Here is a 132,469-nt window from a genome sequence, read left to right on the forward strand (position 1 = left end):
TCTCAAGCAGAGTAGCATATTTCACATTTAGTATAGTCCCGTGTATTTAGCAAATCGTCGAAACGTGTCTTTTTGTCTTCTTCGGATTCGTAGGCGGCAATCTGGTTTTCTGACTTATTCAGTATATTCAGAAGACGTGTCATCTGAGCGGGTGTCTACGTCTCGTTGCCTTTAGCTTGGCAAGGTCTGCCATCCTGGTCTCGGCACCAAAAACAATGTGGGGAGTGTTCGGGCAGGTTCTTTGATAGCAGTCACGAATCTCGGACACCAGCAGTAGAAGTAAAGCATATAAAACCCTTGAGCTTTTACTGCGTAGAAAAACGACAAACAGAACATGGTATCCTGAAATCCCCCAGTTGAGACCGAATTCTCTGAAACTACAGTGCGCGTCGCGCGGGAAAATTGTAGCCAAAACAACATGAGAAAATTGCTACAAAGATTTGCTTTACTCTGATTGGTCCTAAAGTGATACGTGATGTAACCTGATTGGTCCATTTAACTCTACAGTGATTGGTCCGCTCCAGGATCCGCAGTTTGCATCAAGCTCGACACGTATTTCCAATCACGTTGTCGTTGTATAGAGAACATAAAGAGTCACTCGGTCACGATAGGTGTTTTCCCTTAATGACCGATTCTGAATTAATCATTCGCAACTTCAAACACCCAAGTAATAGGCTATCAGTCTGCACGATAACCCGGCGTTTGAGGTGTGGCCGGTACCAGCGATTTGATTGGGTATTGTAGGGTGATTGGCATGTAAGACATTATGTTAGAAACCATTTTCTTTAATGGGTGGGTTCAATCGCTAAGGTATAAATAACAATTAATATTTGTTATCATATGAAGATATTTTACAATAATTTGATATCGTTTGTAATTTATTCACTTAAAATAATTATTTTGTTGATGATTTGAAGACGTTGACAACCTCAGTATGCACGTGTTCTATGACAGTTCAATTGCCCACCCTCCGCATAAATGGTTGACACTTCGACGAGAGTTGACCGCTGTCGATGCTACAACATCAAAACATTAGAACAAGAAACTCACATGGTTCTTAAAGTTACGGATCAAATTTAAAGCTAATGATGTTTCTAGAGTAGAAATAAAGATAGGTACAAACCGTACAAAAATGGCTTTGTTGGAACGAACCTACATTGAAAGGTCTAATAAATGTAGCGATCACATGAACATCCCGACCGGTCCAACTACGCGTCGACTGCCGTCCTGACAAGATTCGATGTCTAAAACACCAAAGAGCTGCTGTTTAGCCCCTGCTGATGTGTACCAGCCCCCAAAGAGTAGTACCACATTTATAGAAAGCTACAAAATATGCGTCTGTTTTTACTCACAATTACTGAATCCTGTCTCAAAACTGTCATCCATATAATTTCCTGACGGGCAGTGTCACTGAGTGTGTGAATACCGGATACGATCATCGTTGCATGGACATACCACAGATGATCGTTGACACTCGCTGGGAAAACGACGGCTGGGACTATTATTTTGTTTGCTTTTACAGAGTGCAATGGGCTCAGGTACAGAGATATCGACTGATTACAGATATTGGAAGGTAAATTGCCTGTAGGGCAGTGACGGGCAGCAGTATGACCCTTTGATCGAACACTTGCAACACTGCCCGCGGATCGAAGACCAGTTGTGAGATCGACAGAAATTTTAGTTGTTGGGATTTTTTTCAACAAATACGGGCTACCACAAGTTTACCTCTGAATGCTGTTGTAATTATCAACCTCTACTACATTACATAGCCCTGCGTACGATGCTGTGTGTTCCGCTACAGCTAATAGCCCCGCTATTTAGCTGTAGCGGAACACACAGCATCGTACGCAGGGCTACTACATTACATTGATACAGAAAATGTGCTCATACGCCGACGAGTTATTCCGTATTGTGCAAGATTTGTGCATTTCGAGTGGCTCGCCGATGAAGCTATGAATGAGCACCCACGAGTGAGTGAGTAATATACGATAGCTCATTATGCATGACCTCATTATGTCTAGCCTCTAAACCAATAGGCGCAGCTTTGAGATGTCATGTGATACTATTCATGACATTTGTTTACAACATATGCGATTTTCCCGCCACGTCGTTAGCCTGCGTTTTCTTGATTATCTACGCCTATTTTACCTTATTAAGGCATAGCTGATGAGTCATACTTTGAGGGCAATAATAATCAGCTAAGCTGCATTCAAGAAAGTGGTAAGGGATTGGCTAGTACCGCGCTTTGCGCCCTTACGACTGGGATTTGACATGTGTCAATCAATGGTTTTCACTGCAAGTTACTCGAAATCGTGTCAATCAGAGCAATTACCGACGAGGGGGCAAGCCCCCGATGAGTAATATGAAGCTGTATGTTGCCAGGAGTAAACCATTGCCGATTGGAGAGGTTTGCATTAGCCTGATGGTACCTGAGGTGGAACATAATCGGCTTGAAAATTTTAGGGTTTTTCATTGTTTCGCTCAAAAGTTAACTGTGCTGAGAACACATTTTAATGAACCACAGAAACGATGAATCATTTTTAAACAATTAGTAATACCTAAAGGCCTTATTTTTCATACTAAATTGTCTACATGATTTTTAGACCAAAAATTACAAAGTTTCAAAGAGAGGTCCTGTCAACCCCATAGAAAATGTACCCTCCATTTGTTCGTGCAGTGAGGTCACCAGCCGAGCGGGCGGGACTTTAGCACCCGTTTACCGTATTGTGGAAGCTACGCCAAAAGTGACACTTGCAGCCTTTTTCAAGCAGCGTCGTGCTCAACGGCAGGATTATGCCACAAAATTGACAAAATTTTTATATTTTGCCCTATATTCACACACGTGAATTCGCTCCATTTCTGCCAACGATCGCGTGTCTAGTGACCCAGATGACTTTATTTTACGTTTACATTGACAATGGGGTACGTTTAATCGGCATAGTTTGGCGATTGTCTCTTTAGACCAAAAATTACAAGTTTTGAAAGTTGAGTTCGTTCAAAATCGAGTAATTTTAGCTACCCAATTGAAAATTGATAAAATTATATTTTAAAATATGTATATTGCCAAAACATTTGTCGACAATATTCTTCAGACCTATAGCCGACACTTACCATCTCAAAAACAGTGAAAATATACCTTAGTTTATGAGAAAACCGCGTCTTTATTTTGGCGATATTGCTTGCTTTTGTTTACTTTCAATGACGCCACTGAAAGACGCCATTCTTGCCTATATTACCCGTCATGCAATGGTACCGGAAAAGCCCGGTCATCGTGCAGACTGTATCGCGAGATCAAAGTGTAAATGACCATAAAATGTGAGATGTGAATAATCATCCATGAATCTCAAACGCAGGCCACTGATCCAAAAGTTCCCCATACAAAGACAATTTGCTACTCTTTCCGAATGGTGATAACTCAGCAATCACTAATAATCACTAATATCATCGTAGCAGAATTATGCGCCGTAAATACCTTGAGAAACACTAGTGACAAATCGATAGAACATCTAGCCAATTAGGGATGGACCATTAGACCTTGGGAGGGGGGTGGTCACAATGAAATTGTGAAATTTTTTTTGTGAAATTTCTAAATTTTTTTTTTTCCAATTGAGATTAGCTGTGCAAATTTTTTTTTTCAGAGTAAATTTTCAGATTTATAATTTTTTTTTAGTTCGTCGCTGTCTGAAGATAAAGAGGGCAAAGATGTGGTGCGAAGCACCACAAGCAGCCGCGCAAGTGGTTGGAGCTTTTGAAAAATAGAGATTAAAATGGAGTTATTTGGTGGCACTTGGGGAGTATTTTTGCTGGGGGAGGTCAGGAGGGGGTTTCCCCCCCTCCTGCCGTTGGAGCTTTTGAAAAACAGAGATTAAAATGGTGTTATTTGGTGGCACTTGGAGAGTATATTTGCGGGGGGAGGTCAGGAGGGGGGTATAGATGGCATTCTACGTAGTGTACTGTTGAATGTTAAAAAATGTGTTGCTGTTGTTTTTTGAGGCTGTTTTTTGATAAAAAAGAATTGAAAATGCCTTTTTAAAAGCAAAATAATACATAATGACTTGATATGTTGTTTTTATCATTATTGACGTGTTTCTACTTGTTCACCCATTCTTGCTTTACTTGATCTTAAAAGGCAAATACAACTTTCTGTCTTGACAACCATGCCATAGTTTCAATGTTTTACCTAGTGTACCTGCTTGGTTTGTACGCAGGAAACAGGTAGAAAACAGGCTCTATAATTTTATTTTTTTTCAAGTGAACAGAATACAAAAGTCCTGAAAAGATAAGACAATCACAACTTCCAGTATAAGGGATACAGTCACTCTAAATGTATAAATTAAAATTAAAAATGTGCCTTGAGGATGTACTAAAAATACAGAAAGTTGCTTCCTGTCGGTAAAATCTAAAAAACATTCAAGATTTTAAAGACTTTTGCAGATTTTTTTTTACGCATTTGTCTTCTTATTTATTTTTTTTTATTTTGCAAACTAGTTTGAAGATTTTTTTTTCCTAATTTTCTGCTCTGAAAATTTTTTTTTTTCTGTTTTTGACCACCCCCTCCCAAGATCTAATGGTCCGTCCCTTAGGCCTATAGCATCACTTAGAAGGTATTTCCTGTGGTGAGATGAAGGAGCTGCATAAATTTAAAATAGTCTTCAAAGGCTGGTAGCTGGAAGTTTAAATGATTTTCCCCCTGATTTGTTTCTATTCATGTCTACTACAGTTTCTGGTTCTATTCTCAAAGGCATGTTGACATAAAGTATTCAGGTGGCCAACCAAGTCAGCACATATGTAAACTACATCATTATTCTTGACAAGTGAATTCCGGTCCGGACAAGAATTCAAATGTAAACAATGACAGAGCAGTTTACATGTGTAGACTCTGTGTTGGCAAACTAAATAGTGGGTGATTCTCTTCGGAGCAGAACAAGAACTTATGATTAACATGCAAAACAAGAGTGGTTAAAAATCATTAAATTTTGCAGGTATTAGTAGGCGGCAACTTCGACAATACCATCCTGGGCAAGGCATTATATATCAATTTATGCGAACTATTCGTGCTCATGGAATAGGTTTGATCGGCTCAGTGACCAGTTAGCGTTGCAGTAAGTCGAATGAACATTATAACGACTGACACGAGAGGGCGACCTTTAAAAGCACATGGGCAGGCAGGCAGCCAGACTATTTCTAGAAATTGTGAGCAAATGCTTGCTCAGTGTGTCTATCTGTAGATATACCATTTGGAAGAATTTAATGCGAACTAAAAATTCTGGGGGAAAAGTTAAAGCTGTTCGAAACTGCCCTCCAACCACGAATTTTCTCCGCCCACCGATATAAAAGTGAAGCCCTCTGCTACGGCCACCGATGGAATAAAATAAAAGCACTTCCGCCACCGAACCAATCTGTGTCTTACCAACACCGTATTACACGAACAGCTTCATTGCCTGGCCCTAAAACTATAACCATCATATATCACATCGGATGATTTTTTCGAACATAAAAAGGGTGAAAAAGAAATTTATCGTTTATATTGTTTAAGCAATAAAGCACACCCAGCGACGGTATACCACGAGATTTTTTTTGACCAGTTCACGACATATATACACGAGCGATAGCGAGTGCATATATGAAGTGAAATGGTCAAAATCGAGTGGTATACCGTTGCTGGGTGTGATTTATTGCCATTATATCATAACAGTATATTGAAATTCTGGCGTTGAACGTCATATAAAAGGAATTTTTCTCAAGCTAAGAGCAAGCGCGCATGCCTGCCGTGGTATATCGCCAATATACCACGGTTCTTTTCGCGTCTCGACCAATCAAATCGCTGTATTTGCACCATCAATATACTGGTATGATATAATATTCCTTAAATTTGCTCATTATATTAATAATGCATTTATCATGTTACAAAGCCATCCCACACTGAAGCTAGAATTTTATTTGTGCCGATGAATGCGTTTCGTCCTTACCTGTGAACGCATTTGACGATGGTTTTGTATGTTACGGACATGCGGGAGTATTGAGGTCAAATGCTTGCTGAGATAAAGCGGTAAAGCTTTTGTAAAGTGTGATGATCATAGAAAACCCATTATTTATTATAGTTGCTGATGCGACATGGATAACCCGAATAACCTAAAGCAAAAGACGATACTCAAGAGGTAGGCACACACATATATAGGACGATAGCACGTGCAAACTAAAATATGCGATAAGCTTATATATCAAGAATTCGCACAACACTTCGTTAGTCACATAACTTTTGCTCCGAACCATCCAATACAGTATCATCATAGCCTAGCTGTGGCTAGTTAGGAGAGCCGTTTTTGTTTGGCTGAGCAATATTAATCTGAAAACTTCGCTCGACTGAACACATAGGGCATATAAGCAGCGATTCAGCCGAGACAAAGAGGGGCCATGAGGGAGTACAAAGTTAATATACATGTATGTGATAATTGAAAACATCTTATTGTAATCAAAATTATGATTAAGCATGCAATAAATCAATTCAAAATGATAGATGATGAAGGGACATTAAAAATTATTTAATATTATTTGAAATATGATGTCAAAGTAAATTTCTAGGATGCGTCATGAGTTCGATGGACTGTTTAGCCAGATTACAGATGAACCTGAAATGCATGACTAACTGATGTGGTATTTGTGGTAATGTCTGATTTACGCATGTTCCAATCACTCGTGACACACAGGTTCAACCTTTGACTGGAATACCGCTACAACAAAAAACATAAAATCCTGAACAAAAATAACATGAAGAAATAAGTATGTGTTAAGCGATACATGACGAGCATAATTTAAAACCAGTCGTGTCGGTATATGTATAGGCAATTTTCTTTCGAGGCGAAGGTTTAGGGACGCCGTCAAAAGATCGATGTTGAAAAAAAACTTAATTGCTTAAGTTTGGGGGTGGGGGGTTTTGACCAAATTAATTTCTGTGCCGTCAAAAACGATTTAACGTTTTTTGGCAAATTTTACGATTTCAAGGCTGCTTTCGATCCAGCCACCCGGTCGAAGTTCAGCATACGAGATTTGAGATGTGCGCTACAAAATGGGGGTCTTGGACGCGGTGGTTTGCGGTGTGTACGTGCACGTGCGCACACATTACTTAGCCTTGAGAAACGCCGAGCGGCTGCGCGTTTGGACAGTGAGGCACATTGGTGAGTTCGAATTTTCTCGTATATGTTCTCCTCACACAATGTATAAATGCCCTACGAACGATTTCAGAAACTAACGAACAAGATTTGGGAGTTAAATATCAAAAAACAACAGGGAAAATCCCGTGTTGATGTACAGGAGAGCGCAACGACATTGTGGCATGCCAAATTCAAAAATGACCGACGATCTTTGGTTGAGTTTTTGTCCCAGGAGGTCGAACCGAAACAGTCTACCGTATTTTGAAATATTTTTCGGTTAAGCAGAACTCACCCGATGAACGTGTTGCTGGTAATCGTGAGTCAGATGAGCGTAGTCAAGAAAGATCTCCCATTTCAAATGCGGACGGTACACCCCTAAAAGCCCCGAATACCAGTGGCGTTCGTTTTGATCAATCACGACAGGATGCATTTACTAGTGAGAGCCGACTGCGATTGATTCAAAGTTTCCTGTCAGATTTAGAACTCGGTCCATCGGAAATTTTAACCCCCGATGTTGTCGGTGCCCAATCGTTCATGTCCCCATTGTGGGACATAGCAGCGACGTATTTTCTATACGTGGAGACCACATGGCGGACTACATACAACTTTACCCTAAAAGACAGGGTTCAACAACAGTATCAACAAATGAAACCGCCATCTACACAGCAGTATCTGATCTAAAAACAATTTGCAAACGTTTCTAAGCTTAGTTTAAATACTATTTCTAAAGGTATGCTTCAGACAGCTGTAGAAAAGGCTGCACTTTTGAAACAGATGGTTTTGTGTTTCCAACAGTTGAGAACTGTCATAGACGACCAGTTATGCAGAATGGTCCCCTCTTTCTAAAATGTTGGTGTCTGTAACTCTCCCTAATACTTTACCTGGAGAAAGTAAACCTCCATGTCAGCAGAGTCATTTATCTGTGGCAGAAAAAACTGGAAAAAAATGCAGATGTGTTTGATAATGCCATTTCAATGTGAATAAGTTTTGGAGAAAAGATCACGATGGTTTTCCTATTATACCAGTTTCTGTGCCTTGAAGGAAAACAAACACACCATACAGTGATCATGAAAATTTGGAAAAGGTATTAAAAAAGGGAATCCGTGAAATCAGAGCAACACCAGCTCTGGAAAGGCTTTGAAAAGAGTATATATTTCTCCAAAGACATTGTGTGAGGAGAACATATATGTTGAATTCACCAAATGTACTTCTCCAATGTGCACTCACTGTTCAATAAACCCTATCAAGGCTACAACTCTAATGAGTTGCATTAAGAGTATGGGGAACAAGCTACCAACCCCAACTCTCAGTGCCGTCCATAGTGGTCACTACATGACATTTTTTGAAGTGACCAATCATATCAAGCACCTAAAACAGCAGGCACAAGGTAAGTTGTACTTTTTCAGTTGTATGGCGTAGTGTAGGTTTACATTTCAGATTTGAATTAATGTTCATTTGTGTGCTTGATTTCCCACGCTACTGAAATTTGTAACAAAAGTATATTATAAAATTGCCTGTAAAAGTAAGCAACACAAAAGGTTTCATGAAAGTTTAAATTAGCTTCAAGTTCATACTTGCTCTTGTTAAAAATTTTCTTGTTCATTGGTAAGGGAAAATGCATGTATTCTACATGTATTTACCATGGGATATACATTGTACATGTACCCTACTAATTTTCAAAATGTGCTGAAAAACACTAAACCTACTCAGATGTTATACCAGTGTCACAGTATATTTAATTTTGTTATGCAACCCTCAAAATTTTTGTACAGGTTTTAGAAATATGGTGCTTTATGAAATGCATGAATAGCCATGAAAATATGAATTGTATTTCTTAATAGTGCAATTAAAATTCATACAATTCATATTTCCATGGCTATTGATATATTTCAGGAAGCACCATATTTCTGAAACATTTAGTATATAATTGTTATTTGTTTGAATTGTGCAGGTCCTGATGTTGGTTGTCCATCTCTGTCTGAAGTGAAGCTGTGTCCACGGGGCTGTATGTATGTAATATCATCCAAAACTGATGGGGAAAGACATGAACTCCTGGTTCATTACAATGAGAGGCAGAATGAGCTTCAAACCAAGAGAAGAGAGAGAAAGAGAAATGCAAATGAAACCAGAAGTGATCATGACTGGGTGTGCAAATTTAGACTGGTGGATGGAGTGCAGTGTCAGTTCAGGTATGAAAAACTTGTCATCTTTGTTTTTTTAAAAAAGAACTGTTTATTGCAGATGTTTACATGATACTAATTCAAATATATATATTTTTTCTTTCAGCTGTCAAACCTACTATGGTTTAAGAAACCACAAACAGGAAACACAACACTTTGAGAGACAATCCACCTGCCACTCTAAATTATGAGCGAAGAAATACAAGAAAAGAAGTACTGTAATGATCCAGTGAAACCAGAAGTGAGAGAGAGCATGTTAAATTTCAAGCTTCTAGCAGGCACAAGGTAAGTTATACTTTGTCAGTTCTCTGGCATAGTATTACACGACATATTTGAATGTTAATCTGTGTTCTGGATTTCCTCAGGATTCTGAAATTTGTAACATAGGGTAGTACATTGTAGTATATTTTAAAATTGCCAGTAAAAGTAACTTGAATGAAAAGTTCCATGGAAATTTAGCTTCAACATAAATAGTAGTTTTAGATACTTGCTCAATGACTTTTAAAAAACTCACTTGTACATTGGTGAGGGAAATGCCTGTATTCTATTTCCCACATGTCCATGCGGGGACATACATTGTACCCTACAAGTATTCAAACTGTGCTGGCGAACACTAAACATACTTAATGATATATCAGTGTCATAGTATATCTAATTTTACTATGTAACCTTCAAAATTTTGATAAATGTCTGAGAAAAATATGAATTAATAGCTTTGAAATTGTGAATTGTATTTCTTACCAGTACGCTGTACTGTAAGTTAAGGATCATAATTCATATTTCCATGGCTGTTCATACATTTCAGAAAGCACCATATTTCTGAATATTTATTGTATAATATTAATTTGTTTGCATTGTGCAGGTGCTGATGTTGGTGGCTGATTCCGAAGTGAAGCTGTGTCCAAGCACTTCGTGACTTTATTAGTCTGGAAGAGACCCTGCCATTCAAGTCTGGAAGAGACCCTGCCATTCGGTTCTTCCCGTGTATCAGCTGGAACACGCAGAGACAGGAATCTCAGTGTCTTGACATTCTTGCAAGCGACCAGTGGAGATTTCTGCCTGATCCTTGAATCAAGGCACAGCGACTGTGGAGAGTCTATGACTTATGTGCAAATTTATTGTTGTTGTTGTTATTATTGTGTTCTGGGTTGCAATAAAAGTATTTAGTTACTTTATAATGGTTTTTCGATTTTATTTAATTCAATGGTACATTGGTATGTCGTTTGAAAGAAATAGTACAGAGTATTTTCAATTTTAGGTCAGTTAAGTTAGAAGGGGGGTGGGGGGGTCTGGGGCCAAACTTAAGCAATTAAGTTAGATTTATTATATTGAACTTTTGATGTTGTCCCTTACGAGGCAGTTATATTGATAAGGTAAGCAACGCCATTTAAACTTTTTATCAATGTAGGCCAAGTTACGCATATTATGAAAGTAAGCGACAGCACTATTATATTAGAACGTTAATATCAAACAGGAAAATAATTCCTTAACGAATCTTGCGTGAAATATTTCCACGTCACTCCTTCTTTCTCTTGACTTGACTTTGACTTATCCACTACAATTGAGTAGAATGTACATGAATTGAAATAAACATGTTTCTCAGTGGTATGTTCATATGGAAGACCTCAAAGTGGTCCCTGACTTCAAAGTGGTCCCCATCCTAAATGTCCGGTAAGATAGGGGGTTAAACTCAAGTCTGACGACACCTACCGCATAATGGACGCTTTTGTGGTCACACGGACGTTTCCGATGTAATATCGCTGCTATTTTAGTATTTAATACCTAGAGTTGGGAAAAATGTACAAAATAAGGGCTGAGCACAGAATTAACAATGGGGAGGGCTAGTGTCTATATCAATCATGACTTATCTATAAAATGACTCATTTGAAGTCATATCGCTATTTGGAAGTCATTCTAATCGCTGCTCGTAAATACATAAATGGATATGAAATACAATTTGCAGCATTGCTGTGACGTATCAATCGCACTTGCGGGTCAAAAATTCATCGCCACAAGCCAGCCCATAGACATTTTTGGTAGTGTACTTCGACCGGTACTATAACACTGGTCAGTTCACAACCCATTGTCTACTTCTGCTAGCTACCTCAATAATATAAATATGTATTTTCAACCGTTTTCCCGTGAGCCGACGTCCACGAATTCTGCAACGTTTGCCCTCTAGCGTAATTGAATACTTTGGGTCTGTCAAAAGTTCAGAACCGAGCAGAAACAGTCGACGGCTCTTAAAAAAAGCTGAAATTATAGATGTTGCCACATTCAACATAATTAACGGAAGTAGGAGATGAGTCATAGATAGTCAGAGATAAAGTAGGTACATGTTCATTTATTCAAAGACTAAGCTATTTCATTATTTTGCGAGGTAAATAAAAAAACCGATTGGTGTCGTAGTAAACTACAGAAAAGGTCTATGGACAGATTAACAGCGGTTCTGAGGCGATATCCCTTGACACGAATGCAATCTATAGGCCTCAGCATTATGCTACGAATGCACAGATGTAAAATACACCAGAATAGGGCTCGAGGCCAATATTTTAGGGGGACATTTTTCTTAATTTTTTTACAAAGATATCCAATACCTACCATAGAAAGTGACGCGATTGAAGTAATACATTACCTAAAAGAAGCTGAATACAGCAGCAGAGCGTAAAATTATCCGAATTTTCATGGGACACCTTTGAAGTCAAGAGGACGCTTTTGAAGTCAAACTGATTTCTTTATTCTTTACTAAAAGTTTGAAAAAAACAGGAAGTGTACTCTTGTCTTATTTATACCTGATACTTAACAGGTCGCATATTCAATTCTAAAATTAAAACATTCTTTCTTTTACATAAACGATTGAATACAGCACAGAGAGCGTAAAATCATCACAAGTCTTTGGGACCACCTTGAGGTCAAAAGGACACTTTTGGAGTCAAACTGATTTTCTTTAAGCAATACTAAAAGTTGACAAAAATCCAAGGAAGTGTACTATAGTCCTATTAATAACTGATACTTCATAGGTCGCATGTTCCATTTTTCAAGTTAGAACATTGCTTCAATTATGCAAAAGAAGTTGAATAAAGCAGACAGAGTGTACAATCATTCGATTTTCCCGGGGACCACTTTGAAGTCAAAAGGACACTTTTGGAGTCAAACTGATTTTCTTTATTCAATACCAAAAGTTGGACAAAATCAAAGAAGTGTACTATAGTTTTATTAATACCTGATACTTCACAGGTCGCATGTTACATTTTTCAAGTCAACACATTCTTTTTTAACATAAACGATGTTGAATACAGCAGAGAGACCGTAAAATCATCCCAAGTTTTCGGGGACCACTTTGAAGTCAAAAGGACACTTTTGGAGTCAAACTGATTTTCTTTAAGCAATACTAAAAGTTGACAAAAATCCAAGGAAGTGTACTATAGTCCTATTAATAACTGATACTTCATAGGTCACATGTTACAATTTTCAAGTTAAAACATTGCTTCAATTACGCAAAAGAAGTTGAATAAAGCAGACAGAGTGTACAATCATTCGATTTTCCGGGGACCACTTTGAAGTCAAAAGGACACTTTTGGAGTCAAACTGATTTTCTTTATTCAATACCAAAAGTTGGACAAAATCAAAGAAGTGTACTATAGTTTTATTAATACCTGATACTTCACAGGTCGCATGTTACATTTTTCAAGTCAACACATTCTTTTTTAACATAAACGATGTTGAATACAGCAGAGAGACCGTAAAATCATCCCAAGTTTTCGGGGACCACTTTGAAGTCAAAAGGACACTTTTGGAGTCAACTGATTTTCTTTAAGCAATACTAAAAGTTGACAAAAATCCAAGGAAGTGTACTATAGTTCTATTAATAACTGATACTTCATAGGTCACATGTTACAATTTTCAAGTTAGAACATTGCTTCAATTACGCAAAAGAAGTTAATTAAGCAGACAGAGTGTACAATCATTCGATTTTCCCGGGGACCACTTTGAAGTCAAAAGGACACTTTTGGAGTCAAACTGATTTTCTTTATTCAATACTAAAAGTTGACAAAAATCAAGGAAGTGTGCTATAGTCCTACTAATACCTGATACTTCATAGGTCGCATGTTCCATTTTTCAAGTTAGAACATTGCTTCAATTACGCAAAAGAAGTTGAATAAAGCAGACAGAGTGTACAATCATTCGATTTTCCCGGGACCACTTTGAAGTCAAAAGGACACTTTTGGAGTCAAACTGATTTTCCTTCTTCAATACTAAAAGTTGACAAATATCCAAGGAAGTGTGCTATAGTCCTATTAATACCTGATACCTCACAGGTCGCATGTTTCTATTTTTCAAGTTAGGACATTGCTTCAATTACGCAAAAGAAGTTGAATAAAGCAGACAGAGTGTACAATCATTCGATTTTCCCGGGGACCACTTTGAAGTCAAAAAGGACACTTTTGGAGTCAAATTGATTTTCTTTATTCAATACTAAAAGTTGACAAAAATCCAAGGAAGTGTACTATAGTCCTATTAATAACTGATACTTCACAGTTCGTATGTTCCATTTTCAAGTTAGAACATTGCTTCAATTACGCAAAAGAAGTTAATTAAGCAGACAGAGTGTACAATCATTCGATTTTCCCGGGGACCACTTTGAAGTCAAAAGGACACTTTTGGAGTCAAACTGATTTTCTTTATTCAATACTAAAAGTTGACAAAAATCCAAGGAAGTGTGCTATAGTCCTACTAATACCTGATACTTCACAGGTCGCATGTTCCATTTTTCAAGTTAGAACATTGCTTCAATTACGCAAAAGAAGTTGAATAAAGCAGACAGAGTGTACAATCATTCGAATTTCCCGGGGACCACTTTGAAGTCAAAAGGACACTTTTGGAGCCAAACTGATTTTCCTTATGCAATATTAAAAGTTGGACAAAAAAGGAAGTGTACTATAGTTTATTAATACCTGATATCTCACAGGTCGCATGTTACATTTTCCAAGTCAACACATTCTTTCTTTAACGTAGAGAGACAGTAAAATCATCATAAGTTTTCGGGGACCACTTTGAAGTCAAAAGGACACTTTTGGAGTCAAACTGATTTTCTTTATTCAATACTAAAAGTTGACAAAAATCCAAGGAAGTGTACTATAGGCCTATTATACCTGATACTCACAGCTGGCATGTTTCATTTTTCAAGTCAACAATTCTTTTTAATTTTCCTTAAAAGAAGCTGAACATAGCAGATGGAGCATGTAATCAAGTGGAATTTCCGTGGGCACCTTACGGACATTTTGGTGTCATATGTATTTTTTCAATACAATACCAAATGTGTGATAAATCAGTAGAAATGTAGAATAATCCTACAAGTAACTCTGTCTTATAAACTCAATCTCATACACACATACAAATGGACGTTGGGCATTATTTAGCCAAAAAAAATCTTTATTTAACTGTACATAAATTTGAACAGTAGAGTAAAGCACGAGAGCAGTTTTTCTCTATAAAGTAAAATAACTACTTTCAATAACCGGAAAAATGAGATAAAGGGCATCAATTTCACAAAAATAAAAGCACATAATACCTAAAGACCAATACAGTCATATTGTGCTATGTAGAGAATAGCTTTTTGTGACACATATGTTTATGAAGATAGATACCTTTGATAGCACATTTCAAAAAATGTCAAAAAGCTGCATTACCACTAATACAAAATTGAAAATATTATTATAATTGAACATCACAGTAAGATTATCCCTGAGAACAAATCAGCCAGTGGTATGAGATGAGTAGTGTTTAGAGAAAGAGATTTTTTGATCAATAATGGAAAACATAGCATCAATGACACTTGGCTCTCATTTGATTTGATGAGGCAGGCCACAGTGTGTATACTTAACTATGTTTACCCTTGCCAACATGCATACAAAGTTTCATAGCCATTGGAAGAGGGATTTCAGAGAAAATGATTTTTGACCAAATATGGGAAAAGTTGCGCAAAAAGCCTATATGAAAATATTCACAAAAAATTTGAAGACACTCAACCGAGGTTGCCTCTAGATACATTAAAAACAAATTTCAAACCAATCAAAACATTTACTTCAAAGAAAATTAGTTTTTGACCAAAATAATGCTCCAAAATGCAAAAAAAACAAAAACACAAAGATGAAAATTTCACCACAATTTAGAAATCATATAGAAAACAACTCTAGAGTATTAAGTTTCAAAGCAATCCAACAAGAAATTTGAGAGAAAAACATTTTTTGACCAAAAATTGGAAAAAATTGCCCCAAAAATACAAAATGCAGATTTCATCATATATTCAAGATATCATATTTAGTTCATCTGTAGGAACCTGTATACCAATACCAAATATCAAAGCTGTCAGATGGGCGGTTTTGATGAAATAAAGTTTTGACCAAAAATGACAAAAAAAATTCCTTAAAAGTACAGATTTGCATATTTCATTACAATTTGAACAAATCTAAGTTGGGTTATCCCAAGGGACCTATATACAAAATAACAAAGCTGTCTGACCAGCGATTATGAAGAAGATTTTTCACAAAAAAAACGCCTTTTTTGGCGCTAATTTGCATATTTTCAAAAATATCAAAAAATACCGTCAAGGACAGTGTGCTCACATTCGGTTTGAATTGGTAAATTCAAGAAATATTTAAACCAGAAAAACAAGAATGATAAAAGCAAATAAGGTCTGCAACTTAGGTACTGGAGGTCGTCTTTGGGAACATGCATATCATCTTCTATAGTCAACAAAAAAATTAGCCAGAGAAGCTTGACAAAAAGAAAAGGTGGGAGAGTGGGGAAAAAATAAAGAGTGGGAAAAATGTACAAGGGATCTGGTAAAAAGTAATGCTACCTCATCAATCTTCTAGCCCCTACCCCCTCCTGAATATCAAATGTTCCACCCCTTACATAAAACCAGCTGACAGGAAATGTATTTACAACCTTGGGGATGTTTTAATTAATGCTATGAGTGCTATCATTCAAATGTAAACAACACTTAAATCAGTTACAGATAGCGAAATGCCTTCCACTGTGGGGGGATTACATCTGGAATTATCCTGGATCCTAATTTCTCATCAGTTCTTATGTGTCTTAACATGCAAAAGTTGAAAAAAATTGGTTCGCAATGAAAATATTTACTTCAACTTTGTTTTCTGGATCAAATTTTACTACAAATTGATATTAAATATGACAAAATTATGTTCACAGCCTTCGAAACTCTCTCACAACATATCCTGGGTTGGTGTAGGTCATTTAAGGTCACAAACTGAGAAAATTACCTAAAATATAAAAATTTGGGGGTCTCCCAACACTTTGAGCAGAAAATTTATCAAATAACATCCCTCGGGACTTTTGTACCAAATTACAAAGCTATCAGACAAGTAATTTTGAGAACAAGTTGTCTGTCCAGGAGCTTTAAAAAGAAAATATTTTTTAAGAATTTTTGACCAAAAATGACAAAAATTGCCCCAAAACAGTAATATTTCCAATTTTGTCATAACTTCAACAATTAGAAGGGTAACACCCTTGTAAACATCCAATCCAAATTTGAGAGCAATTGGGCTAGCGGTTTCTGAAAAGAAGAAATTTTACTTAAAATGAGAAAAATAACCAAACAATTCAGCAAAAATACAAAATTCGAGATATCTTCACAATATCATAAAACTGATTTTCATCAACCTGAGGAACCTGTATACCAAATATCAAAGCAATCAGATTTGTTGTTTTTGAATAAAATATTTTTGACCAAAAATTCGGAAAATTTGCCCTAAAATTACAAATATAAAAATTTCAATTCAATTTGTATAAACTTGACTGAGGTCATCCTGAGGAACATGTATACAAACTTTCAAAATAATCAGATGAGTGGTTTCAGAAAAATACCGCAATTATACGGTGTCGCTCAAATTTGATCAGAATTGGTATATACCAGTATGGGTTACCAATGATCAACAATAAATGTTGTTCCTATCTGTTCAGTGGAGGAAAATTCTACGTTGGTGTTATGACAATGATTTCTGCACAGTACAACCAGAAAAACAACAAGAAATATTTTAACCAGAAAAACAAGAATGACAAAAGTAATTAAGGTCTAACTTTTGGTACTGGAGGTCAACTTTAGCAACATGCATAGCAGAAACAAGCCCCTCTTAGTTTAGTATAAACTGTCTTCCCCCATCTACTGTCTATGGTTGCAGCTGGTCTGTTAATATGTAACGGTTCATAAACAATGACAGAAATGAGTCAAGATCAGTGGAGTTTGCCTGTTTCTCACTGGCATGCCTCCTGCACATTTGCCTGCATTTCACTTTTTCTTACCTCATTTGCACATTTTTGACACTGATGTGTTCATTTGAGCAAATTCACATCTCAACCCCTGCATCTACCTGTACACCAAATACTGAGATGGTAGCTTTGGCGGTATGGGAGCCTTTGTGTGTGACGGACATACATCTGCACATACCCACAGACATACAGACATGCAAATCGGATGCAAATGAACTGATTCAGCTTATATGATAACCTCACATTGGTATACCAAATGTGAGCTAAAAATTAAAAAAAATAGTGGCAACATCACTGTTCGCTCCCATATAGTTATCAAAACAAGTCAACAATTGTATGAAACATGGACATACATATACAGACAGACTGACATACACAGACTGGCACAGAGTGATGAAATTGACCCCAAGTGTGACTTGGCCCATGGAGAGTGATAAAGATATAACAAACAGCTGAATGTAATGATAAAATAGTTAAGTATAGGCCTATACAGGCACTGAAGGTGAATATGTTACAGCAATTTGATTAGTTTCTTTTCCTTTTCTACTTCTGTGATAATATTTAAGACAATCAATCTGCAAGGCAGTTTATGTATTGACAACTATGTTATCTTTTACAAGCACACAGTAAACTGTTCTTGATTTTTCATTTACAATATTTGATATAGACTGAAATACATGACATGCAACCAATGTTTACACTTTGCCCATACACCAGATACATGGAGAAATTTCAACATACAATCATCAACTCAGAAACCCTACAGGAAAAAGTAAACATTGTTTTCTTCCAGAACAGCTGGTACATCCACATCTGGAACAACTTACCAACTAAACCAATTACACAAGGATGATGACACAAGAGATAAAGTTAAACTGTGGTGAACTTGACTATTCCTTTCAAATCCTTACCTAACTTGACATCTTAAACTAAAATACACTGCATGTTAATTGTGCACAAAAATACATCGGGGTGGACCATTTGATAAGGGATGGTGTCTGGAAGATCGATGAGACCTGTACATTATCTTTTTTATCCGATCCATTGTACATTCTTTTTTCCCCACTCTCTCACCTTTTCTTTTTGTCAAACCTTCTCTGGCTGAATTTTTTAATGGCATTTGTTAGGAATTTTTTCAAAATCTGCCAGGATTTTTTTGCCGCATTTCAACACCTAATACAGTTTACCATATCAAATGCCTACTAAATCACCACATTATACACTCTTAGTTCCAGTAGGTATAAAATTACCAAAAAAATCTTAAAAATACAAAATGAAAGATATCCCAGTAAAACTGAAAGTTTCGCAAAGTTGCCCCAAAATTCAAAATTCCGGATTTCAACTTCATTTCAATATATCTTATGATTAACAAAAACCCTAAGGACCGGTTTACTAAATATCAAAGCAATCAGACTGGTAAATTTTGAGAAACAAATTTTTTGACCAAAAATGAGAAAAATTGCCCCCAAAATACAAAATTGCAGATTTCATCCTAATTTTAAATATATCTAATCAACATAAACCCTAGGAACCTGTACACTAGATATCAAAGCTACCAGATCAGAAGTTTTTGGAGAAAAATTTTTTGACCAAAAAAGGCAAAAATTGCCCCAAAAATAAAAAAAAATGCCAGTTTCAACATACCTTCAATACATTATATTGAGATTAATCTTAGATACCTGTATACCAAATACATGTATCAAAGCTATCAAATCAGCAGTTTTTGGATTAAAAATTTTTTATCAAAAATTGGGAAAATTGCCCAAAACTACAAATATGACAATATCAATACAATTTGTACAAGCATGACTGAAGTCATTCTGAGGAACATGAATATTAAGTTTCATAGCATTCAGACGAGCGATTTCAGAAAACAAGATTTTTTGACTAAAAACGGAAAAAATACCCTAAAAATACAAACATGCAAATTTCATCCCAATTTTTGCACACATAATTTAGAATACCTAAAGAAATCTGCATACCAAGTTTCAACCAAATTTGACCAATGCTTACTGAGTTTTAACCATTTGTAGGATTTTTCCTTTTTTCCCTCTCATTTGCATATTTTTGGCACTGACATGTTCATTTGAACAAATTCACATCTCCACCCCTAGGTGCACCTGTACACCAAATACTAGGACAGTAGGTGCTACGGTTTAGGAGTTTTTGATTCGGACGGACTAACAGACATACATACATACTTACATACATACACACAGACGCCATTTTTCCACCTTATACGAATACCTCCCATTTGCATATATACATATGCATATATGGGAGCGTAAAAATATATCTCAAATCATATTTTTCATCTACGCAACAAATAGCAAATCAGTAAGTACTGCGGTTATCAAGATATTTGAGTGACTGGACGCCTCACAAACAGACATACATACATACTGACAATGGATGCCGGACAGATTATATATATACCCATCCCAATAGCTTCAAAAGACTATCGTATAGTAGCTAAAAATGAAAATTTCGCCACAATACTAACGAAAATCACCATAAACATCCCGCATACAGAGTTTCAACAAAATCTAGACTGCCGTTACAGAGTTTAAGCGTTTGCTGGATTTTCTCTGTTTTCTACCACATTTCTTTTTTTACCTCATCATCATATTTTGAAGACTGACACTTTCATTTGAACAAATTCACATCTCCACCCCAGGTGCACCAGTACACCAAATACTACAATGGTAGTGCTGCAGTTTTTGAGTTTTCGATGTGCACGAAGGTAGCATGCACACATACTAACATACATAAATGTAGACACCGCTGACCTACCATAAAAACTCTTTTTGGTATAATATACGTACATGTATACACCAAATGTGAGCTAAAAATTGTCCTGAAAATAGAAAATTGTGGATTTATCAAAATTTGAATATTTCATCCCTATGAATCTGTATAACAAATATCAGTGCTGTCAGACAAGGGGTTTTGGTGTAAAAAATTCTATTTTGTTTCAGCCAAACCTTAAAGCCCCATACAGCAGCAAATGTGTTGTAAACCAATCTCAAATTATCCTCAGTTTTCCAAGGGTTTTCTTCAAGTAAGACACATTAAAGACCAAAAAAGTGTACAACACTGTCGATAGCCTAAGAAGTAGCATTTAAATTCAAACTTTTAACATGATTTTAGATTTTCCGAGAATTTCAAAAAAACAAGTCATTGACAATGACGTAGTCCCCACTTGTAATAGGAGTATTAGTCTTGATGGGGCAGGGAAATGTGGTCATTAAGAAGTATCACTGGAGTGTATATGTTCAGATCTATGGGCACATAGGTCTATGTCATTGTTCCCAATTTGAAACAAGAGGCATGTCTAAGTTATGGTTCTAAATCGGGAAAAAAAGATCAGACCTCTAGCTGTATTGGCCAGCCAAGAAATACATATGCGCGTAATAAATGAGGTACAAGATGTGACATCTTAAGGTCTATTATCCTATCAAAATTGAAGCGTAAAGCACAGGGCCTCATAAGTGCCTATTAAAGTCAATATTACAGCGTTTTTCTTTCTTTTCAATGTTACAAATAAAGCTGAAGAGCACAACACTTGTGTAGCTGTCTTTTCTGTAGCGTGTATTGGCATGTATAGTGCGTCCTCGTAAATGTGACCTTTAGTTCCGTGACCTCTAGGCCCGGCTCTAGCCATGCCATGCCTACTTCCTGCCCTGCCCTCGGAATTACAGTACAGTAAACACAGCGACGTCTGTACACGTGGCCAGAAGGCATGGCCAGAGGAATTGGCTAGAGGTCACGGAACTAAAGGTCGTATTTACATATGATCACATTCCCCATTGAGGGCGCACTATACATGCCAATCAAGCTACACAAAAGACAGCTACACAAATGTTGTGCTCTTCAGCTTTATTTCTAACATTGAAAAAGAAAGAAAAACGCTGTAATATTGACTTAAATAGGCACTTATGAGCCCCTGTGCGTAAAGAACTTGTGGTTACTGAGTTGTGCATATATATGTATAATCAAGGTCAAAGGTCAACGAGGTCACGTGACATTTTGTCAAAAAAATTGTATTGCTAAGTTATCCCTATATACCAAAAATCAGACCTCTAGCTCTATTGGCTCGCTCAAAATTAGAAATGCACATCATTAATGAGGTACAATATGTGGCGTCATAAGGTGTCCTATCATACCATATATGAAAGGTTTAGCACTTGTGGTTACTGAGTTATGGACAAATATGTATATTTGACGTCAAAGGTCACCAAGGTCACGTGACATTTTGTCAAAGTGTCTAGATATCTGCGTGAACGGATGGGTGAACGGATGGGTGAACGGACGGATATGTCCCAATCTATAAGCCCCCTGGACTTTATCTGTGGGGACTAAAAACTGTGTCATTGCATCCTTTTTGCAATATGAATACGATGAGAAACTAAATTTTTATTTTTCTTGGCCTTATACATGGGAGTCTATGGAGAGCTGCCTTATACATGGGAGTCTATGGAGGTGTAAACTAAAAAGTCCTCTAACACGGCCAAATTTGATCACATTGTGAAACAAATTGACGTGCATCTGTATGAGGTAGGGTATTATCCTTGTATCAAGTTTGAACAAAATCGCTCCAGGCGTCTCTGAGATATCTGTGTGAATGGACGGACGGACACACGCACGGACGGACGCACGGACATGACCAAACCTATAAGTCCCCCAGGACGGTGTCCTTGGGGACTAATAATCATATGACAGGAAAATAAAGATTACAACAAATAGTTGGCATTCGTGTGTTGTGCATTAAGTAAATGGCATCATGCTTGTTTCTGGTATGATCATGGTGTGTATGTGTGGGGAAATACTGTTTTTTTTAATTTTCTGTTGGTCGCCAATTTTTGAGTACGTCACCAGTTTATTATTCAGCCTGTTAAAACGTGTAGGCATGGTCCAAATCAGCAAGCAGTGATAACTCTGATCTTTCCACATCATTTCCAAGAACTCTGTTATCTGGAGAGATTAAAATTGAAAAATTTATTACCAGTAAGCAAATCAATCCAGTCATCATTATCAGAAGATAAAATGTATGCAAATTAAGAAAGAAACACAAATATAATCTCTTTTTGGTTTTATATACACACCAAATATAAGCTAAAAACCGACTCAAAGCAGGTCTGTTCATTATAAGCACATATGTAAAATTATGACAACGGTAAGTATTGAAATGGAGACATAACAAAATACATAAATGAGTACACTATAGGTGTAACCGTAGACTCAAATTGTGTGCTGAACACACATGAGGCGGAGATTGGGGATTTGGCTCAGCGGTTTTATCTATGGCTTCTGCGCTAGGTGACTGGTGCTATACGTTGTGAGTTCAAATCCGACTGAAACCACAATATATTACAAAAGTGTATGGACACAAATTCCATGTCTTGTATTCAGTTTAGATTGTCAGCTTGAATTAACAGCTAGACATCAGTTAAGACTGATGACACAGTCCTTGACGTAAAAGAACTTTGTTATTCAAAGTCACTGAAATGTACGTTGTACCAATGATGTGAAATGACCTAAGTTACAATGAAAACAATGTCAAGGCATGTAGAGTACAAACTCAACACATGGAAACTAGACAATATGGCTGCCTCCAAGTGCTAAATTTGCTTTCCTGTGCGTGCATGATACAGCCTTGGGGCTAGTGGGCAGGGTCGGGTGTTGGAGTATATTTCTATTCTTTCAAGTATCATCATAAATTCCTGACAAACTGTGTTTAAAACCCTTTCCCCAAAATACCACGGACAGGTAAAAAAAATCTAAGTTGGCAAAGAGCAGTCAGGAGGGGGGTCACTTCTATTACTTGCCAATATGAACATGCGCCGCCCAATGGGGTGGGTATTTCAGCAACTTGGTCCAAAGTAGGGGGGAGGGGGGTCAATTCCACTGTAAACCATGGTCTAAAATGGGGTTGAAGTTTGAGTGCCACACAAGAACAAATTTCAACAGTCTGTTCCCATCTCGCTAGCAGGGTTCTGAGCTGCACTCAATAAGCATGGATATCTTTTCTGCGGCAGGGGAACCATTACAGAGAGCCCCTGGCTAAAAGTAAATATGGACTTTGTTTTAAAACATTGTCACTGATTTGTCAGAACTCTACATATGGCAGATTTTTGCCCAATAGAAAATACCCAAACAAAGTGGCTCTACTGCTCCTAGTATTATTCAGGTTGACCATGGCCATATGAAGTTAGTATTGCTTTACAGACAAACAGCGAGGTTTGTTGTGAATTGTAATTTTAAAAAAAACACCACTCAGACTACTGCAGATAACTGATAATTTGCAGAAGCTGGACCAAAATTTGGTGAGAGTGAAAGGCATTTTCTTTCACAAAATTTGTTGGTATTTCCTCATGATTTTTCGGAATCATGGCTTGGCCAGCAACAAAATAGCTCTAAACGCAGTATAAGCTTACAGTGGTAGGCTTTGACGCTATGACTGTTGACCTGGGTCAAAGGTCATAAAGGTCTAAAATGGGGTCCTAAAACAACGAGATTTTAGGTCTAAAATGGGCCCTGGGTTTTATACCTGCGGCCGCACACTTCTACCACTTCTCTGAACAAGTACTTGCCCCTCCCCCCGAGAGAGGTACAGCAGTTCTAGCTCTGCGTTATATAACGCCGGAAACACAGCATCGTACGCAGGGCCATCATTCATTGTGCGATGTTTCTGTGTAAGTTCACAGTGTAATTTGATTTTGGACGAAGACAATCAGCACTCGCACACAGGCGTTCTGTTTACTGGATAGTTTGTATAAGTGTAGTTTATGCTACGTTCCGATGTTCTGTTCCGTAAAAGTCTACGGAACAGAACGTCGGAACAATGGTCGGAACGTAGCTCTGCATGGCCATATGGCAGGGCTGTGTGTTCGTAGCGGCGCGGCGTTATACATGTACGACCTCCCAACACTGTGGTGGGAGGCCGTATAACGCCGGTAACACTCGGCCCTGCCATGCAGAGCTACCCAGTAAACAGAACGCCTGTATGCGTGTATGAAATATAACGTCGAGCAACAAGATTGAAATTAATGACTGTTTGACTCTACTCACTCAGTAAACTGCTAGGCCATATGGACATCGCATATCCGTACAGTGATCGGTGGGTCGCGGTCGCTGGTCTCGACCGTGCCATGTGGAGCGCAATCTCCCATGATGCTAATATGAGACACCCTAACCAGGTGAAAAAATTGGACGCGCAGTTTGGGCTGGTAAAATGCATCGGAATTTAGAAAAAGTAATAAAAGTGAGCGCATATATCAAAAAGGACCAAATAACAGATTAGTATTGGCAATGTTACAAAGTTTAACAACTTTATGCAATATAGGAATGGAAAAATCCCTGGACTGCGTAAAATTTCAGTTCAATTAACAACTACGGGGACCACTTTGAAGTCAGGGACCACTTAGAGGTCTTCACAGTGGTATGTTAATATCGATTTTGCATCTCAACCTGCCATGCATCTGCAAACATACTTTGAACAACTTCTGTTTACTCTAGTCATTCGTATCACCTTTTTATGACGGTCACATAAAGGGCCAACCAACTACTACAGCAAAAAACAGGATGGTTGAACAGTCTCATATACATTATGTTTACTTTTTTGTACGTGGCACACAAGTTTTGTAGATAACATTGTAGATAAAAAGAACAGAGTCATTTGAGTGTCTGGATAGAACACACAAGGGAATTGCTAAATTAGTTATCGTGTTGATAGTAGAGACCGAAGTTAATTAGGACAGCACTCTGGCTAAACAAACCATAATACAATGTATAGGTACTGGTGCCAATCTGTCTAGACACACAAAGATAAACAGTGGAGTGGAGAGTTACATGATTAGTATTTCACTCAAATGAGTCGGTTCCTTTTATCTACAATGTATCTACAAACTTGTGTGAGACGTACAAAAAAGTAAACGTAATGTATATGAGACTGTCCAACCATCCTGTTTTTTGCTGTAATTGACCAGAAGGAAGGTCTGTTCTGGTCGCCTGTTGGTTGTAAATTTACTACTCACGGCGCTTAGAGTTTAGCCTCCATTGTTTTGTTGAAATGTCTTATGCTGAAAAGCGGGTTACCTGATCTCTTCCGAAGTAATGAATGATTGAGAATGAATACAACAATGGAAATCGAAGAAACCAAATCAAGGGATATCTCCAAAAGGTTTGTAAATTGTCCGCTTTATCTAATGTCAAAATCTTGCAATGCACAAAACACTCCCTCCAGGGCCGCCGAGACGACAGACATGCATTGTATCACAGACAGCAGGAGCACTTCTTCTACAAATTAGAATATTCATCGCAGTTGAGATCGAAATGATTAAAACTGTTTGCGTTTATCGAAAAGTTGATAAATCCAAGTGAAGTTTCGTTGTTTACCTTATTGGCAGCGTTTGCTCGGTGCATCACAGAAGCGGATGATGGCAGTCGAAATCACGCAATGGTACATTTTTCACTCAAACGCCCTTTTTTACCGAGACGTTCACGAAGAAGATAAAATTTGTGTACTGTTCTTCAACCCTTGAAAATATACATAAAATCTTTCAAATGTTCGTTTACAGAGCAACGTGAAAGGATTTTACAGTTGAGTTGTATGTTTTTAGGTCATAACCTCAACGGCCCAAAGGTGCTAAATATATGACTAAAGAGACGTGTGCAAACATAGAAGGTGTCATTAACGGACATGTAAACATTAGACGAATTAAGATAAAATAATACAAAGAACACAGTGTTGTTATTGCTCGTTCTGTCTATCGTTTAAAGCCGCTATGAAATACTATATGTTTTCTCCTTGAATTGCAATTGCTCTTAAAGGGCCTGTAGCCGTGACTTTTTACCGGATTTTTATTCAACATTTGGTTTAGTAATTTATTATATATACTACAGCTTCTTGTTCTACTCCCCAAAGGTTATTAAGGTATACAGTATTCTATTTGTCAATCCAGCCTGTACATGTGTAAACTGCAATATTAATGTTCACAAGTGAATTCCGGTCCGGACTACAGTGCAAATGTAAATAATAGTGCATGTTTCACATGTAGACGCTGCGTTGATAAAACAACTACCTGATGCTTCCACATGCTTTTAGGTGTAGGACAAGAAACGTTAGTTGACATACAGTACAAAGTAGGGCAAAATCATCAAAAGATTGACCCTTAATAATACCCATTTCCTTTTTCCAATTGTTTACATACAAATATATTTAGAAATTTGTTGCACTTGTGATATCGAATGTGATGTTATCGTGCCAAACATTGCGTTTTTCGAAATCTTATAGTTGTAATAAGTTTTTGGTCGCCATTATTTGTTTAAGGGGTAAGTTCTGAAAATCCGCTTTCCTCCAAGCAGTATATAGACACTCACGTACGTTATGACAAGTTATGAATTTGCTTATTTAAGGTAATAAAAAGTAAAAGTAATATTTAAACTTTGACCTAAACTTTCCTCGATGAAACTTTCAACCATTCTCTTGCTAGATCAAAATGAAAAATCAGGGGTCACCGTGCAAAGTTTGGTACTAGAGAGACACCCGACCTAAAATTTACTAATATTTGACTTGTACCTTTCACAGGGGAAAAATAAACTTTCGATTTTCGAAAAACTAACACAGTGAAATTTTTCCCTTGCTCCATGAGGTTTAAAATGAGTTCCCACGAGTGGTACAGAAAAGGATTGTACAAATTTGACTGTCCGCATATCTGCTATGTAGGCGCATTCCACCGTAATGTATTCCGATATGTTTTCAACTATCTCATTTCAGCAAGAAGGTGTCCAGGAAAGTACTGGTTGTAATCTCCCTCGTCTGTGCTATTTGCGCCGTTGGTGGCGGGCTGATACTGATCTACGCACTCGATGAATGCTCTTTTTCACGTTGCTCACAGACCCCACCTGGACATGAAGAATTGCACGACGGGAGCAGTACGGCCCATGCAACAACCAGGGTAACTACAACAGTCAGTGACACAAAAGAGTCGCCCCCGACAGATAAATATTTCTTCAAAAATGCTATTGTCACCGCTGACAATGGAAGATGCTCAGTCGTTGGAAGGTTAGTAATACATGAAAGTAATACATTATTAATAGCCTTGCTAACAGCAAATCATGTGCAAATAAACGCAATTTTATTGTTGACTAACTGATTCTAGTCCGCACTAAAATTCAGTTATTAATAAAAACAATCGGAAACAATATACATTGCTGATGTATTTTACAAGTTAAATACGAAGTATTCTGACAAGGTTCTAGGAGTACAGGACAAACTGCATTTTACTGTCGGAATAAAATTATTTGAAAACACAACACATGTGGAACTTTAACCATCTCTACCTTTAGACATTCCTTAATCTCAATAGTCAGTATTTTGATAGAGAAAGCATACAATGTAAATTTAAGACAGCAAACAGACTGTGATACAATTTTGTTCATGTGGCTTCCTCGATCAATAAAACTAATGTAAAATTCACGAAGATACGGAATTCACTCTTGTTCTAACACAGCTGAATCGCGGAAAGGACTTTGGCGTCTCGGGCATACTAGAGTGAACCTAATTTTTGCTGTTGTTTCGCTCTTTGAGGGATATATTGCAGGCCGGGGGAAGTGCCGTTGATGGCGCTATTGCAAGCCTGCTGTGCAACGGTATAGCTAACACACTATTTCACGGCATCGGTGGAGGTAACTTTATGGTCATTTACGACAAGAAAAGAGGAAAAGTTGAAGCAATCGATGCACGTGAACAAGCGCCCGCAGCGGCGACACAGAACATGTATATAGATCACCCGAAAGATGATGCTTCAACAGTCGGTAAGCTATCAGCGAGGACTGACAACACACATCTTTGTCCAGAATAATTTTCAATATTTTTCCTTTCAAAGTAAAAGGCAAAGTAAAATATTTCCTTGTTTAAAATTCTTAGAGGCTGCATGTTGAAAGACATGCATTAAAGACGCGACAAAATCATTGTCTATGCTATAGGCTGCCATTATGTAATAAAATTACACTTTTCCGATTGCGGAACTGCTGATATGGCAGATAGTGGATATCAACAACGACACATTTCATATTGATAAACGGTATAATTTTGTTGATTAAGTGAAAGTAAAATTGGATGATGTTTTGTGGAAGAAAAAGTGCATTAAGACGTTGTTACTAGGCCTTTAAAGTGAATATATTGCGCTACCACAGGCGGGTTGGCTGTAGGTGTACCGGGTGAAGTAGAGTGTTTCTGGACAGCCCACATGAAGTACGGTAAACTGCCGTGGAAGGACCTCTTCGAGCCGTCTATCAAATTAGCTGAAGAGGGCATGGAAATCGATGGTGCTCTCGCCTACGGGATAAGATACACAGAAAACTACATAAGAACGATGCCGAACCTTGGTAAAAGTGAAAAAATGATTTTTGAAATCTCTAATGCTGAATGTCAAAGATGGCCGCGAACGTTTTCAACTGTACGGGATAACCTGGTTGAATTTCCCAATTTTACATGTCATTGTCTTCCATTTTGTGTAGGTCCTTAAATATTCAACCATTTTATGTATCATTGAACGACAGCTTACGGAATCTATTCTATGGCATATAACTTAGACATTTTCAATCGAATTTTATCGAAAACACCTGCCTTGTCAAATCTCATAGACAATGTGTGCGTTAGTGTTTTGAACTTGATTTGAATAACATATTCAGTCAGACACAGGCAAGACATATATATATACCAGCAGCAGACTTCGATATGTCACTTTTCTTTCCATTTCAGCGAAGTTTTCCTCAAGGATGACGGAAGTCTAAAGCAAGAGGGTGACATAATGTTTCGACCGAAATTAGCCCACACATACAGGAGAATCGCCGCTGGGGGCGCTGAAGCATTCTACACTGGTCGATTGGCTGACGATATCGTCGCAGACATTAAAGAACAAGGTAAGTAAGGTCACAGAAAGCAAACCGTGTGGTACAGATAATATACTTGTCAACATAGGGTATAAACTGGTCGTGATTTCATTTTCCTTTATGTTTATTTGTACGCACCCATGAGATATTAACAACGTAGCTTTTTTGGTTTCATCAATTTTTTTATAACACCTTTGGATTTCATGTCGGTATATTGAGCGAGAATTTTGTGATTTTTTTTGTGGCTGTGAAAATAACATTAGAAATCCAATGTGCTTTTGTAATGACAAAAAGTTGTCATCACTTGCGAATGTTATTATCATCGTCACTTCAGGTGGCATCATCACCGCGGAGGATATGAGAAATTATCGCGTGAGATTTCGAGAACCTGTCACGGCTGAGTTCGATGGACTGAAAGCCTATTCATTACCACCGCCCTCTAGCGGTGCTGTGCTGATGTTGATACTGAATATTCTCAGAGGTAAGTATTCCATCACATTGAAATGATCTTACTTGAACGAGTTATTATTATTTGTGTATTAAAATGATTGGTCATTATATTCAAAAGAATTATAGAAAAATCAACATGACGAGAATAACATACATATTTCCAATTCGCATGTTGACATCGATTTTTCTAAACATTTTAGATAACTTTTCAAATCCATTGTTTCTGATGGGTCTCGACAATACATGCTGTCAGACAGCAAACATTCCCGTCATCTGTGCTCATTTTATCCAGGAAACTGAATGCAAATCTGAACATTGAAACATTTTTATTTTTGAGAAAGATAAAAATTCCATAACGATGCCAAAATCAACTCCTGAAAATTATCCACTGATCCAACGACGAATGATAATTTCCAGGGTACAACATGACTGAAGATAGCGTCAGAGATAAGGAGTCCAAGATTCTAACCTATCATCGCATGGTGGAGGCCTTCAAATTTGCATATGCCAAACGATCTCTCCTCGGAGACATTGACTTTGAAGACGTCGCTGACGTGAGTTTAAGATTTCTCTGACAATCGTCGGTTCAGAGAAGAAAACCGTACCAAGAGCTCTGTCCAGATTACTATTCTACTTTTCAAAAGTTATGGCAACAAGCATCCAAAATCTCAGTATTTTTGGTTGTCGATTTTGACATAAAAGAGCCGATAGAAGGAGATGACGTGATCTATGATGCAATTTGTTTCTTGTTCACCCTTTCATTCAGTTTAAAGCTGAACATATCAGATAATCTTGGCAAGAACATGGAACAGGAAATTCCATCTCTCAATTATTGCGAATAATGATAACAGATTTCGAAAAAAATATGTGCACAGCATTGTAAGCAAGTTTTTACGAAAATGAACTTTTAAAGGCCCACTACTGCGAAATTTGTCCCACCTTAAGGTACCTCCAATGTCCACAGATATTTATTGCAATCTGCAAATTGAACGATATTGTCATTAAATATGCCTGAACAGCGTTTGCTTGTGGCAGAATAGGCAAGAAATTGAACAGATTTTTGCCCATTTAAATTTTCCGCCATTTTCAAAATCTTGCCATGTTCAGTGAAAATGGAGAATTTTTAGTCAAAGTCGAGTGAATCCCTTTTCCGTCCTTTCAGTGGGTCACACCATGTTGTGTTTGTAAATATTTAAATGTGTAAATGCACAATTTATGCTGTTTATCATGTAGTTGTCTGAAGGTGGCTATTTGGGGTGCGGCACTCCTTTATTATTTGTCTTACTGAAACCTCCCTATGCAGTCCCACTCATTATTATACTTGAGTAAACATCTCTGATTACAAACATTTCTATGAACTAATTATAATCTAAATATAAAATCATGAAAATAATGCCAAAAGTTGCAGCTCATGTGCCTTTAATCGACGTCTTTTTCAGATCACCGCCAACATGACGTCACCGGAGTATGCAGCCAGTCTTAGAGATAAGATTCATGATAATCAGACGCATGATTATCTTTATTACGGACCTGATTTCTATCTCAAAGACGACGCTGGAACATCTCATCTATGTGCAACAGACGCTGATGGCAACGCCGTGGCAGTAACTGCCACCATTAACCTTCAGTAAGTAGACACCTAACAGTCACTTACTTACCAGCTTTGGCAGATCTTTGCGCCTACTTATTCACAAATAAAACTTTCTGACAACTATCGAATATTTCAATTCAGAGATTATATCCAAACGTTTTGTTTGTTTGTCTGCAGCTTATCACACTTCAATGGGTCAATTTAAGGTAAATACTAAACTGAACGAGGCAAAACGCTTAAATTATATGTCGCTCTCGATTACGTGACTGAAGTGAAGTTCAAATCTATTTTGTTATCGCAATACCCGGGAAACGGTTTTCAGGCGATGATAGAAACTTTTTGTTGTCCATAACATATTATTACGCCTCAAGTACATTCACTCGTCATTTTTTTCCTGACCCTTTAGTTTTCTGTCTTTTGCTACATCCTGTCACAGATTTACTCCATAGATCCTTTGAAATAAATTTATCTGCACTGACACACATTATATTGTAGATGAGTGTTATGATTTTAATATAGTGTAACTGTATTTTACGTGACTTTATCCTACAAAAATAGATGTATTTACAAATTACGTCTACACGAAGAAAGAAAAACTAACATTTGCATTCATGAAACCCTATGACGTGTGAATGGTATTTAAGATCGATGGTTTCTAGTAGCTTAACATCGTTAGAAGAATGATTGATTGATTGATTGATTGATTGATTGATTTGTTAACATCTTTTCATGACCATTAGTTTCATGTCAAGACAGAACCTACCGAATACCGAACTGTGATTTCCTTTTTGACAGCTTCGGGTCAAAGGTTATGGGTACTCGAACGGGTATCATATTCAACAACGAAATGGACGATTTCTCTACTCCAAACACAACAAACGCACACGGAGTACCAGCCTCCGAGTCAAACTACATCAAACCAGGGAAGCGACCGATGTCCTCGATGTCACCTACCATTGTACTTGATGGCAACGGTGATGTACAACTACTTGTTGGTGCCTCAGGGGGACCGACAATCACCACTTCAGTTGCACTGGTAGGAAAGCCTTCTTCGTTCTCTAGACTAGTGGCATGGTTATGCCATTGAAAAAGGACAAAGTTTCGTATGTGATTGATTGCCTGACCTATTAGTGATTTTAGTGCGATATATTTTCGAAGAGTACTATAAAGACTGTGTTGAGATTTATTATTTCAGTTTTGTGGCAAAGTCACAAAAAACTAAATGATATTCCCTTCACCGGGACAGCACAAGTACCACAGTTTGCTTTTAGCCTGGATTTGATTCTCAATCAATACACGACATACAGCATCGTCACGGAAAGTGGAGACAGTTTGATGAACACAAAACAGACAAAGTCGGGGAAAAACTGAGAACAACGGGGAATTTTCGTATTGCCGCATTGACGTAATTTTACAATTGAACTTCAGTTCGTAACCTTGTGATTTTTAAAAATGGGGTATGATCACTTTAAAAAGGCTTTAAAAAAATTGAATCTGAACAATTCCTTGTGTAATAAAATTTGGATGCTGGCTCTGCTTCGTCTTTCAAAATAGGTCAATGCCATTACTGTTTTCGCCATGCCTCTGAGAGCGATAAGGAGCAAGCTTGAGAAGAAATGATAACAGTTTTAAAAAACCATATGTAGATGTGTTTAGTCAGCAACTAGATAATTAAACATTAATGCAAGATGGCTTCGATAGTTTGAAAGACTAACGACTTCTTGCTGATATCATTGTGTTCAAAGACGTCTTCAATTTAAAATTTTATGATTGGACTCTACTTCTCTTGTCAGATTGCTGCCAGGACTCTGTGGTTCGGACAAAGTATACAAGATGCAATGAACAACGCCCGATTTCATCACCAGCTAATACCGGACAGGATTGACTTTGAGACAAAGATGGACGAGGTAATATCATCATCTTATCACCATCATCATCATCATCATCATCACCACCACCACCACACACCACCACCAAACCATCACCATCATCATCATCATCCATCATCATCATCATCATCATCATCATCATCATCACATCGTTGTCGTCGTCGTCGTCGTCGTCGTCGTCGTTATCACCACCACCACCACCACCACCATCATCATCATCATCATCATCATCATCATCTCACCATCATCCCAACAGGGATCATCAAGCTGAAATAACAATCCTAAAGCACTTCGCTCAACTAGTACCGCTGTCCCTGAAAATGTAGTCCTTTTTAGAATTTTCACCGAAATTGTTCTGTACTCCAGACGGGTCAGTCTTAGTCGTCTCTCTTTGTGTCTGCTCACACGGCTATGTATGAAAATCTAATAAATATCAAAAATTGCCTGACCCAGTGACCAGAAGAACTCGACTGAAGTTATTTGTATCACGGCATAGCGCCCATATCCAATCACGTACTCAATCAACGTAATATCGACCCTGTCGTATACTGTTTTGGTCGATGACGAAAGCATTGTGTCGTATTCCGGACAAATTCAAACCGTTGAGACTAGAATGGTGTTAAAAATGCGGCAAATGAATGGAAGATGCATTCGGTTAAAAATTGCAAAAATGGGACGTGTGGAATGTTTCATAAGATGTCTCTTCGTTTTTACTCGGAAAAAAAACTTGGACAGATATCATGTTCTCAAAACTTTCCCTTTTCTTAATCGTGAACATCGTAGTCTTACATGCTCTAAGTATCACGAAAGAAACACGACATCCGCTCATGAATGTTATACATAATGGCACTTTTTGTTGATGACTTTTCGATAATCTTCTATACTGCTGCTGTTTTTAGTATTTTACCATGAGTTGTACCTCTGCCTAAGACCTTATACTCCCTTTAATAAATTCACAGGACATAGTGAACGGTCTTAAAGATATGGGGCATACAACAAATGGAAAGAATTCCATAGCAAGTGCAACTGCAGTTCGAAGAGTCAAGGGTGGATATGCAGGCTATTCGGATGAGCGAACGGCAGGTGGCTACCCATCGGGATATTGAGGCTGTTGATAAAATACCAGCAAAATGCGACGGTTTCCTTTTTTCTACGTAGACTCCACCTTCAAATAAAGGCACCTCAAATTGAGTAATGGGGTAGAGAAGAAAAAACTGTGGAACCAATAAAGAAGCAAAATATAAACAAAGACGGGCATTTACAGTTAACAGCACAGAAAGATTACGCAACCGAAAGCTGACTTCAACCCCAAAGGTGTGCCTTTCCCTCAAAGTTTGGCGGCGTTTTTCGACCAATTTAATTCTCTCCAATGGAGTTGTCATATGTAGTATCATATGTAGTGTATAAGCTTTGTCTAATGATATGCTTAATTACTGGTACACAGTTCAATAACCACCTTTTACTTGTTTTAATTCGGTGGGTTGAGAACAAGTTCTGTATAGTGTTCACTTGCATGACTGGCAGATATAATAAAGGACACATAGAAAGGCCCCCATAGCTGCGAACGTCAGAACGTGTAATAATACCGATCTCAAAATATCGCAAGTTTTCCAAGAGTTTTCTTTTAGTAATAAGACCCATGAAAGACTGAAAAAGCGTATAACACTGTCATAAGTGTCGAAAGTGGCATGTAAATCCAAACGTTTTAACATCATTTTAGATTTCCCGCCATTTTCAAAAAGTAATTATGTGACAAAAAAATAAAGATTGCAACAAAATGTTCGCCATCGTGTGTTGTGCATGCAAATATATGGCATCATACTTGTTTCTGGCATGATCACCATGTGCATATGCAGGAAATACTGCGCATGATAGCACCATTTTATAAGTGCGGCACCTGTTTATTTTATAATCTAAATGTGTAGGTATGGTCCAAATCAACGAGCAGTGATAGTTCTATACACGTTCTTCAGTTAGCATATTTACACAAACCAACTCTCGTTTGAAAATAAAATCATGAAAATAATGATGAAAATTCGCAGCTATAGCTATTGGGGCTTTAAGGTGGCGTTGTACATAACATGGCATATTTTGCTCAAAATTACGTTTTTGCAAAGATTCCTTCAATTTTCATTGATTTATTAACCTAAGATAAACAATTTGGTGAGTTCACCTTTTAGCAAGACGAGCAGTCGTTAGTTGGGTGAGAAAGAATAGTAAACGTAGGCAAATACATGTATGTGTTGCTTGGTCAAATTTTGTTAAATTTCACATGTTCTTTAAAAAGTATATAACAACGACCACTCTGTTTTGCAATAAAGCTGTTAATATGAAAATTTTGACATATTGTGGTTTATTCGCAGTAAAATGAATGACTTACCAAGGGTACCCACTTTTAACCCCGAATTACTTCTACAAATTACTTCTACGAATTACTTCTACAAATGCTGTCCATCGATAGCTCGAAGTATGTCGTTGTAAACACGAACAATTGCCGTTTCAGTACTATGGTGTTGACGGTATGCAGATTGCATCTTTGTATACAGATTGTTGTCTTTCAGATGTCGATGGACGATGATGGACGATGAACAAATACTTGCAAGATTCGCTGCACGCTACCATTTACATCCATGACGCTACTCAACTACTGAGAACCTTGAACCTTGTTAAACACCTGACGTGCCTATAGTATTGTCGATGAATTCTGTAAACTTACTATACCATTGTACGTTTTGCAAAAGGGCAATCACAATTATGTCAAATCCCAATGTATCTTGTTCATTGCCCTGTTGCCACAGAAAGTACAATATCACCGACTCGGGTATTCACACAGTCGCTTGTGAACCGATACCCGACGGGCCGGCCGCTGTGTGGTATGCATTAGAAGGGAGCCTACCTGTCTAATGTATACCACACAGCGGCCGTCCCGTATCTCTTGACAAGCGACTGTTCACACAACCGGAAGGATAGCACTTTGGAACGCCCTAGGACTACCTCCACTCTTTTGTAAGTGCACTACTCATCCATGAACTTAAACATTACAACGAAATTTAAGCTAATCTAGTCTGAAATATTGCAGGGACTCATCCATTGAACGCAGTTTATCTGATTGAAATGGGACATCACTAGCACAAATATGATCTTCGACGAGACACGTTCAAACGATTAGCGGTTGCTGCAGGGGCAACTCCCCGATCCACTTTCAATAATTCGTAGCTAAAGTGGGCATTAAAGAAGTAAGCAAAGCATCCAAACCAATAAATTAAATATTTGATGGGGAAAGCATCGCTTTCCTCATTTGTGCTTCCACGCAAAGTGTGACTTCCCGTTCTGGTCCTCTCTTCCAAGTCCCCCAACGTACATCCTTTCGGCTCGCGTCTGTTCATAAAAACTTCCCATAGAGCATAACACTATTACGTATTTTTCATGAAATTTCTAACCCGAGGTATATAGTTCGAAGTGCAAACTGACCACAGGACACAAACCGCCTCACAAATTTAATATAAATCTATCAGAATAGCTTAGGATTTTCAGATACTCAAACGTCTATAATTCTGATGACGTGATTGCTTTGTCACGTGCACCACGACGTTAGCATCTCCTTGCAGATTCCATTCCCTTTCTATTGCTACGTCATTGTAGCATTTGAGAAGGGGCATTTTTGCAAACACGCAGCTGTAAAAGAAAAGCGATTTACATAAAAAGCGACATGAAATACGTTTCCTGATTTTTACATCAATATCTCTCGACAGCTCAATTAGTTTGGTTTCCTTATCAAGTTCGATATCAATCAAATTGCTACGTAATCTCGAAATATGAACACGGCCTATGTTTCTCTTCACATCTGGAGTCGGATCCTTGTAATTACAAAAAAAATGGCGCTCTAAAAAGTATGACATCGATTTTTATGTTGCGTTGGCTTTTGAAAACTGCATATCTGAAAGATATTATTGTTTGCACAAAAAATCACGTGACAGATAACATATAAATATAAACCAAACAAACAACGATTTCGTTTCTTTAGTGAAGACAGTCTGTCATCTAAGTAGTGTGCACCTCGAAATTAGGAGACAAAAACTTTCGCTCAAATTGATTTCCCTCAAGGAGTCTTTCAACCATTCACTTTCAAAATCAGGAATGAAAATCGAGGGTCACCTCGTAAAATTTTGGTACTAGAGAAACAACTTACCAAATATTTACCGATATTTTAAATTCAAAATGGCCGCCATCCCTGTGTACAGAAAAACAAAATTTTCAATTTTTCAAAAAACTAAGACGGCGAAAGTTTTTCTTACTCAAATGGCTTCAAGATTAACCCCAACAGGTGGTAGATCAGAAAAGACACTTCTGTTAACAAAAATAACCCATTGGGCATTTTATGTATCTAGATTGCGATGTCTTACTTCTTATAATTCAACTTAGGGATGGACCATCACATCTTCAGGAGAGTGGTGAGAATGAAGACGTTGTACAATTCTTTTCAAGTTCCAAGATTTTTAAGCCAGCAAAGCGTGCACGCTGTGTCCCAGAATCCCACATATTTTCCGTTTCTAATTTCGCTGATATAAACGCACAGGCAGCCTGGTGACAAATGAATGATCTTCGCCCTTGATGTTTGTTTGACCTCCTAAAAGCAGGGCAAACAGCGAAAGACATTTGCCGAGTCACGCGCCGTCCTGACAAGGTCGGAAAATACATTTCGACACATAGAATAAATCAGTTCTGATATAGTTTAGATTATGATTATGATAAGCGATCTAACCACTGATATACCTCGTTGCCATTAGCAACTTTCATATCATATTTATCTTAATGGAAATTTAAGATACTGGCAATGGGGTAATTTGTGCAACGAGAAATGCTAAACAAATATTGGAGGGTTGAAAACTTGAGTTTGAAAGCCTATCTATTCGTTCCTAAGAAACAATGATCCCTGTTTGGTTGCACCGACTTTTTTGTCGTTCAACACAAATTGTGCGACACAAGCCCGTTGTGATTAAGACAGTGGCGTTAAAAATTAACCCAAAAGTGAGAATGAAGTGGGACTCAAATCCTACCAGATCTATTATATTGTCGACACTACCTATAGGCCCACATTAATTACATTACGCTATCCTCACATCTTACGTCACCGCTAGTTTGAAGATCACATAATCAGCGCCATTTTGTCACGACGCTGGCAAGACAGTCCAAATGCTGTTTAAGATCATATTTGTCCACGTAATGAAAGTAAGCGACGGCAATGGCGTTGAGGAATGTTAATATGGGAACACGAAAGCGTCCGTTTTTAACAAATTTCACAGGCTTTCTTGCTAAGTGCCTGTCTGATCGTATTAATAATTAGATGTCTGTCGACGGGTATAATGTAACCAGTAAAACTTAACTTGCGATGAGATATTGTCCTTAGCTATGATTTATTGTACGTTTCAACATGTCATTCTTCTGTAAACATACTCAGAACTGCCTTGTGTACCCAAATCATTCGTAATCACCATTTACGAGGTGCGCAAGTAAGACCAACACCTCATAACCGTGCTTGACCAGAATTAACATCTGTTTTGGTCACTGTTTGGCCGCAAATACACTACTTCGCGCCAGCTGAAGTCAGACTTTACCGTTTTGCTGTAGGATTTCACGCTGAAAGGGACATCCCGATCTTTACAAAGGATAGCAATGGAAGAAACCGGTTCCAAGGATACCTTCAAAAGGTTCGTAACATGTACAGTACCTCACGTCTTGCACTGCACAAACACTCCGACGTCACAAACAAAAGCCTTAAACGCAGTAGGGACTTGGACGATTGTTTGCGTTTGCGTTTTATTTTGTTCTTCTCTCTTTTTTCAAAGGTTAACAAGTCCTAGCGACTTCTGTTGTTTGTCTTGTTAACGACGTTTGCTCAAGGCCCGCATCATAAAAGTGGGCAATGGGCAATGGAGGTCACACGTGACAGCTTATAAGGCTACACCGCCCTGTTTTCCACACAACCTTCGGCTTATCATTATTGCGATTTCAGCTAGACAATCTCGTCGAAAATGTTACAAAAGTTGTTTAGCAGAAGACATAAATTTTCACGTTATTCTGAAAGCCAGAAACATTCTATGTACTCGGGATCTACGCGACGCGTATCGCGGGAGGAATTTACAGTACACTGGCCTGTTTGTGGGCGATAAGATCAAACGCCCGATCGAAGGTGCAAAAACATTTTATCATTACGATCAGAGATCGAATATAAATGTCATTAATAGAAACATATAAGTAGATGGATGAAGATACGGAAGATCGGGTCAATACACCCAAATCAATCTTTTCATTCAGATTAATTCTGTACGTCAAACACATTGGAACATAAGATTTTCCGCTTCCTGCGTTTACTAATCTCTTCCTGGATATAAAATGTTTGAGAAATTCTATGGATAATCATGTTTTGTTCGTCACACTTTGTCAATTCATGGATGCATATTAAAAACGCCGTCTTCAAGTGCTATTTCTCTTTTAATAAGAATCAAAGAAGACATAGACGCGTGCATATATTTACTGATCTCTTTCAACGCGTGCATATATTTACTGATCTCTTTCAAGGAAAGTTTCTGTTTGAAATGTGAAACCAGAACCCAAGAACGAGAAATATTGTCATTGTACAGAAAGGTTTTTGACAATATGGTATGATATGACTACCGTAGTTTGCCTTCATTTCTGTATTTTCGTTCAATTTTCTGTCTCAATTCATCACTACTGAATTTGAAGTGCACCAAGAAGAGCTGCCTTAAGTAGGTTGATCGGCTGATGACCTTGCCATTAGAAAGTCAAGGTGAGGACTCATGACATCATTGATGTGGTTGGTTGCAAGGGAGACAAAGGCAGTGTTGTTATTGTTTGGTCCGATTTGTGCTGTCCCCATTTCAGCGCTTCAACAAGGGGCTGATGCCGCCATGATTCACGCTTAAAGTGTTATAGTCCTTAATATTCATTACTTCATTTTAATGTCCAAGTACACTGCACACTAAATGAAGTTTGTATCAAGGCAGAGGTCTGGTTGTAAATTACAAGCGCCACCACAAAGAATAAGAAAACTTGCATAGTGACTAACATACATCCGTTACAAGAGGTGGCCATCTTGTAAACTGTCGCCTGTCATTGCGTTGCCTTGTTTCCATAGAATATGTCTATGAAGGAGATACTTTTATGCCAACAATGAAGGTACACACGACTGAGCTGTCATTTTATCACCAGGCAGTCTCTTTATAATAATGCGTCTTACGCTGTGTGTGAATTTACTGTTAGATGTTTATCTAACAGCCCTGTCGGATTTATAGAAAAGATAATGAATGCCATAAATGACGCTACTTACAAGTAACGGTTAACAACCTGTGTTTTGTGAGGCAACGCGGGTATACACCGGGAAGCTCATTTGCCAGTTTAACTGACAGAGGTCACGTGGTATGTGAGGTATTATAAAACATAAGTTACCATAATTTGGTATCTCCCGCGATGGATATCCTTTGAATACTTTGTCAACTTTTGGATAATAATGTTGAAAATTGGTGGCCCTTTATGTCAAAATGATAGTAGTTTATCGCAAAAAGACCAAGCTATGTCATCCCCAGATGATTCAAATTGCTGGCGATATCTGGTTGATAATGTGTCTGAAGCTGCCTCGTAACATTGTTGAAGTGGAAAGATTACAAAAGTGGTTCTGATTATGTCGGTGAGTGTATGTTGGTAGTTGCGAAATCAGAGTGCCACGCAGTACTTGAGAACTCTAGAGTGCTGTAATGAGGTTTGGATTTCTATCAATTGCTATTTTTCTATGAAAAAGAGGAATTCTTGTAATCTTTCGTTGGCAGAGTAGGGACCCCAAAAACCATGTGAAAATATTATGTATTTTTTCAGTGTTAAGTTAACCTCTTTATCTATTCCATTTCAGCAAGAAGGTGTCCAGGAAAGTATTGGTTGTAATCGCCGTCGTCTGTGCTATTTGCGCCGTTGGTGGCGGGCTGATACTGATCTACGCACTCGATGAATGCTCTTTCTCGCGTTGCTCACAGACCCCACCTGGAAATGAAGAATTGCACGACGGGAGCAGTACGGCCCATGCAACAACCAGGGTAGCTACTACAGTCAGTGACAGTGGCACAACAGAGTCGCCTCCGACAGATAAATATTTCTTCAAAAATGCGATTGTTACCGCTGACAATGGAAGATGCTCTGTCGTTGGAAGGTTAGTACTTTTGACGTTTTATTATGGATGCCAGGATGGAGAAGGATGTAATGCATTTTTGCAGTACAACTAAAAACTGCGCATGTGTTGAATCACAGTCTGGATGCTGGGAATTTAATCCTTCCGTGTTTCTTCGAAGGCTAGTAGCTGATTAATATTCGTTTGGTATTTTTGTTCTATTGAAAGTGCATTTTATGATTTTTTACTCAAAATTATGTCGAAAGATGAAAATTCAGCATTGCAAACATGATGAATTGTTTTGTGCAATGTGAATTTCTTGTCGACAAATTAATTCAAGTCCGCACGAAAATTCACTCAGTTCAAGTCGTCAACAATGACAGTGGCAACAGCTTCGACATAGAGGATTTGACATGACTTTGGCAGTAGGACAAAATACTTCACTTCAAAGACAAAAATGCTGAACACTATTGTACATCGCTGTTTACAGGTGATCTACGTTATGGAATTCCCTGGTGACAATAGTCAGTCCTTATTTTAAACCAGGCAAACGCCAAAATTTCAGACAGCGAGCTGTTCGTGATTTTTACGTTTACTATGGCTTTACAAATCGATAAAAATATATAATATATTCTTGGCTGAACACAATTTTTGGCTTCTTAAGGCAATATGCACCTCGAAAGTGCAAGACTTAAACTTTTGCTCTAACTTTCCTCAAGGAATCTTTCAATCATTCTCTTTCAAAATCAAGAATAAAAGTAGGGGGTCACCGTGTAAATTTTGGTACTAGAGAAACAAATAACCCAAGATTTACCGATTTTAAAAATTCAAAATGGCCGCCATCCCTGAGTTAACTCTATGGAGACAAATAAAAATTTTCGAATTTCGAAAAAACTAAGCGGTTAAAAGTTTTATTTCACCATGAGCTTTAAATTGAACCCCCACATGTGGTATATCAGAAGAGAATTGTAAAAGTTTGAGAGTCCGAATGTCTGTCCCGAGGTGCGATCTACCTTAAATACGATTTTGCCACCAAGGTTAGTCATAAAAGTCTCAGGCGCCGAGGTCGACCATATTTTCAACATGGCGGATTCCTACAGACAAACGCATAAGACTACAGAATCAGTTAAATTTTAGGTTATAGAGAAATATCTAAATAGATGAAAAGATGCATGAATTTAGATAGTGTTTTACAAACAAACAGAACTTGTTACCAAAAAACTACTGCATCTTGCGTTAAAAGTGTTTATTTTGTCTCTATCTCAAACTGTTGCTGCGGTGAAAAGTCCACTTCTTACTCACAATGCATTTCAATATTATGTAGTTTGACCGCTTAGCACACAACAAAAGCGATTTCAGGTAGCGAGATTTGAATCTTGCAAAGGAAAGTTACCTCTTGTAAGTATATAGGTGAATATCATCGACAAAATCTTTTGTTGTGATGTTGCTCTTTCAGGGATATATTGCAGGCAGGGGGCAGTGCCGTTGATGGCGCTATCGCCAGCTTGCTGTGCAACGGTATAGCTAACACCCAAAGTCATGGCATTGGTGGAGGTAATTTTATGGTTATTTACAACAAGAAAACTGGGAAAGTTGAAGCAATTGATGCACGTGAACAAGCGCCCGCAGCGGCGACACAGAACATGTACATAGATCATCCGGAGGATGATGCTTCAACAGTTGGTAAGATGAGTTTCTTTTTTCTTTCAAAGTCTGCAAAAATTTGAATTAAAACAGACGCACTAAAATACTTCCTGGTTTAAGTCATAAATGACGAACGATTCATAGAAAGTATTTCAGACGCCACCAAATCACCCATATTTACCTTGTAAATCCTTGTAAAATGACCATTAAGGCCAGGATCCCACGTGCATGATGATGAAGGGCAATTGCATAGTAAATTGACAAGGACAGGCCAACAAACTGTCGGGTGGTCAACCGGGTACAGAAGAAGGTTGGAGTCATATACTGCAAAATACGAGAGAGAGAGAGAGAGAGAGAGAGAGAGAGAGAGAGAGAGAGAGAGAGAGAGAGAGAGAGAGAGAGAGAGAGAGAGAGAGAGACAGACAGACAGACAGACAGACAGACAGACAGACAGACAGAGTGAGAGGGAGACAGCGTACGTATTTCTTTAACGTTTTGTTAATCAAGCACTCGTCTTTCTTGAGAAGGCCCCCTAAGATTAAGTATATCATATCAATATATTGATGGCGCAAATACAGCGATCTGATCGATCTGATAGCACGGTTGGCACATGCGCAAGCTATCGGCAAGAGCAAAAATCGTTTTTTTGACGTTTCATGCCAGAATTTCAATATGCTATTACGATACAATAGCTGCTAGTATAAACCACACCCTGTGACGGTATACCACTTGGTTTTGACCAGTTCACTCCATATTACAGATGAGAACGCAAAATTCCGTTCGCAAAGTGATGCGGGTGAAGGTTTAAGTTAACACCACAGCTTTACGTGGAGATGCGAGAATCTTACTCTTTTCATCTGAAAGATTCAAGAGGTCCATAAAAAGTGGAAGGCAGAGGCGCTTTTGGTGGAATGCTACGGACAGACTTGCGGGAACTTAATAAAATGAATGTCGTGAAGAACTAACGCCTTTCGCTGAAAATGCCGAGTGCAATTTAATAGCACAATCGACTTGTTGTTATTTAAGCAGATATCTGTGACTAATGATTGGGTGTAATTGAGAACCAGCGAGAATAAAACTGGATCATATGCTGTCAAAGAAAGAGGGGTATAAGGTCATAAGGTCGCATACACTAGGTCTTCAAAGTCATCGTGTTGTGCCGTTACAGGTGGAATGGCCGTTGGTGTGCCGGGTGAAGTGGAGTGTTTCTGGACAGCCCACATGAAGTACGGTAAACTGCCGTGGAAGGACCTCTTCGAGCCGTCTATCAAATTAGCTGAAGAGGGCATGGAAATCGATGGTGCTCTCGCCTCAGCAATAAGATCCAGGGAAAGCTATATAAGATCGATGCCAAACCTCGGGTAAAGAGAAAAATAGTTTATGAATAAATCTCAAGTGCTGGATTTCCTAGTTAATCATGAACGTTTTCTATTGTACCGTACAACCTCGGGATTTATTGCACCTTGGCTGAAATTCCCAATTTTCAATGACTTTTCTTCCTTATTTGTTTAATGTACAGCCTTTCTATCATTCTAAGCACTATGGAACTTGACGCTTTTCGAATTTATCACATGGTATATATCTTGCAAAACTTCTAACAACATGTCAAAAAAATCCCAAAAAACAATTGCGTTGTATATTTTATATCAGGTGGCATACGAAATGTGCAGATTGCCGATTTGAATTCGATTTGAATCGAATATTCGGTTAACCGCTTATATCTAATAAAGCTCCTGTTTATTAGGTGACTGTCCTTTTTTTCCATTTCAGTGACATTTTCCTCAAGGATGACGGAAGTCTAAAGCAAGAGGGTGACATAATGTTTAGACCGAAATTAGCCCACACGTACAGGAGAATCGCCGCTGGTGGCGCTGAAGCTTTCTACACTGGTCGATTGGCTGACGATATCGTCGCAGACATTAAAGAACAAGGTAAGTAAGGTCACAGAAAGCAAACCGTGTGGTACAGATAATATACTTGTCAATAAAGGGTATAGACTGGTCTTGTCCTTGTTTTTCTTGTCCCAAGTTTGGTAAACGAACTAGGGATGTTCTAGATGTAGCTGCATTTGTGTCATCAATTCTTCCATGACACCGTAAGAGGTTTGATACTCGGCCCGGTGTATTAAGCTATGTAACTCCGTGATTTATTTTCATGCTTAAATCTCAGTGAAGTCGTTAGAAACGGAAGTCAAAAGTATTTCACGCCAACTTGCAACGAGTCTTGTCACTGTTTTATCGCGCTGGACTGAATGCCATGGCCAAGCAACGCCGTCAACAAATTTTCAATGGACGGAGAAACATATGATCGGCACACAAGTTGTAATCATCAGTACTTGTAGATTGTTTCTTTGTGATTTTACATTCAATATATGTAAATCGGTATGTGATTACTTGCGACATGACCCCAACATTGTGCAAAACAATGCTTCTTTGATTAGTCTTGATAAGATAGAGTGTGGGAGTTCCTGAACCAAAATTCAATATTTTAAGAAGTTTCGAGGCATTTTAATCACAGGGACATACCTGAAATCCTTACACCCTGTTTGTGATATCTATGATATTTTCAATGTACTTTCTATCACAGTCCGTCCATGTGTTTCCATCAACTGTATTCTCTCTTTCTGTCAGGTCATTAGCAAATCACAAGATGTTGACCAATAAGGTCACCACAGTAGGCGAATAGACAAAGACGTCCTTTACCTGTTCTGAAACGGTGTGTTTGGTGAACGCTAACCCCATGAAAACAGTATCATCAGAGAGAGAGAGAGAGAGAGAGAGAGAGAGAGAGAGAGAGAGAGAGAGAAAGAGAGAGAGAGAGAGAGAGAGAGAGAGAGAGAGAGAGAGAGAGAGAGAGTTGATATTTTACCTTGCTTACAGGTTTCAAAAAGGCTAAGTACTGCTATTACCGTACAAAACACAACATTGTCGGTTTGAAGTCAGATGTCACGTCGGCAATAGGATGTTTCATCTTAAACTCATTGGCGTTAAATATCAAGAGAAACCAAAACAAAAAAAAAAAACAAAAGCTGGTTGCATATTACATTTCAACCTGTTACGTACAGTTAAAGAAAATGCCGCTTGCTTTGTGATGACAGAAGCGATCATTACTTACCAATGTTATTATCGTCGTCACTTCAGGTGGCATCATCACCGCGGAGGATATGAGGAATTATCGCGTGAGATTTCGAGAACCTGTCACGGCTGAGTTCGATGGACTGAAAGCCTATTCATTACCACCGCCCTCTAGCGGTGCTGTGCTGATGTTGATACTGAATATTCTCAGAGGTAAGTATTGAGATGAGGTAATTTGAACGAGGTAAGTGTTCCTGTATGTATTGAGGTGATGTTGCTTGAACGAGGGAGTCGTAATTTACATATGGATATTTACTCTCATTATTGAAAAGATAGATTGACCAATATGATAGTAGGCCTATATTATCATGTCAATTTGCAATGTGAAAGGAATATGGATGGATATGTGAATATGGTAACTTTGATTCGATGGTCCACAATTAATGCTATGTCAGACTGCAATCTTTCAATAATGTTCTTGCAAAGATTGTTCTGTATCAACATGCATGCTGAGGTTTTTAAGAAGAGCTGGATACAAATTTAATCTGCATATTGAAACATACTTTTATTGTAGATATATAAAAAATTCATGTCGATGCTAATTGGCAAATTCAACCTCTGAAAATTATCCAAAAAATGCCTCCACTGATCAAACGACAATTGATGACTTCCAGGGTACAATATGAATGAAGATAGCGTCAGAGATAAGGAGTCCAAGATTCTAACCTATCACCGCATGGTGGAGGCCTTCAAATTTGCATATGCCAAACGATCTCTCCTCGGAGATATGGACTACGAAGACGTGGCCGACGTGAGTTTAATGAATTCACTGACAAACAGTGGTTCAAAATAGGATAAATGTACCAAAATTTCTGCATTGAGAACTAGTCAAAACAGTCTTAAATTTGATATTTCGCCATATAATTACATCCAACGTTTCAAGCTTAGTGTGTGGCGCTGTCGGTTTTGACTTCCAGTAATCTGAAAAGAAGGAGACGATGTCTTGTTTTATCATTGCCCCCTTTTATTCAATGTAAAGCCACAGGCGTCACAAGTTACGTCTGAGTTTTTATGTGAGTCTAGGAAAGATATGAGTCTAGAAAAGAACAGTTAGTTGTAATTTCCTCGGCAATTGTTGCGAACAACGACAGCAGATTTCAGAAAATGACGTCTGCAGTTAAAAATACGTAAAATCTAGAAATGTATACCTTGTCATACGGAAAGGTGCTTTCAATCGAAGTGTCTTTATTCAGATTACCGACAATATGACGTCACCGGAGTATGCTGCCAGTCTCAGAGATAAGATTCATGATAATCAGACACATGATTATCTTTATTACGGACCGCTTTCTATCTCAAAGACGACGCTGGAACATCGCATCTGTGTGCAATGGACGCTGATGGCAATGCCGTGGCAGTCACCTCGACTATCAACCTCTAGTGAGTGTTGTCTCTCAGTATGGCCAAGATTCATTAGTGAATTAATCTAAGGAATATTTTCTCGTCCCGTGAGAGCCAGATTTGTACGCCTTGATTTTCTATCTCACAGACAAAAACCGTTATACCAACTCGATTGAAAATGTCCACCCAAAGATTATTTTCAAATTGTCCTGTTTGTTTGTTTGTTCGTTTGTTTGTTTGCAACTTACTTAATTTCAATGTCTTCACAGTAAGTGTAAACACCAAACAAAAAGGGCAAAAGACCAAGTTGTAGCTTGCTTGAAATTACGTTACTTGAGTTCGCAAATCTGTTTAAATCGTTTGAGTGAAAAATGCTGACAGAGTGAGACACAAGCCTGGCTTATCGTAATCTGTTTGTATTTCAGAAATACTTTTTTCGATTATAAGTTTCATGTGAAGACAGATCGCGATTTGAACAAAATGTACTAGTATTATCCTCAGTACTACTGTAGATACTATTTAAGGGATTTCCTTTTTGACAGCTTCGGGTCAAAGGTTATGGGCACTCGAACTGGTATTATATTTAACAACGAAATGGACGATTTCTCTACTCCGAACACAACAAACTCATTCGGTGTACCGGCCTCTGAGTCAAACTACATCAAACCAGGGAAGCGACCGATGTCCTCCATGGCACCTACCATTGTAATTGATGGCAACGGCGACGTACAATTACTTGTTGGTGCTGCAGGGGGAACGAGAATTACTACGTCAGTTGCATTGGTACGAATATTTCCCTCCGTCTCTTACTAGTTGAATAATTTTTTTCCTTCAAAGATGAATGATAAAGTCAGTATTTTGATAGATTATATGTGACTTTAGCGTGGTAGATGTTCAAAGGAGAAGTAATGACTGCTTATGGAACCAAAGATTGCGCTTAAAATTATCATTGCAATTTGTTCCAAAAATCCGTCAACTAATGAACTTCCCTCCGGGACACAACGAAGTACCACAGTCCTATTCAGAGTTCCAACCTATCTCAACAAGTGACAGAAAGCATGGTTGCGTCAATTTGGGTAAAAGTACGGCAAAGAGAGGGGAGAAGTCACGACAGTCGAGAAAGTTTTGAGTAAAATTTCTGAGGCATCTCAACCGATGTTCATTAATATTTCAAGATGATATATTTGCCATTAAAAGGCGAACTGAATCTGCACAATTTATTGAATACAAAGAAAGAGAGCATTTTTGAGACCGTGTGACATACATCTCTTCTTTATTTTAAACTGACTCACTCCGACGGGTGGACATTGGAGCGTTTGTTTTGTCCTTGTCATCTTTCCAAATAAGTCGGTGCTATGTTCGCTATGCGTTTGATAGAGAGAAAGAGGACCTTTCATGGTAAAATTGATCTAGAAATGATAAAAACATCGTAACGAAGAGATGTGTTCAGTCTGCCATTTCATCCCGTAACATGAGCTTAATGCTTAGATAGCTGTCGATACTTGTAAGGACACTTGGCTTCTTACCGGTACCTATGGTGTGTCAACTTGCATTATTAAGTGAAATATAGTTAAGTGAAGTTTCTTCTACGTGGTTTACAATGGGTCTTCACTTTGAAATCCAATGATTCGACTCTATACTTCTCTGCTCAGATTGCTGCCAGGACTCTTTGGTTTGGACAAAATATAGAAGATGCAATGAACAACGCCCGATTTCATCACCAGTTAATACCGGACAGGGTTGATTATGAGAGAAAGATGGAAGGGGTAAGGTCCCCCTCCTCTTTCTCCTCCTTATCGCCACCAGCACAACAAGAACCACACCACTATCATCATCATCATCATCATCATCATCACCATCATCATCATCATCATTATCATCATCATCAAAACAACAACGTGTGATTAATTTCGACGAATAGAGTGTTACATTTAGACAATGCCTGACCCAATGACCACACTAACCAGCCTCTGGTTATTTGTATCGCAGTGAAGCACTTATTAACAATGACGTAATCCATAATTCACGTTGACCCTGTCGTGTATTCATGAGGCCGCTCAGGAAAGCAGTGATTGCGTATAGTTTTTTGTACAAAGTGAAATTTTTGAAGTCAAACTGTTGAGCCTCTGAAATATCAACATAATCGAAGTGATGATATATGTTGTTGAAAATTTTAAAATTTTTTCAGAAAATCTCTCTTTTCTCAAAAGTCGTTCCGGGGAGTGGAAGAGGACAGATGTCTTTTCATACTGAAAAGATTTCCAAGTTTTCTTGTGCGCCTCATTGTGAAATTTTAACTTTACATTGTCGAAAAGTCTTGAAAATATGCAGCAGCTCAACCAGCAACACTAGTATATGTATGTAGGTTGCCGTGTAATTATCGCTAAGGCCAAAAAAAAAAATGAAATGTTTCTGGTCAGCGCGCGCGTCACTTGAACAACAGCGCGTCACCCTTTTTTTTTCTGGTTTGAGGCCGGCGGCTGTGGCAAACTACATACTGATTACTATAACACCAAACCAAAACGGCTGAAGAGAAAGAAAATTCTTTGGGGCACATGATCAGTGACTGCTGAACAGTTTAAATGTTACTATATTGATAAAACTACAAAACTCAGTGTTATCCCCAGGCCATAGCGGTCCCGCTACGCTTTCGCCTCCCCCCCTCCCCCCGCTACGCTTTGATTCTCCCCGCTGCGCTTTAAAATATTCCCGCCATCCTTTAGTTCATACGCTCTGCGTAGCTACCAGCTGATGCATGCGTTGTCTACACATAAGCGCTCACTGCAACTTTTAACCTGGTGAAAGAGTGGAAGGTGTGAAGTATGATATGCATCAGATAAGTTGTCCGGAAGTGTTGAGAGGAACGTTAAAACAATAGAAGAATCGGCTGGGTTGTTCACAAATTTTCATTCCAGAACGACTATTACGACCAACAAAGACAGTATACATCGCGGACAAGTGTTCACAGAGGTAGGCGGTGTAGCACTAGCAGGGCCTTTGATCACATTCCCATGCTTTGATCAACGAAATGGACCGCAAAAGAAACAAGAGTTGACTGGTGAGGTTGATTATCATTGTACAACGATGAGTTTTGTCTGAGTACGATCACGATCACATTGCATAAATTTCAATATGGCGGCGGCCATGTTGGTCGACAGGTTTATAACGTGTTGACATTGATCCTGGCGTCGCGTGTGGTTCCACTCTGACACGTTCTCTGAAAGATTTTACACCTGATTTTCGAGGGATTCTAGTTGTACTTAGTTCATGTCTTGTGATCATCTTGGTGGTATTTTTAAAATCAAGAATCGAACGACGATGTTCAGTGGAAGTAGAAGTTATGCGGGGGGGGGGGGGGCGCTGGTTGAAATCTATCCCCGTGATGAAAAATTATTCGCGGTGTTTGTCGTTCAAAAATGATATAAAACTCAATTGCATTTGAATTGTGTAAAGCTTAAATTTGTGAATTTTCCTCTTTGTTGGCAAGTTTTGACAATTTATTAGCAATATATGTATTAATGAAACTCCAATCAGACGAACCATTTCTTGCTCTCAAAGTTTCAATCTGAATCTTCTGTTTTAATTGCAATTGTAATTACAATACTGTGATGATTTATTTAAGTGTAATAAAGAGTTTCCATGATGTTCAAACTGCACACTTGTGTGTTACCATTGCATTTTGTTGTGAGTGTACATGTATGTGTGGATGCATGTGCAAGCTTACATCCATATGCAAATATAAATTAATTATATGCAAATGATTATGCAAATTAGCCGCTAAGCTTTGGTGCTTTAACTGACCCTGCTCCCTCCCTTGAGGAGGAAAAAAAAAAAAAAAAAAAAAAAAGCCGCGTCGCCGCACCATTTTTTAAAGAAAGGCCTGACCAGAAACATTTCTTTTTTTTTTTTTGGCCTAATATTGCTGCTGTTTTTGATACTTAAGTCACAAGTAGAACCTCCGTCTACGACAAATGATCCCTTTTATAAATTCACAGGACATAGTGGACGGCCTGAAAGATATTGGACACACAACAAGAGGACTGACTTCCATAGCAGCTGCAACCGCAATTAGAAAAGTCCAGGGCGGATATGCGGGGTATTCAGACGAGAGAAAGATCGGCGGCTACCCAGCTGGTTATTAAGGTAGCCGGTAAATCAACAGCAAGATGCCGTGTTGGATAAACGTTATTATGTTGTTGAAATTCCCTTTCAGGCATCGCTTGTTTTTCATGTTATAGATGTCTAAACAATCTCCCTCAAGTGATTGTGAAGCCTTTCGAAATTTCCAGTTGTTCAGTGACCAAAGCCTGTGCAATATCGAGTTAATTACAGCACTATACACCATCAAAGCTTCATCAGGTCAATTTCTATACTTCATGCTCAGTCTTGTTGATTATTATAGTTGACGTTGACGATTGTCTGATAATTAATACACGCAATAAAAAAACTTGTGTGATCCCTATATCTTGTTTTTTTATGAGCTTCCTTACTGCCATATGTATATGGCAATGCTAGCTATACTTTTAAGCAAGAAACAGAATGTCTGTCTGTCTGTATGTATGTTAATAAAATGTGTATGTATGTATGTATGTATGTATGTATGTATGTATGTATGTATGTATGTATGTATGTATGTATGTATGTATGTCTGTCTGTCTGTCTGTCTGTCTGTCTGTTCCTCTGTCTGTCTGTTCCTCTGTCTGTCTGTCAATATGTATGTATGTTCACATGGAAAACGTCAGAACTGCAGCTTCTACGGTCTTAGTATTTCGTATGCAGGCGCATTATACGGTTGAGATGTGAATTTATTCGATTGAAACTGTTTGTGTAAAAAATATGCAAATTAAGTAAAAAAGTAAAATTGGTAAAATTACCAAAACTCTTGAGTCTTAGTTCAAATTATGTTGATATGTGTTTCATAGGTTCTTTTCACAGTTCTTATTCAAATGTGTAACTTTTGTTGGGATACATTTAAATTTGTATTCCCCAAAACTAGTCAATTTCTATACTTCGTGCTCAGTCTTGTTGATAATTATAGGTGTAGTTGACAATTGTCTGATAATTAATACACACAATAAAAAAACTTGTGTGATCCCTATATCTTATTTTTATGAGCTTCCTTACTTCCATATGTATATGGCAATGCTAGCTATACTTTTAAGCAAGAAACAGAATGTCTGTCTGTATGTCTGTTAATAAAGTATGTTAATAAAGTATGTATGTATATATGTATGTATGTATGTACGTACGTACGTATGTATGTATGTATGTATGTATGTATGTATGTATGTATGTATGTATGTATGTATGTATGTATGTATGTATTTATGTGTGTGTGTGTATGTATGTATGTATGTATGTATGTATGTATGTATGTATGTATGTATGTATGTATGTATGTTCACATGGAAAACGTCAGAACTGCAGCTCCCACGGTCTTAGTATTTGGTATGCAGGTGCATCATGGGGTTGAGATGTGATTCATTCGATTGAATGTGTTTCTTTCAAAAATATGTAAATGAAGAAAAAAAGTAAAATTCGTAAAAATTGCCAAAACTCTTGAGTCTTAGTTCAAATTAGGTGGATATATGTTTCATGGGTTCTTTTCACAATTCCTATTCAAATGTGTAACTTTTGTTGGGATACTTTTAAATTTGTATTTTTTATGAATATTTTGGCAGTTTTGCTTCTATAGATCTCAAATAACCCATAGCAACATAAAACATGTTATTTGTGTAACATAGTCATAATTGATATTGATCTGTATTAAAATTTGCTCAAGAAAACAATCCGAGGTTATTTTAGATCCCATATTTATACAAATTCAAGTTCACTGTTGTCTCAACGCTAACCCTTCCCGTCTAAGTAATTCTGCAAAATTATATGTGACGCGCCCTTCGTAGCCGATTTTCCTCCCATGTTCCATTACATTATCATTTACTGAAATGAGCAAAAGGCGCAGTTTAAGCATATTTCAACGCTTGTATTCTGACAAAGTGTGTACACACACTTGTGAATATCCCCCACTACTGGACTTGTGACTATTCAGTGCATTTACAAACACATTTCCCAACTTTCACCTCTGAGCCAGTACATTGACAAAATTTATATTAGACGGGGACTATGTCATTGAAAACGACTTGTTTTCCCATGAAAAGTGTGTTCAGTTAATCAATTCGCGCAGAGGTCAGGGTGACAAACACTCAGTTTTCGAAGCATGAGAAAATATACAAGCGTAAATATATTCACCCCATTTACCTTATTGCAAAATAACTGTGGAAACGCAGCTGTCTGTGACGGGGTCGGCTGTGTCTATGCGCGTCATCAAGGTCAACCCCACCCTACCTGACTGCCCCGGGCAGTCAGATAGACGACCAAACTTGTGTAGGGACTTCCAACGGCAAAATAAACCAAAATGAGTGTAATCCAATAAAATGACCTATACCTGCCTGAACTCTGATTATTGCTCATTCCCTAACTGATTTTATGAACAAAATGTCTGGTTCGTTTACGTATTTCGGCTGATTTTCGAAGGAGTATTCAAGATTGTCACTCGAGTGCTAAAAATGACTTCCATTGATATGCTAATGAAATGTCACGCTTTAGAGTGAGGGACATGCGGACAGAGTCCGCTGCCAGATTGGAAAGTTTGAATACTCCTTGGAAATCAGCAGAAATACGTGAACGAACCAGAGATTTTGTTCACAAAAGGAGTTAGGGAATGAGCAATAACTGAATTACGTTCACTTTTGTTTATTTGGCTGTTCAAAGTCTTGACTCAAGTTGGGTCGTCGTTATTCACCCATTTTTGCCAACCTGACAGCCGGTCCCAAGTTTTCTGTAGCAGGGTTGAACTTTTCATGACCTGCATAGACGCAACGACCCCGTCGCAGACAGCTGCGTTTCGACAGCTAATTGCAAAATTCCCTAGCAAAGGGCGGAGATTTCGCTGGGTATAGCTGTCGTTGGCCAGGTTGATTTCCCGAGTATTCCCTCGACTCTCCAACATCGTGCGTCGGATGAAGTTCGAATCCGAATCAAATTCTAGATTACTGAACATAGGTAGTGAATGAAAGAGGACAAACTGTGTATGGTGAACCTGGGCGTTCAGTTTGTTTGGTTCTCATTTGAATACATTGCAGTATTTATTTCTCTGGGCTCCCTTTTGAAGACCTTTGGTATGTTCATATTTATGGCCCCGGGAAGTATACATAGACGGGTGCCCCACCCCGTAAGGCGGAAGGGCCCGACCTTGGAATAACGTTTTCATCGTATGACCGAGGTACTTTATGAGAATTTAACCTCATAAAGCGTGACAAGTGAATTCTTTTCCAACGGTGTATGCAACGACTCCAACCCACGCAGCGCCAACGCCGTCAACGGCAGACGCAACAGAAACACACCGAATAACAACTGGTGATAGATTGACATCACACACCACTACAACGGTACAATCACAGGGTCTCGCGAGCAATATTCGTCTAGAAGTTATGAATATGATCAATGAATGTCTTGTATTAAATTGTTTTTTCATTATACCTTGGATGTAATACATCCATGATTATACAAGCCTTACCTGTGTCTAGTATGTGCCTAGCTATCTGTGTATAGTATTGCAAAGAAAACAGTCCATATATATCTGTTAATTGCCCTCCCCAATCCCCTTCATTAATTTGTTCTGCCGATCACCAACGTGGGAGCTTATCACCCTGTCACCTGACCAAATCACTCGTTAGCAGCTCATAAGGTAGTAGACGGACCTTATGAGCTGCTAACGAGTTATCAGGTCAGGGCGATAAGCCCCCGCGCCAGTGATCGGCAGAACAAATTAATGAAGAGGACGGGGAAGGAGATTAGGGAGGGCAATCAACTAATATGGAATGTTTTCTGTACACAGATAGCTAGGGTAAAGTAATAGGCACAGACAAGACACAGGTAAGGCTTGTATAACAAAAAAAAATTAATACAAGACATTTATTGATCATAACTTCTAGACGAATATTGCTCGCGAGACTCTGTGGTACAAAACATAACTACACAGGGAACACAAGACTATACGCCAACAGTCGCGATCGATACGACACTCCCACCATTATCGACAAAAATCTCCTCGGCATGTAACTGTCATATCGAATTTCCAAAATCAACAGGTTGAAAACTTTATAGGCAAAGCGAATTTAAAAGTTTATCATCACTTGCAAAGTCGAATTAGGTTTACACCCACCTCAAATTGCAAAAGAATTTTTTGTTGCAATGACTTGCGAAGGCGCTTTATTAATTTGCATAAATCCAATATGGCGGCCAACATTTCTACAAAGAACATATTCGGTCATATGCCATGTTTTAAACAAGCTATTTCAATGATTTGAAAGTTTGAATATATTTCTTTGGCATGAAGAAACACTTGTGGCGTTTCAATGTTTTGAAAAGACGCTTTGACAATTTGCATAGTTTTTAGCACTAGAAACCTATCAAGAAGAAACTGTTGAGTCATTTTTAAAATTGTGATTTTTCTTTATATGACGACCGTTAAAGGTTGTAAGTCATCTGAATAAAATATTCTCTTTCTCAATATAACATCGATTTATCTCTGTACGACATTATTTGTAATAAGTTTGAGTGTTTAACACTGTATAGTGTCAAAGCGTGCTGTAATGTGAAGACGTGTACAAAATCTTTAGTTTTGAATTTGGACTGAACCCCCATCTTATGGACAAGTACATCCGGAAGTACATCTGGAAAAATGACACTTTGATATATTGTGAGACTTAAACAAATGGTCTGACAGTAATTGTGTTTGCTCAGGTTATTGAAGTAAGGACATTCAGAGGGATTGTGAGTTCTGATCAGGTGATTTCTAAGTGTATTGTCTTTGTTTCTAATTATTTTGTTTGCGATAATCAGTTGTTTTAGAAATAGATTCTTCAAACTGTTTTTCAAATTCACATCAATTTTCAGTCAGGGCTTGTTTGATTCTCTTAGTTCTGATATATGGAATTCATTGACTCTTTTCCTTGGTTTTTGCTTCTTTTTGTTCCACTTGCCTTCTTGATTTATGTACTCTCTCCCCGATGATGTTTTGTACTTCTCGTTTTTCGTATTGTCGGTCTCGCAGGCTTTTTTCACTACAGTATTCACGTCTAAAATCCTTTTTGTTGTTGCATGTTCTCCAATGTTTCACTTTTAATGAGGCACTTGAATGTTGACCTAGAGTGACATGGCTTGTTGTGTATTAACTGGAATGTGTCAGTTGTTTTTGTGTGTTCCGGTGGCGAGAATTGTCTTTGTTGTATCGGTAACCTTTTTGACAGACAATTAGGACTAAATATGTTATTTCTTGAAGAGTTTCACATGAAAATTTGAAAGTTGGATGCATTTCGTTGATTTGAATTCATTGAGATCGTGTTGCATTCCAATAAAGAAATTATCCGTCTCTGAATCTCAGCCAAAAGATATTTGTTACGCATGTTGCTGTATTACATTGTATTATTTTCTTTATCGTGAAATGTAATGTCAGCTATTTCCAGTGGAGCTGGAGATCCCATACTGGACCGTCCCAAATATTCTTTGTCAGAATTCATTGTCAAATTCAAGTCCATAGTTTCTCTTATTTATTTCTAGCAAGGCTTGCATATATTTTGTTTGTGATTTTCCAATCCGATCGTTGGGTAACGATTTCTGATTGAATGCCCTGTTGACTGCTTCATTATGTGATGTAATAGTATGTCCATGTACTCAACGTCTAATGTTACCAAAGTCACATTGTTTTGAACTTTGATTTTCTCAATTTTCAGTGTAAATCTGTTGTGTTATCCTTTATTTTTTGTTGTTTTTCCACAATCTGTTTCAAAATGTGAAAAGTTGGATTTGAGCATCCAATTATCGAGCGTCATATGAACTTTGTGCCAAGTGGTCGAGTTTTGTGTATTTTTTGCAGGTGGTATAAAAGTGGTGTTTGTATTTACTTTTAAATGGACTGAGATATATATGTGGTAATCGATGTGTTTTTCATCATACATTTTATTTTGGGTTGTTTATTTCTTCTATATCCATTTTGTGCCATCTGCTGTTACCTTTGTGTAGTATCGCTGCTCTCCCAGTTGTTGCTGACATTTCCTTATGTTATCATCAGCGTCCAGGCAGACTCGGAGCTGCTTCTCCCCTATATTTATAAATTATTTAATTGCTCTCTTCTTATTTTCAGATAGAAGTTTCATTGCCTTGCCTTCTGTAAGCATCATGCGATTTTTCTGGATTTGAAAGGGGATGTACACAAGGGTCAGTTACTTCGCTTTCAAATAGTTTTCTAACCTTTGTGTTTTCTGTAAGTTGTTCTTGCCTTCAACGAAGCAGGTGAATTGTCACTACGCCCTTTTCGAATCACCCGGTCGACGTGAATACAGCTTACATTAAAGAGGACGCCTCTTTAATGATGCCATGTTTCTCATCGTCACCATCTCAGTTTACATCGGGAGGTGTGCCAATGCAGTCTTTGTCTACACACATGCAACGACCGTGACCTAAGCAGCATTTCCAGCAGTGCTGAATTGATCGCGTTGTCATTTGGCAACAATAAGTCATATCAAATGACAACGCGACCAATTCAGCGTGCTTACCGAGCGACACATTCCATCGACGGGCGCACTAAATTTCCGGGGACAAAATTTTACCTACCAGACTGTAACATTCCCCTCAGACCGGTTGCGCCCAATCCGATTCGAAACAAAAGGCATAAGTTCCCTGTTTTTGGTATCAAGACAATGCAAGTGGAGAAGTCCCACTACAACAAAGACGGCAGCAAGTGTGTGTTTCCAATGTATGAAGTGGTATATTTTCTCATGAATTAAGTGATGTCCCTTATCTCCACGCCACCCCCTTTTCATAATGGTAATTTCTTTTACGTTTCTTACAAACCTGTTGTTGGTCAAAGAACAGAAATAGTACATCTTGACAGAGAGCGTTCCCGTGAGATTGTAGTCCTTGTGAACGGACCCTTTTTTCGTTGGAAACGCTGGTAAGTTAAATTTCTGTGTGAAGTTTGTCTATACTACCTCGGAAATCGTCTAGATAGTCCTATTAGAAGAGCGTGACCGTCTATACACTTCCTGTAGATTTAAAGACTCATGTCCCCAACGAAAGGGGTCAAGGCAATGGCGGCATTCATCGTGTAAGACACAAACAAGAATAACTTGTCTGAGTATAGGAAGAAGCAGAAGAGGTAACACACAGGCTCGCGCTCCAGTAAATGCGGCTTTCTTCGCCTTTATCGATCGCAAAAGGTCACATATACTTACAAGTTATCATCGTAAGCATCTGTGCAATCAAGCCAAGCGCTTACAATCACTCCAATAAACAATAGCTGTGGGTCCATAGCTGTGGTGTTTTCAGACGGGATTCCTGTTTTGTACGGGCTGGTTTTGACTTTTACGATTTTAAAGGCCCGATAGCTGTAACTTTTTCGCATTATTTTGTGATTTTACTTCCAAAATAAAACAACTTTATTGGAATGTACTCATTGAGAGGTGTTTATACAGGTAGAATAAACAGTTCACTGGGACTAAATGTGCAATTTTGAGCAAGATAAATGAAGAATACATAAAATGGCGCCCTCATGCAAATAAAGCAAAAACACAATACGCAGTGCATATATACATTGGAATCTTCACAGAAACAACAGAGTAGTCCAATATAAAGCATAGTGCTGAATTTTTCAATCGGACACCAAATGCTATGTTTTCTTCGTAATATTACCAATTTTTAAAAATGGCGTGAAATCAAAATAACGGTGAAAATTTAAATTTACTTGTCCAATTTTTCAGTGGTAAAAGAGTATATCCTGTAAATCCGTAGAATTTAAAGAAAACCGGAGAAAAAAGAAAGCCTTTTTCAGGTCGACAAATTTCAAGAGTTACAACTACAGGGGCTTTAGCCCCGCCACCACAGCTATGGGATATTCCATAGACAAGCGTACAAATACACCCTTTGCGCAAGTTTGTTTGACGATATTTCGAAAAGTTTCCATGCAAATTACAAATTGACAACACACATCGACAGCTTGGCTATTAGGGACTCACCACGACCAGAAATCCGCCCAAAATTCACTGAAATATCACTTTTTTCCTAGCTTTACCATAGGGGGATGCCTACGTGTCCGTCCCCAGGGGTGGGTAGGTGTTTCGTTGTATTGCGAATAATCTACCTCCATGATTCTACCAACCTTTGGTGTTTTGGTCTTAACTTAGCACTGCCTTTTACAATCTTGCGTTAACGTTTTATCAACGGGCTGTATCTATTATCTGATGAGTTTGAGTGCCTAATAGGCCAAAGTAAGCAAGGGTAAATTACTAATCTGTTGACGCTGTCACCGGATTATCACTGGATTAAATTTGACAAAGTCAACAACGAACGCACCTTACTGGTGCGTTCGTTGTTGACTTTGTCAAGTTAATCCGGCGATAATCTGATGACAACGTCCAAATATTAGTAATTTACCCTTGCTTGCTTTGGCGAATTAGGCAATCAAACACATCAGATAATGGACGCAACACAGTGACAAAACTCGGAGCATGGAGCTCCTTTTTAGCTCCACGGCGAAGGAGAAAAAAAAATCCTTACAAAAACTAGTGCTAACATAAGACAAAGAAACCAAAGCTGCAAAGAAAGGTCGGTGGTATAAATCTTTATTGGCAATACATATCGCAGTCAAACGTATTAAAATAAAATAAACCATAGCAAGAAGAATCCTGTGCTGACACCCCTACCCCCACCCCAACCCTTGGGGACGGACATTCATGCTTTCCCCTATGGCTTTACCCGACATAACTATACGGAGACCGCCATTTTGCTGGCGTAAAATTGTTGGTCGAGGCTCACTGCATCAGCACGTCACTGCAGTGACGTAGGCGGCGACCTCTCGACTTCTAAACACAAACTGAGAGATTATGGCCGGCATCGTATCCGCGCCCAATGAACGATCACAGATCCTAGGACTTAACTTTTTTCCCTAGTAAAAGTTTGATTTCAGTTATGTGAGACTGGCAATGTCCACAACACGAACGATGGTCATCGATATCACGCGATGAACGATAGACTCTCGCCAGTCGCTTGTACCGCTTGGTCTCGCGTATTGGCGTAGCTTCCGGTATTTGCTGGTACAAGCACAGGGTGTTGTCTACATGTCCGTCCCCAGGGTGGGTAGGTGTTTCGTTGTATCGCTAATAAAGATATATTCTACCAACCTTTGGTGTTTCGGTCTGAACTTAGCACTGCCCTTGACAATCTTGCGTATACGTTTTATCAACATGCTGCGTCTATTATCTGATGAGTTTGAGTGACTAATTAGCCAAGTAATCAAGGGTAAATTACTAATCTTTGGACGCTCTCACCAGATTATCACCGTATTAAATTTGACAAAGTCAATAACGAACGCACCAGCAAGGTATCTTCAGTTATACCTTGCTGGTGCGTTCGTTATTGACTTTGTCAAATTTAATCCGGTGATAATCTGGTGAGTACGGTGGCCCATATGTGACAGGTTTAAACTTATTTACACAGACAAAACTTTAGTTTTTGGGGAAAAAACTTTAATTTTTAGGGACATAACTCTAATTTTTGCGGACAAAACTCTAATTTGGGAGGACACATCTCTGATTTCTACGGACACAATTCTAATTTGGGCAGACGAAACTTTAATTTGGACGGACACAATTCTAATTTGGGCCACCAGATCTCTATTTTCTACGGACACAATTCTAATTTGGGTTGACAAAACTTTGATTTGGACGGACACAATTCTAATTTGGGCCACCAGATCTCTATTTTCTACGGACACAATTCTTTTTTCAGCGGACAAAACTTTCATTTGGACGAACACATATTTAATTCTTATGGACACAAGTCTTATATTGTACAGACACAACTCTATTTTTCTTGGAGACAATTTTAATTTCTTGAGATAGAGCTTCCATTACTCCCGAACAAGTCTCATTCAACGTAGGCAACTCCTATTTCAATGGTCTTCCCTCTAGTGTTCAATGAGACAACAAGCAACTTACAAAGACAAAACTTTAACTTTCGAGGACAAAACTTTCTTTTCCTCACGGCGGATATTGAAGTATCCCACAATACTGTTCGTCTACATCGCAGTAGATCGCCTCGCCAACCATGGTGCTAGTGCTTACTGTATACGGATAGTTTTCAATCGGATTCGAACCCACAACATACGGCATCAGTCGCCTAGCTGAGAGGCCAGAGACAGAACCAGTCGTATGTTACATCCATTTATGGTTGAAAAGGTACTAAAATCATCTTAAAGCTTCTTTTCATTGTAAGATTTGCAATGAAATGACGCTGTAAGATAATTGATGTACTTTTTTAGTCTCCTCAGGCAAGGACATTGTTCAATATAAAATTGTAGAGCCAAATGCACTCTAAAATTCAGTTAAGTAGAGCCCAGAACGGTTTCACACCTCTGGAGCAAACTTCAACCAAATAAATCTACTATTCCTGGGCAGTTCTATATCTTCCTCCCAGTACATTGAGGGTGGGGGTTAGTAGTTATCAAACAGTGTTTACTTTATATAGCATGAAACATGAATGAAGGATTTTAAAATGACAAACAGTTTTGAATAACTGAACCAACATTCTTCACTGTACTGAAATTTGCATATTTCCCCCCTTTTAACGCATTCTGTAAAAGACAATGGAGTATTTACCTATATGAATCTTTGTAAAGAAAATGTGATCCCATTCACTAGAACACTCGGAACTGAATACAACTGAGATACTGCATACTGTTTCTTCCATTGCAATATTTGATGTTTTAGAAAATGAAGAAAAATTTCAAATACACTGATATCTATTTATTGTCTTTGCTGTTTTGTCACAAACAAGTATTTTTATGATATACTTTCAGTCAATGTTATTAATTAGAAAAATATCTGAGACAAGAATATTGGCGACATTTGATTCACAAATTTTATTGAGCTGCAGCTCATGGGGCTTTAACAATACAAAACAAAAAATTACTATTCCACTGCAATCATTCCTTAATGCACATTATGTGCCATCACTTGCACAAACGAGTAAATTCTCGTACAGGGCTTTGGATTCCCGCCAATTTTCTGGTACTGACAGTTGACAACTTTGAACCACATACTTGAAGTAATCCTGGTTTTCATTTGTACCATCTGATCCAATGATTTGTGTTTCTGCATAGTTTATTTCTTGCTCTGGAACAGGCAGAATCAAATTGCCTGTGCCACCATGGTGTTCTGGAATGAAGTACAATGAGTTAGGTCTACCACAGACAGTCTCATTTCGAGACTGTCTTACATAGTGTGTGTTCCAGTGTTCTTTCACATGATCCAAGTCTTCTTGAAGGAAGCCGGCAAAACAAAACCATAAACATTCCTTATTCAGTCTATCACTACTGTCAAAGATACCCTGTGCTTCCAAATCTTTGAACAGGATGATCCACCATGATGAACGATTTCTGCGAAGAAATGACCACCAAGCCTCAATTCTTTGATTACGTTGTGGGGCAACATATCTGTGAGCATCTGAGTCATCTCGAAAGAAGCACTGAATTGCTGCCACTGTCCGTTTTCAGTAGCCAAATCAGTATCCAACTCAATGGGGCACCCTCCAAATTCACGCACAGCATGTAAATAGTATGCGGCCACATTGTCTGGCAAATTATTAGAACGGGTTATATACACTCGAGTATGTTAAGGCACGGCTCCTGCAAGGGCGCCCTCTATCGACGAGTGCGTTTCGGTTTTACTGGCTAAATGAGCACATCCTTCCGTATTAGTCAAACTTTGTATACGTATTTTATCTAAAACGACTCCGCAAAATAGTATTATGTTGATGAAATCCCCGAAATAATTATTAATTTGACTAAATAAGGGTATTTTTGGTTCGAAAATGGTATTGTCCGTTTGAGCACAGAATCCAGCCGGTAGACTCCCCTAGATGCTGTAAATAACCACATTATCCGCGTTGACCTCACTTACCATCACTAGTGCGACCTATACTGTAAGAAATTTCGCCCCCGTATTAATGACTCGCCACAAAATATCAGCTGACCTTTGACGGACGACCTCCAAAACGAGCGTAATTGGGATGAAACTGTGCCTGCACTTGCTTTCTTGGATAAAGAATTGTCAGCATGATATTGACAAACATGTCAATATAATATCCAAGTCAGCGATTTTAAAAATATAACATGTTTAGCGGCTGGATTTTGGCATTTTTCTTTTCCTAATTTGGGACTCTAGCCGGCCCGCCCGCGGACCCCTGGGGACGCCCATCCAGGGACCACATACAATGCTTTATGGGTAGAGACAGCTGACTGTATCCTAGTAACGAGACGGTCGCGTCCATTTCAGCACGCGCGCATTCAGCGATTGCGTCGGTACAGTGCGAGAGCAGTTCTGGAGATCGAGAAAATACTTAACCTTGATTTTGTCTCAGACGGTTTTTTGTACATGTCGTGAGTAGTGACAACCAGTTGTTGCAAAAACATCTGAGTCTGTCCTTGATGAATGATGGCGAAAACAAGTGGCGGGCCACATCAGGGATCAACATATGCTGATGGCGGCGCGACCATGATGGCGTATAGCCACAATATCATTTGTGTCACTGCGTTCATTTCGATATGTTTAAGTCTTCGTGGGTCGTGGATATGCTAAAGACCGAAACGGTGAGGTTGGTTAGCATAAATAGCCGTTCAAAACATCCCGTTAGGGTCTTTTGCCCACATGAACTGAAGCCTCGAAGGTTACACTCGCACACCACACGTCCGCTATCCCGGGGTCCGCTATAGCGCGCTATCCAGTTATGCTGAGCGCGCTCGTGGATCATGAATATTTACTAGTTCTAATTTGCATATTCATAAGATATTTTTCGAGCCTCGCCTTAACATACTCGAGCAGCCATAAAATCTTCCTGCTATATCCATCAACATACCCGTGTACAGGGAACCCAAAGGGCTTTAGCTAATCGTAGCCATCGATGTGCCACACACAATTAGGCTCTGGGTAAAGATACTTCCTCCGTTTAAGACGGTGCGCTCCCCGTAATTCGCTGCCTTCCGGATCCAATTCCCTCAACATTTCTTGAACAACACTTCTTGGCACACGTATGCCACGCAACTGAAGGGAATGCCACACTGTTCTATACCCCCTACACAGCCAGGGTCGTCCAGTATCTGAATAATAGAGTCTCTCACAACAATGGTATCATAATGAGCAGATCGTCGCTGTAAATTCAACTGTGCCAATCGCCTCATGAGAGTTCTTGGACTGATATGAATGTCATAATATTTTGCCAGGAACAACACAATTTCGTCGTACCTATATCCTCTATAAAAGAAATACTAGATCAAGTCGTCTTCGCAATACTCCGCAATAAAGTCGCTACAAGTCTCCATTGCCAGCGCAGCAGCACAGCGCCATTAGCGGACGAACAGTATTGTGGGATCCTTCAATATCCGCCGTGAGGAAAAGAAAGTTTTGTCCTCGAAAGTTAAAGTTTTGTCTCTGCAAGTTGCTTGTTGTCACATTGAACACTAGAGGGCAGGCTGTTGAAATAGGAGTTGCCTACGTGGAAATGAGACTTGTTCCGGAGCAATTAAAGTTGTATCTCAAGAAATTAAAATTGTGTCCAAGAAAATTAGAGTTGTGTCTCTACAAAATAAGACTTGTGTCCATAAGAATTAAATATGTGTTCGTCCAAATGAAAGTTTTGTCCGCTGAAAAAAGAATTGTGTCCGTAGAAAATAAAGATCTGGTGGCCCAAATTAGAATTGTGTCCGTCCAAATCAAAGTTTTGTCTGCCCAAATAAGAATTGTGTCCGTAGAAAATAGAGATCTGGTGGCCCAAATTAGAATTGTGTCCGTCCAAATTAAAGTTTTGTCTGCCCAAATTAGAATTGTGTCAGTAGAAATCAGAGATGTGTCCTCCCAAATTAGAGTTTTGTCCGCAAAAATTAGAGTTATGTCCCCCAAAATTAAAGTTTTGTCCATCAAAACTAAAGTTTTGTCTGTGTAAATAAGTTTATACCTGTCACATATGGGCCACCGTAGGTGAGAGCGTCCACAGATTAGTAATTTACCCTTGATTACTTTGGCTAATTAGTCACTCAAACTCATCAGATAATAGACGCAGCATGTTGATAAAAACGTATACGCAAGATTGTCAAGGGCAGTGCTAGGTTCAGACCGAAACACCAAAGGTTGGTAGAATATATCTTTATTACTTTATTACCATTTACTTATGTCAGTGACGTACATGGTACCACTTCATGTCTTGACCACTGTATTTCGTCACTCTCTACTCACCAGTGTATTAATTCCGATGTCTGTTTTATATGATGTTATATCTTCTGATCATTTCCCACTCAGCATAGTTCTCAATACTGGTACATTGCCGTCATGTGAAAATCTTAATAACAACCATAAGCAGTACTCTGGGAAATCTGTAAATTGGTCTAAGGTGAACTGTAATAAACGTATGAATATCGTAATATCTCTGACAAGCTTCTTGCTGAGATTCACATTCCAACTGATAGTCTTTGTTGTAAGGATGTTCATTGCTACAACACAAATCATGCTCGGTGTATTTCTCAGTTTTATGATGATATTATTGATAGCTTGTATTCAGCAGGTCTTCAGATTTCACCATGTATTCGTGATAATGTTGATCATACTGTGACAGGGTGAAATGATTACCTCAAAGACGTCCATTCTGTTGCTCGGGATGCATTTAAACTATGGCGTGAAAGTGGAAAACCGAGGAATGGGCCCCTTTTTGAATTCAAGCGTCGTACGCATGCGAGATTTAAATATGCTTTAAGAAGTTGCAGACGTAATGAGGAGCAAATCAAAGCTGATGCGGCTGCGAATAGTTTGTTTACTGGTAATTGTAATGCATTTTGGCAGTCCATCAACAGAATTAATGCAAAGACTCCGCCTAGACCCAACACTGTAGATGGCTGCAGTGGCGATGTCAATATCTCTGAAATGTGGCGGAACCATTTTAGTGATCTCTTAAATGTGGTGCACTCGGTTAGAGACAAAGAATTCGTGTAAGATAAGGTTGACGATTGCAACCTTGATCAAATGAGTTTTGTATCACCTAGTGATGTTCGTAAAGCCATTGACAAGTTACAACAAGGTAAATCTGCTGGTCCAGATTCTCTCTCATCTGAGCATTTTGTATATGCTAGTAATAAGTTAATTGTACTTTTGAGCATGTGTCTCACTTCAATGCTTATTCATAATGTATGTCCTCCTAGATTTTCTGAAGTTTTGTTAGTGCCCATTGTTAAGGATAAGAGCAAAATGTAAGCGATAAGAACAACTATCGCCCGATTGCTCTGTCTACTATTACCTCGAAAGTTTTTGAATTAGTTATTTTGAATAAGATTGAGTCGTTTCTTGGATCTTCACCTTACCAATTTGGTTTTAAAACTTGTCATTCTACTGATATGTGTATGTTTGTCCTGAAAGAGGTCATTAGCTATTATAGAAGTCATGGTAGCAATGTTATCGTTACTTTTATGGATGCTTCTAAAGCTTTCGATCGTGTGAATCACTGGTCATTATTCAAGAAGCTGATCAACCGTAATGTTCCTATTTGCTATGTGAGATACCTTTTAACCTGGTACAGAACGCAGGAAATCTCTGTTCGATGGGGCTCCTGTATTTCAACACATTTTACTGTTAAAAACGGTGTGAAGCAAGGTGGTGTATTGTCCCCAAAATTTTTCAATGTGTATATGGATCATCTTAGCCATAGATTGATTAATTCTAAGGTTGGTTGCAACATCGGTGGTATTTTTGTTAACCATCTGATGTATGCAGATGATATATGTCTGATAAACCCGTCAGTGAAATGAACTCAGATACTTTTAAATATATGTAGCAATTATGGCAATATTCATGATATTGTTTTCAATACAGAGAAAACTGTATGTATGTGTATAATTCTCAAGCGATGTATGATGGAACATATTCCGGCTGTTTATCTCAATGGAGTTAAACTGCGATTTGTTGAAAAGAAAAAGCACCTCGGCTATATGTTGGCAAATACCTTCAGTGACAATTCTGATATCGAGCGTCAGAGGAGATCTTTTTATATCTCTGCTAACATGCTTTTGAGAAAATTTTCTATGTGTTCTCAGAGTGTTAAATGTAAACTCTTTAAAGCATATTGCTATCAATTGTATGGTGGTAACTTATGGGTCAGCTATAATAAAAGCGCCCTGAAACAATTGAAAGTTGCTTACAATAATGCTGGTCGCATACTTCTACGATATGACAGACGCAGCAGTGCTAGTACTATGTTTGTATATAATAGGATTGACACTTTTGATGCTTTGCTTAGAAAGCAAATCAATAGTTTGATGAAAAGGGTTTCTATGAGTGAGAACCTAATTATACGTAAGGTGTATGATGTTGTGTACTTCACTTCTGACTTGAGGAAAAGATGGATAAATTCAGTCTTCTAATCTGTGTTCAGAAATATGTCTTTATGGTCTAACCCATAAATGAATATTTCTTGATGTAACCTTTTTTGTATCATTCTTTTTGCCAATCCTGTAACCATTTATATATGGACATGCTCATTGTCCGAAATAAAGAATTAATAAATAAATAAATAAATTAGCGATACAACGAAACACCTACCCACCCCTGGGACGGACATGTAGACAACACCCTGTGGTACAAGCGACTGTTACGCCTCACTCAATTCCCCTTGCTATTACAAATTCATGAGGTATCGCGTCATAGTAATGGGTGGGGCAACAATACCATATTTGAATAGTGGAAGTTCATCCCTTAGGTCATACATTCATGTGGACTATAGCTTAGGGTGAACCTTTTATTAGTCCCAACGGACGAAGTCGGGGGGGGGGGGGACTTATAGATTGGGTCATGTCCGTCCGTGCGTCCGTCCGTGCGTCAGTCCGTCCGTTCACGCAGATATCTCAGACATGTCCTGGTCAATTTCTTTCAAACTTTGCACAAGGATAGTACCCTACCCCATACAGATGCACGTCGATTTGTTTCATAATGCGATCAAATTTGGCCGTGTTAGAGGACTTTTTAGTTTACACCTCCATAGACTCCCATGTATAAGGCATTTCTCCATAGACTCCCATGTATAAGTCAGTTATGCTCAGAATCCCATGTATAAGGCCAAGTAAAATAAAAATTTAGTTTCTCATCGTATTCATATTGCAAAAAGGATGCAGTGACACAGTTTTTAGCCCCACGGATGAAGTCCAGGGGGCTTATAGATTGGGTCATGTCCCTCCATTCACGCAGATATCTCAGATATTTTGACAAAATGTCACGTGACCTTGATGACCTTTGACCTCAAATATACATATTTGTCCATAACTCAGTAACCACAAGTGCTACACCCTTCATATATGGTATGATGGGACACCTTATGACGCCACATATTGTACCTCATTAATTATGCGCATATGTAATTTTGAGCGAGCCAATAGTGCTAGAGGTCTGATTTTTGGTATATAGGGATAACTTAGCAATACATTTTTTTTGACAAAATGTCACGTGATCTCGGTAACCTTTGACCTCAAATATACATATTTGTCCATAACTCAGTAACCACAAGTGCTACACCCTTCATAAATGGTATGATTGGACACCTTATGACGCCACATATTGTACCTCATTAATTATGCGCATATCTAATTTTGAGCGAGCCAATAGAGCTGGAGGTCTGATTTTTAGTATATAGGGATAACTTAGCAATACAATTTTTTTGATAAGACGTCACGTGACCTCAATGACCTTTTACCTGAAATATACATATTTGTCCATAACTCAGTAACCACAAGTGGTACACCCTTCATATTTGGTATGATGGAAGACCTTGTGACGCCACATATTGTACCTCATTAATTATGCACATATCTTATTCTGAGCAAGCCAATAGAGCTCGATGTCTGATTTTTAGTATATAGGGATAACTATAGGATAGAAATCGTTTGATCAAATGTCATGTGACCTCTATAACCTTTTACCTAAAATATACGTTTTTGTCAATAAATAAGTAACCACAAGTGCTATGTCCTTTATATTTAGTAGGATGGGCGACCTTATGACAACACACGCTTAACCTCATTAATTATGCACATATCTAATTCTGTGCAAGCAAATAGAGCTAGAGGTTTGATTTTTGGCATATAGGGATTTATAAGCAATACAATTTTTTTTCAAAATGTCACGTGACCTCGATGGCCTTTGACCTTGATTATACATATATATGCATAACTCAGTAACCACAAGTTCTATACCCTCCAATTTTGATAGGATATTAGAGCTTAAGATGTCACATCTTGTACCTCATTTATTATGCACATATGTTTTTCTTGGCTGGCCAATACAGCTAGAGGTCTGATTTTTTTTCTCGATTTAGAACCATAACTTAGACATGCCTCATGTGTTTCAAATTGGTAACTACGACATAGACCTATGTGCCCATAGATCTCAACATATACACTCCAGTGATACTTCTTAATGACCACATTTCCCTGCCCCATCAAGAATAATACTCCCCTATTACAAGTGGGGACTATGTCATTGTCAATGACTTGTTTTTTTGGTTTCTCATCTCCAGAGGAATACTCGGGCAGGGCGGGCGGTCGAAATAAAAAAAAGACAAGTACCCCCCCAAAAAACTGTATTTGTTTCAGTTCAATGTTCTGTCCATTCAGTCTCTACAATTTTTAAGTACACAACAACATGTACTTGTTTCAGTTTAATGTTTTGTCCATTCACTGTCACTGCAATTGCTTGTCTTTCATTTCAGTGTTCCGTGCTCTCTGTCCTTACAGTCTGAGTCGCTGCAATCTCACAATTTGATGATGGTGGTGCTGTTGCGTGCATTCCCTATAAATATGCGGCTATATGGTAATTGGGGGGGGGACTTGCAATTTTTTAGGGTACTGAGGGGGGATCTGAAAAAAAAAGATTTTTATCGCGATTCCTGCAGCCCCCACCATTTTTTGAACGCAGCCTAACCAAGCTGTCGATGAGTGTTGGCATTGTGTAATTTGGATGGAAACTGTTAGAAAATATCGTCGAACAAACTTGCGCAAAGGGTGCTTGTGGCGGATTTGAACGTCAGTCTATGGAATATCCCATAGCTGTTGTAGCGGGGTTAAAAATCGTAGAAGTCAAAACCACAGCCCGTAAAAGGCAGGAATCCCGTCTGAAAACACCATAGCTATGGATCCACAGCTAAATCAAAAACTGATAAGCTCCGAGGAGGATTTTTTTAGGATTTTTGTGAGTCGGTGGCGAAAAAACTGGGCAAGCAACATAGAAATACAGATCGACGCCTACATTTATGAGCAAGGGCGAGAGGAAAGCCAAATAGTAACGGGCGAGGCTTGCCGAGCCCTTTTAATTTTGTCTTTCCTCCCTCCCGCGCCCATAAATAAAATGTTATACACAAAATTTTAAGTTGTATTGACTGAACAGTGACGTGCTGCACTGCATTCAATAAGTGTGCAATATGCGACACACTGCACTGTCACACGCACCGCACATCCAGAGTTATTTTGGAAAAAAATGTCTAAACTTAGTCTACAAGTGCTCCATTTCATTTGTGATTGATTATGACCTTTGTACAAATCACAATTTACTTTTTAACTGCAAAAGTTACGCTGTTTACGATGTTAATATTGTCATGCATACTAACGAGCATGTTGCAATCAAACAATTACTGTGTATTTGTGGTCAGTCACGTGGTTCTGCTCAACCAATTAAAATGTGACGGACAGGGCATGGTAATATAATGGCCGTTGGCGATTTGAAACTCACTGCCAATAAAGCACTCGTGTGAACTACACGAGCCAATCAGTCGCGTTAGACCGTGGGCAAGAGGGGTTCTTCGTGCACCCTTCAAAGGATAACAAACTTTCTGTATTTTTCAGAAGCCCTGGGATCCTTAGAATACGCAATGGAATTTTAAAGAAAAAAATATGGGGATGAAATGCTGTTACGGTCATGATTCTTTTGAGTTAGTCATCTGCTAAGCTTATTTTTTAATGGAACCTGGCTTGTTGGGTATAATTTCTTTAAGATGACATATCGTAATTTGCAATATCTTCAATAGTTTTCATGAAATAGGACCAAAACAGACCCCAAAGTTTATATCGCAAATTACAGCTAATATCATATTCTACCAATTTTTTATCTAGACATAATACAATGTTAAATGTTTAGTATGAAATCTGTTTTATTTGCTACAAGGACATGTCAGTAATACGATGCTATAGCTGTAACGGTCATGTTTTGAAGGGTACCGCAATATCATAGTATTGCCCGACTCGAATGCGTTTTTGTTTAATTTTTCTTCTTGTAAGTATCTGCTGACCTTATTTTTAAACGTAGCCTGGCTTGTGGGGTATCATTGAAAGGTATTTGATTTCTCTTTAAAATTACACATTGTAAATAAACATGGCATAGCGTCTATAGTTTTTATTAAATAGCACAAAAAGCTAACCCTATACCCCAAGTATATATAAACAAATTACTGTCACAGCTTACCTCAATTTCTACTAATTGTTTACCTAGATATAATACAAAAGGCAATGCTTTTTATGAAACAGGGACATATCACAAATAAAAAATGGACTTTTAAAAGTTTGGGTAGTACTTGTGTTACGGTCATTTTTTGTAGGGTTGCGTAAAATCAAGTATTGCCTACTCGCATGCTCTTTTGTTTAACATGTCTTCGTGTAAGTTATCTGCTGAATTATATTTTACACAATACTCAGCATATAGGGTATCATTTCAGGTGATTTTCATTCCTCTTTACAATGGTGTATTGTAATGACGAACAACTTCTAGAGTTTTCATGAAATATTATAAAAACATACCACTACCCAAAATTTATTCGATAAATTACATCTATTCTCAGATATATATTCTGTTTTCGGTAGATCATATACAAGTGATAAAATTTGTATGAAACCTTTTTTGTTATCCAAATGTACATGCCAACGCAGCAAAATAAGGGTTCCACCGATGAAATAGTTGTTGTGGTCATGTATTGAAAGTTATCGTAAAACATGATATTGCCGAACTGTGTGCATTTTAATGAAATATGTCCATTTTAATGAACATGTCATGTCTGCTGAACTTTATTTTACAAGGGTGAAATTCGCGACATCCTCATCCTCATCCTCAGCTTCAGGGGTCATGGTAGTCTGGCAGAGACCCTGCGATTCGCGTTCTTCCCTGTTCATGCTGTTGGAACACGCGCGCGCCCTTCAGAGACGCGACGCGAATCCCAGGGTCTGGACGTTCTTGCAAGCGACCGGTCGGATTTCTGCCTGATCCGGGTACTTTATAGAACTCCACACATCCGTTAATCAAATAAAAAATGACAAGTACCATAGCCAAATAAAATTAAAAATGAAAAATAAAACCATACCGCGTATATAGGTTTACTAGCTACTAGTATATATTCTCTCCGCCCAGTTAAATAGGTGTTTCTTTTGAAGTCACAACCCTTATGAATATTCATATACTTGCAAGGACCGACAGTACAGTCGCTTTGTCTGGCAGCGCGTGCTCACAGCTGCACAGCCTTCGAATGCAGTCCCATCGTGGGCGCGCACAAAACAAGGCACAGCGACTGTGGAGAGTCTAGGGTCATGGGAAAACGATTCTGAGTATGACGCTACTCGCGTGCGTGAGATCCGACTATTCCCGACCGTGTACGATGGAATGATCAGTGTAAAAGCGATTTTAAAAAATGTAATCCAAGGTTAACTACACTTAAAATGTCAATCAAAACATTGTAGCTTTCGTATTTTACAATATTTGGCAACTCCTCATATTCATATCTGTTTGTCACGATATGCTTACGACTCAACATTCTTAGCCATGAGTTCGAATGGCCATGTATTTCTGTTGTTCCTTGAAACTCAAATTATTTACGTCCACTATTCAGGCCGTAAGCTATGGTAAATTTCATTTTTCTTATGAATTCTAAATAATTAGGGTTTCCCGGATGATATTGCCTTGCATAGCGGCGCTTTGTAGAAATTTCGGACTATAGGTTCTATTTTATTATGGCCCTTTACGTCCGCATTCAAACTTCCTAAACTCAGTTAACAGGACACCAACAAACACTGCAGCGGATCATGGACTGAAAATCACACACTATACCAAAACATGAGTCTCTCTGAGATATTCGTCTGATAAAATAATAATTGCAAACCAATTTTGGAATTCAAAAGGAAATCGTGAAAGAATATAGTTGCGTTGTTAATAAGTTTAGGCAGAATTTTATCATTTATCCGTCATCGGGCAGTGTCACCTCGGCATTATTCGGACATGACACTGAAGCTGACGCTGAGTAGCGTCATTATCAGTGTCAGCTACAAAAATCACTTGTGGCTGAGAATGAAGATGAGGATGACGCCAACGTTAACGTCTTTATTTTACACATTAAACCTAGCTTGTAGGTTATCATTGGAAAGAATTTTATGAGTCTCCATTTTGGAAAATTCAAATGTCTAATAACATCTATAAGTTTCATGAAAACGAAAAGTTACCCATATACCCACTCGGCATAACATATATTGGTATAAAGTTAGGAAAACACGGATTTAATGTTTGAATGTAAGGAATGACAGCTGTCGAAGGGAAAGATGTGTATAGTCTTCTTGCAGAATAAGCCTACTGTTGTACAATTAAAATATTTGAATTTTATTCAATAGTAGAAAACAATGACAATTATTCAGGAATTATCACCGTCATTGATATCGTCATCGTATCTTTCATATTCCCCACTATTATTTCCTTTGTTCGTATATCTCATCAATTTCAGTGTTACCTTCACCAGTGTCACTGTCCCTCTCGTAGTTTACAAATTTATAGCAACATCACATCGTTCCTACCTTTGTTAGCGGTACTGTATATGATTAGATCAACGTGGTTTCATGATAACAGAAAACATGGCGAGATACCTGTTGCTACAGACTAAATTTTCTTTGGCTTATTAATATTGTTTTTGTAATTTCGGAATCTGTATAAAGGTCAGTGAACGAGACGGCTGAACTTTTCAAGTCTGTGTAAGGGTTAATGATCATTAAGAATTTTCCGTCATCTTGGTTAAAACTCCGTTGTCAGGGACATTCAATGTATTTGCGTCATTGATACCTAAGTATCAAGGATACAGGTAGAAACTTGTACTAGTGACATCTATTGTCAAGGTAGTAGAGTGAATTCGTATCATCAATGCCTAAAGTCAAGACAGGCCCCTTGGACGATTACATAAGGGAAACGTTGTATAACGATGATGTCACTTATGCAGATTATTTAAAATTTTATATGATCGATGCCCAATCAGGGAAAGTTTAGTAATGTATTTCTTGAAGGGAAGAATATTTTAATTATTGTAGCAAATCAAGAAATACTATAGTTGATTAGTGATTGGAGGCTTAACTAATTTAATCTAATTAGGATGCTATGATTTCTTTTAAAAAAGGGATGATCACCCACTATTTTCAGACGGAGATAGCTGGGCATTCTGATGTGTAAACTTTACACTTCAGTAACAAGTCATCGTTGATGACACAGTCCCCACTTGTTAATGGGTACTTTGATTACAAGTCCTCAGAGAGGATAGAGTCCTCTTCATTAATTAGGTCTGTGATAAAAATACTTTGATACAGATGGCGCTCAATGGCCAAGAATGAGTTCCATGGTGATGAAAACATAAAACCAATGTAGGCCACCATCCTAAAGGTCATTAAACGAGTCAACTAGGAATTAATCAACAGGATGTTGCAAAACATTTTTGCATCCTATCATAACATTGATAGATTATCACTGGTATCATACTTTATAAAGTTTGATGCAGTGCTTCCGGACATTCACCCTAAAAACAAAAGTTCATCATGTAAATGCAAATTGGCAATAAATTTAATTTATTGGATTGTATCACAAAACAAATTGACGTGCATATGTATGACATAGGTCAATGTCCTTGTACCGACTTTGAATAAAATCCGTTGAGATATGCCTGAGTTATGGCTCTGTACCTGAAAAAATAGTAACAAAATGGTCGCACAGCAGCCATATTGGATTGTATCACAAAACAAATTGACGTGTATATCTATGACATAGGTCAATGTCCTTGTACCAACTTTGAATAAAATCGGTTGAAACATGTCTGAGTTATGGCTCTGTACATGAAAAAATCGTAATAAAATGGCCGCCTGGCGGCCATATTGGATCGTATCATAAAACAAATCAACGTGCATATGTATGACATAGGTCAATGTCCTTGTACTGTTATGTAGGTCATTCCCCCCACACTCATCATGACCTGAGTTCAATTAGTCTAGAACATTCTCAAGGTCACTGCCCTTGATGACCTCACAACCTTGAATTCAATTAGTCATGTTTGGAATGTTCTGGAAAGTTGATTAGTTGTGTAAGGGAGATAATTTTAGAACAGTAATTAGCATGTCAATAAAAGTTCTAGATTGTTCTTATATGCCTTATAAAAGGGACGTGCTCAGCTTCCAGTCAGACTTTTGGGATCGTGTCTCTTGTGTGTTACTAAACTCCAGCAGTAGTCATTCTCAAGACCTTTCAAGACCTTCACTGCCAACGCTGGATTTATACTGTGGACTTTGTGCAGCTTCAAGCCTGCAAGCCAAAGGACTGTTCATTCATCCAACTGACTGTTACAACTCTGAGACTGGAGCTTTGCCGTCCCAGCTGAGATAAGTAGTCTGTACACTTTTAAAGCTTGTACTCTATCCCTGACTTAGCAATTAGTTTTATTTTCGTAATAAATTTTGTTTAAACGTTAAACTGCTGAGTTCACCCTTTTGTTCGTATCCTCTGCACGTAACAAAATTGGGGGCTTGTCCGGGATACGAATATTTTGAGCCGTTTGACAACATTTTGCCTACCTTTTCAAAACTACTGTATACTGTGAACTCAGCGAAATTCAATCATGGCGGAATTCAAGCCAGACGAATTTATGGATGACCTTGATCAGGACACATTTAATTCCCTCAGAAAAGACAACCTCATAGCACTGGCCAATTTCCTTAAAGTAGATGTCAAAAGATCTATGCGCAAGCGAGAAATACAGTTCAAGATTGCAAAACATTTAGTTAATTCTGGCCATTTTGAGGAGTCTGCCTTAAAAGATTATGAGCCTGAGTCTTCCTTCAAACTCAAAAAATTAGAATTGGAAATACAGGCAGATTTCGAGCTAAAAAAAATTGGCATTAGAAAAAGAAAAAGAATTACAAATGAAAGAAAAAGAATTACAAATGGAAAAGGAGAGACAGGCATTAGAAAAAGAAAAAATACAAATGCAGTTAGAAATGGAAGAAAGACAGAAAGAGAGGGAATTGGAAATGAAAGAAAAAGAATTGCAAATGGAAGAAAGACAAAGGGAGAAAGAAAGAGAGGAAAAAGAAAAGGAAAGAGAATTAGCAGAACACCGATTGCAGTTAGAAATAAAACGTTTAGAGCTTGGACAGTCAGGAAAATTCTTCCCTTCAGACAAGTTTGACATCACTAAGCATTTCAGGCTAGTTCCCCCTTTCCAAGAAAAGGATGTTGATAAATATTTCCTTCATTTTGAGAAAATTGCTCAGAGTCTGAATTGGCCTAAGGAGTCCTGGTCTATGCTTTTGCAGAGTGCTTTGGTGGGTAAAGCCAGAGAAATTTACATTCAGTTGTCAGTAGAGCAGGCTTCAGATTATGATTCTGTGAAGGAATTATTCTCAAGGGTTATGAGTTGGTGCCTGAAGCTTACCGTCAGAAATTTAGGGATTGTGAGAAGGTGAAAGATCAAACTTACGTTGAATTTGCTCGAACAAAAGAACAACTGTTTGATCGTTGGTGTTCTTCGGAAAAGGTCAGTCAGAATTATGACAATTACGACAACTTGTTTTGATTGAGGAATTTAAAAGGTGCATCCGGAGTGACATCAAGACGTTTATCAATGAACAAAAGGCAGATACATTAGAGGTTGCTGCACGTTTGGCCGATGATTATTCATTGACCCACAAATCTTCATTTCTCAGCAAACCATCCCAGTCCTTTTCATACAGAAACAATGCAGGTAAATTTAACTCTCCTTTTCATCCAAGAATTTTTCAAAGGAGAGTAGAAAATCAAATGACAGCAGTTCACAGAGTTCAAGTAACACTCCCACATCATCAGATCCCAAGTCTCAATCTCCTTCTGACAAACAGTTCGGTACACTTTCTTTGTAATTATTGCAAGAAAGACGGCCATTTAATGTCAGAGTGTTTCAAATTGAAAAGAAAACGTGAAGGTCAAAGTGGTCAAAGTGGATCTAAGCCCACCGGCTTTATTTCTTCATCAACTCAATTAGAGTCTAATAATGTGTGTAACACATTTTCTGAGGTTAAACCCCTCTTATCCCCAATTAATGAGGTCAAGGTCAATTCTTCTCAAGATAGCATTATGGGTATTTTCGAGCCATTTATTCATAATGGTTTTATATCACTTTCTAGTGATTTCTCTTCTGCTACCCCTGTCAAAATTTTAAGAGATACCGGGGCTTCCCAGTCTCTTTTGTTGGCAGATACCCTGCCGTTTTCTGAAAAGTCATTTTCAGGTTCTAAAGTTCTTATTAAGGGGGTAGATTGCAATGACTTTATTCCTGTTCCTCTCCATAATGTCTATTTGTCTTCGACTTTGTTTCTGGACCTGTGGCTTTAGGTATTAGGCCTTTTTTGCCTTTTGAAGGGATTCACCTTCTTCTTGGAAACGACCTTGCTGGGGACAAGGTCATTACTAATCCACTTGTGACTGATAATCCTAGTTTAGATCAGGATCCAGAGCCAATTGAACAAGAGATACCCAATTTATTTCCTTCATGTGCCATTACTCGAGCCATGTCAAAGAAAACTTCCGAGAATCAAAATACTCTCAAAAATAATGTCACTGATGTTGACTTAAATGACACCTTTCTCAGTCAGGTGTTTGACACGGATCATTCCGTTATCCCTCGTGGATTTGAAACTTCCAGTAAACTTCTGCTGACCAAAGTCAGACATTTTCTAGATCAAATCTCATTGCAGAACAACACAAAGACCCAGATATTTTGTCTTTGTTTGACAGGGTAGATGATGAAGGTAAAACTTCAGATAGCTCTGTTTCCTATTATACAAAATCTGGTATTCTCATGCGTAAATGGAGACCTCCAGATGTTTGGTTGATGACGATTGGGCTATAAAACATCAAATTGTGGTTCCAAAGCCCTATCGTGCTGAAATATTGCGCCTGGCCCATGAAACGCCCTGGGCTGGTCATTGGGAGTAAGGAAAACTTATCATAAAATTCTCAGTCACTTTTATTGGCCTAATCTCAGGCAGGATGTAGCACATTTCTGTAAAACTTGTCACACGAGTCAAATGGTAGGAAAGCCAAATCAGACCATTCCAAAGGCCCCTTTACAGCCAATTCCTGCATTTCAAGAACCATTTAGTAGGATACTAATAGACTGTTTTGGGCCCCTACCAAAAACAAGATCAGGAAATGAGTATATGTTGACAATAATGTGTACATCAACCCGGTTCCCAGAAGCCATACCATTGAGAAACATAAAGACAAAGACTATAGTGAGAGCTTTAGTAAAATTTTTCACTTTATTTGGCCTCCCTAAATGTGTCCAGTCCGATCAAGGCTCCAACTTTATGTCTGGAATTTTCAACAAGTAATGGATCAGCTAGGCATTAAACAGTATAGGTCATCCGCCTATCATCCAGAAAGTCAGGGTGCTCTTGAGCGATTTCATCAAACTTTGAAAAACATGATTAGGACCTACTGTTTTGACACAGAGAAGCAGTGGGATGAAGGAATTCATTTTTTGCTCTTTGCTGTTAGAGAGTCAATTCAGGAGTCTCTTGGTTTTAGCCCATTTGAGCTTGTATTTGGACATACAGTCCGTGGCCCACTAAGCTCGTTAAAGAGAATTCCTATCAGACGATGATGATTGTCTGAATATTTTGCAATATGTGTCAGATTTTCGTACGAAACTCTCTAAAGCATGTGAATTAGCCAGAGAAAATCTTGAGTCATCTCAGCAGTCAATGAAAACCAAATATGATAAAAGCACCTCAAAACGGAAGTTTGAACCAGGTCAAAAAGTTCTTGTTCTACTTCCAATTCCTGGCAAACCACTCCATGCTCGTTACTTTGGGCCATACCTAATTGATAAGAAATTGAGTGATTTAAATTACATCATAATAACACTGACAGGCGAAAACAAAAACAGCTATGTCACATAAATATGCTTAAGCCATATTTTGATAGGGATAATCCTACTATAACTCAGCCTGTCAGTGCAGTCAGTTCAAACCATTATGAAGATAGTGATACTGAAACTGACTTGAGTGAAAATACTCTAAACTCAAAGCTGGGCTCGGTCAAGCTTCAGAACTCAGAAATCCTGGAGAAGCTGGAGTCTACAAAGTTGGCACACCTCCAGCCAGAACAACAACAACAGGTGAAAGAACTGCTCCATGAATATAAACACCTGTTTCAAGATGTTCCAACGAGGACAAACGTCATCTATCACGACGTTGATGTTGGGGACAGTAAGCCTGTAAAACAGCATCCATACAGACTGAATCCAACAAAAGCGAAATATCTCCAGGAAGAAATCAAATACCTGCTGGACAATGACTTTATTGAACCCAGTAAAAGTAACTGGAGTTCGCCGTGCATACTTGTTCCCAAATCAGACCACAGTTATCGTATGTGCACGGACTTTAGGAAGGTCAACACTTTAACAAAGACAGACACTTTCCCAATCCCGAGGATTGATGACTGCATCGACCGAGTGGGAAAAGCCAAGTATGTGACGAAATTTGACCTACTGAAGGGATTTTGGCAAGTCCCTCTGACGGATCGTGCTCGTGAAATATCCGCCTTTGTTACACCAGACGGATTGTTCCAGTACAAGGTGATGCCATTCGAATGAAGAACTCTCCGGCAACGTTCCAAGGATGATCAACGACGTCATATCCGGGCTAGACGGATGTGCAGCTTACGTTGACGACGTCGTCCTGTATAGTGACACCTGGGAGGAACACATCAAGCTCATGCGGAAGTTCTTCGAGAGACTGAGTAAAGCAATGTTGACTGTCAACCTTGCCAAATCTGAGTTAGTTGGGCGAGGGTGACTTACCTCGGACATACTGTAGGACAGGGTGAGGTAAAACCTGTTGATGCCAAAATCAGTGCCATTTCAAGTTTTCCCATACAAACTGCAAACGACAACTGATGCGCTTTCTCGGTATGGCTGGTTACTACAGAAAATTCTGTCCAAATTTCTCCACAATTACTGAGCCTTTGACTAACTTACTTAAAAAGAAAGTAAGTTTGTTTGGTCAGAGCAATGCCAACAGGCATTTGATACACTTAAAGCCATACTGCAAAGTGCCCCAGTGTTGTCTGCACCAGATTTCACTTTGCCATTCAAATTAGCTGTGGATGCTAGTGATACGGCTGCTGGTGCTGTTTTATTGCAAGAGGATAGTCATGGTGTAGATCATCCTGTTTGCTATTTTTTCACGCAAATTTAACAAATCCCAGAGAACTACTCTACAATTGAAAAAGAGTGTTTATCTTTGATATTAGCTTTACAGCATTTTGAAGTTTATGTTACTTCTTCAAATCAGCCAATAGTGGTTTATATTGATCACAACCCTCTTGTTTTTCTGCAGAAATTTAAAGGCAAAAATCAGAGATTGCTAAGATGGAGTTTAATGTTACAGGAGTTTAATCTTGACATTAGACATATCAAAGGCAGAGACAATTTAATTGCAGACTGTCTCTCTCGTATTTAGAGTTTATTGTTGTTCACTTTCAAGAAATTTTATTGTTGTTCACTTTCAAGAAACTTTACTTTAGAGTAAAACAAAATTTGAGTACTTAAATCCTTTTCAAGATTACATTTGTAAAAGAAAGATTTTTCTTTGAAAAATTTTCTTTTTTTTGAAGAGGGGGTGTGTTATGTAGGTCATTCCCCCCACACTCATCATGACCTGAGTTCAATTAGTCTAGAACATTCTCAAGGTCATGCCCTTGATGACCTCACAACCTTGAATTCAATTAGTCATGTTTGGAATGTTCTGGAAAGTTGATTAGTTGTGTAAGGGAGATAATTTTAGAACAGTAATTAGCATGTCAATAAAAGTTCTAGATTGTTCTTATATGCCTTTATAAAAGGGACGTGCTCAGCTTCCAGTCAGACTTTTGGGATCGTGTCTCTTGTGTGTTACTAAACTCCAGCAGTAGTCATTCTCAAGACCTTTCAAGACCTTCACTGCCAACGCTGGATTTATACTGTGGACTTTGTGCAGCTTCAAGCCTGCAAGCCAAAGGACTGTTCATTCATCCAACTGACTGTTACAACTCTGAGACTGGAGCTTTGCCGTCCCAGCTGAGATAAGTAGTCTGTACACTTTTAAAGCTTGTACTCTATCCCTGACTTAGCAATTAGTTTTATTTTCGTAATAAATTTTGTTTAAACGTTAACTGCTGAGTTCACCCTTTTGTTCGTATCCTCTGCACGTAACAGTACCAACTTTGAATAAAATGGGTTGAAACATGTCTGAGTTATGGCTCTGTACATGAAAAAATCGTAATAAAATGGCCGCCTGGCGGCCATATTGGATTGTATCAAAAAACAAATCAATGTGCATATGTATGACATAGGTCAATGTCCTTGTACCAACTTTGAATAAAATCCATTGAGATATGTCTGAGTTATAATAATAATAATAATATTTATTTCTTGAAAAAAAAAAAAAAAACGCCTTCCATGTAAAAAGGACATCTCAAGGCGCTGTACAGTACAGTGAGTTGATAAAATGTTGCTACAATCTAAAAAACTCTAAAAATAGCATTAAAAACTTTCTAAAAATAAATGTGTTTTAAGTCCAGACTTAAAAACATGGCTTTGTACATGAAAAAAATCGTAACAAAATGGCCGCACGGCAGCCATATTGGATCGTATTACAAAACAAATTGACGTGTATATCTATGACATTGGTCAATGTCCTTGTATCAACTTTGAATAAAATCGGTTGAAACATGTCTGAGTTATGGCTCTGTACATGAAAAAATCGTAATAATGGCGGCCATATTGGATCGTTTCACAAAACAATCGACGTGCATCTGTATGACATATGAAGTAATCCTTGTACCAAGTTTGAATGAAATCGCTCCAGGCATCTATGAGATATCTGCGTGAACGGACGGACGGACGGACGGGCGGACGCACGCACGCACGCACGGACGCACGCACTGACATGACCAAACCTATAAGTCCCCCGGACGGTGTCTGTTGGGACTAATAAACCATCATCATTGACATCCAACAACTCTGTGAGTCTCTACTCTGTCAAAGATCTCAAAGTACCTCTCAGCAGCGAGTATACTCCCCAGACCGACGAGATACGACAATAACACTGTGAATCGATAGTGCTCTGACCCTGGTCATGGAATCAAAGTCCCGGGAAAACCGATTATATGTTAGAGTGATTCTGGCTTAATTAATTTCTCTGTAAATACTTATCTCCCACATACTAAATAGTTTATTCACCTAGTACGTTATTCTTGTCCCTCTACCCCAGAAAACCTATAATCGAAGTTTCATATTGATAATGAAATACTCATAAATCTGACTCACAATTGCACTTACAGTGGTTTGCTTTGACACATTGGCATTACGCGAACTAGACATATTGTCTAAATCGAGGTCTTGTCAACACTGTCAGGCGTAACTATCAGCAGGGCAGTAATATCAGTCAATTACAGAAAAACCATTTTGAAAAGATTGATACACTGTCGAGCAGGTGGTCAGGCACAACACAACCATACATATCCCCGCACAGCTAACTGTCTATAGTTAACAGCTAACTGTTTATAGTTTTGAAATGTCTCTGTAACAAATAAAAGAGGTTTCAGACAAAGTTTATGTATTTTATAGAATCTATCTACATTAAATGCTAAAACTACTTAGGCCAAAGTAATTAAATTCTTTGTTTTGCGTTCATACAAAATGGGAAAAGGTAGGTGTCTAAGTGGCTGAAAAAGCACACAAGAAAATTAACACAATGTAATTTGATTGCAGCAAATAAAAAATTGTAACAAAATATTTAGTTCAGAAAAGCTAAGCGGTTACGTCCTTAAATTTCCTATTCAAAGCCACTGTGTGTGTATTTCATGAAAACCTTAAAAACCTAAGCGGGTGGGGATGCAAAACAAAGAATTTAATTACTTTGGCCCTATGGGAGAACAGCTGTAGTTTGCAAATTAAACTTTGAGTAAGTTTTCGTGCTATTGCATGAAAACTGCAGACGATAATGAATTTTATAGTGTGCAAAAATGAAGAGTAAAAATATTCTTTCCAATGCTACCCTACAATCCTGGTTATGTATCAAATTTAGGTCGGCTGAAAACTTTCATAAAGACGTGTTTGATACAAATGGATGTGTTTTAGCAAACTTACCAAAGCTGGGTACCCCTCAAAATATGTTCCCAATGGCTACTAAGTCATCTTCTATTCCTGTTAAAAGTTTATGGCATACTTCTGTAACAAACAAAATAGATTACATATATAAGCATCGCTTTCTGTTTTATTTGCAGCAAAAATATTTGTAGAATTTAAGATAAGCCGTTATTTGCTTTTTTGCATTTTTGGGTTAAGGGGTAAGTTTCGTCCTATTTCATGAAAACTATAGAAGATAGTGCAGATGACAATGTGTCACCTTAAAAATAAACAAAATGCCTTAATAATGATGCCCCTCAAGCCAGGGTACATTAAAAAACAAGCTTAGCAGACGACTTACAACATGTTTGACAAAATGCTGTGGGTCGCAAATCGTGATTTTACAGTGCCCTTCAAAACATTACCGCATCCAATTATTTTTTTCTGTTTATGTCTATTTCATATTTTGGGCATGTCCTTGTAGCAAATAAAACAGATTCCATACAAAGCATTGCCCTTTGTCTCATGTCTTAGTGACATTAGTGTAATTTGAGATTCACTCTGGCAGTAATATGCGGTATAAACTTTGAGGTACGGTGTAAGTTTTGATCCTATTTCATGAAAAGTATAGAAGATATATCTCATATTACAATATGTCATCTTAAAGAGGAATACACTTTCTTACTAATGTCATGATATCCCTACAAGTCAGGTTATGTAAAAAATAAGCTCATCAGATAACTTACAAGAAGAAAGGTTTGACAGAAATGCAAGTGGGTAGCTAAATTGTGATTTTGCAGTACCCTTCAAAACATGACCGTAACAGCTATTGCATCCCTATATTTTTTCTGTTAAAATTCCATTTAGTATTATAGGGATCCCAATGCTTCTGAAAAATACAAGTTTTGTTCTTCAGGGGGTTCACATCCCCTATAGCCAACAGTCGTTAACCGTTCTTGAGCAAAAATTACGCCTGTTTTGGTCACTTTTTTGCCGCAATTTCACTACTTCGCGCCAATTGAAGTATGACTTTATCATTTTGCTTCAAGATTTCATGCTGAAAGGGACATCCTGATCTTTACCAAGTAACTGAGAAAGGATTGCAATGGAAGAAGCCGGGTCCAAGAAAACCTTCAAAAGGTTCGTAAACCATGTACAGTACAGTACCTCATGTTGGACACCTGGTACCACCACTTATTATTGTATTCGTGGTTCAAGATGGTCCTTCATTACCTTGTTAATATTTTCTTTTTGATATTTTATACTAAAGACCTGGTAATTTATTACCTTGTATGATTTGGATTATTGAATTTGTTTTGACGTCATATTGCAGATTTTCCATTTTTTGCTCACGTGTTGACACACGTGAGCATATGTCGCAGCGATGTCTGTCTGTCTGTGTGTCTGTCTGTCTGTCTGTCCGTCTGTCTGTCTGTCTGTCTGTCTGTCTGTGTGTGTGTCTGTCTGTCTGTGTGCTCAATATCTCAAAACCGGCTCATCAGATCAGAATCAAATCTGGTACATAGATTCAGTTTTTAAATGGCAAGAACTGATTAGTTTTTGGTTGATGTGGCTTGCTTACTTTTTGCTCATTTGCATAATTAATGAGTTTAGAAAAACCGGATATACACTGAGAACGACAGCACACAATTTGATGAGATTTGCTGCAAATGTTGATAACATCAAGATATATCAGCTGTGAAAGATATTAAGGGGTGACGTGAAAGATATTACTAATTTGCATATTTAATGAAATTTCCTAATTAGGTATATATATCTGAATTTACTCGATCAAACTTGATGAAACTTGGTATGCATATTGAAGATACTATTTAACATTATTGAAAGTCATTAAGCATTTTTACCTCATTCAAATCCTAATTTGCATATTTAATGACCTTTTGAAATTAAGGATACATATTTTAATTTACATGACCAAAGTTAATGAAACTTGCTATGTACTTTAAAGATACTATGATAGAACATTATTGAAAGTCATTAAGCAGTTTTACTTCACCCAGCTCCTAATTTGCATATTTAATGAATTTTTGAAATTAGGGATATATATTTGAATTTACATGACCAAAATTGATGAACCTTGTTATGTACATTAAAGATACCATTATGTAGGCTAACATTATTGAAAGGCATTATGCATTTTTGCTTCAGCCGATTCCTAATTTGCATATTTAATGAACTTTCCTAATTAGGGATATATACTTGGATTTATTTGATCAAATTTGGCATAACATGCTATGTACATTGATGATTATACCAGGTTATACCAATATTGGAAGTCATTTTGCACTTAAGTTTTCATGTCAGCTAATTTATAGTTTGCATATCTAATGAGCTTTCAAAGTTTGGAATATTTAGTTTAAAGGACTTGACAAGAGGCAATTACACTTGCTATATAAAGAGGTGATACAGTGACAGTAGTCAAAGAAATTAATTATTTCTATTTCAGCTAATTGCGTATTTGAATACTTAATGAACAATAGAGTCAATCTGTGGTGAATATTGTTCATTATGTTGATCATAATACTTTCAGTGAAGTTGCAAACATGTGGCAAAGGTTCAAATTTACACATAACTGCAATATATAATGAAACACGTGAGCATTTACAGTTCATATCTGGTTCTTCTTGTATTAATCTCTCCTTGGTGTAAAATATTTGAAATGAAATATTTTGTTTTGTTCGCATACTATTTCAATTTATGGAGGCTTCTTTAAAATCCCATTTTACTGTTCCTCTTTTAACACAAATAGAAGAAAACATAAATACATTATGCATATATTTATTCACCTCTTGTAAAGGGTCCCTATTATTGAAATGTAAAACAAGAGCCCGAGAACAAAAACTGTAGAATTATTGTACAGAAAATTTTTCATCTATATGGTATCATATGACTACCGTAGTTAGCGCCTACTTTCTGTATTTTCGTTAAATTTTCTGTCTCAATTTATCACTGGCGAATTTAAAATGTGCTAAAAGAGCTGCCTCTGTTGCTTGATCGTTACACAGCCTTGTAATTCAAATGTCAAGGATTCATGACATTTATGCATGTGGTTAGTTATGAGGAACACAGTCAGCCACCGAATGTTGTTATTGTTTGTTCTGATTTGTGCTTTCCCCATTTTAGAGCTTCAACATACTACTATGCCGCAATGAAACATGCTTGTTCATTTAAGTGTAATTACCCATTAATATTCATTAGTGTTTCAATGTCCGCCAAAGTACACTGCAACACTTATTGAAGTTTGTAACACGGAAGGGAATTGCAAGCGATACCTCACATTGACTACCATACTATGGTAGCAGCGTTGTAAAATACCGTCTGTTATTTACTTGCTGTGTCTCCGTAGATATGTCAATGAAGGAGTATGTCAGCAATAAAGGTAACAGGGCTGATTTCATATTGTAACCACGGGTGTCTCTATATGAAAATATGCTTTGCATGAATTTACGGTTTCATCAAACAACCCCGTCAGTTTTATCAAAAAAAAAAGATAATATTATAAATGACGAAACCAGCATAACGCTTAACCACCTGTTTTTTGAGACTACACGGGTATACAGGGAAGTCCATCTGCTTGTGTAAATGAGCGAGGTCACTTTATGTGTGAGACTATAGTAAAACTAAAGTTAATTGTTTGGCATCTCCCAAAATGGATATCCCTTTGAAAGTTATGGTAGTACAATCGCAAATCGAGTCTAACCTAAGGTCACCTTCAAATCATTGTTGATGCTTGTCGGTAATGTGTAGCTACTGCGTCACCTTGTTGAAGTGGAAAAATACAAAAGTGGCATATAACTATTATGTCGGTGATACGAGTTCTTGCGAAATTAGAGTGCTACGCTTTAGTCATTAAGTTTAGTGCTGTATATACGTTTTGGATTCCTATTAATCGCTATTTGTTATAAAAAGAGAAGAATTCCGGTAAATTTTTAAAAGGCTGAGTAGGAACTATATAAATTCATGTCAAAATATTATGGTCTTGTTTGTTTTTCGGTGTCGTAAGTTACTGCTTTCACCTATCCAATTTCAGAAAGAATGCACGCACGTATGCAGTCGTTGCCGTGTGTGTTATCTGCGTCGTTGGTGTCGGGCTGATACTGATCTACGCCCTGGATAAATGCTCTTTCTCGCGTTGCTCACAGAACCCAGCTGGAAATGAAGAAAGTTGGGTAACTACTACAGTCGGTGACTCAACAGAGTCACCTTCGACCGATAAATATTTCTTCAAAAATGCGATTGTTACCGCTGACAATGGAAGATGCTCTGTCGTTGGAAGGTTAGTGTGTAATATATTGTGATCTATTTTTTCAATGAAGAGGGTTCAAATGCATTCACACAGTACAACTCAAAGCTGCGCATGTTTAGGAAACACAGTCTGAATCCTGGGTATTGGACACTTCCGGTTTCTTTTAGGGATAGTAACTTAATAAAATGTATTCAGTATTTTTGTTTATTTGGAAAAAAAAATCTTCTGATTCTTCATTCAAAATTTTTCTTGAAATATGAAGTTTTAGCAATGCAAACTCGATGAATTGTGTGCAATGTGATATCTATTGCACGTGTTGACAAATGAATTCCAGTTCACAACGAAAATTCACTCAGTTCAAGATGACAACAATGACAGTGGAAACAGATCACACATAGAGGATGCGTTACATTGCCAAAGTGAACATCTTCGACATGACTTTGGGAGAAGAACAAGACACTGTATTTCAAATACCACACAAATGAAAAATATTTCACATAAAACTTTACAGCTGATCTACGTTATGGATTTCTTGGTGACAATGGTCAGTCCTTGTCACAGTCCCAGTCAGCGAGCTGTTTATGATGTTTTTATGTTCCATTTGGCTGTAAAATCCATAAAAAATGACGTAAATCATGAACGATATGAAATTTTCTCTTGTCTTAACGCTATTATCGGTTCCTTAGTTTTCGATTTTGCCACCTAAGTGGGTCATAAAACTCAGGCGATCGACCATATTTTCAACATGTCGGATTCATGCTGACAAAAGACATAACATTACAGATCTCAAAGTAAATTTTAAGGTTAAAGAAGGAATTTCATACAAAAATGCCTCAATGGATAAAAAAAATAACGAGATTAACAGAGCCTTTTGCCATGAAATCGATTGCACATTTCGTTAAAAATATTTATGTTATCACTATCTCGAAAAGTAGCAAGGAGATAATCTGGTTCACTGACCCTTTTTTACCGCTGGCTGCGCTGCTAACGAAAATAGGGTCAGGTATGGGCTAATGTTTCAATCGGAATAATGACTGCATATTAATGAGCACGTCACCTGACAAGATCGTGTGATCAGCATATCTATACAATGGCAAACTCTGAAATGATATGACAAAACATCGAACGTTGAAGTTGTTTGCACAAATTCACTTTTAAGTCTCTGACTATGTTCTTCTATGATGGTATTTAGTGGCGAAATATTGATTATCGTCCATGATTTTTTTTCTCAGACGTGACCTGGTGACCACGATGACATTTTGAATGTACGGCAATGACTCAAAAATAAATGATTTTTCGTTTTCTTTCTATGTCGACAAAACATGCTTGGTTCGGGAAATATGGAGGTAAAATGACTCAATGGGTATACTAAATCTAAATTCGAAGGTAGCTCCAAGTTGGAAACAAATTCAACGCAATCACTTCACTCGTACTATTGACCAATGATAGCCATGCTTACAATAGCCCATGCCTGACCCTATTTTCGTTACCAGCGCAGCCAGCGGTAGAAATGGGTCAGGGAGCCAGACTACGGAGAAGTCGGCTGTTTACCCACGATGCATTTCAATATCATGCAGTTTGATTCCTCAGTACAGTTCAAGGTAGGGAGCATTGTATCTTACAAAGGAAATTTGCCTCAGCAAACATCAGCGAAAAACCTTTGCTGTGATTTTGTTCTTATAGGGATATATTGCAGGCTGGGGGAAGCGCCGTTGATGGCGCTATCGCCAGCTTGCTTTGCAGCGGTGTAGTCAACCCACAAAGTCACGGCATCGGTGGAGGTAATTTTATGGTCATTTACAACAAGGAAAGTGGGAAAGTTGAAGCAATCGATGGACGTGAACAAGCGCCCGAAGCGGCGACACAGAACATGTACATAGAACATCCAGAAGATGATGCTTCAACAGTCGGTAAGCTATCAATAAGAACTTAGTGTCACTCTACTCTTTCAAAATCTGCAAGAGTTTGATTAGAAAGAGACGCGCTAAAATAAATGAACGGAATAATTTATAGAACGCATTTCAGACGCAACGGACTCATTGACACGATATCTTTCTATGGGTATAATGTGAGATTAGATCGCGTAAGACAAGACCCATGTTTATCTTGTAAAACCTTGTACATGAGCATGCACTGTTGATGGGCGATTACATAGTAAGCCTATATATAAAGATAGGGCCACAAACTGTCCAGTAGTCAGCAAGGTACAGAAGCTTGAAGAAATGCGCTGCAAAATACGGGATGGGGAATGGAAACGGACGTATTTATAAGTACTTTGCGAAACGGGTAAAGACAACATCACAGCTTTACTCGGAGATGCGAGGTTCGCACTTTTCATCGGAGAGATTCTACAGTAAATGGAAGGCGGGGGCGATATGGTTGATTAAACATGACAAAATTCCTGAGACCGACTGGCGGAGAATACGTCTAAGGAATCTCGTGAAGGACTTACCCTTATCAATTAAATCATGAGTGCAAATTATAGCACAATCGACTTGTTGTAATATATATAATTAAGAATCAGTAAAATTGGATGCTATCTTGTCAAAGAAAGAGGTGCATGTAGACGAAGACACTTGGCCTTTAAAGTCAATCTGTCGTGCCGTTACAGGCGGACTGGCTGTTGGCGTGCCGGGAGAAGTGGAGTGTTTCTGGACAGCCCACATGAAGTACGGTAAACTGCCGTGGAAGGACCTCTTCGAGCCGTCCATCAAATTAGCTGAAGAGGGCGTGGAAATCGGTGGTGCTCTTGCCTCAGTATTAAGAATCAGAGAAAGTTATATAAGAACGATGCCAAACCTCGGGTAAAGAGCAACACTTGTCGGTGAAATCTTAAGTGCTGGATCTCCGAGTTAATGACGATTGCATATTGTACCATTATCAACCTCAGGAGTTTAATGCGCTCTGACTGACATTACTAATTTTAAATGACTCCTTATTTATGTAATTATACAACCATTCCACCAGTTTAAGCATTATGGACGAACGTATTCCGAATCTACATTGTATATAACTTGCAAATTTTCGAACAAAATGTCAACAACAAATAATGGCTTCGTAAATTGTATATCGGGTGCCATAAGAAATGTGCAGATCACTGATTTGAACTCGATTCAATTGCATATTCGGTCAAACAACAGAAAGATGCATTAAAAGTTCGAGTTTTTAGGGGTCCTTTTTCCATTTCAGCGAAGTTTTCCTGAAGGCTAACGGAAGTCTAAAGCAAGAGGGTGACATAATGTTTCGGCCAAAATTAGCCCAAACGTACAGGAGAATCGCCGCTGGGGGCGCTGAAGCTTTCTACACTGGTCGATTAGCTGACGATATCGTCAAAGATATTGAAGAACAAGGTAAGTGAGGTAACATTAAAGCACACCATGTGGTACATATAATATACTTGTTAACATACAAGCAGGGTATGAACTGGTGGTATCTTTGTTTCCTTGGTCTGATTTTTGTAAACTTCTCAGAGATGTGACTGCAATGATGCAATTATCGGCCCGCTATATTTGGTGATGTAATTCCGTGATTCATTTTCATTCTTAATCTCTTTGGAGTCGTTGGAACGCAAGTCAAACGCACTTTACGTCAACTTCCAACGATCCTTGTCATTGTGCAGTATTGCACTGGACTTCCATGCCATGGCCAAGCAACGCCGTCGACACTTTTGAAATGAACGGAGAAATTTATGGTCGACACATAAGTTACAATCATCGGTATCGTAGATTGTTTCTTTGTGGTCTTGACGTTAAATTCATACCAATCAGTATGCGATTACTGTCGACATGACCCTCACATTGTGCAAAAGCAGGATTCTTTGAACTCTTTTGATAGTATTACAATTTGACATGAGATACCGTTTCTTAACCCATTTTTCCGTATGGCATTGAGTACACCGAAAATATATATATATATATATATATATATATATATATATATATATATATATATATATATATATATATATATATATTGTATACATTTTGTATGTATATATATATATATATATATATATATATATATATATATATATATATATATATATATATATATATATATTATATATATATATATATATATAAACACACATATCCATCCTATCACAGTCCATGTGATTCCATCAACGGTCTCCTCTCTTGTTGTAAGGACGAGCATATCGCGAGATGTTGACCGACTGATTTTGTCCACTTATAAGGTCAACATCGTAGGAGATTACGCGACAATGTTCATGGTTAACCTATCCACCCCAATTCCCTGTAAACTGGTCCTCAATTGCCATTGATAACAATGGGTTTGGGCCAAACCATGGTGGTTAAAGGGTTACACAGCACTGTGTTGTCAACTGATCCGAGGTCGCAATTAGAGTGTTAAAGGGGCGGGTTTCTTATCAGCTTTACATCTTTATGAACAAATCTATTAGCTGAACAGAAATTTCATGAGAGAACAAAGGATGTCAGTTACATAAACGGTTAACGTCAACAACCAGTAAAGCGAGAACTAGGAAGTGAAGACTGCCGCTTTACGTGAAGAGAGAGGAGACCGTTGATAGAAACACGTGGAGGGACTGTGATAGAAAATACCAAGCACATGTCTTTATTGAAAATATCACAGATATCGTCAAAAACTGTAAGGCTCTCGGGTGTTTCCCTGTGTTTCAATCGTACAATTTACAAATGATAACATTGTTCATTTATGTCATTTATAATTACGTTACTGACACATTGATCTTTTTGATGACACCCTCGCCTTAACGACTCTGGCGCCATCAGTATTTTTTTGTAATTAGCACCATTCTTTGAAGAGACAACAATATAATGTTGATTGCAACACTACTGTTGCTATGTCATTTTGTGATAAATACTTCCACAAATATGAGTCACTTATAGAGGTAGTGCAAAAACAGGGCTTGAAACTGTTGCTAATTCACAATCAGGCCCAGGGCCGCCTCTTGGCCTGGCGCAAGAATGTGATAAAATACTGATTAAAGAAAAAATCTCTCCGCGTTAACACTGTATTTAAATCTCCCTCTTCTTAGTCACTCATCGACTTCGCTCTGATCTTGGCCAACTATTAGTAGGGTGTGAACTTGGTCAAGGGCCGACCTTAATTAACTGTTCACACACACGCACAAACTTCGGGCCTTAACTTTTCGTCAGCTCTGAACCCACCTCTCAGACCCGACATAAGATCGGCTCAGGGTTAACACAGCGCAGTCACATTTTTTAAAACCTTGTTCACCTCATAGGTGACCTTAACTATGAAGTGTAAATGTATGTCGACTTGATATGCAGCATGCAGCTGTAAACACGTCCATACCGCAACGATGTCGTAGCAACTGTGTGCAATTCTTTAACATTCTATTTATTGTTCACGGTGTGTGTCTTTGCTTTACACATAAGCACGTTCATTAAAGATCTAAATGGTTTCCGATCGGCGGGTAAAAGTATAGTAATCGGGTCATTGAAACACACATACTACTTTCTGCACTGGTTACGTTGCCTAGCCTAAGTAATGTTAATGGTGCTTTTGGAGTATTCCACTTTCCATACTATATCTTGGTCTGTTCTTGGAACATCACCAGTTAAATAGTATGCATCTTACAATGTTGCATTTTAAAATATGTCCCTTATTCGTTCTGAAACGCTGTGCTTGTTCAATGCTATTCTTGTGCAAATAATATCATCGAGAGAGAGAGAGAGAGAGAGAGAGAGAGAGAGAGAGAGAGAGACAATATATTCATCTTAAACTCTTTGTCTTTAAAGAATAAAGGGAATAAAAGCAAAAGGTTATGGCATATTATATTTTAACCTGTAACACACGGTGAAAAAATCACGTTGCTAGCTTTGGTAATGACAGAAAGTTACCATCCATGTAATTGTTATCGTTACTTCAGGTGGCATCATCACCACGGAGGATATGAGGAATTATCGCGTGAGATTTCGAGAACCTCTCATGGCTGAGTTCGATGGACTGAAAGCCTACTCATTACCACCGCCCTCTAGCGGTGCAGTGCTGATGTTGATACTGAATATTCTCAGAGGTATGCATTTCGTCACATTGATATGTTCTTTCTTGATCGAGGGGGTTGTAATTTAGATATGAACATTGATTATCTTAATTCAAAATATCGACTGACGAGAATGCTTTGCAAATTTGTAACATGATTGAATATGCAATCAATACGTGAATATGGTTATTTTGATTCCGGTAGTTACTGCAACCCTTGAATAGAGTACTTGCTCTGTATCGACATACATGTTGAGGTTTTCATGAAGACCTGAATGCATATCAGCATGCTGAAACACAGTTTTATAAGTAAAAATTTCTTGTCGATGCTACTGGGCAAATTATCCCAAAAAGTTGATCCAATGACGATTGATAATTTCCAGGGTACAATATGACTGAAGATAGCGTCAGAGATAAGGAGTCAAAGATTCTAACCTATCATCGCATTGTGGAGGCCTTCAAATTTGCATTTGCCAAACGATCTCTTCTCGGAGACATGGACTACGAAGACGTCGCTGACGTGAGTTTAATGACTTCACTGACAAACGTTGGTTCAGAGAAGAGAAACGTATAAAATGTTCTGCATTGAGAAATAAATAGTCTACAGTCTCGAATTGAATATTTCGCCAGATATTCACAGCCGACTTCTCAAGCTTGGTATGTGGCGCTGATAAACTAAAAAGAACGAGACAATGTCGATGTCTTTCTTTATCTCCTTTCATTCAATGTAAAGCCACAGCCGTCACAAGAGTTACGTCGACGTCTGAAAATGTGTTTTTATAAAAGTCTAGGAAAGGTATGAGTCTAGGAAAGAATAGTTGTAATTTGCTCTGCAGTTGTTGCGAACAACGACAACAGATTTCAGAAAATGCCGTTAGCAGCTAAAAGTACATATAATACAGAAATGTATGCATTTTGTTATGGAAGGGTGCTTTTAATCGAAGTATCTTTTTCAGATTATCACAAATATGACGTCACCGGAGTATGCAGCCAGTCTTAGAGATAAGATTAATGATAATCAGACACATGATTATCTTTATTACGGACCAGATTTCTATCTAAAAGACGACACTGGAACATCGCATCTGTGTGCAGTGGACGCCGATGGCAACGCCGTGGCAGTCACATCGACTATCAACCTCTTGTGAGTGTTGTCTCTCAGTATAGCCAAGATTCATTAGTAAATCTAAGGCATAGTTACTCGTCCCGTGAGAGCCAGGTTTGGACGCCTTGTTTTGCATCTCACAGACCAAACCTCCTAATGTATTCCATTGAAAATTTCCAACCAAAGATTCTTTCGAAGTTGTCCTATTTGTTTCTTTGTTTCCAACTTATGTATTTACAGTAAGTGTAAATACCAAACAGAGCAGGGCAAAAGACTAAGTTGTACCTTGCTTGAAATTACGTTTACGTTACTTGGGTTCACAAACCTGTTTAAATTTGTTGAGTGAAAAAATACTGTCCGAGTGAGACACAAACCTCTCTTATCGTAATCTGTTTGTTTATATTTCATAAATAGTTTTAATCGATTATCAGTTTCATGTCAAGACAGACCGCGATTTGAACAACATTTATACTCTGTAGTAATACTGTGAGGGATTTTCTTTTTGACAGCTTGGGGTCAAAGGTTATGGGTACTCGAACGGGTATTATATTTAACAACGAAATGGACGATTTCTCTACTCCGAACACAACAAACTCATACGGTGTACCGGCCTCTGAGTCAAACTACATCAAACCAGGGAAGCGACCGATGTCCTCGATGTCACCTACCATTGTAATTGATGGCAACGGCGACGTACAATTACTTGTTGGTGCTGCAGGGGGACCTAAAATCATTACTTCAATTGCACTGGTACGAGAATATCCCCCTTTATTATTACATCTCACCTATAGTACTGATCTCGTGATTGGCTAAAAGTGTAATAGCCATCAGTCCAACCAGAGTGTGACATCCACCTTTTCTTTTATCTGATCAATTGATTCAGCTGTTATCTTGTGTCAGGTGCAGCCAACGAACAATGTACTTTTAAAGGGGTCCTTACTATGATGAGATATATTGTGCTTGACAAGTAATGTGAACAGACTAATTTTAAGTCATGAGGGTAATTATTTAGCTATTCATAATTTGCCCTCCCACTGAAAACTTTTTGACTTGCCCTCCCGCACTCAAACTTCATTTTTACCCTCTCCCCACTTATTTGTGCCTTTTCCCCCTCCCCACTGTCAATTTTTGAAGCTCCCCTGCCCTGTGGCGGAAAAAACTTGCCGATTTCCCCTACCCTGCAAAAAATCCCCCCCAAAAAATTTGGTCATTCCATTTCCCCTGCAGACATGAAGCTACCATGAAAACACCATGGCTCAACCTCCCCTGACCCATTTTAAAAGTAGCTCCCCCTCTCCTCGTTTTTCGCAAAGCCCTCTCCCCGGGACAACCAACCGATATCTGCCCTGCCCGACATAAAAAATAAAATTTGCTCCCCTGCCACCTAAAAATATGTCCCCTGCCCAAGCAAAATTACAATTTCCCCTGCCCTCAAATATTGCTCCTGGAATAGCTTTTTCGATGAATAGCTCCGTTGGCTGCACCTGTTGTGTTCATGCTGGCTCGTCGTTTTCTGTTGAAGTTGAGATTCCCACGGTGAAGTGTGGCTCAACATGGCCGAATGCAATGATGTTCTCCGCATAATATTCGGCCAGTGTTTGCTTCGCTGATGTTGGTCGCTGGACGATGTTATTCCCTCAAATTTTTAAAATTATTTTGCGCAATCATCGTTACCGAGCCCCCGCTGGCAGTACCTTTGGTCACGCGCAAAGAGACAAATGTTACATCTTAATTCCATTTCCATACAGTTATTTCCGCTATAGTCTCGAGAGACACTGCGCCACGCACCAAATGAAATGGGAAAATTGGACATTTAGTATATTGGAAATTAGGAAAACAGAAATAGTGCATTGTTGGAAATAAATTTTGTCAGAGAGAAATTTGGATGGCCGCAAAGTGCTATCCTCACAGTAGTATATACCTGTTTCTTATATCTTAATCTAATGTCAAAGATTTTAAGTTTAAAAATAGGCCTAAAAACTTAATAATGAAGACCATTTGAAAGTGAAAATTAGCCCTATTTCAATTTATCTTTTTTAGAGAATGAGGCAAACTGGTTTATTGGTTGGCCGAAATATGCCACGGATTCACTTGGCTTCTTGCCGCTACCTATAGTGTATCAACTTGCATTATTAAGTAAAACATACAGTGCAGTTTTGTCTTCACAACTCGATTCTTCTTTTGAAACAGATTACTGCCAGGACTCTTTGGTTAGGACAAAATATACAAGATGCAATAAACAACACCCGATTTCATCACCAGTTAATACCGGACTTGATTGACTATGAGACAAAGATGGAAGAGGTAATATCCTCCTCACCAGCACAAGCACAAGCACAAACACCACCACCACCACCACCACCACCACCACCATAGCCATCATCATCATCATCATCATCGTTGTTGTATACATGTCGTCATGATCATTGCCATCCTCATCACATCATTGCCATTCCTGTGAAATTGCAGGCTATCTCTAGAATTTTCACCGAAATTGTCCTCTACTTCAAGCAGCTCGGCCCTAACCATATCTAGTTTGCATGTATAGAGTGTGAAATCCAGACAATGCTTGACCCAGTGAACACACCAACCAGCCTCAGGTTATTTTTACCGCGGTGTAGCACTCACGTAATCCATTTATGTTTACCCTGTCGTGTATTCATGAGGCCGCTCGAGAAAGCACTGAGTGCGTGTGGTAAAGTCAAACTTTTGAATTCAAACTGTTTTGAGTTTCTGAAAAATCAACATAATTGAAATGGTGATAGATGTTGTTGAAAATTTTGAAATGTTTGAGAAAATCTCGCCGTCGGTAGTGGAATAGGACGGATGTCATGTATGTCCTCAAAGGTTTCCAAGTTTTCGTCTGCGCCTCATCGTGAAATTGTAACCTTACATTATTGAAAAGTCTCGAAAATAAGCAGTCGCTTAAAAATCGCATATAAAATACCAGTATGTAGATTGCCGTGTAAATATCGCTGATATTGCTACTGTTTTTAATACTATAATCACAAGAAGCACCCCTGTCTACGACTAATGACCCCCTTTATAAATTCACAGGACATAGTGGACGGCCTGACAGATATGGGACACCAAACAAGACCACGCGCTTCCATAGCAATTGCAAACGCAATTAGAAAAGTCAAGGGTGGATACGCCGGATATTCAGACGAGAGAAAGGTTGGCGGCTACCCAGCTGGGTATTAGGGTAGCCGTTAAATCACCAGCAAGATTCCGTACTGGATAACTGTCTAAGTTTGTTGAATTTCCCTTTCAGGCATCGCTTGTTTTATTTACTCAGAAGTCTATACAATCTCCATCAAGTGATTACGAAGCCTTTCAACAAATACTGTTGCAATGTTTAGTGACCTACGCCTGTAAAATATTAAGTTAATTACAGCACTACGCTATCAGTTTGTGTTCATTTTTCGACAAATTTTATCTGTGCAGTTGCATAGAAATATTGAAAAATAATCAACAGTTGGAGCTTCTGCCCCATTACAAGACCAACTTGTCGTTTTTACGAAAATTTAATGGCATTCAATCATTTATAGATTTTTTCGAGATGAAATTCATGAAATGTGACAAAACGGTTCTAGATTTTGTTTAATTATTACTAACAAATACGATTGGAACTAATTTGGGATAATTGAATGGTCAAGTAATTAAATGTCGATTAATTGGATGGTCAAGTAATGTCGGATTCTGTAGTTTAAGAAGAGTTTGGGTCATAGGACACTCAATTTACAGTGAAACATACATGTCCTTGTACACAAGATGCAATATGGATGGAATATTTTAACCTTCCAGTATTGTTAATTTTGTGAAACATTTGTAGGTAGGACCTAAGTCGTATATGTCTTGTACTTTTCAAAAAAAATATTTTTTCGGTAGGTCACTGTGCTTAGATTTTCACAGTTTGGTAAAATATAGCCACGAATTCTCAATTTACATACTCTCTCATGATTGTCGTTTTGTGTGCTTTTCAGCTGGTGCCACTTGGCTGGCCACTGGTTGGATAAACTCAAGTCGGCTTAGACTGATAAACCCAAAAAGTCCACTGATGCATTTAAAAATGAATCAATTTAAGAACTTGCCCTATACACGTAGGTACAACCTGCTGATAAGAGGTAGCGTGGAACATCTGCGTGCAGAACTACACAATACACGTTTATTTTTACTCTGCGTGCATTCATAATGCGACTATATGATAATTTGAGGGGACTTGAAAATTTTTGATCATATAGACTGGGCGACTTGGAAATTTTTGAGGGTATTGAGGGGGGATTTGAAAAAAATAACATTGCTATCGCGATTTCTCCTGCACCCCTCACCATATTTTGAACGCAGCCTAAGTACGAATGCAGACTTAATTTGATTTAAATTCTAACTATCAGCAAAATACTGGTGCCGGGGAAAGTTTACGCAAATTCCATTTAATGAAATAAGGAATTAACATGAAATCGCTCTTATTTATATCTTTTCAAGCCTGCAATGCATGAATAAAGTCGGTCAGAACTGTAATATACGAATTCAAGAAGAATATAGTGTTGTTTTAAAACTGGTCTGGGAGACTAACACTCTCATATCCCTCACGTTCAATTTTTGGTTTGAGAAGGGATTAAACCGAAACTTGGGAGTGACTCAACGGATGTACTGTTTTACTGTTTTTCTATTGTATTTACTTCATAACTATATTTGTAAATATTCTAAATATCTCAAATATTATGGCTATCCGTTGCTAGGGCGGTGAAAGCTATGTCCGCCGATGGCCGACTTATCTTCGCATCGGGCCAGCGCGAGACAATGATTGACACGCTCACGTGATCGAATCCGTATGTCGGATTGGTGGATATACCATTCGATGTATCAAAATTTCAACTTGATCGGATTTATGAATGAAAGTATACCTGTAAACATTTGCACATCTCCTTGGTGACGGGCCGCTTTACTCATTAAATGAAAAATAATCCGCGTAAATCAATTTGTTACAATAATTTTGATCCATCCACGTGAAAAGAAAAAAAAGAAGACGGTTCATGTGATAAATATAATCCCATGGAATTTTTCTCTGTTTGATGTCATCGTATACGAGTGTTTTTCGCGGAGCTGCACAACTTCACGCCTTCGGCTCGAAGTTGTACGGTTCCGCGAAAAACACTCGTATACGATGACGTCCAATAGAGAAAAATACGGATTATATTAAAAATCAACTGATAAACGTAGCATTATGATAGTTAACAATACCATATCAAAGTAACCGATAACGTATCAATTAACTGATAACGTATCTGATCAAGCGATTCATGAGGAACAATAGATAGATCGATCGATCTATAGATAGATAGAAAGATAGATCGATATAACTATCGATGATTGATAGATCTCTCGATATTCGATAGATAGTCGATCGATCGATCGGCTGATAGATCCATAGATAGATAGATCCATCGATAGATCGATCGATCGATGGATCAATCGATAGAACTCTATCAATTTGATGGAAGGATGGATCAATCAAGTGATGGGTCGATCGAAAGAAAGATATTGGACACAGAACGAGAGGACTGACTTCCATAGCCAGTGCAAACGCAATTAGAAAAGTCCAGGGCGGATATGCGGGGTATATTCAGACGAGAGAAAGATTGGCGGCTACCCGGCTGGGTATTAGGGTAGTCGATGAATCGCCAGCAAGATGCGGTGTTGGATAAACGTTACATTTTGTTGAAATTCCCTTTCAGGCATCGCTTGTTTTATTTTTTCAGAAGTCTATACAATCTCCATCAAGTGATTGGAAAGCCTCTTCACATTTACTGTTGTTCAGTGACCTACGCCTAAGTATAAAATTAATTACATAACTTAACCATCAAATTGTGTTCATTTTTCAACAAATTCGTATCTTTGCGGGTTCCTTTGTGTCATCCCACACAGGGTATGTCGTCTGCTAACTCACACGACTGCTGCTAATGAGTTTGGAATCTGACTCTAATAGGATTTGCCTTTTATGTAAATTGCACGTGTAGCGGCTTGGTCACATCAGAAACATCGAATGACTTCATTGACGAATTTTTAATTTAGATTCACACGTCATGAACAATCTGGAAATCACAATGAATTCATTGAAGAAATCTCTAGTTTTAATACGAATAACAGACTCAATCAGATGTAAATTTCAAAATGTCAGAAAAATATCGGTGCTTGGGAAGCTTACACAAATCCCATTTAATAAAAGGGAGAATTTACTCGAATTAGTTCTAATTTTCTCTTCTACAAGCCTGCATGAATAAAGTCGATAAGAACTAACTTACGAATAAAAGAAGAAAATCTGTATTTTTAAATGTGTCACGGAAACTTACGTTCCGACATCGTGCATGAGTCGTTCAATTTTTGGTTTTGGAAGGGATAAAGCTGAAAGTTGAAACTTGACAGTGACTGCATGGATGTACTGTCTCTGCCGCTACGACGATGACGAGGTAGTGTGTATTGGTATGGTTTATTCATTCACTCGTTTGCTTCCATTCAATATCGATTTATCGATAATAGCAGAGAGTTCGCTGCGATAGGACACTACTGGCGGACTCTGAGAAGCCCGATTACTCAAGAGGTATGCATGCAATCTCGACGTTAAAATGCGTTTCTTTTTTCTATTCGATCAATTATAAAAAATTGGTATTATCCAGGAACAACTCAACTTTAAAAAATGTCTTGTATTATTTATTTCTATTCTTTGGATCAAACAGGGCTAATATGTACAACTTTGACAATATATTATAAAGATGAACTCACATTCGCACCTTAAGGAAGCAGAATAATTGTAAAGTTTGAAACATGTTTGACTATCTGTTGAGTTTATTATTGTGACATTGAGAAATATGGCTTCTCATAAAAAAGTAACCGAAACCAAGGGTAGGTTTGTGGTCGAAATGCGATCGCTTGAACTTACGTTCTTTCCTAGACTTGACCAAAGTCTGTGGGCATATAAAGATGAAAACGAGTAAAATGAAGGAAAATACCAACCATTTACTGGGCCCAGTCTAGTTCTTACGAACCCGGAAACTCTGCGAGGCAAGGAGTTATACAAAGGGACATCAATTCCCTGTGAACAGATCTTATTTTATTTACACTGGTATGCAGATAACAATGGACAGTGAAATTGATCTAAATGTTGCCACACTTGTGTATTTGTAAAGTTGTTCCAAAACTTGCCTCAGAAGTTGCACTGACTTGTTATAACTGCGGTGAAAATCAAAGAGCTTTTATGGACCCATAATAAACACACACCAGGGAGTACACTTTGAAGTGCACTTCACATACACAGACTCATATTACATTCCTTATAAGCTGCTTTGAGTTACATTGTATCACAGCCAAGTCAGAGTCTAGTTGTCATTAGAATCTTGTTGCCTTTGCATTGTAGAAGTTCTTTGGCAAAAAAAATCATGATTTACAGGAAAAGAGGTGTACATACGCCAGAAGTAATAAGTGAGAAAGTTGTCGAAATGTACAGGGATAGAAAGTCAGGAAATCTTTACCCTACACACACAGACACTATTCAGTGTCTACTTTATTGCTTTATATCAACAATTACAGCAGAAGCCTACTGTGAAACAACACTATCATCCGTCTTTAGTTTGCCGCAACTCAACTAAAGTTACCGATCCTGTAGTAAATTTTGAAACAACTTTACAAACCAATTACACAAGTGTGATAACATTTAGATCAATTTCACTGTCCATTCTTATCTGCATACTACAGTAAAACGGCCAGAAGATATAAACAGAAATAAACGGAAAAGAAAATAACGCAAATGCGTGTAAGTGTTTATTCAAGGCTGTAATCACATACTGAATGCCCTAAAATAAAGTAGGCCAAGGTAACCGTACTCAAGAGGTCGCTGGCATACGGTGCCTGGGCTACTTACGCTGCCGTTTAGTACCTGAGCGAGACGTGTACAGTCTTGCTTGTTTAGTAATATCCTCTTGCTAAGGGTGCCATGATGGAAGCTGTAATATATCGCAAACGAAAGGGCAGCAGTAAAATACCACTAATGAATGGTAATATTTGATTGTAATCATCAATACATAGGTTAGCATTATTGTTACTGGGTCGATATTAGTAGGTCTAACATGTCCCCCAAAAGTGAGAGCCACAATCTTACACCCATCCGCAATATTCACGATCTCCTCCTGTCTCAGCTGCTCAGGTTCTCAGAACTTTACAATTTCCCTATACTCTTTTCCCGCCAAAATGAATATACTTTACGAAAATCTACCGATCCGGAAGGTTCGACTAAAATCGCACCTCGTTGTCTGGTGTATTACAGTAGTTTAACTCAGAGCAGAAACGTCCGCGGAAGAGTTGGTGCTTCAAATGATTTCCCGGTAATGTGTACCAGCCACTGCTCACTTCTATAACATTTTCCATACAAGTTTTGTCGGTCAATCGCACGTGTTACAGCTTATTGCGTGCACGGACAGCCGCCGTAGCTGTCTGTTTGCGTTCCTGTTTGCTGCATGTTAGTTTTACGATGAAGTTCACACTTCAAGGAACACGTAGATTTGATACAGGGTAGTGAATAATTGTTTATTGCGATGTGGTAGTGTTATTGCAAGGTGATTCTAGCCACATGCGCAGACGTCAAAGAATAATGAACCTAGACAAAGGCAGGGTACAATCGTATTACGGTCATCAAGGTCAAAGCGTTTCAAATAAACGTAACGCTGATGCGTTATAGCTTACTAAAATAATTACACTTTGCAAAATCTCCGACTTGAGCCAGATCTAAACAACACAGTAAAATTAGGGCTAAGGGTTCATTTCGGCTAATAACGTAACGTTGTACCACTCATAACGGTGCAAGGTCAAAAGGCAAATGTTCGACACGTTTGCAACTTTTTCGTCATGTCATGGTAAAAGATAGCATGGACAAACATAGACTGCTATAGCCCCCTGTGAGATTCGAACTCACGACCCCTGGTTTACAAGACCAGTGCTCTAACCACTGAGCTAAGGAGGCGCCGATTGGACTTAGCAATTTATCATAGACATAAGGTGCCTTTGTGGCTACTGGCGGAGAGTGTCTGTGTTTATGTATAGACATTTGAGCTCCAGGCTGCATTCACAAACACCACTGGAGGGAGCAGGGGCCGGAAGAATCTCAAAAAATGTTCTCTGATTTTTTTGAATGCCTCCTAACACACTCAAAAGGCAATCAAGTACCCTTCCCTCTTCTGACTTGCTATGATTTTGAAATCCCCTAAAAATAAAACTGGCCTAATCTTGAAATTGACAGAATTTTTCGGAGTGTGTGGTTTTGTTTTTCTTCCAGGGTAGGAGGGTGCTGTTTTTGACATATTTGCTCTTACAGGAAACTTTCATTTTGTAAAACAGAGATACAGCGTTCAAAAAGCTTTGAAAACAGGATCACTTCACTCACCTGTCAGGAAATGAACATAGTTAACATGATTTACCTTTTGGCCAATTTTTCTGTACGCTTTGTGCTGTGTATCAACTGCAGTTGTTTTGTTCTACTCCCCACGGTTAATGCCAGAATAACAGGCATTGTATTTGGCAAAAATATTCTGTGTAAAGAGAGTAATAATTGTTATGTCAGGACTTGAATTCAATTTTAAACAATAACAAAGCTGACTGTACACATATGACTGTGTGGATAAGCTAAAACTGGACTTTTCATCACACGTCCGGGATTAGAGCAAGAAACTGCAGTAGATACACAAAACTAAATCTGAGCTGTTCAGTACTGAAAGGCCAGAGATAATGTGTATACTATTCATTTGTGTGCTATTGAAAGTAGCACAGTGTGATTTCCACTGTTCCAATGCCAACGCACTGAAACGGGTGTTACAAGCTGTTTTCAGTACGGTTACCAATAGCTACCATTCAACTTTACAACTGTAAGCTCATGCGTTTGGTGTCAAGTCTGTGCTAGAAAATACTGCAAAAGTTGTGGATGGGCTGTTTTATAAGTCCCAGATAAGCTTATTGCGCTATGGAAGAAGCGGCTCACTGTAATCTTTGTACTCCCGGGTAAAAACTAAATTAATCCATCTGTTGACACATAGAACCCAGAAGATCGAGCAATTCCATGTGATCTTGGTTAATGCCTATATATGTGAGAAAATACCCTCATGTTAGTGTTTGTCATTTTAACAATGAATACACCCAAAGAATGTTTTTCAATACAATTTACTTTTTGCAAATTTGTATTTAAGAAACAACTCAAAACATATTTCATATCAATCATGCAAAGACACTTTCATTTCGAGCCCCCTTTACGTCCCCAATATCTTTTCAAATCCTTCAACATACACTTAGTATTTTCAAATCACTCCTCAATTTTCCCGTCCCTCCAGAGGTGTTTGTGAATGCAGCACTGGTGTCTATGGTAAATGCAGTCTTTGAAGGGACCGAGTATCCGCATGCATTCCAAACTTTTCCGACTATGAATCTTGTTAATGTGTCAAAGATGTAAATACATGCATAAATAGCAATTGCTCTCCTTGTGCAAGTTATTTTAATGCTATCCTTCGAGAATACTTTTGAAAGATATCGATGGTTTTTTACATCGACTAACTACGTAGACTTTCTACGATGTAAATCAGACTTTGTGCCGCAGAATTTTGCGCAGAAGTAGCAAAATCAGTGCTCTCATCTTAGGGATTAATTTATATTGTTGAAACTTTGTATTTGATGATATATAGTTTCCAAATGCAAAGACATTGCAATGAGTGAAAGCAGAAAGTGGCAACGAGGATAAGGTATCACTGACTGAAATTGGCGGTAAAACTCGAGATAGGTTGACCGACCTTGAGATTTTCTTGCAAGAAACAAAATTCAGCAAAAACCGAATAGAATGCCATTGCAAAGGAAAATACATAATACACAATTACCCGATTCGTCCTGAAGTGCAGCAGGCGAAGAACCGTCTACGAACTCGGAAAGACTGACAATTTTGCCAAGCCTTTGGAGTAAATTGCTTGCGTATGTTGTGTATGAATATAATTGTAACAGTAACAGTTTTCTTGCAGGAAACAAATTTTACTCGGGCCACACCTGTAAAAGAAAACAAACTCCATTCTTCGCAAAGTGTGACCAGCTGAGAAGAGCACACGAACCCGGAAAGATTGACAATTTCTCTGTTAAGAGAATCTATTATATCAGTTGTGTATAAATACTGACGGCTTATCAGAACTTTGCTATAACGTCGTTTGCTCTGGAGGCTTTGCGATACACTGGATTCAGGTAAGACTTCATTGCCACATTAATGACGCTACTAGCGTCGCCTTAACTTTTCTCCGCGTCAGTAACGGTGTTTCCCTAAGAAGACATACGTTTTGTCTCAAAGCGAGCCATTGCAAAACAAAGTCATGATAGAAAATGTACTAGTGTATGTACACAATCTTGTGAAAAATACTGACGCTTTGACTGCATGAAATAGCGTGGTACTTGAAGGTTACAAGATACTGGAACTTGCAGTTGTGTTTACAGATGAAAAAAATCGCTTTTCTATTTTTTCACAAGGTGTAAATTACGATGAAGTTCGCCAGTGTTGTCATGCTTGCTGTACTTTTGTTTCTATTCATCGAAGAGGGCGATAGTTGGCGTCGCCGCCGCGGTTGTCGAAGGCACTTGCGCTGTCCTTCGGTCAGCATACACTGAGACATGTATTCCTCAAGCATGACTGTTTACCATTAGGCGTATGGTTCTTTTTATGGGGAGCGATTGATTGCGATCACAAGACAAAGTATATATCAGTTTAAGTTTCCAAGACAAGAATTGAACCCCTATGGCGCGTAATCAAGGCCAATATTCGAACTCCCAATTTTCAACTATACAACTCAACATTCAACATTCAAACTCCCAATTTTCAACTATATAACTCAACATTTTCAACTTTCGATTTGGAAGTTTGAATGTGCGCACAAAAGTTTATTTTTATATCCATGGTGCGCATAACCTCGATGAATTGAACAAGCGAAGGTTTGATCGAAGCTCTTGCTAATTTAACCTCAACGAGTTAATTGTGCTTTCATTTCGTTAACTTTCAGTGTGGAGCCTGTCAGGGTCTTGTCTCCAAGGTAGAAGGTTCCGCAACGGGAACTCATACATATGGTAACCGATGCTACGGATGTGGCTATAGCTGTAAGGAATGCGTAATCCATAACTATAACTCGTACAAGGTGTACGGATGTAAAACCGTTTGCTAACGCGAAACGTCTCGTAAGACGAAAAAAGTGGCATGGGATAGCGATGATGGAATCATGAACTGGGTTGCGTAGATGCATCTGCATGAGCCAATCAGGCAAATGTTGTAAAAATAAGCCAAGTCCATTATTCGAATTAACCAAAATTACACGAAAATTCTCCTTTTAGCGACCGAACAAAAAAGATTTCTTGAAATTGTCTTCTCTATATACCTAACCAATCCCTACACAGTTCATTTTGTCAACTTCGGTACATGTACAGTTTTTTATTTTAAGCATTAGAAACGTTTTGACAGCTTGGAGCTTGTCAGATATATTTTTCACTGCAGCTTCGAAATCGTACAAACAGATGTAAATAATAAGCGCGCCATACACGGTATCGTTGGAGTGACACAGTGCTATTCAAAGATGAACATTTTTCCAGTTAGGAATCAGGAATCAGATGAGAACAGTGAAAACCCAGAATCGTTCTGTAAGCGATACCGAACCATTCAAGACATTAGAAACAAAGATCGGCATAACAGTTGCTTGGACATAAGTAATAATCGTTATTATTACGTCAGTTGACAATTTTACAATATCGTCATTATGTAATTTGAATGACATGAATGTAATTATGTGATGATCACTGTTTAGCATAACAGCGGTTCGCAACATACCGAAATTAGACCTCGCGTACGCCGCATACCAGCACACTGGTACGACAATGAGGCGCTCTTCATTCCACCTTTACTTTAACTCCCCATAAAGTGTTGTCGCTGACTTTGCGTTGTGTCATCGATGGGTTACCCGGGTTAGCTAATTGTTTCATTGTAACATAGTTTTCTATACAGGCATTCAGTTGAGGCTTGCGTTCATAAAATACACGTATATTATTTATTATACAATATGAATCGATTTAGAGCTTTTCGGACCATTCGTCAATCGGCTAGGGTGTATTAAAGAAGATTGAAATAATACTTCATGAAATACGGGAAAGAAATCGGATATTAAAGGCAGGGTAAAGTTGTTCCACTGATGACACATTTTCCTGACGCGAAAACAGAGAGAGAGAGAGAGAGAGAGAGAGAGAGAGAGAGAGAGAGAGAGAGAGAGAGAGAGAGGAGAGAGAGAGAGAGAGAGAGATCAAGTGTTGTATTTTCTTACCAATTCCTTATTTAGTCTGATTAGTATTTGACATTTGCCATAAGTATTTTAAGTTTTGAAATCTTGATATAACCTAGCACTGGAAATTAACCTTTGGAAGAGCAAAATTGTACAATCAAACTTAAATCCATTTATGAGTAAAACTAGACCCTTTTTGTTTTGAAAACAGTTTATCCGAAATTTTTTTTGTTTATCAATATTTTATTGCAGTCAAAGGAAGAGTTACAAAACTGAGAAAAGCTGATACAATGTAGACTGTGAGACATCAAAGTTTAAATTACTGCAGTTAACACGTATGGAAATTCTCCCCTTTTGTTTTTATATGTATTATTTTTCTCTCAGCAAAAATGTCTTTACCGGAATAGTTTCTACCAAAATCTCAAGAACTCAGAATTATTATTCGTCTTGTGTATTTGATACATGAAGTGCAAATATCTATTGAACACGTCAAAACTCACTCTTGACCTTGGGCTGTTAAACTCATGTCTCAAGTGAACCAAAGAAGAAAACGCACAATATTTTGCGACTGTAATGATAAAGTTAACAAACCTATAATGAGGATATGTGTACAAGAATAATTGTACGTAAATTTAACTTCGTGTTGTATATCAAGTTTGTTAAAGAAAACAGAAAAGTAATGTCAGAAATTCCCCAAAAGTTGACATTTTAAATACAATAGGAATCAGGTACATTACACAGACAGCATTTGTTATCTTCAGTCATTTTCCATTTCAATAAGTTTATACCACATGGCAAAATATTATGAATAAGTTTAAAATTAAATTCAGTTAATTTCCTATCATAGAATTAGGAAATAATTTGATTAATCCAGCGGCTTCTCCATATAAGTATACAATGACAATTGACGATTCCAAATATTTTCACAATATGGTCGTATAAAAAAGCGTATTTTTGCCGAAGGATCTGTGTCGTCTTAATTCAAAATTTTTCCCATAATATTTTTGTACAAAAGCGTTTTATACAATCCGAAAGTTTTCGAAGACATATTGTCACGCGTTTAAAATAACGTTTTTCTTTCATTATTATGCTTTGCGTTTTTCTACCATACATTAACAAAGTCTGCTTCTTTATTCAGATTTCAGCAGTTCACTAATGATATGAATGTCTTGTTTTACTAGCTTAGATACATTCCAAACGATACTGTTTGATTTATTTGGCTATTAAATAATGCATCCCTCCCGGCCCATAATGGACGAAAGCAAACTTCAGACATCATAATGTAAGAGGCGAAGCCGAGTACATTATGGAGAGTAAAGATTTTCTCGGGTCCATTATGTGTTTGGATGGGGTACATTATTGCTATTAGTTTATAGTTTTGCAATGCCAGTGAATTTGTAGATGTAGATAACATCTTTGGCTACAATGCTGGATAGTCGGATGCATTATCAGTAATAATCTGAGGGTATGATGTCACAAAATTCACTTGCATTGACAAAGCTATAATATAATACTGACTATGGCGTAAAAAGGAATTGTTCACAGAAAAACTTGTCGCAGCGTTTCCTGAAACACGAGAAATTAGGGCTGCATGCATATACATTTACTCTTTACAACGTTTACATTCCTCAGCGTGACTTAGTTTGGTCTTAAGATGACTCTGACTTTAACAAAGTGACCATGTGTGCTTCAGAGCCCGAAGTAAAGCCTCTTCAGAAGAATAAAATCTGTAAAAATTAAAACTTCAGACAAATGTGGATTTATTTCGAGAAACTTGTTGGCAAAAACAAATCATGAGGTGTCGGGTTCAGAGAGCCTGAACACTTGACAAGATTCTTGTAGAGTTTTTGCGTGATTTTATTTCAGTCCCTGTTTCTGTAATTACACTAATGACTTATATTGTTGCCTAGACCATTATTTGCTATGTGTCGCTAAGGTGGCCCTTGGATCGAAGCTCAGAGTTAGTATCGAAATCGATAAAATGTAATGAAGCACTAGAGAGTTTGTCAACAATTGAGAGGGTGGAATGATTTTGAGAATTTTGCATATGGCAAAGAAGATGTTAATCAAGCAACCAAAACTGATTAATATGCCGTGTTTACATGCTTCATTCATGTTGCCAGTTGTGTTATGTATGATTTGACATTTGGATATTAAAAACTGTGCTAGCATGTGTTTTTTCACCACGCAATAAATTTTTAAGTTTTTGCACTCAGGTTTATGGAGTAGACTATTATGGATTGAATAGGTTACACATGTTCTGCTAGTCATCACCGAAGTGCACTGACCGCCAGCGACTGACAGGACAGAGGTCGTCAACTCAGCAGTTTCATACGCACGTAAACGCGACTCGTTGCTTGCTGACATTAATCCCCAAGTCCAATGTCATTGATTAGTTTACATCTACTGTAAATAAAAATTACATATCAAATCATTTCAATTTTTGAGACGAAAAGCAAAATTGAAATCAGACAAAAAGGTAATAAAAATGATGATCATTTACTGAAAAAACTAAGCAAAGTTGGGCACTATAAAAATAGCAAAACTGCAAAATGGCTATGACACTGAAGCCGAAGCAAGGCGGAGGTAACTGGTGAAAATAAAAGCAAACAGGTAGCAATATCACAGCAAAATGAGGAAAGATACCAAATAAAGCTGAAAAAGCACAATTTTGTCATTGACAGAAGGCAAGATCCGAGGTGCATGAAAAATGTCCACTGAATTGCAGAAAGCAAAACAAACTTCCGAAACAAGAAAAGAGCGAGAGAAATTTGAAAAGTATTAGAACAAGAACACCTTACATCTTAAAAGTTCAACAAATTAATCAAGCTGCACGTTTCAGTTTGCTTTGGGAGACTTTATAACCGATCGCCATTCGTTTATCAGGGGTGGAAGACGCAAGTGTTACACTGTAAGAAACGGTGTTACTGTTGGATAAATGATCCGGATTTTATCATAATTTGGCAATTAAATAGGGCTTACACCACTTAACAGCATGATAGACATCGATATTACTTTTTTGAATGAAGAAATACAAGGAAATTACACAGGCGTTTATTGCTGTGAGGTTGAAGTTAGTGATGCAATGAACGCAGACAGGCATCTTGTTTTAAAGTTTTAGATCCCACAGAATATGCGACATTTTAAAGGGAAAGCGAGTTGTGGGTGGAGTAAAATATAAACTTTCAAATATGTAATCAGTCAACATCAAACATATTGAAATATGTACTTTAATAGTGGTAAATATTGCCATCAAAGCTCATCAAATTAAAACATACAATTCGGGACATCTATTGTCAAGCTATTCGACAATCCTTAAGTTAGTGATAAAATCACGTTAATAATGTAAGCCATACTAAACTTTAAGTTATATGAAGAAATTTATTACCATCGCATTAGTCATATGTGAACAATACTTGAAAAAAAGTCGGTAGATCACTGATTAAAAGCGCCTTGTATCATGGCATCAAAATAAGTCTAATAATCATATCTGTCGAAGATATAACATTTATTACCAGGTCCATGGGAGTTTTGTTTGCAATTTCGGGCGTCGGGAATGGGTAAGTTTACCCTGCTATACCCGTCAGGATTATTCAAAGACTGACAGACTGGCAGATCTGTTAATGATGCATATTAATGTATCACTTAATCAAGTCACCGTTAGGTATGTTGTTACTTATCACTTGAGTGACAGGAGTCTCATATATGTATACTGTATCTTGATATCAGCCAAAGAAACATTTTGAAAGATCTTGTCAGTCTACTTTCCAAATATCCCTGTCTCACTAGTTTACAGCATATTTACTCCGGAAATTCACATACGAACCACGAATCCTACAGTATTTCATAATCTCAAAGCTATACACAACATAAGCTTAAGCTGGCGCAAATTACTCAACAAGTAAGGATTATTTATGATTTCAAAATTAGAATCATCAATCTTGTCATATATCTTAGTGTATAGCCCATTTGTACCAATTTTGGAGCAACAGGTCAAGACATTAAGCTGAGTTCCTACTATCTGTTGTTTTCTAACCTCTAACCAATCAGGATAAATTTGATCTAGAACTGTTCTAGTTAATTTGGTTTGATTATCCGAGCTCAACAGATCGTCAATATACCTGTACGCGTTGTTAAATGTCTCACCAGTGCTTTTTGAGCATGACTTGCATAGGGCTTGAAGGAACTCAGCTTCATATGAATACATTAATAAGCCAGCGAGAAGTGATGCAGTTTTTACCCACTAATCCCAATAATCTGTGGTAATGTTATCAAACGAAATTTAACAAATATTTTGTAAATGAAAAATTGTCATCATATAAGAAAGCGTCATTATTTACAGCCGGGTGTCGGAGGAATTTCATCGGAAACCCCGAAATTTCGGGTACCCCTCTTGCCAACCATGATGAATTGGAGTGACACCCCTCTGTAAATCAGAAATCTTGACTGACCCCCTTAGAAAAGTTAAATACAAGTATTTATCAAATTTACAAAATAATGTACAGCAAGAGTAAAAGACCTTTGAAATCCTGGTGTATCCTGCTAGATTATCGTCGGTTATCTCATTACGATTAAAAGGTGAAACCAGCAATATACAGATATAAAAGTTCAGCTATCACCAGTATTCCACATTGTAGCATTGTTTAGTTTGGATGGGTATCATGGCAGGTTTCCACTAGGATAGTTGACTGGGCAGAATTTGAAAGTACAGGAGGGGAGAACATGGGAGAGGCCGAGGGTAAAAGTGTCAGAGGGTCTGCCCCAATCTTGCATGGAAAAGTTTGAGAAATCGATGTATGCAATGGTGCAACCGTCCGGAGCAGTCTGAGAAGTGTTTTTACTTTAATTTGTTTTTTCATTAAGTAAAACTGTAAGAACAGCCGAAGGGGAAAGCACTAGAGAGTCTCCTCTCCCGTATTGGAAATTTTTAGAAACTGATATGTGTAACTGTGCAGTCTGAGGGGTGTTTCAATTTATTTTGCACTCGGTAAATTGTTTGAAAATGACATTGAACAAATATTGTTATTACATTTTTTGCATGATTAGTGTTTTAGTAACAATATTCAACAAATGAACAATGACAATACATTTTGTTAAAATACAATTCTCAGTTTGCCAGAGATTGAAGACCAAAATATGCAGGAATGAAAAATATGCGACCTTCTTAATGTCAAAATGGTTATTGAACTGAAGTCAATTAAAATATATGTTTCTTTGATAATACAGTGTGAATTCACAACAGTTCAGATTTGTCCTCGATCCTGTTGAAAATTTGAGGAATTGATGTGTGAAATGATGCAATCTTTGAGGTGTTTAAATTGATTTTGCGCAAAAAAAATGAGTAACCCCCTCTCCTCATTTTGAACAACCCCCCTTAAGGTTTTCAATTTTTTGAGTGACCCCCATCACATTCCTCCAACCCCCAGGGCCGTGTGTCGTAGCAACAGTGTCCATGTTGAGGGACTATTTTCGGGGTTCAATCCATGTCTGGGACAGTCAATCTGTTCGTTGGGATTCAACCGTTCCGAGAAAGAGAAACTCGGGTTAGAATAGAGGACTTGAGATCAGACCTTTGACAGTGAACGACACGGTCGCCATCTTGTAATAAAGTTACAATCTAAAATTCTCCGTATTGCTGTCGCGCACGGAGAAACTATATACTTCTTTCCCCTCTGGCTCACAAAAAGTGTCATCATAGGGTATTTTTGAAAGAGTACAAGGGAGATAGTTATTGGAAAGTTACCCGTTTACGTGACTACAGTCTTAGTGTCGCCAGCTGATTTGCAATGGCGGATGACTAGAACCTGTTGAAGTCCTAGGATGAGCGACTACCCTCGAACTGAAGCAGCAAGATTTTCCATACCAAGAGCATAGGGACTTGAATACTCATTGACTATAAAGATCAAGTACAGCCAATGTCAGGATGATACGTGATATGCTAAGGATATTTTTGCATTTATTGTGACGACTAGACACTACTTTTAACGCCGTGGAGAACTCGCCAATAAAATTTTCACAATGGAGTTGTTACATGTTATACATGTTATATAAATGCACATTGCAAACAGTAATATTACTTATATTGTAGCTTTGTCAATACTATGTATTTTGTGACGTCATCCTCCCAGATTATTACTGATAATTTTTCCGCTTATCCAGTATTGTGGCCTCAGATGATATGTTTTCTATATCTACGAATTCTCTGGCGTAGCCAAAACTTCAAAATAACAGCAATGATGCACCCCTCCCGGCCCATAACCAAGTCTGTATCACCCCTATTTGTAACAATCAACCCTATTTGTAACAAAACTTAATTTTCAAAAAACTTTGCCGTATTTGTTGAAATATTAATAAAATATGCATATTTGTATGTTTGGGGGCAATTTTCTTTTTTTTTTCCTTGTCAAAACTCATTTTTCCGAAACTGCTTTTGTTACAAATTGGATTGATTGTTACAAATAGGGGTGACATGTCAACCCTATTTGTAACAATCAACCCTATTTGTAACAAAACCTAATTTTCAAAGAACTTGGCCGTATTTGATGAAATCTTGATGAAATATACATATTTATATGTTTGGGGCAATTTTCTTTTTTTTCCATGTCGAAACTCATTTTTTTCCGAAAATGCTCGTGAGATTAAATTTCGTTGTGAAGGTTCCTAGGGATAAGAGGCCTACTCGTAAGATATAATCAAGTCGTGCAGATACATGCCAAAAGTTTGTTTCGGGGCAATTTTCACCAATTTCGGTCGAAAATGTTTAAAATCTTGTTTTCTGACCGAAATCATACTAAACCTATATTGGGTTAAATTTTGTTACAAATTGGGTTGACGTGTGTTTGTACTAATCAACCCTATTTGTAACAAAGTTTAACCAATTTGTAACAAAACCTAATTTTCAAAAAGACTTGGCCGTATTTGATGAAATCTTGATGAAATATACATATTAGTATGTTCGGGGGCAATTTTCTTTGTTTTCCTTGTTGAAACTCATTTTTCCGAAAATGCTCGTGAGATTAAATTTCGTTGTGCAGGTTGCCTGGGATAAGAGGCCTACTCGTAAGATACAATCAAGTAATGGAGATACATGCCAAAAGTTTGTTTCGGGGCAATTTTCACCAATTTCGGTCGAAAATGTTAAAAATCTTGTTTTCTGACCGAAATTATACTAAACCTATATGGGCTTAACTTTTGTTACAAATTGGGTTGATTGTTACAAATAGGGTTGACGTGTCAACCCTATTTGTAACAATCAACCCTATTTGTAACAATCAACCCTATTTGTAACAAAGTTTAACCAATTTGTAACAAAACCTAAATTTCAAAAAAACTTGGCCGTATTTGATGAAATCTTGATGAAATATGCGTATTTAGGCCTATATTTTGGGGAAATATGTCGTTTTTCAAAAAATATTTTGTCTAAAATTGCGAGGTGGTTTATTTGAAATTTGGTATACAGGTTTCTGGAGCTATAATTCCTTCAAGACGTATTGAATTGTGCTGATCTATGCACGACTCTTTTTTTGCAATTTCGCCATTTTTGCTAAAAAAAAAAAAACAGGTCAAAATCTTCTTCCTAGAAACTACTCATCCAATTGCTTTGAAATTTTGTATGAAGGTTCCTTGTGGTGACGTTTTACCTAATTTTCAGATAATTCATCACAGATACGGCCTTGGCATTTGTTTGGATTCATTTGAACCCTCAATGCCGCTGCTTTAATTTATACATTTGTTTTATTGTAGGCTCTTGTTGGTTGTTTTGGCAAAAGGGTTTTTAATCCTTCCCACTTTTCAAGTTCTTCCAAATATTTTGACGGGCTTTCTTTTTATCCTTTGTTTTGATATGTGTTGAGCCTAAATGTTGTTGTGAAGATCAAGTCATTTTATGTTGTGAATGTTTGTTTGTTTGTTTTTTCTATTTACGTTTTGAGTATGGTTTCTGTTTGGTTTACGTTGCCATGCATTCTCTGTCTAGTAATTTGCTTGTGAAAAATTCTACCTTTTTCTTGAAATCGATTGGGTATTGCATGTAGGCGAGTATCTAAGAATTTCGCCTTTGATGGGTCCCTTAAAGGTTGTTTTTGGGTGATCCTCTGAGCAGGCATTGGAACGTTCCGGTTGGTTTTGCATTTGTTTTAATATCAAGAATGATTTCTTAGTTTTGCTTTGAGCCCTGAAATATTTCAACGTCGGAAAATGTTGTTTTTTTAGGTATTTCTCAACTGTAAATTTAAATGTTGAATGCATTTCCTTTGTTCTAGGGCTCCAGTCAGTTTGTTTCGTGTTTCGATAAAGATGTAAATGTCATCTCTAAATCCTTTTCAAAAGTGAATCACATTCTGGTTTTTCGGAGATGATTTCCAATTCCAGTCTATGAAATGCGATAAGATTTTATTCCAATGATATTTTAAAAAGTACGAAACCGAATTTGATGAAACCTTGTATTTCGAGTAGTCAGGGCGTAACTTAGACCTGATTCCTTTTACAGTGTGTGACATGCTTAATTACGGGTAATTTGCATATATTATGATTTAATGAATCTGGTTATATTTTCAGAATGTCTGCATCAAAGTCGCTTGAGATATTGCACGTATTATGGTCAAAGTAATTTTTCTCGTACATTTCATGTAGTAGATTTTTGATACTCTGATTGTGTCTTGCGTGACATCTTTTAGAGTTTAGTGTAATATTAGGTGTTTTGAAATTGTCTTTCAAGTTGTATGTATGTATTCAGTCAGTTAAGAAGTTTTTTAAATGCTCTAGGTCTATGTCAAATGAACCGTTCAGTACGATCCTTAAATGGGTTAAATTTGCGACGGAGTTAGCAGCGAGACGTGTGTTTAAATACAATTATTATGATGATGATGATGATGATGATGATGATGATGATGATGATGATATTATTATTATTATTATTGTTGTTGTTATTGTTGTTATCATCATCATCATCATCATCATTTTTAGTGCCTTCCGAAATAACTCAATTTAAGGGCGTAAAACTATTTTATCATATACCAAAATTCACGTGCCTGTGTAAAGCTATGGGAGAAAGTGCCCTCAGGTCCGTGCATTTTTTTACGTATCACGCCCCGGCCCGGTGCCCAAATATGGGCGATCGCGTGCATTTCTGAACTACTCGGTTGTTTGGGTGACCGATACTATAAGGTCAAACACCAGATCGAAGGTATCTGGAACATAAACGACTCCACTCTCTAACTTTGGACACCGTATGTGTAGTGTCTCACCTATCTGTGCCTGGCTTGGATTATGAGTAACTACATGATGGGTCCTTTCTGCCTTAATTCCGTATGGTTTTCGGCTGCTGAAGCTTGACAAAATTTTACGATTTTACGGCATTGCCATTGCTGTACGGCATTATTATTGGAGTAATACAGAGAAAAATACGACTGAAGGAGGAAAAATATCAAACTCCAGGGCGACGTGATTGAAAGTTTATTTAAAATTTAAAGTTTGATGATGATTTAAGTTACTATATTAAGCAACCTTTACAGAGGCCGACCAAAGTCTCGGTGGCCTACAGATGGATAGGATAGGCAAAAGAAAAAGTTGTCCTGTTCCGATAACCCGACCTACCCTATTTTTTGCCTGCGACCCTAAACTTTTTTCGCGCAACGTAAACACGGAAGTAACAAAAAGACAGAAAACCCCCGTAAATCACGTGTTCGTCACCTGATATTTGATTTTTGCTTGGGACGTCGACGTCTTTTATGTATTTAGTCCTTTAATATGTATGATACGCTTTTTCTGGAAATGTTGTGGTAAGTATTAGATCGCCCTGAACCCCTGAAAAGTGCATATTTTAAAAAAAAATATTGGGAAAAAACCCCAGCCGACCTACCTGCCCTATTTTGAAATCATGTTATTGGAAGAGCAAAATTTATTTTTTTAGTTTTAAGTGTTACAAATAGCGTTAACTTTTGATACAAATAGGGTTAGTATGACTTCTGTCAGAAAAGAAGATTTGTTTTGCATTTTTGACCAAAATTAGTGACTGATGCCCCCACCAAATTTTGGCATGTATCTGAAAAACATGATTACCTCTTAGATGGAGGCCTTTTATCCCTAGAAACCTGCACGCCGAAATTTTATCTAATGAGTAGTTTAAGAAAAAATGAGTTTCGACGAGGAAAAAACAAAGAAAATTGCCCCTGAACATACTAATATGTATATTTCATCAAATACGGCCAAGTTTTTTTGAAAATTAGGTTTTGTTACAAATTGGTTAAACTTTGTTACAAATAGGGTTGATTGTTACAAATAGGGTTGACACGTCAACCCTATTTGTAACAATCAACCCAATTTGTAACAAAAGTTAACCCAATATAGGTTTAGTATGATTTCGGTCAGAAAACAAGATTTTAAACATTTTTGACCGAAATTGGTGAAAATTGCCCTGAAACAAACTTTTGGCATGTATCTGCACGACTTGATTATATCTCATGAGTAGGCCTCTTATCCCTAGCAACCTGCACAAAGAAATTTAATCTAACGAGCAATTTCGGAAAAATACGTTTCAACAAGGAAAACAAAGAAAACTGCCCTCGACATACTAATATGAATATTTCATCAAGATTTCATCAAATACGGCCAAGTTTTTTTGAAAATTAGGTTTTGTTACAAATTGGTTAAACTTTGTTACAAATAGGGTTGATTGTTACAAATAGGGTTGACGTGTCAAATTTGTAACAAAAGTTAAGCCCATATAGGTTTAGTATGATTTCGGTCAGAAACCAAGATTTTAACATTTTCGACCGAAATTGGTGAAATTGCCCCGAAACAAACTTTTGGCATGTATCTGCACGACTTGATTATATCTCGTGAGTAGGCCTCTTATCCCTAGCAACCTGCACAAAGAAATTTAATCTCATGATCATTTTCGGAAAAATGAGTTTCAACAAGGAAAACAAAGAAAACTGTCCCGACATACTAATATGAATATTTCATCAAGATTTCATCAAATACGGCCAAGTGTTTTTGAAAATTAGGTTTTGTTACAATTGGTTAAACTTTGTTACAAATATGGTTGATTGTTAGAAATAGGGTTGATTGTTACAAATAGGGTTGACACGTCAATCCTATTTGTAACAATCAACCCAATGTGTAACAAAAGTTAAGCCCATATAGGTTTAGTATGATTTCGGTCAGAAAACAAGATTTTTAACATTTTCGACCGAATTTGGTGAAAATTGCCCCGAAACAAACTTTTGGCATGTATCTTGGCATGTATGCACGACTTGATTATATCTTACGAGTAGGGCTCGAGAAAAATAGATACGTCTAGTCCCCACCAAATCGACAAAAATGACGTCAGAGGGTATTTTTTGAAAAGCTATTTCCCTAGAGAAATAGCTCTCACCAAATTTGGAAAAGTGCCCGGTCACGTGACCGTAGTGTCGTCTGCAGCTTTGCAGCAATGGCGGGTGACTAGAACGTGATATGCGTCCGGGATAGGTGACGACACATTCTTTTAAAACAGATTTTCCAACATTTTCCAACATTCCAACAGCGTAGGAACTTGAATAGCTCATCGACGGAAAAGATTAAGGTGCAACTAAGGATGTCACTAGGTATGCTAAGAATATTTTTTGAAAAAAGTGCACCACGTACAACTGAAAGCGCTGTGGAAACATCGCCCAGTAAACTTGTCACAATGGATTGTTGCGGTGCAAAATATCGAAACACATTCAAAACTATATAACAATACAACATGAGCATATGGTGTGTTATAAAACACCTATAGCCTGGTCTTTATTCGGCTATAGCGTTCGTCTATTACCCCTCGTGGCCGTGTGTTACCAGAAACACATCGCTATACCCCTCGGCCTACGGCTTAGGGAATAGCGATGTGTTTCTGGTAACACACGGCCCCTCGGGTGATAGACGGTCGCTATAGCCCTCATGACCAGGCAACTTTGAATAGGTGTTTACTATTTTCTCGTCACGTGACGTATTCTGGCGAATCGCGACACGGAATGAGCATGTGGCGTGTTATAACATAACATAACATAACGTCAAAGGATCGCAGTGTCACATTAGTCTCTCAACTGTAGTGTCGAAGCCGTGGCAACGTGTCCAACTGTTTTTCCTTAACATCACATTTAAAGGTAAAAAGGATAAGGACGCCTTTATGTTTTCCGTTACGACGTTATCGAAAGAGAATTCGTCTATAAGCCCTATTTAATTACTTGGCTACTCACACCGAAAAAAATCTAAAAAACGAGGTTACCCCTCTCACTGCTCTCAGTGCAGCAACAAACCGCAGAACTTGTTATATTTGTCCAAATCTTTTGTTACGCAGACATTGTGCTATTTAATTGAGTTCCCGCCAAATCAAAAAGCAAGCTCAGGTTTGATAGATGGGGTTGACCCACAGCTAGTTTGTCGTTGATTCAGCTATAACTAGCAACATTTCAGCCAGTTGATAGGGCAACTTGAGCGTCATACCCCACGTAACGGAAACATTGCACTAGTATTACAAGAACCAGTGATGCCATGGCGGCATCGATATTATTTAGGCCAAGGTCTTGTTTAGTCGAAGCTTACATATTTGCGTATTTCACAATATGAGAACATTCAGAGTATGTTTTCTTCTATTCGATCTATTTATTATATCTTATTTGTCACAATAAACATGTAGGCCGTGATAATTCTGAAGCCCGCAGCTCCCGTCCTCGTCCACAGCTCCCATTAGCTAGTCATAGTGACGTGATCAGCCCTAGGGATGTGCAACAAGAAAATTTAGCGATAAATCGTTGCATTGAATTTAAGAAATAAGCTTGTACTTTGAAAAAGAAATTTGAAATATTTCTTGTATGAGAATATGGTTAACTTTAAAAAAATAGATGAAGTGAAGGTGTGAGCAATCGGTATATAAGACAGTGAGGATGATATGATAGCACTTTGCTAGCACTTTCAAATTCGTAAATAGTACAGTTATTTATCTGCAAATACGTGAATATTCAGCAACTTGAAATTTTTTTCTACCACATAACGATACCTGATAATAAATTGATCCCACATACGTCTGTAACCTACAGTTTCGGTATCAGAGGTTGTAAAACGGCAATTGTACAAAGGAGGCGCTTAGCGCCATGGCGTACCAATTTCACAAGATAAGTCAAATGTCACCATGTAGCGGTTTACCGGGTTACTGTCCTAGGTACATTGCGTCGCGAAATCGCACGCAGACTATGAACGCGTTCAGCGCGTCCGCTAAGTTGCTATTACCCTAGAGAACGAAACCTAAAAATTGAAATTAAAGTTAAGCAGGATTCAAGGGTTTTGCATTGCCATCGCTCACTGTGTGGCGGTTAGATTATATTTGGAAAATAACGAATCTTGTTTTCCTCGGATTTTATACGCAAGAGGCTGAGGGGGAAAGTGTCAGAGGGGGTGTCCCCTACCTGGCGTGGAAAATTCGGAGAAATTGATGTGTGCAATGGTGCGGTGTTTTTAATTTGCTTTTTTACTAAGTAAAACTGTTAGAATACCTCAAAGGGGCAGCATGAGAGGAGGGACCATCTCTCAAATCGAAATTTTTGAGAAATTGATGTGTGCAATGATGCAATCTGAGAGGTGTTTCAATTTGTATTGCACTCGGTAAAATTGTTTGAAAATGACATTGAATACGGATATTTTTATTACTTTTTCTGCATGATTAGTGTTTGAGTCACAATATTCGACAGCCAAACGATGACAATACATTTTGTTAATTTAAACATTTCTCAGTTTGCCGGAGAGTACGATCAAAGAATGTGGATGAATGGAAAATCTGTTACCTACTTGTGTCTTTCTCCAGCTGCCAGCTTCTAATGAAACGCCTGAATAGGGTATGGTTAAATGTCATAATGGTAATTGAACTGAAGTCAATTAAAACATATATTTCTGTGATAATAAAGGATGAATTCATAACAGTTCGACGAACGCATGAGAACTCACAATTCGGCCAGGACACAATTTTTACTATTGTGCAGTCTGATGAGAAATTATACGACAGTTTTTGTCTGAGAGCATCGAAAGATAGAATGTTGTTCGATACGTGGATATTTTGCAGAGCTGTCTGTATGATGCTGTTAACGTTATTCAAATGAAATAAACATCATGTTTATGTGTTTATGTGTTAGCTACTTTTTATACCCGCGGTCCGTGTTCATTCAGTTCAAATTAAATATTTGTCATTTTCCGTTGCTTTGAGCAGCCAAATGAAAAACAATCACTGTTTCTTTGTCATATTGCTGAGTATTCCCCATTTTACGTACCTATGTAAGCTGCCTAAATTACTACTATAGAATTCTTGTTTTTTATTCATGTTTATTATTCATAATGTAAAGTGCAAAAATATACTAGTTGTCAACAATCACAGATGTGATATGCTTATTTTATGTTTACATCCAAAATTACTTTGCGCTGTCAAACTTCAGTGGGAAGAAACAAGCTAACAAACTAAATAAAGAATTTACAAAACAAAAAATTACCACATTTACTGACCACAATTATACCCTTCGGTACTACGTGCATGCCAAACACTAGGCAAAATAAAATCGGTTAAATACTCCGGCCATTTCTCAGTCTAAAACTTGGAAATTTTTAGAGTCGACCTGCTTCGTGCATATTTAACCGATTTTTTTCTGTAGAGGCGTTCCCGACCAAATCACCGAATCTAGGATGCGGCCCATGTTGGGCATACATTGTCTCGGGCGATGGTAGAATATTTCCCCTTCTATCAGTTGTGGGGCGTTTAAAATCGCACGATGAGCACGAAGATGAGTGATTGTGGAGGGGGGGGGGGTCAGTGGTCACTTCTGTAACCCCCATAAATGTAATAATCTCCATAAATGTAACATCAACCATAATTGTAATAAAGTGCACCCATAAATGTAATATCATCCATAAATGTAACAAACTTTAACCATAAATGTAATAAAAACACCAACCACAATTGTAATAAATTGTAACCATAAATGTAATAAAAAAAATCACCCATAAATGTGATACTTGTCAACCATAAATGTAATAAATCTACTTCGTCATCGCAATTGAAGAATTAGCCCATAAATATTTATCTATGTAATAAGGAATGTAACTCCACACATTATTCATATCCTTAATTATTTGCGTTTAGTGTGTTTTGTATATTTGAAAGTGTATTTTGCGTTTCCCTATTTTGTGTACAGAACTGATTGGCCATGGCGAGACACAGCTGTAATCTGAATGTCAGTGCAGTCTCTACTCCAGAGTTGAGGAGACTGTATACACTACGATCCTTTAACGGCGTTTCTTACGAATTTTTCCGTACTTTTCTTAATTAGTCAAATTCGTCTGTATTCATATGTTGTCCCTCTTGAAGTTTGTTCCATCACGGGGATGCTAGGATGTCTAATTTTGTTCTAGTGTTCAAGGCAGTGGTCGTATTGGTTTTACTAGATTGAAATGAAGATAGATGTTCTCGTCAACATGTTTTGTGTTGTAATATCTCTCTGTTGTTTGTTCTGAGTCATCTGTCATAAACTGTGTGATATCACTGGTTGACGAGTTATTTTGACGCTTCCTTATTAAGTCATCATCAGTGTCTAGAAGTGCTTTTCCACTACTATTATCTAACGGTTTGATCAGTACCTCGCCGTGTTCTGATAGTGTTCTCAAAATATTCTATACTGTGTTTCGGAGAGGAAACCTAGTTTCAGGAAAGTATGCGATAACATTACACAAGTCTTATTAACGTTTTTATTTACCCAGGGCATTGATAAACAAATGATCACATATGCTAGTTCAAGTTTATTACATCTATGGTTGAGTTTTATTACATTTATGGTTAATTTGTTCATTACATTTGTGGTTGCGGGTTGTTACATTAATGGTTGACTGTTTTATTACCTTTGTGGTTGATTTTATTACAATAGTGGTTGATATTACATTTGTGGAGATTATTACATTTATGGAGGTTATAACTTCGCAGTCCGCCGATGCACCTCCTCCCGCGATGCCCGTACTCTGAAACTTTACCCTGTCAGGGTCACCAGACTAAACCTTTGCCTCTCCCCGGCACAACCTGGCAAGCAAAGGGAGAGCTGCAGGGGGGCTGGCACCTCTTGGGCAGATTATCCCGCGATGCTCGTCCTCTGCAACTTTACCCTTGTGTCGGTCACTCGACGAGAAGACAGGTTTTGACTCATGCCTCTCCCCAACAAAACCTGGCATGCCAAGGCAGCGTGGCTGGGCGCCTACGCACCTCTTGGGCAGAATATCCCGCGATGCTCGTCTTCTGCAACTTTACCCTTGTGTCGGTCACTCGACGTGAAGACAAGTTTTGACACATGCCTCTCCCCAACAAAGCCTGGCAAGCCAACGGTGTTCGGCCGGGCGCCGACGCACCTCTGCAGCCGGCCATCCCGCGATGCCGACACTCCGCAAGCTTGGTCTCCGTCTCTGTCCCCGTAAAAAGTTTTCAACGTAGTCTCTCCCCGACGAGACCCAGTCGGTCGACGGTTGAACTTGCCCGTCCGCTGCGGGCAAATCAGCGGATTGTGGAAGCTAACTTTTAATAGATCGCAGTGAAGAGACTGCTCTGCTAAGTATGACATCCCGATCCACACCCATGTTGTCTGGCAAGTGATTTGCCGCTTCTTCCAGGATGGCATATATCGCGCAAACCGAGAGGCGCTCTCTATCTAGGCGCCGGCAGGGTTTGGTGGGGAAGGCGAGAGCGGCCGCTGGCATATACGGGACCTCCGCCGAAAGCGGAGCCATTGGATTGTCGCAAACCAGGTGGTCGCCTCGCATCATTACTGTACCTTTCGGCCTGGTCAGGCAAAACCAAGCCCTGCATTTAAGCTGCAAGAGATGCCACTTTCTTGCAGTTTTTCCCGAGAGGGAAAACAATATTTTGCGGGCAGACGCCCTCAGGCCTAGGTAAGAAATATTAGCAAGCGTACGGTCCATATCGTCAGGATGGAATTCTAGATAGCTAAGCTACGAAGTCCCACCTATGAGATGTAAAACACAGATAGTTATGACAAAATCTAGATTGTCAAGACGCAATTTTGACGATTTTTCCCGTCATACATGCCGTTTCAACATGGCGGCCTAGGATAACGTCGATGCGAAGGCAGCAGTCGTGGTAAGTTTTTACCGTTATTTTTATGTTTTGAAGTGAGAAATCGTGAAAAATGTATCGCCTTCCGGGTCAAATATCATGGAAAATGCCCTCGTGAAGTATTTTTGTCGAACGTTTGGTATTTTTAGAGAAGATAGATGTTAATTGCGGACTGCTGTGGGTCTACCAGCAGATCTGTGCGATTTTGCAAATACTAATAGGAAATAGAGCAAACTTTGCATGAGTACCATTTAATAAGCTAGACCCTGCACATACGGTAATCTCAAAGATCAGATGGTAGAAGTCGCATGTTGTATACGACCAAGTCAACGAGTTGAGATCTTAAATTGCACTGCACTGCACCATACCGTGTACCATACTTGTACTGATACGCACGTGGTTTTCTATGGATATCGCACAGATCAGCTTAGCAGACCCACAGCAGTCCGCAATTAACATCTATCTTATCTAAAAATACCAAACGTTCGACAAAAATACTTCACGAGGGCATTTTCCATGATATTTGACCCGGAAGGCGATACATTTTTTCACGATTTCTCACTTCAAAACTAAAAATAACGGTAAAAACTTACCACGACTGCTGCCTTCGCATCGACGTTATCCTAGGCCGCCATGTTGAAACGGCATGTATGACGGGAAAATCGTCAAAATTGCGTCTTGACAATCTAGATTTTGTCATGAACTATCTGTGTTTTACATCTCATAGGTGGGACTTCGTAGCTTAGCTATCTAGAATTCCATCCTGACGATATGGACCGTACGCCTTGCTAATATTTCTTACCTAGGCCTGGCCCTGTACTTTCGACTCGGCCAGGAAAACCGAGCCCTGAAGCTGCAAGAGATGTCCGTACTTTCTCGCATTCACCTTCAGCCCATTTCGAGCAAGAGTTATCCCCTATATATAGTCTCGGCGTGAACCAGGATGGAGAGCGAAATTTTTGTGAGGGTGAACTCTTAGGTACGACACGCCAAATCGCCGACCGGCTGGATTACTCCTTTTCCGGCAAAACCGAGAACGCACCGGCTTTTATTTATAGTCTGTAATTTCGGCCCGGTCAGGCAAAACCGAGCCTTGCATGAAGCTGCAGGAGATCGCCACTTTCTTGCAGTTTTTTCCAGGAGGAAAACAATATTTTGCGGGCAGAAGCCCCATACTTTCGACTCGGTCAGGCAAAACCGAGTGTTGCATTTAAGCTGCAAGAGATCGCCACTTTCTTGCAGTTTCGCGGGCAGAAGCCCTATTTTCTCGCATAGTTCCCTTTCCGTCTGTGCGCGGTACGTCACTGCAAGCGCGCACGTACTGCACGTTTTCGTCGCAGGGGCGACGATGGCTTCAGGGCCAAGGTGTACGTACCGGCAATGCTGAAGCTAAAGCCGCCAAAGCACAGTAAAAGTCCGTACTTTCTCGCATTCACCTTCAGCCCATTTCGAGCAAGAGTTATCCCCTATATATAGTCTCGGCGTGAACCAGGATGGAGGGCGAAATTTTTGTGAGGGTGTACTGACAGGTACGGCACGCTAAACTCGCCACCCGGCTTGATTTCTCTTCCCCCGGCAAAGCCGAGACTGCACCCGTTCTTATTTATTAGTGTATGCTTTCGACCCGCTTATTGTCTCGGCATGCTTCCTACCTTGGGTCCAATAAGATTTTATTGCTCCAGGTTTTTCCCGAGCACTTCTCTACTACGGGAGCACACGGTGCCGACTGGGGCCCTGAACGCCTCTACCGCCAGGCCTCCTGCAGTCTCCGTACACTGTACAGTCCTCCTGGCACATGCCCATATATATATTGTCTCGGCGTGAACCAGGATGGAGGGCGAAATTTTTGCAAGGATGTACTGACAGGTGCGGCACGCCAAAATCTGCCACCGGGCCGGATTACCGTTCCGCCGGCAAAGCCTGGGACGGCACGCTCTATAGATGTACTGCGAAGAATTTGCATAAGGATCTTTAAAGATGCAAAACAGGTGGGTATCAGAAAAGTTTCATTGTGTTTGTGAATCTTTACAGTACTGCCTAGACTCTCCACAGTCGCTGTGCCTTGTTTTGTGCGCGCCCAAAGTGGGCCTGCATTCGAAGGCTACGCTGTGCAGCTGTGAGCACGCGCTGCCAGACACAGCGACTGTCAGTTCTTGCAAGTATATGAATATTCATAAGGACAGTGACGTCAAAAGAAAAACCTATCTAACTGGGCTTAGTGAATATTATACTAGTAGCTAGTAGACCTACATACGCGGTATGTTTTTATTTTTCATTTTACATTTTATTTGGCTATGGTACTTGTCATTTTTGTTTTGATTAACGGATGTGTGGAGTTCTATAAAGTACCCGGATCAGGCAGAAATCCGACCGGTCGCTTGCAAGAACGTCCAGACCCTGGGATTCGCGTCGCGTCTCTGAAGGGCGCGCGCGTGTTCCAACAGGGAAGAACGCGAATCGCAGGGTCTCTGCCAGACTAAGTGCTGGCCTGCGCGTTTTCACAACTTTGTTGTACACTGGGACACAAGGCAACGACCACATGTTAGTTTGTTGTGCTATTGAAAATCCAGTTTTGTATTTAATCAGATCCGTTGATGTTCGAGGGAGGAGTTAACTTGTCCACCTCACAATCAAAAATTCTTGAAAGTTTGCGTAATGCATGTCAGAAATATAGATACCGAGAAAATTAACAAAAACGCTTGATTTCCACTGCAATTTTCACGACGATTAAACTGTACCAAAAATACGACTAGATCGTTTCCCGCATGAAAGTTGTGGTCATGGAAACAATATTGACAACCTATGAACAAGGATATTCATTCAGAATGTAGCATGGACAGTGGAGGGTCTTCCTTTCCGCTGCCTATGGATGTAGCCAAGATGTAAATGGGTTGGCAAGGAAATTAATTCTCTCTTACTGAGGGCCCTGTCACACCTTGCGATTTAGCCAATGTGTACGCCATCGTCAGATCAAAATTTCTCTAAAACGCTGGCTTGCTGAAGTAACGATGAAATTTTTCAATTTTGGGCGTTTGCATAGCGTATTCATAACGTAGTCATAGGTTATAAATACGTTTGGGTACGCTTGACAATTATCTCGACGGCATTAGCGATCTTTCACTAAACGAACGTGAAAAACGAACGGGCTCGTCGTGTTTCCAAGCATGCTATTGGTCAGCTTTCGTCACATTTGCATGTCTCATCGCAAATTCTGCAACCAGAGGGGACAGTTAGCCTAATTAATTAGTAATCGTCAGTTCTTTCCGTCGTCTTTCGTAATACTCGGGTACTGCTTTGTGTCACTGACAAGACAATGGACAGAAATAGTTGCTCAAAGGGACCATTCATTGCTGCGGTTGATGGGGCTGTTATATGTCTGGAACCTTGGATTAGTGATTAGATTTCCAGATGATGGGGTTCAAATAGTGAGTAGCACGACTTCTATAGGTCAGGACGTAAACCATTCGTTTTTACTGAGATAAAATACTGAGTACACGCACAATGTATCGTAATAATAACAATGATTTTCATTCACTTATATTAAATAACCAGGCAAAGGAAATTGGTTGATTGAACAAAATATTGCGGGATTTTCCCGAGCGTAGTCTTCGTACTAAGATGATGTGGCGTTGAGCGAGAAAGGCACATACATCGGCAACTACAGGCACGTACCAACGGGGTTGGTGGTACACTTCTTCTCTGTGGCTTTCAGAGGTCTTGAAATATGATGGCAGCAATAAAAGTAGGTTAGAACAGTGTAAGTGTACTTTGGCCGCAAAACAGACAACAGGGAGTGCTGCTTGTGACAGTTCGAGACACAATCACCGAAACCCATCCAAGAGAATATTCGTAACGTCATGATATTCCTAACGGCCATGCAACGCGACTGTAACGGTTCAACAAAGTTACTTTGATTACAAATTTGGGCTATTCAATGGATTTTCTTTTTTTTTCTTCTTCCGACCGACTGACCACGGACCCAAATTAGATTTTAAAAACTCTCCGTTATTGCAATGAAGAAATATACATCATAATTTTTTTTAATTTTATTTTAAACAAGTGATAGATATGCAACGTAATTTTCCGAGACATCATGGCTCACCACTATGGACGACGTGAATGTATCAAGGTTGCGTAGCCCACACGATACTTGTAACACCCACGAGCACAAATCCCTTGAATTGCAGGAACACGATGACAGGTGTGCATTTATATCGACACTCACTCATAGTCCAGCCATCCATTTGTCATACATGAAGCTATTCTCTGATTGGAAGGCATGCATCGGCTGCTACCGTGGCGGCAATACAAAGCTGAGTCTGAATATTATAATGTGACGAAAGACGACGGAAGGAACTGATGAGTCCTCGGCGGCTACTAATTAATTAGTCTTCAGTCCAATCACTATGTAGATTTGGCGACGAGACATGCAAATGTGACGAAAGCTGACCAATAGCATGCTTGGAAACACGACGTTCTCGTTAGTTTTTCACGTTCGTTTAGTGAAAGATCGCTATTTCGACTTATGAGTAACTTACAAGTAACATGTGTTAATGTGTGCCAACGTGAAATATTAGATCTCCACTATATGAAGCAACATATCAACAGTGCCACCCGTGTTACAGACAAAACCAGTACACTGATTGACCTAGTCATCACTCCTGCCGCCGTATCGCCAGCTACATCTTCCGTTCTACGCACATCTCTCAGTGACCACTACTTGATCTTCACCGTCCTTCCGTATGTGTCCCCGTAAACGTCCTGCGCCCGTCTTCAAATACATACGCTGCATCAAGAAAATTGACTCTTCTATCTTTATAAACGACTTACAAAATCTCCCCTGGAAAAATTTTAATGCCTGCAACGACATCAAACTGCCTTATCAACCTGATTTTCACTTTATACAAGTGTTCTTGACAATCATGCACCTATCATCAAAGTAAAAGCCGACCAAAATCCAGTCCATGGATGACAACAGAAATAAAGAAAAAAATGCAGCTTCGTGACTGGTTTCGGAAAATGCATCATCGCACTGGCCTTCATGTCTACTGGTTTGAGTTTGTGAAATATCGAAACTTGATAAAAAACGAGATAGTAAGTGCTAAATCTCGTTTTTACGAAAACATAATCAATGAAGACATCGACACCTACAAAGTCTGGAAAAGGAGTAATAATTTACTGAATCCTTCCTGCAATGTACTACCTGCTCATGATGATCCGCTTCCCCTTGCCAATAACTTCAACCTTTACTTTTCCAACGTTGGTACGCTTGTCAAAGAAGAACTCAATTCTGCAAAACACTACTGGATCACATCAATTGCCTTCGAACAGTTTCAAACTTACTAGTGTTACAGAAGAACAAGTCACCTCTGTTTTGTCTTCACTGCCATCTAACAAGTCCTCGTCAGAGAACGACCTTGACTCTCACTTAATCAAACTGTCCATACCAGCCATTGTTCCTTCACTGACGTATGTATTCAATATGTCTATATCTCAGGGAATAGTGCCAACTGACTGGAAGAAAGCTACAATTATTCCCATTTTTAAAAAAGGGAAACAAGATAAGCAAGATGTTACAAATTACCGTCCGATCTCGCTACTCCCTACCCTGTCAAAAGTTCTTGAACGTTTAGTCTGCAACCAGCTCAACTTATTTTTAGAATCAAATAATATTCTCTTTCCAACTTTTTCTGGTTTTCGTCCCAAACACTCTACTACTTTACTACAGCGTTTAACCGATGACATCCTTGATAACATGTACAATAAGAAAATTTCCTCTCTTCTCATGTTAGACCTTTCCAAGGCATTTGATTTAGTTAACCATAAAATTATGCTCAGTAAATTGCAACGCTACAATTTCCACCCGTCTACAATTCAATGGTTTAGTAGCTACCTAACAGGCCGTACTCAGTGTGTTAAAATTGGTAACATTTCATCTAACTTTATGCAAGTCAAAATGGTGTACCTCAAGGTAGTGTTTGTGGACCGATTTTATTCTCACTTTACATTAACGATCTCCCCACATGGCTTCATTCCACAACACCAATTTATGGTTTTGCTGATGACATAAACATCCTAAAAGCGTCCACAATTCTGATATTGATAACCCTCACGATGATCTGGAACATGAAATTCATCATTAACTACTTGGTTCCATACCAATTCTCTGAAACCCAACATTTCGAAACCCAACATTTCGAAATATCAATACATGCTCTTCGGTACTAGGCAACAACTCAAGAAAATACCAAATCACATAAAAGTTCTTTCCAATCAAAGTACTACAATCAAAGCATCTCCTTCTGCTACCTGTTTAGGTTTGGGACTTGACTAAGAACTC

At 38.4% G+C, this 132,469-nt stretch overlaps 4 protein-coding genes and 1 non-coding gene across 5 annotated transcripts; 4 read left to right on the forward strand and 1 right to left on the reverse strand.

Moving 5' to 3' along the window:
• The first annotated feature begins 7,209 nt into the window (after positions 1-7,209).
• On the forward strand, positions 7,210-9,606 carry LOC139145632 (uncharacterized). The gene is made up of 3 exons (XM_070716906.1): positions 7,210-8,538; positions 9,103-9,340; positions 9,438-9,606. Exons 1-3 carry the CDS (start codon positions 8,367-8,369, stop codon positions 9,520-9,522), a joined length of 495 nt encoding a protein of 164 aa, XP_070573007.1. The 5' UTR covers positions 7,210-8,366; the 3' UTR covers positions 9,523-9,606.
• Positions 9,607-25,676: 16,070 nt separating this feature from the next.
• Positions 25,677-35,790, forward strand: LOC139146282 (glutathione hydrolase 1 proenzyme-like). The gene is made up of 11 exons (XM_070717689.1): positions 25,677-25,808; positions 27,405-27,692; positions 28,218-28,444; positions 28,826-29,078; positions 29,394-29,554; positions 29,859-30,005; positions 30,392-30,528; positions 31,414-31,601; positions 32,361-32,601; positions 33,359-33,472; positions 34,414-35,790. Exons 1-11 carry the CDS (start codon positions 25,756-25,758, stop codon positions 34,558-34,560), a joined length of 1,956 nt encoding a protein of 651 aa, XP_070573790.1. The 5' UTR covers positions 25,677-25,755; the 3' UTR covers positions 34,561-35,790.
• A 3,108-nt stretch (positions 35,791-38,898) lies between these two features.
• Positions 38,899-52,211, forward strand: LOC139145671 (glutathione hydrolase 1 proenzyme-like). Its single transcript, XM_070716960.1, has 11 exons — positions 38,899-39,162; positions 41,379-41,672; positions 43,087-43,313; positions 44,443-44,635; positions 45,045-45,205; positions 46,415-46,561; positions 47,023-47,159; positions 47,602-47,788; positions 48,292-48,532; positions 49,402-49,515; positions 51,745-52,211. The coding sequence occupies exons 1-9, from the start codon at positions 39,128-39,130 to the stop codon at positions 48,456-48,458; spliced, it is 1,548 nt and encodes a 515-aa protein (XP_070573061.1). The 5' UTR covers positions 38,899-39,127; the 3' UTR covers positions 48,459-48,532; positions 49,402-49,515; positions 51,745-52,211.
• A 6,117-nt stretch (positions 52,212-58,328) lies between these two features.
• On the forward strand, positions 58,329-99,639 carry LOC139145669 (glutathione hydrolase 1 proenzyme-like). Its single transcript, XM_070716959.1, has 12 exons — positions 58,329-58,763; positions 85,363-85,453; positions 88,365-88,610; positions 90,264-90,490; positions 91,192-91,384; positions 91,770-91,930; positions 94,474-94,620; positions 94,970-95,106; positions 95,543-95,730; positions 96,201-96,441; positions 97,882-97,995; positions 98,749-99,639. The coding sequence occupies exons 2-12, from the start codon at positions 85,419-85,421 to the stop codon at positions 98,893-98,895; spliced, it is 1,836 nt and encodes a 611-aa protein (XP_070573060.1). The 5' UTR covers positions 58,329-58,763; positions 85,363-85,418; the 3' UTR covers positions 98,896-99,639.
• A 4,992-nt stretch (positions 99,640-104,631) lies between these two features.
• On the reverse strand, positions 104,632-104,704 carry Trnat-ugu (transfer RNA threonine (anticodon UGU)). The gene has a single exon. It is a non-coding gene; the product is annotated as a tRNA-Thr (tRNA).
• Positions 104,705-132,469: the final 27,765 nt, after the last annotated feature.

Source organism: Ptychodera flava, chromosome 12, assembly GCF_041260155.1.
Source record: "Ptychodera flava strain L36383 chromosome 12, AS_Pfla_20210202, whole genome shotgun sequence".
Taxonomy (NCBI): domain Eukaryota; kingdom Metazoa; phylum Hemichordata; class Enteropneusta; family Ptychoderidae; genus Ptychodera; species Ptychodera flava.

Bases quoted from the DNA above. Each gene is read 5' to 3' on its own strand.
- LOC139145671 (XM_070716960.1), top strand. From the start codon at position 39,128: ATGGAAGAAACCGGTTCCAAGGATACCTTCAAAAG. The intron at 46,562-47,022 runs GTAAGTATTGAG...GATGACTTCCAG, and splicing joins GATACTGAATATTCTCAGAG to GGTACAATATGAATGAAGAT. The intron at 47,789-48,291 runs GTGAGTGTTGTC...CCTTTTTGACAG, and splicing joins ACCTCGACTATCAACCTCTA to CTTCGGGTCAAAGGTTATGG.
- LOC139145669 (XM_070716959.1), top strand. From the start codon at position 85,419: ATGGAAGAAGCCGGGTCCAAGAAAACCTTCAAAAG. The intron at 88,611-90,263 runs GTTAGTGTGTAA...TTGTTCTTATAG, and splicing joins AGATGCTCTGTCGTTGGAAG to GGATATATTGCAGGCTGGGG. The intron at 95,107-95,542 runs GTGAGTTTAATG...TATCTTTTTCAG, and splicing joins ACTACGAAGACGTCGCTGAC to ATTATCACAAATATGACGTC.
- LOC139145632 (XM_070716906.1), top strand. From the start codon at position 8,367: ATGTGCACTCACTGTTCAATAAACCCTATCAAGGCTACAACTCTAATG. The intron at 8,539-9,102 runs GTAAGTTGTACT...TGAATTGTGCAG, and splicing joins CCTAAAACAGCAGGCACAAG to GTCCTGATGTTGGTTGTCCA. The intron at 9,341-9,437 runs GTATGAAAAACT...TTTTTCTTTCAG, and splicing joins GGAGTGCAGTGTCAGTTCAG to CTGTCAAACCTACTATGGTT.
- LOC139146282 (XM_070717689.1), top strand. From the start codon at position 25,756: ATGAATACAACAATGGAAATCGAAGAAACCAAATCAAGGGATATCTCC. The intron at 27,693-28,217 runs GTTAGTAATACA...TCGCTCTTTGAG, and splicing joins AGATGCTCAGTCGTTGGAAG to GGATATATTGCAGGCCGGGG. The intron at 29,555-29,858 runs GTAAGTAAGGTC...TCGTCACTTCAG, and splicing joins CGCAGACATTAAAGAACAAG to GTGGCATCATCACCGCGGAG.